This window comes from Leptodactylus fuscus, chromosome 8, assembly GCF_031893055.1.
Source record: "Leptodactylus fuscus isolate aLepFus1 chromosome 8, aLepFus1.hap2, whole genome shotgun sequence".
Lineage (NCBI taxonomy): Eukaryota > Metazoa > Chordata > Amphibia > Anura > Leptodactylidae > Leptodactylus > Leptodactylus fuscus.
In genome coordinates this window covers 87,413,227-87,526,089 of record NC_134272.1, presented here as the reverse complement: position 1 = coordinate 87,526,089, position 112,863 = coordinate 87,413,227, and the positions used below count along the sequence as shown (strand labels likewise).

The 112,863-nt window shown below is 44.0% G+C and overlaps 2 protein-coding genes across 2 annotated transcripts in view; both read left to right on the top strand.

The window, feature by feature from the left end:
- Nucleotides 1–24,709: 24,709 nt before the first annotated feature.
- On the top strand, nucleotides 24,710–104,278 carry LOC142216649 (unconventional myosin-X-like). Its single transcript, XM_075284638.1, has 41 exons — nucleotides 24,710–25,149; nucleotides 44,866–44,964; nucleotides 58,066–58,224; nucleotides 60,189–60,376; nucleotides 61,977–62,105; nucleotides 62,854–62,978; nucleotides 64,831–64,844; nucleotides 64,969–65,053; nucleotides 65,313–65,416; nucleotides 67,124–67,253; nucleotides 67,392–67,510; nucleotides 68,746–68,892; nucleotides 69,045–69,145; nucleotides 69,653–69,719; nucleotides 69,809–69,901; nucleotides 70,671–70,739; nucleotides 70,903–70,985; nucleotides 71,074–71,182; nucleotides 71,731–71,811; nucleotides 72,029–72,153; nucleotides 72,410–72,521; nucleotides 78,149–78,255; nucleotides 80,575–80,865; nucleotides 81,129–81,168; nucleotides 81,458–82,246; nucleotides 82,530–82,653; nucleotides 83,325–83,571; nucleotides 83,656–83,751; nucleotides 84,526–84,619; nucleotides 84,756–84,811; nucleotides 85,501–85,643; nucleotides 86,166–86,360; nucleotides 86,443–86,600; nucleotides 86,834–86,957; nucleotides 87,579–87,876; nucleotides 88,312–88,519; nucleotides 88,960–89,096; nucleotides 91,770–91,896; nucleotides 92,569–93,018; nucleotides 94,124–94,315; nucleotides 103,365–104,278. The coding sequence occupies exons 1-41, from the start codon at nucleotides 25,129–25,131 to the stop codon at nucleotides 103,476–103,478; spliced, it is 6,150 nt and encodes a 2,049-aa protein (XP_075140739.1). The 5' UTR covers nucleotides 24,710–25,128; the 3' UTR covers nucleotides 103,479–104,278.
- Nucleotides 104,279–110,252: 5,974 nt separating this feature from the next.
- LOC142217431 (uncharacterized) overlaps nucleotides 110,253–112,863 on the top strand; it is an 8,279-nt gene continuing 5,668 nt past the window's right edge. Inside the window, exon 1 of the mRNA XM_075285676.1 lies at nucleotides 110,253–110,289. The gene's annotated coding sequence lies outside the window, so the exon portion shown is untranslated. The remainder of the gene's footprint in view (nucleotides 110,290–112,863) is intronic.

Sequence of the window (112,863 nt, the reverse complement as noted above, 5' to 3'; positions counted from 1 at the left end):
AAATCTATTCTCCAGGATGTAATTAGGAGAACAGTGCCTCTGTATGCTGCCCTCTAGAGGGCAGCCTCCTTAACATCGTGCATGACTCAGTTAATAAGCCTACTGACATGATGCGGATTTAATTGCCAAATTAGTATTTCTATTCCAAAAGGAACAGATTCCCAGCTATGGACAGCGCTGTTTCGGTCTTTTGGACCTCCTCAGCATAGCACAGGGATACTGTCAAATCAGTCAAATCAGTCCAGGTTCTTCAAGGCGCAGTGGAGACATCCTTCGTACATCTCACATCATATCCATTCAGCTGCGAGACGAATGACAGACCGAACAACTCACCCGTTTTACCTTGAAGTCACTTGTGTTTTTACCCCATGTCCTTCACCCTCACACCTGACTGTATATGATCCCCACTTGGGTGTATACGGTATATATATGTATAATAATTCACAAGTTGTCTCCAGCACTTCACTACCTGATAATGTGACATTACTGAGCACCAGATACATGAGCAGAAAAAATAAAATGTTTGGCAGAAGATGCGCCTCACTTATAAGGAGGTGTGTGTCTTGTCATATATGAGATGTACCGTCCATCAGCTCCGGTGGGTGAGAAAACTGGCGTAACACCAGTCTTCAAAAATCTATCCCAGTATATTCACATTATGTAACCACCCTTTACTTATATTATTTATATAGGTTATTGTGGTTTTACAAGATCACTGTATGGCAGTGTTATCTAATCTATAGTGGTATTATATGAGCATTATTTGACAGTATTATTTAAGCACTGTATTGTGGTATTATATGAGCAATGTATGGCAGTAATATCAAGCTGCTGTATGATAGTTTTATATGGCAGTAATATCTAAGCACTCTATGGTGTATTATATGAGCACTGTATGGCAGTGATAGCTAAGCACTCTATAGTGGTATTATATGAGCACTGTATGACAGTAATATCTAGGCATTGTATGATGGTTCTATATGAGCACTGTTTGGTGGTATTAACTAAGCATTCTGTGGTGGTATTATATGAGCACTGCATGTCAGTATTACCTAAGCAGTCTATGGTGGTATTATATGAGCACAATATGGCAGTAATATCTAGTCACTGATTGATGGTTTTATATGAGCACTGTATGGCAGTAATAGCTAAGCACTCTATGGAGGTATTATATGAACACTGTATGACAGTAATATCTAGGTACTGTATGATGGTTTTATATGAGCACTGCTTGGCAGTATAATCTAAGCATTCTGTGGTGGTGTTATATGACCACTGCATAGCAGTATTATCTAAGCACTCTATGGTGGTATTATATGAGAACTATATGACATTAATATCTAGGCACTGTATGATGGTCTTATATGAGCACTGTATGGCAGTATATACGTACTCTTTGGCGGTATTATATGAGCACTGTATGACAGTAATATCTAGGCACTGTATGATGGTTTTATATGAGCACTGTATGGCAGTATATACGTATTCTTTGGTGGTATTATATGAGCACTGTATGACAGTAATATCTAGGCACTGTATGATGGAAATATATGAGCACTATTTGGAGATATTATCTAAGCACTCTATGGTGGTATTATAAGAGTATTCAATCTCATAAACTGATGGCATATCACTAGGACCTCTGGGACCCCCCACCAATTTCGAGACTGAAGGGTCTTCACTACTGATTCAGGGGCCCTTCACAGTCTTTCACATTCAAGCTCATTGGGCAGACTAAAGCTCCTGCACCTCCAGACTGCGTGCTCAGGACCGGTCAGGTTCCCAGAAGTCAGACCACCACTAATCCAATATGCCACCACTTCATGATTGGAGTTGAGACGATCTTGAGATTTCAGGATCGTTTTTTAAATCTGATTTTCGATCATTTTCCAGCCAATCCTGATCCCAATCGAAATTGTGAAATTTGCTCGATCTCCAATTGGGATCCGATCTTTCCCGATCCCGATCGCTCAACTCTATTCATGATATGAGAATACCCCGTCAAGCACTGCGTGGTGGTACGATTTTGGGCAGTGCTGTACTATATGATGCCTACTTCATGCCACTATAGCCTTATATACAGCTTTTACAGGTTGACTCCTTGAAGACTCAGGCAATGGCTTTGTCGGCCAAGCTTTAGACTGGTCCGGCTTCCTTTCTGCCCTTGCAGGTTCTTAATATAGCTGCAATTCGTGACTTCATGCTCGGAGTCTTGGCAGCGCGCCAGGACAGGATCGCAGCTCACACGTAACCGGTCTGAGAAAATGAATGAATGAATAAATGTGCTGTAATTGAACCTAATGAGCCAAGAATATTTCTGCAAATCCAACATGAAGCCGACAGATCAAAAGGAAGGAGAAACAAGATAATGCATTAGTGCTGATGGAATCTTCAAAGTCCTCTTCTGTCTTCCCGTAAAGCTCAAGCATCAGACGAAAGACTGACTTTTCCATGTTCACAGACAGACTTCAAATGGCGGAAATGAATTCTCAGATTTAAAGTCCACATGTCAGAGTTTTATCACGTTCTTACAAAAATCCCATCAAAACCACGACAGATATTGTGTGAACTCGCCCTAATAGTATACGCACATGTACAGATAGTTTGGGGGTTTGCTACAAGTTCGATCAAATCCAAACATTTCTCAGATCGATTAGTCCACAATTGTGAAAATCAAGGAGAATGGGATCACATGACCTGTGTGACCAGGAAACCTTACCCATAATGCCTTGCAAGTAGGGTTGAGCGATCGGGATCAGAAAAGATCGGATCTCGATCGGCGATTGAGTAAATTTCACAATCACGATCGAGTTCCGATCCTGCCTAAAAAAGATCGGGAACGGAATTCCGATCCCGATCACTCAACTTACCTGCATAGATCCACTGCCGCTGCCGCTCCCCATTCTTCTCGCTCCTCTTCTTTCTCATTCACATGCCTTCAGAGCGCCGTGCGTGCCCCCGCCTCCCTAGGCTAGTGTTAGAGATGCTGGGAGAAGGCAGGGCTCCTGACTTAGGAGTGTGGGCGGGTACTGGGAGGGGAGGCATGAGTGATGCACTCACATCTCCCTACCCTGTAACCGCCCACACTCTCTTAAGCCACAACAAGCCCCGCCTACTCCCAGCATCTCTAACACTAGCCTAGGGAGGCGGGGGCACGCACGGTGCTCTGAAGCCATGTGAATGAGAGAGAAAAGGAGCAAGAAGAATGGGGAGAGGCAGCGGCAGTGGATCTGTGCAGGTAAGTGGACACCAGGGGGGACTAAGTAGCTGGGGGATTTTTTTTTAATCCCTACACAGCATGGAGTCCAAGAATTAAAGCATTAAATTTTTGGACTCCATGCTGTGTAGTGAATAGGATCATTTTTAAAATCTGATCTTTGATCATTAAAACAAAATCCCATTGACTTGCATTAGGATCGGAATTGGGCTCGAATGGAAAATGATTGGAAATTGGATTTTAAAAACGATCCTGAAATCCCAAGATCGGCTCAACCCTACATAAAAGCAGCGCACATGACAGGGGACAGCCAATCATAAGGGACTAGAGGGCTAGGGTATAAAAAGCTCTGAGCCTCTAGCTTTCTAATCTCTCCCCACAGATTGGAAAATGTCCATTGTGTGGGGAGAGATTAGACAGATAGAGGCTCAGACAGGCATAGTGAGATAGACAAAAAATACTGCACGGCTAATACAGTGTGAGGGTTCTGGGATTAGTGAGCGTAGGACTGGAGAGGAAAACAGGTTTATATCACTGATAGAGGTAGGAGACCAATTTGGAGACTTCAAATTGCTCTCGGCCATGAAAAACTGGGCCAGTTTTCTGTTTCAATCATTTTATTATCAAAGTATTGGCCTAGAGATACAATCCATAGCTAAGTGTACAAAGTTGGTTGAGAGTATCTCAGTATTAATTCCAGCATTGATAAACATTAGTTATATACAAGTTACAAGACCGCCGGGAATAGTGACGTTATACACCAGCTACACGGACATTTGTATGGTTGGCGAACCTCACAAGATCTGTTTTTGTGAGGTTGGCTCCTCTGGTCCATTGTGGGCCTAGATGTATTACGTGTAAGTGCGGTTATTATACCCTGATGTTTCCTTAGGCCCCAGAGTATAATAAGTGAAGGACCAGGGGAGGTGAGTAACAATCAATTTGCCACACCTCTCCTGGGCGCCCCCTTCTGTCACTCACCCAGAAGAGGACACTGGGGGACCATCAGACACCACAAGGATGCTCAGGAGAGGCGAGGCAAAGTGAGACTAGTTGTGGCCTCTGGGCCTTCCGACTTGGTGTATTATAGGGATGTTGCGATATCTCTAAGCAAATCTGCTCTTCGGGTATCTTGATAAATTCGGTGATAACAACTCTTATAGAAATAGCAGCAATATTGGTTGTCACGGATCCTGCCCAGGAAAACATACAACGGCGAATAGATTCCTTAGTTATAGGGAAATCTGGATAACAGGGGACGCTGAGAGCCATCATGGCCGCCAGTACATATAGCGTGACCATTCTTCTAAGACTGTTCTCCACCAATGGTGTCTCATGTTCTTCATTATGTAGAGAGAACATCCGAAGAGTAGTCGGAACTGTGAGAAAAGACAGAGTTATTCTCCCATTCTGCATCGCTCAACCCTCCTACGTATTCCAGGGGAGACGCCTTAACTGTTTCTTTTTGTGGGTTAACCGAGGACTCCAGGTGTGCGCAACGTTCTCTGACCTGAAAGTCAAAACAGTACAAAATACTTCACCACCGTCACCAATTCAAGTCATTAGTATCTGTTAATAGTCTCTGCTTCACAGATTCCATTGCAGTGGGAATTTTCTCTCTAACCCACACCATTCCCGAGCAACAAGCGCACTTAGTTTTGGTGCCTGATGTGCTCTTTAAGCTCTGCAATGACAGAAGGGCGGTGTCAGGCAGGGGGCATGGCTCACTGCTCCAATCAATGTCAGAGCTCAGAGTCACACCCCTTGTCTGCTCCTGCCTGACACCGCCCCTTGATAGTACAGAGACTAAATAGTATATCAGGCAACAAAACTAACTGCATTGACTGCTCAGGAATGGTGGGGTGCAGAGAAAAAAATTCCAACTGTGCCAGAATCAGTGAAGCCGCGTTTAATTAAAGGATGTAAAGAACTGGACTTGGAGGGGGTCCTGTGTCATGTTGACAATGTGGATTTTATATACTTTGATAATAAAGTGGAAGTGTTTTGGATTTCAGATGAGCGCACTGCAACAATGTTCAAGCAAGGTCACGGCCCCTACATGTTGTGCCACAACCCTGTGCTGCGATGTAGTTACATAATGTGCTGATCATGATCCCTTTTTAGGACCTAAGCAGCAAATAAAGTGCCCACACCATTAATAATATTACTGCAAACCTGGCAGATGACTAAATGATACCGCCACACAATGTGCACATAATACTGCTATCTCATGTGCTACCTATCAGATCATTCCTGGTAACCATCAAGAATCAGCAACCAGTTACGTGTGCATCGATCTCTCAGGTCAGGGGTGTTATCTACAACGGAGCAACTTGTCCTTCAAGGCTGGAGAGTTTCATCTCCAAGATCTCTACTTGCTGTCAGTGATTGGAGACGTTCCTGATTATATACAGACCCCAAACCCTAAACTAAGAGCCATATTACATGATAGACTAAATGGGAAATGGTCTCTAGCACTGTGACTTCGCGTAACATACAGTACTGTGCAAAAGTTTTAGGCAAGTATGGGAAAATTTCTGTAAAGTAAGAACGTTTTCAGAAATCGAAGGGTTAATAGTTTATATTATGAAGTGAATGAAGATAAGAGAAATGTAAATCCCATCAATATTTGGTGTGACCTTTGCCCTTTGGAGTCCTGGAAGTGATGATCCGGCCCTCACAGATAGAGCCCTGATCTCAACATCCTCCAGTCTGTCTGGGATGACCTGAAGAGAGAGACGGATTGGAGCAAGCGACATCCCCAAAAGATTTGTGCTTAGTTCTCCGAGATGGCGTCGGGAACAACTTCCCTGCCCAGATCTGCCAAATACTGTCTGCAAGTACCGAGAAGAACTGATGGAAGGCAAAGGGCAAAGGTCACACCAAATATTGATGGGATTTACATTTCTATTTTCCTCATTGCAGAAATAAACTATTAACCCTTCTATTTCTGAAATTCTTACTTTATAGCATTTTTGCACAGTACCATATATCTATCATGATTCCCTAATACAACAGAACTCACCGTCTCTATCTGTCGAACAAGCGACGGTCGGATCTCCAGCTCTAGCTGCCAGTCACAACTCACTATCTTTTGATGGAAGACTTCTAGGTCGAGCTGTCTCTGCAGTTTGTCCAGCCGCCTTTGGTTCTGGCTGACATCAGAGGTTTCTTGTCCTTCCCTCTGGATTAGCTGCCGCAGCTCACTGATGTCCTGCTGGAGACTCTGCACCTTCTGCTTGGTGTCCTTCACCTGCTGTTCCAAGGCCTCGGCTCGTCCTGCTCTCCATAGGAGAAACATCAGATGTTCTCTCACATCCTTCAGCTCAGCTTGGGCCTCTTCATTGGCTGCAGTTTTGGTTGACTCAAAAAGTTTGTCCTGTTTTTCAACATAAAATTCGTGGTCCAATGGACTTGGTTGTGGAGGGCCACTTGAAGGATTCTTATTCCGAGCTTCATGGAGAAGGATCCAGTTCCTCGCTAAGTTAGCCGTCACTAGACTTTCTTCGAATATATCTGGAATACAATGAAGTATTCCCATGGTACGGGAAGGTCCTTGGGTATTGCGACTCCCTGAGCTAAGCAGAAGGGCCCAACTACGTCGATGGTGGAAGAGTTGTCTAGCCGTGCTCACAATATTACCAGGGGATAAGGGGATGGGTGAAGATACAACAAGGGTCTCTGTCTCATCATTGATATACAGGTTATCGCACAATCGGAAAACCACATGATCATCAAATGCCTTCTTCATGGTCTCAAGATACCCAACATAGGACAACAACCAAGAGAAGTACCTACGGAGTTGTGACCCTTGGTTTCCAGAAATGGCCGTAGATTGGACATATTGGTTGATCTTCTTCCAACTGTCAAGGTTTTCCTTGCGATCTTCGACAACCAAGGCCAAGGCTCTTTGCAAAGTCTGCAGGTCGAAGCTCACTCGACACTTCTGGACCTGCTCCTCGAAGACTTTGATCTCCTCTCGCAAAGATGAATATAAGTTTTCCATGTTGGAGACACCTCCAAACTCAAGACGGTAGTTTTAGGTTCGACACAATGTCTATTGTCCTCTCATTGTCCATTCTAGAGAATAAGTCGGGCAATAGATTTTTGTGGTTTTTCAGTTTTTTCTTTCACGTCATGGTCCAGATCATAATTTCAATTGCAGAAAGTTCATTGATGGCTCAGGCTTTTGTCGCCTTTGTTGCTCCTTCACCTGTCTCAGGTGTGTCTGCACCTTCACTGAGCTCCTAGCACTCACTATCTGGTTCCTTGGTAACTCTCGGCAGGTTCAGACCTGCTGCTCCTACCTTTTGTTTAGTTTCCAAGTGACAACTACGACCAGTCTGCCCAGTGTCCATTGTGAAGCCGGAGATTGATGGTAGATCTCACATGGACTTACGAGCTACGGCTCTCCGGCATTTGTACTAGTATATTGTGACTGATGTTGAATTTGTAAGTCAGTGCTGTAAGGTTATAGTCACACTGGGCAGATTTGTTGCAGAAATTTATGTCAACAAGTTTTATTTTTCTGCATTGTGTTTGTGGAAATTTTCTGCAAAGCTTATTCAGATTAATGGGACAGAACAAATACCCTAGGAAAGAACTGACCCTGAAAGAACTTACCGTACACACTTTGCAATCAGGGTGAATGCTATAAATCAGGGGTAGGGAACCTTCGGCACTCCAGCTGTTGCAAAACTACAACTCCCAGCATGCATACTGGCTCTGCTGTTCTTGGAACTCCCATGGAAGTGAATGGAGCATGTTGGGAGTTGTAGTTTCACAGCAGCTGGAGAGCCTAAGGTTCCCTATCCCTGCAATAAATAATGAGATATGCCCCCCCCCCATTTATATAGGGTACCCCAACATAAGACGTGAATTATAATTAATGCATGTGACCCCTAAATGACCACAGACCAGACCCCCTAAATTTATAAAAGTAACCTAAGCAAATATAGAGACCTCCCTCGAAAAAGAAGAATATCAGACACCAGGTATTTTCTAATAATTTGATAAGGGGATCAAAACCAGTACCTGCCCACATCCAGCAGAGGGCAGAGTGACTATATCCTGTAATGGAAGAAATACCAAGACCCGACATGTGCAGTCTGATAATTGGAGAAATTCCCATAAATCATCCAAAATCATTGCATCAAGTCTTATGTAAAGTCTGTTTAGTATTTCAGTAAGTTGTGAAATTAAGTTCTGCCTTTCGGGGAAAATACCAACACGCTGATCACAGGATGTGCTGCTGCCCGCTCCGCCACTGCACAGTCAGCTGGTGACAGTCTGCAGTGCTGGGGTCCTGGGCTCAAATCCAATCTGGGAGTTATCACCATGTTAACAGTCTGGGATAGAACCGTATTGGGGATAGGGGTCAATGATAAAAAAAAATATCTCCGCACAGCTCTATAGAGGCAACAGGAAATAAATCCTGCAGCAAGAATTCCAATTTTGTGTAGCGCCCCCCACTGTCCCAAATGTGCATAAATAGGGAAATTGCACTGAAATCTTGATGTGAATGCTGGCAATCTCTGTACAGTGCTGCAATGTATGTTGGTGCTGCAAAAAGTAATGGAATTGATATTTAAGTCATTTCCTAATATGCAGCAGGTAACTGACCGGACCAGGAGACGGCAAGTAAACAGGCAACCTAATCCTTTGTGGAGTCTCAAGGCAGGAGGGATTTGTCTGCTTGGAAACCCAGGTTGCAACCCCACCACAAGGTGCCAGAAAATATATTAACTTGCAGGGTAAGAACCAAACCAGTAACCCTATTGTGGGCAGAAAGAGTAATACATAAGCCAAGGTCAAAAACCAGGAGAGTGTGAGAGTAGCCAAAATGAAACCAGAGCAATTATAGAAGGTCAGGCCATGGTCAAATCCAGGAGGTCACACAAAATACGAATCAGCAAGAGAGGATTAACCAGGAAAGGGAAGTTCAATAAAGAGTAAAGCAGGGAAACTGCAGGAAACAGTGTAAGGGTGCATTCACACTGAGTAAACGCTAGCTTATTTTGTAGAGTAAAATTACACTTGTAAATTTTGCTATCCCATTGACTTCAATGACATTTTACAGGCGTATTTTTACAGGCGTATTTTTTACAGGCGTATTTTTTACAGGCGTATTTTTACACTTGTAAAAAAATATCATTGAAGTCAATGGGATAGCAAAATTTACAAGTGTAATTTTACTCTACAAAATAAGCTAGCGTTTACTCAGTGTGAATGCACCCTTAGGTAGTGGGAGTGCGGTCTGAGAACACAGAGCCTGGAAAACTAATGAAAGCACAGACACCCAAGTAAGGGTGCATGCACACTACGTAACGCCGGGCGTGTATGAGAGCCGTACACGCCGGCATTACGGCAGACTGCCGAACACTTCCCATTCACTTCAATGGGAGCGCTCGTAACAGCGGCGTTTACGAACGCTCCCATTGAAGTGAATGGGAAGTGTTCGGCAGCCCTGCTGTAACGCCGGCGTGTACGGCTCTCATACACGCCCGGCGTTACGTAGTGTGCATGCACCCTTAGGGAAGTGTCAGGATTAAACTGAATGCAAGAAATGGCTGAGTTTCAGTGCCGAGCTTGCAAGCTTAGATGAAGATGCCATAAAATAGGTGCACTTAGGTATAAGGACCAAATCAGAAACCCTATGGTGAGCAGAGAGTAGTACACAAGCCAGGGCCAAGGAGAAAGCAGAGGAATATCAGAAGTCCAAGCCATGGTCAAGTCCAAGTGGTCACAGACAAAGACAAATTAGCAAGTGAGGGAATAACCAGAAACAGAAGCCAAAATCAGTAAACCAGGAAATCTACAGGAAACAGGGAAAGGTACTGGGAGTAAAAACATTGAGAACCCAGAACCTAGAAAACGAATACAATCACAGGTACCTGGGTAATGGAAGTGCCAGCTTATGATACCCTGCCTCAGTACCCTCGATTGGATACTGAATTACTGCCCTGACAGACTTTGCATCGCAAACCTCAGGCAAAGTGTGACTGCCCAGAATAGCAACCTTAAAGGAACAGTCACGGGACAAAAACAGATGCCTTACAGCATCACGGAAGAGAAAGACAACTGCTGGGCAGAGACGTAGGAAACAAGATGTTTACATTTGTGATGGATATTCTACAGGCAACAAATAATTAACCTAGCAGCAAGTGTTTAATTTTCCTGCAGCACCCCCACAGGGGAAATAAAGCATTACATCAATAAAATCAATGGTATGTCCACAAAATGCAGAAATGTGCTGGGTCCTCCAGACACTCTGCGCCTCGGCTTATATATGAGAAAAGTGTATTCTGTGCACCGATGATCCCCCCAATAATGACATTTCTGATAATAGATAGGTACATATATAGAGTGCCGCTCACTAGGATGTAGCCAAATCCTTCTGCAAAGAGAATAAATCATCAGAATTACCCTCCGAACACGAGCATCCACTGGGCAATGTTGCAGCCTCGCTCAGGACAAAATCTTCCTAGATTTTTAGCCATTAATAGCCAGACGCTCACAGCAGGGGCCCGGACCCTGGGGCCTCATTTACATCGGGGCCACAGGTTGGTATGAATGATTTAATATATCCATTGACATGCCTGGGCATCTCTTCCTCCCCGCAGCTGCCCCCTTGTATATATTTCACCCTCAAATAACCTTTTGTATCTCCATATAGGGCTGTTAAGTGCCCTAAACTTTTGCCCTTAGATGTCTCCCTATTTATAATGTGCATCTGTTCTCGCTCCGAGCCCTGAAATAGTATCTAATGTACCGTATAGTGAAAAATATAAGAATGGGAAATATATTATAAATGGATCCGGCCTGGTTGACTATTGCAGTGCTGGAACTAATAGCAATTGTGGCGTTGAAAGGGGAGGGGGCTGTCATTGTTCCCTGATCATCAGCACAAGGGATCGAGACCACCAGCTTCAATGGCCGGTACACCAAGGGTGCCCTGAGGTCATCCTGGTTAGAGTATACCTATAGCGTGCTCTAAAGTGTGCATGCAGAATATGGAGACAAATGTAAAATGTGCTGCGGCCATAATGGGGCTATTAGCAGCCGAAAATCTAATAGGACGCCATGTATGAAGGCTTATAGAGTCACAAAACAGGTGGACCAGCAAGACCCTGCACATGTTCAACTCAGAGAAGACTTGTGAAGGACCTGATGACACTAACCCAGGACAGGGCGGCCCCATGATCTTAGTAGACTCTGCAGCCGGACCCTCCATGTGAGGATGGGGGGTGGGGGGTATTACATATAACGGCAGATCCTAATATATCCTAATATATTACACAACATTTCAGAATCAAAACGTCTGCACAAAATGTGACATCACGTGACGGAGCGAATCACTCCGGCAGCACGGGCTCCAGCTCTCCGGGTCGTCCGCTGCGGCACTTCCCTATTTCGTATTATTATTGCAGACTGTGCGGTTTCCTGGTTGGGAATTTCACTTCCCTTTACGCCCGTTTTTATTCAGAGGTGTTAGCGGGCGAGGTTTTGTTCCAGAATATTACAAGTGCTGGGAGTTTCATTTCAGCTCAGTTCACACTAAGGCTAAGATCAGAATCAGAAATAGTTCAGTATCTCAGATTGGCGCAGCGGACGCCCCTTCGTAGGGGACAAGGTCAAACTACTCAAACCCTGAGGTTTGTTTCTGACCAATGGAGATGGATTATAGGAAGGCATGGAAGGCCCCGGGAAGGCGCCACCACCCACAACCCCAGTTTTCACTGAAAATATGGGGTATTTACCCTGTTGACCCAACTTTTTGGGGGCCCCTGATGGCAGTCCTATCCACCCAGGAGAGGTAGTGATGCATCTTGTAGTGATGCAACTTCTATAGAATTCAAGGGAGAGGGCAATGCTGATATGAAGTGACCTCTCCTACATGTTGGGAGTGGGTTAGGGGTCTCAGACATGGGTCCCCAACCAACCCATCTGCAATCAGTTTTTGGTGAAAAGATCCTTTACATAAAAGTTAGTTGTCCACCTTTTAAGGGGATGTCTGACACTAAACTCCTCCCATTTGCAGAAACAGCGCCACACCTGTTCATAGGCTGGGTCTGGTACTGCAGCTCAGCTCCATTGCAAAAAGACGCCTGCACACGATGCCTTGGGATCCCAGGAGAGCGGAGTATCAGTGTTTATTACGTCTCCGCACTTATTATACTCTGCAGTCTGTAGAGAACCCGGAATATAATAAACGCACTTTTGGTTCAGTATAAAGATGCTCACTCCAAAATGAAACTGGGGGGGGGGGAGGGTGCACAATGAAAATATTTGCAAAAAACTAATGTCATGCAGTTTGCCTAGCTCTACATCCTGTACAACCTGTAGACAGGGGTGACACTGTTTTTGGAAAAAAAACAACCGTATTATATAATCCCGAACCAAGCCTTAAATCACAGGGACATTAGGGGCTCCGGTATCTTTACATAGTCAACCCTGGAAAATTGAAGACAAAACTAAAAGGGGTTGTATGACATTAAAAAACATGAAAGCAAAAGCCCATTCACATGAGCTGTACAGAACTGCAATACCACACACAGCCTGTGGATAAGGATGGCGCTGTTAGAGAGCAGACTCGCTTATCTCTTGCCATGTAATCCCAGTAATGTATAAATACATCTATTATGTTATTCCTATAAGCTGCAGCACAGAACTGTACAAGTACAAAGAAAGTGTTACTAAACGGCATTAACCAGCTTTCTGTCGTCAGACGATTTTCAGATGATACCACTTTCCTATTCCGGCCACTGGTTATGACTTCAGGCCCTGATTAATAAAATATCTGACAGCGGATTTTATACTAATTAAATTGGAACAAATAGAGAGCTTGTTATTGTGTCTGCCGTCAAGTCTGATGAATGTGGTAAGTGAGGAGGGGGAGGGGATCGTCACTGCAGATACATTCATTATGTTGTATCATTGAATTAAATGAGAAATTGTATGAAAAAGTGTAATAGAGGGTCCGGGGAGAGACCTCCAGCAAATGTCCAACCATCAAGAGGATAAGATCGGGGGCTCAGGACACTTGATACAAAAAATGGAAGTGATCTTATAATACACTGTGCAAAATATACTGATCCTGAGTTACATCCTGTATTATACCCCAGGGCTGCGCTCACTATTCTGCTGGTGCAGTCACTGTGTACATACATTACTTATCCTGTATTATACTCCAGAGCTGCGCTCACTATTCTGCTGGTGCAGTCACTGTGTACATACATTACTTATCCTGTATTATACTCCAGAGCTGCGCTCACTATTCTGCTGGTGCAGTCACTGTGTACATACATTACATTACTTATCCTGTATTATACTCCAGAGCTGCGCTCACTATTCTGCTGGTACAGTCACTGTGTACATACATTACATTACTTATCCTGTATTATACTCCAGAGCTGCGCTCACTATTCTGCTGGTACAGTCACTGTGTACATATATTACATGACTTATCCTGTATTATACTCCAGAGCTGCGCTCACTATTCTGCTGGTACAGTCACTGTGTACATACATTACATTACTTATCCTGTATTATACTCCAGAGCTGCGCTCACTATTCTGCTGGTGCAGTCACTGTGTACATACATTACATTACTTATCCTGTATGATACTCCAGAGCTGCGCTCACTATTCTACTGGTGCAGTCACTGTGTACATACATTACATTACTTATCCTGTATTATACTCCAGAGCTGCGCTCACTATTCTACTGGTGCAGTCACTGTGTACATACATTACATTACTTATCCTGTATTATACTCCAGAGCTGAGCTCACTATTCTGCTGATGCAGTCACTGTGTACATACATTACATTACTTATCCTGTATTATACTGTAGAGCTGCGCTCACTATACTGCTGGTGCAGTCACTGTGTACATACATTACATTACTTATCCTGTATTATACTCCAGAGCTGCACTCACTATTCTGCTGGTGCAGTCACTGTGTACTTACATTACTTATCCTGTATTATACTCCAGAGCTGCGCTCACTATTCTGCTGGTGCAGTCACTGTGTACATACATTACATTACTTATCCTGTATTATACTCCAGAGCTGCGCTCACTATTCTGCTGGTGCAGTCACTGTGTACATATATTACATTACTTATCCTGTATTATACTCCAGAGCTGCGCTCACTATTCTGCTGGTGCAATCACTGTGTACATACATTACATTACTTATCCTGTATTATACTCCAGAGCTGCGCTCACTATTCTGCTGGTGCAGTCACTGTGTACATACATTACATTACTTATCCTGTATTATACTCCAGAGCTGCGCTCACTATTCTGCTGGTGCAGTCACTGTGTACATACATTACATTACTTATCCTGTATTATACTCCAGAGCTGCGCTCACTATTCTGCTGGTACAGTCACTGTGTACATACATTACATTACTTATCCTGTATTATACTCCAGAGCTGCGCTCACTATTCTGCTGGTACAGTCACTGTGTACATACATTACATTACTTATCCTGTATTATACTCCAGAGCTGCGCTCACTATTCTGCTGGTGCAGTCACTGTGTACATACATTACATTACTTATCCTGTATTATACTCCAGAGCTGCGCTCACTATTCTGCTGGTGCAGTCACTGTGTACATACATTACATTACTTATCCTGTATTATACTCCAGAGCTGCGCTCACTATTCTTCTGGTACAGTCACTGTGTACATACATTACATTACTTATCCTGTATTATACTCCAGAGCTGCGCTCACTATTCTGCTGGTACAGTCACTGTGTACATACATTACATTGCTGGGTCTGGTGACAGTAACCTATCTATCTGCATCCCATGAAAGCTAATGGAATATTCTGAATATTTTGGAGAGAGGGAGAATCAGTTCAGTTCAGAATGAATTTCATTGGTAGAAGAAATGATAACACTGCACAGTAATGACAGTGAAGCACTGAGGCCGCTCGCTGTAGTTTCTTCTTACCAGAATTTCTCTCCTCTTGTCTAATTATCAGACAATCGTTCCTGTAATTGCTTTATGGATCACCAATCATTGACCTCCATCTATAGACCGGAGCTGTCAGTATATAGTGAAGGGTCCTGTCAATCTGCCACACAACACATGGCTTACACAACAAATTCACAGTGAACTGGTCACGTCAGCAAAGAATTGGGCAAAATGATCTATACTGTCAGGAACAGAACCCCAAAGTGCGGCCGACACATGGACTGCGTTTCTCAAATCAAACATGGCCGCCCTTTTCAGAAACCACTTCAATGAGCTGTATGAGGTTAGAAAAAACATGGCTGCTCTCTAGGGCATCTACCCTCATTTATTAGAGAAGGAGGGCAACCCCCAGCCCTCCATAGGGGGCGCCGTGATCCAACACGAAGGGGAAGTAAGCAGCCACTGTGATACATCAGAGAGTTATGTGGATATACCGGGGTAATGCAGCATTCCCATTTCCCTATAACTCAACGCAGACTCCATGTTTTGCGGCTGATTCATGACCATACAATGCAGACCTTCCCTGCCCACCAGCTGTGGCGGTAGATAAGGTCGGATGATTTCAGTCTCTGCCCTGTAAAGGGTTATTCATCACAATGATGATGTCACCACTGACTGATACATAGATCATACAGGCCGGAAGATCTGAGGATTGGGTTGCATTCGATGTAGGATGAAAGATTCACAGCTTTCTAATATTCTTTGTGCTTCAGTTCCTTTATGTTTTTAGGAACTCTGCTTGCCGTCAGTGAAGGGGACGGTCACATTCGCCTCCAAAGGTTGTAACCCCATCAATCCCATCCTGGTGTATATTGCAGCACAAGACGACATAAATCTATTTGTTACAATGTATCCATCTATGTTAGGATAATGTAGCAACTGTATTCTGGACTGAACACAGACTGGGTGTAATTGTAGCAAACTCTCCACTGTACATAACACTTTACGCTCCCCATACAATGGTATGGACAAGGAGCAAATACATGGAGAAGTATTAAGAAATATTACAGAGTATTAAAGGGAAGGTCTTCTAAATAAGGGGAGTGATCCACAGGGCTGTATCTCCTCCTGCCCATCTATGACCCCAGGTCAGGAGCTACAGGGGGCCCCAGGGCCTGACACACAAGATCCTGACATGGACTAGTATGAGGTGTAATGAAGCTCCTGGGCCTAATGCAAAATCTGTATTGGGGCCTGAACTTACTTTGTGCCATTTAAAACAGAGACTTTTGGGCCCCCCCCAGGATCCAGGGCCTGGTAGTGACGGCTTCCTCTGCACCCCCTATAGCTAATGCCCCTGTATGAGGACATTATGTACAATGGAAGCGCCTGGTCTGAAATAATAAGGAGGGGTGTGAATCATTTTAGGGGTCTGATCTGATACCGGGTATGAATGAGTTTAGGGGTCTGATCTGATACCGGGTGTGGATGAGTTTATGGAAAGGACTTGTGCAAGGTAAAATCCACATCTTGCACATGGCTTGTGGATTTGTCCACGTCTTCCTTTGCAGATACAGATCTCCATAGTGAGTTCTGCACATCCTTATACATGTAGTTCATTGCTGCTCTTCTGACAAGCGATTTCTGCAGCTTTTTCTGACTCCACCGACCTCAGCCTGGCGGAAAACCACAGGACGCAGCTCATAACAACCTGCAGCGTGGATCTGGCTTATGAATTACTAATGTTGTCGTGTCGCTGGTGTCCTTGGGAATCCATTTTCTGTAAGGATTATGCAAGATTCCCAGGGGTTAACCATGTAAATAATTTACTTCCAGCTATGAGCAGCGATGACATAGTAAAATCATTTCAGGTTAGTATACCAGTGATGGGGATGCAAATTTGGTCTGAGCCTATATTGTTAGGCCTGGTTTACATTTGCATTCGGTGTTCGGTTTAGGGGGTTCACTTGAGAATGGTTAGCAGAGAAACCAGACGGACCCCATAGACTATAATGAGGTCTGTGTGTTTTCCGTGCAGTGTCCGCACGAATCATGCGGAGAGAAAAGTAGCACTTTACGTATAGGTTTATATGTATAGAGAATCCGGGTGCTAATAACATCAGATCAGACAGTCGCTGAATGTGCAATTCCCTGAAAGTGACTCCAGCTCAGATTCTCACTGTGAAGTCATCGCTCTTATAGTGGATTTCTCCGTTTTCCCTGGAGCTCCCATAGATCTCTGTGATAATGTTCCGCGATTCTCTGGTGGGAGATGACATCACTGAGCCGCCGGGACCCCAGGACTGAGGTCAGAGACAAGGCAGAGAAGAACAGGGAGGGGAAGGAAGAGAGGTCAGGAGGAGGAGGAGGAAAGGGAAGAGGTTTACAGGAGAGCGCAGATGGAGAGTCAGGAAAGGCCAACACCAGGGGAGGCCGCAGCAGAGATGTATCATGTACAATGGCCGCATACATGTAACATATATGCAGGATATAGATGGGATTGTTAGATCCCAACCTCAAAGCTTCCTGCAGCAGGACTCCAGCAATATCAGCTCTTTCTAACTTCAAAGTGTAGTGTCACACAACTTTCCTGGAGTCCTGAACAGCAAATCTATAGCTATATGGGAGCAGTGCAATGTGTCCAATGCTATAAAGCGGGTAATTGCCCAGGACCCCCCATTTAATAGGATTAACCTAGATTTAGGGTGACAACAGTGCTTGGGAGTGACAGCTCTACATGATAAGTATATGGCGGTATAATATGAGGGAGTGTTATGTGTATACTGTATTTTAGTTGAACCCTATAGGATGGTGTAATATACGGTGTATATAGTAATGTTATTTTAAGTGTATTTGTAGACACTGTATGTTGCTTGGGAGTTGCAGCTTTATGTGAGAACTATATGGCAGCATTATGTCAGCATTGTATGGTAGTGACACTTGGCCACTATATGGTGTTATTATGTAAGGAGTGTATAGTAGTATTATTTTGTTACTACTTGGTGATGTATTAGATAGACACTGTATTGCGGTATTATTTGGACATTATATGGAATGGCTCTTTTATTTGGGCATTGCATGGTGGTATAATATATGACAATGTTATGTGAATATTCCCCATTATGTCACATCCACTACCTGTCACAGGAGGATAATGGCGAACACTAAGCTCACACAATGGGCTCTGAAGTGGCTAATCATGGCCCAACCAGAAGCGAGGCCTCGCCACACGACTCAATAGCAGCCTGCTGGTGGCGCTCACCGCCCCGGCCTCCGAAGGTTTATATTATATTATAGTAACAAGAGAAAATCTGTGGGAAGAGAGAATGAGGCGGACTGGGGGGCTGAGCGCTGGATTATCAAGTCTCATGGTGTAATTGGATTTGCAGCATGTGATGTGACGGATTTCCCTCTGCCGCGACTAATGACTTTGCACCGCTTTCCACATCAGCGCAGACAGACGGCTGAGAGGCAATGCAGCGCCCCAACAATTCCCGGCCCTGTACCCCCCTAAGGCTGCAAGGACCTGAGAGAGCATGAGACACAGAGGCGTAGCATGAAGCTCCTGGGCTCAGTGCAAAATCTGTAACGGGGCCCCAATACTATGTGCCATGTAGAATAGTGGTATATGTTATATGGCAGAGGGATCTATAGGCTCCTCAGGATCCAGGGCCCAGTAGCGACTGCTACCACTGCACCTATAACTAGGCACAGGCAGGTATATATAGGAAGACATCTCTAGCTAGGGGTTATAGGGATATTTATGGGAATATCAGAGACAAGCACTTGGGGGTAGTCTGAGGTTGCTTTGACCCACCAGATAAAGTGATTCTGGGCCCATCCTCCAACGTCCCCTAGGACATAGGCCATAGTACCTTCCATATTTGGGGGTCTTTTGCTGGACCATCACTGTGTTAGAGCCTGGGCCCGTCAGAGGGTCCTCTAGTACTCTGGTGGGTCACTATTTAGGGGATATCTGAGGCAGGTACTTAGAGGAAATTGTGACCGGCCATCATTGGGCATTTGTGATAGACATCTTATGGGGACATCTGAGACGAGCGCTTGTAGAGACATCTGAGGTAGCTGGTTACTTGAGCATCAAAGGCAGGCACTTATCAGAGGCGGATTTATGGCAGGCACTTCCATTTTCTCTCAATTCATGTAGTTTTCAGCTGTCCATGTATATTACAATAAAGGTATCTTGTGTATGGAGGGGGGGGGGGTCCCACAGTCCCACAGTCCCACCATGTCTGCCATTAGGCAGGGAGAATAAACCATGGAAAATTTTAACAAGCTGATCCTCTGTTCGCCCCCCCATGGAGATAATCCATTGGCAGAGATATCTGGAGGGGACAGAAAGGCCTGGAGAAGACAGAAGGACCTGCATGGGACAGAGGGGTCTGGAGGAGACAGAAGGGTCTGGAGGAGACAGAGGGGTCTGGAGGAGACAGAGGGGTCTGGAGGAGATAGAAGGGTCTGGAGGAGACAGAGGGGTCTGGAGGAGAAAGAAGGGTCTGGAGCAGACAGAGGGGTCTGGAGAAGACAGAGGGGCCTGGAGGAGACAGAAAGGTCTGGAGGAGACAGAGGGGTCTGGAGGAGACAGAGGGGTCTGGAGGAGACAGAAGGGTCTGGAGGAGACAGAGGGGTCTGGAGAAGACAGAGGGGTCTGGAGGAGACAGAGGGGTCTAGAGGAGACAGAGGGGCCTGGAGGAGACAAAAGGTTCTGGAGGAGACAGAAAGGCTTGGAGAAGACATAAGGACCTGCAGGGGACAGAGGGGTCCCCTGGTTGAACCACAAAATCAGGAATGTAGCAATGGTGACATAAAAGAGAAAACTGCATTGTATTTGTGTAAAAACCCAACTTTACAGGAATTACAACATGTAATTTATGTTTTATGTGTCAGAAAACTGTTATAGAGGATACAATATATCTGCCCCATTAATGCAGCTGTGAAGTTTAGGGAGTATCTGGCACACTGTTATGGGGGATTCACTGTCCGGCCCCTTTTTATGGGGGGATTCATTGTCTTTACCAGGTGGTTTTTGATGTTTTGTTATATAAGACCTTCAGTACCATGTGAACAATTTGCATATCTCCGTTGTATATATAGCCCGGTGGGGGCTGCACCCATTTTTGGTTTCCGATCACTGGTCACATTGTGCTCCTTGTTTAGCTGCAGACAGATGTTATATGTCAGTGAATGGAAAAAAATTCAGTTTCTACTTCTATAATGTGACACATCGCTCTTAGTGTCAGTTTTTGGGGGAATCTTATATGACATCCACCCAACTTTCCTAGAAACCGTAAAGGTCAACTCAAGAACTAGGAACTAAATGTAATATTGCGAAAAAAACATGAACTGGTCCATGAACTTGGTGCGAGATGTTGTAATAGAACCTGGCCCAACACGAAGCTGTGGCGGGACAATTCCAGCAACTGTCAGATGGTGGCGCCGTGTTTATTTATGATTGGATCTGGTTATTGAGTAATAGATGACAGTGAGTGGGGGTCCTCCTGGGGGGATTGCTAATAGGTCTCTGCTAAATGTCTGAGATGCATTAGTCAGATGAAGTGAGGTCCTATCACTATTGGGGAGGGGGGCACTGGATAACAAGGAAGGGGGGCAGGTGCAGCTGAGAGGACCGCAAGAAGCTTTCAGCTACTCTAATTTCATTACCAGTGATGTTAACCCCTCATTCCCTGGGGAATCCTTTACTTCCTCCATATAAATACAATACACAGAATAATCCTTTACATAGAGGATTTTGCATCGACCATATAATAGGGTTGCGTACAAAATTTTGCAGGAGAAATGTCCATTTATTTACACGACATCGCATGACTTTGTAAATTTGGATCATCCTATGCCTGGCCCTATAAAGGATCCATACAGGTAATGTGTGAAAAATGAGGTACAGGGTCTGTGCAGAGACTATTTAGCTTGTAGATATGTTCTATGCTGCCATATGGTGCTCCTATATGTTACCGTACTATATTATGGCATCTCAGCATGGAGACATATAGAGCTACTGTAATAGCCAGTATGGACTATAAGCTGTATGGCTGTGTGTGGTCACCTAAAGGTTAGGGCTACGTGGCACCTTTGGTTGCGTGACTGTCACACTGCCATAGGGTTGCACAACTGAAGCCTCTATAGAAAAGTATTGCGTTGCACAACTTGGTACTTCTGCAATGTGAGTGCAACACAACTCGGGCACATCCCATTCATTCATGTGAACACAGAGGTAATAAAATAATGGATGCCTCTAAGTAGTTGTCAATGATAAAAAGCAAAATTGCCGCCCCTTTGCTTCTGTCCATGAATATCCGTCTGGCTGTAAATGGTTAATTACAAGGCAGTGCGGGATAGCATTACTCAGATAATGGCGACCATATACCTGGATACAGACCGCCGGGCTCCTCTGATCCGCCAGCTCTAATTACACGAAGGCTCTGAGGATCATGGCAGATGGGAGCTCCTGTTTTTAACCAATATGGTGTCCTCCTAAGTTTGCAGAACTACGACTCCCATCATGCACCAACACCCTCCGGTTGGTTGCTAGAGCTGTCTATAATCCTGCCTTCCATCTGCCCCATACATTGGTTAGGTTATTAAATAGGAGAGCGGTCTACAGTCTGTACACATGGCGACACATAGGTCTGCGTGTAAGCTGTGCGCGCAAAACGAGAGAAGATTTCTCATCAACATTGCTCCGTTGTTTAAGATTTGTTACAAATGGCGTTTTTTGTACCTCTGCGTATACCACAGAATAGAGATCTGGGGTGATTTATAATAAATATGGCAGCCAAGGTGTCCCTGCCGTAGCTCGCTCTTTGGACACATTTGCAAGGTGCAGAACGGGCAGTGTTCACAAGAGGGGGCCTTACACCAAGCTGTTCTAGAGGGGCTGATAAATCCCCCCCATTGTGTGTGCACTGATACATTGTAGCAGATATCAGAGAGAGATTTATGCTGTGATGTGTTTAGCTCACAGAGGATTGTCTAGACTGGATATAAATGTAACAATCCCCAGATGTGAGAACTATCAGGTCTGTACGAGAAGCTTCACCTTTCGGATGTAAACAAGTACGGTATATACTGGGAATTTTTGGCATAGCCATATAAAGACAATTACAAAGAGGGATTCGCCCTCATCCTCATGGGGTATCTATCGGGGGATTCACCCTCATCCTCATGGGGTATCTGTCGGGGCATTGACCGTTTATATAACATTGCCTTGTAACCGGTGGCCAAAAAAGCCAAAATTGGTCATTATAGTCGGTGTCTATCTGGTATCTGCAGCTTGGTAGCCCCATAGCATGGATGTGAACTTGAGCTGTAAGAGTTAATGAGCTGTCACTCCGGCTGATGATCCTCCCGGTGATTAATACTGAGATAAATGTGCCACCAGGCCGGGTTCAACAGGCACATCTGCCTCTGTGTGCAGGCCCCATCCTGGGGTCCCCATGCCCGCCCATGTGTAATCTCCACGGAGGGGGCTGATCACAGGCAGATCGCCAGAGCAGATTACACTAATCTAATTTCTCATTCTCACTTGCAGATCATGCGGTGCCAAATGTGTGCACCCCCTCCCCCCTTCTCCTTGGCTTTGTCCGCTGTGGTTTGATGACATCATCTGTAAGAATGACTCAGGTAATTCCATATCTCAGATCCAGGTAACAAAAAAAAATTATAAAAACCAAGATGAAGACAAGGCGTCAGAAGCTTCAGCAGTCGTCTTTGAGGTCAACCACACAATGAGTCCCTAGAGAAGGTATTCTCCAAGGAGGGGGGGAGGGGTTGGGATAGCCCCCAAGGCCGCTGTCTGTTCTCCAGATACAGGCGGCTACTGAGGAGTTGTCAGAGGCCCCGTTTGTATCCCCAGTGATCGATCAGACCCTTCCAGGATGTGTTCCTAATAGTTTCGACCACCCTGGTACAAGAGCGGAGACCCTCATGTCATTTCTCATTGTGGATTAAATGGACGCTAATGATAATTGGATGTGTCATGGATGAGACGTCTTTATCCTGGAGAAGAGCAGATGTCTGGAGGAAATGATTTTGTAGTAGGTTGGGCACAATTGCTGGATCGAAGGACCCCCCAACTGCATGCATTGTCATACCGAAAATGGCTGCTTATGGAGGGGCATGTGAGACCACCTTTGACATCTCCCACTTTCCTGAAAGTATTGCACCTAGCTTTTGTCTGCGCTTACGCAGCTCCTGGACATGTAGGAAAGCAGCGCAGGCGCAGTAGGGGGAACTTATTAGAGCCCAATGCACACAAACAAGTGGACAGGTCAATGCTCTCCCGAGTTGGCGTCCAATGGCCTGTATGATGAATATAGAGCAGGTTCTATCCTGCTCCATGTCGGCAGGACAGAACAGATCAGAAGCTGCCATAGAGGTGAGCACAGAATGCACTTGGATGACACTTGGATTGCACACCGCTGCAAAATGGCCCCAGCCCAGAGAGCGCACTCGTTCCTGTGTATGGGGCCTAGATCATGTCCTATTGTCATCTATATTGTTTTCACGGATCCATCAATAGACTCAAGTCTATAAGAGACCTGTGAAAATGGGTCCCTGGCGGATGCCAAATGGGCATGACAAAATGGCGCACAATGGGCTGACCTGACATATTTATTATAGCGTGACCTATACAGGAGATCTATGCTGGTTCCTGACTGGGGTAGATCTCCATTATGGCGGTCAGTGTGTGCAGGTTACTGCTGGGACCCCCACCTATCCCAAATACGGAGTCGGCCATGTGTAGGAAATTAATCTGAAGGTTAGGGATACATAGAGAATTTGTGAAGTCACATCTTATAATAGCCGTGACCACAACACGATAATCTCAAGAAATCGTGATAGATTCATAGATAGCTAGTCACATAAGCGCACTGGTGCACCACCAACAAGGGGATTTTTGGAGGACTCTGTGCCCTTTTCTCCTGATCTCTGCAGGACCGGGTGTTTGGTCTCCCTGTGATCGGACACTTATCCCCCAACTCGTGGCTAGGGGATAGGTAAAGGGAGATGCAAAAATGGCAGTTGCGACAATTATTGTATTGCTATCCGGCGTAAACATAATAATAAATCTGACCCCACGAGTTCTTCCTAATCTCATGTACACAATGCAGATTTATTTAGCATGTATGGCGCAGAATTTCAGTGCGGATTTCATATATTTCAACAACAAAAAAAGGATCTGAGACAAAATCCACATGCAAATTTTGATACGGAAAAGGTGTGCATACAGCCTTAGGGTGCAGTGACATGTGGGCTAAATCTCAAAGTCAATCTCAGCTCAGCTACATCCAACCAACTCGGCTTTGCTGCATCTGTCGATTTTGCAGGAAGATAAGACTGGCGCACACAATGCCAGCTCCAGCAAGTCTTTGTGAGCGTATGACAGTGTGTGAAGCTCAGGGTAGAGAAGCAGCAGCAGCAGCGCAGGAGGGGTTTGCACACAGGCCTGGCCTCTATAGGAGGAGCTGTCTGGGAGCAGCTGAGTTCAGTTAAAGCCTTGGTCAATGCAGGATCACAGGGAGATGTGAATGTGTCTTGGAGGATCATTCATTGAAGGCTATGCTGCTCCTGCACAGGGAGGTGGGCTGCAGGTCTGGCTTCTGCTTATGTCCCCAATTAACCCCTTTATTTAAGAACAAAGGACACAGGGGGAGCTGGGGTTCTTCTTTGCCCGTCTACCCGCACCAGTCCTTTGTATTGGAATATCAGGAGTTGGATACCTATTAAGCCTTATGAGCCTAACCCCGGTGACTACTCGCTGACATCAAGGCTGGAGCACATGGGCTGTGGCTATTAACCAAATCCCACTGACCCCGTACTATCTGTTCCATCAGGTATCGACAGCCATTTGGAAGCAATTTCTTTTTAACCCTTAAAATATTTCCGGTTCCTTGGATTTTGTGAAACCTGGATTATAGCGAAGCTGCAGAACTCGTAGAAGATGGATGAGTATTTCATGGAGGTAAGTGCGGGACACAACATATGTTCTTCAGGTGATGGGACATCTGCAATTCACATGTCTGGAGTCTTTTTGTAAATTTTCGAGAAGTATGGTCTAGGGTATATGGGGTATCATTAGGGATGTCGTCATGGCACAGAAATTGGCGCAATGTCCATGTATTTAATAAATGCCGATGATGAAATTTTGTTTGGAATTCCTAAAAAAATGACTGACAATCTAAATTTTTGTCCATAAGACCCTTTGTGTCTGGAGGAGATTTAGTAAATTTATTGGCGGTCCTTGGGAATTCGGTTGGTGGGGGTTATAATGGAAGTGTGATCTGAATGTATTGAGCAGGTATCCCGGGATCAAGTAAGGGGTCCATCACCACCACCACACCCATCATCCTCACAGAACACTGTAGAGGTCACTTCCAGTAGTTTGTGATGAGGAGTATCTATAGAACTGCATTGCAGGACTCCGGCCGCCTGGGGTGCGTTCTGTATATTACCTATCCTCACCACTGAGCGTTACGGGATACCTAATATTGAGCAAGTATGTGAGTGTGACAACCATATCCTGCCATGCACAATATTGCGGTTACATCACAACCTCTAACGTGCACCCTGCCCTTTGGCAATGCAGATGCACATGGAATACTGAAAGGGAAGCTCTAGTCATATACATATATATCCTTCAGCATCTTGTGATGGCCCCATGAGTCAGCCTAGTAAACTCTACACTAGCCAGGTTAGGTCTACACGGCTACTTTTGTGGTACGACTCAGGTCTCATGATAACTTACATGTAGCCTGAGTCACACGACTTTTGCTTTCATCCTAAATATCAGGAATTCCAATGACCTGGGATGTGTCATAGGTTAGAATAGTGGCCGCCATTGTTCCTCCGTGTCAGTCAATGCGCCATGATGGCTTGTTAGAACAAGTTGCTTGGCGGTTTGATGTCCATGTGGGCATTTTTTACAGTTCGGTTTCACTTATTGATGTGATTGGGTCTACTGAAAAAAATTGATTTGGGGAAAAACATGACCAAGAATGGGCAGAATTGTGTGAATAAAGCCTAAGACTAGAGCTGTGACTCCTTTCACGTGACCAAAGATCGCCCCGTTACTCTGTGACCCCTTTACTGATGTAATTGAATGAAGTTGCGTTGCGACCCTGAGGGACCGTAACAAATCTATCAGTTCTTTATTGTTTTGGGACTAGGGTTGCAGTCGCAACACCCTTGGGGTAGCATAGCAACTTTATTTACTTATATTTGAGGAGGAGTCACTGTGTGACACTGCAATCTTTGGTCATGTGGCCAATGTCGCTGTCTAATCTTAGGGTTTTGCACAAGTCCTATGACTTCACCTATAAGTTGTGGCCCTTGACCCATTAACTGAGGCTCACTAGCTTTAGATGTATATGGCCACTTTTCCCTAGAAACAGTGCCACATCTGTCCATGATGGGTCGTCTCTGGTACTGCAGTTGACTCCATTGATGAAATGGTCTGAGATGTAACACCGGATATCACCTATGGAACTCTATGTAAGAAAGAAACTACTGTATATTTCCAACCCTTGACAACCCTACCCATCCTCTAGTAGTCAATAGAAAGTAGAGTTTCAATCCCATGACACTTCCACTTTCTGTAGACTTCTATGGCACGTTATTGCAACTTTCAGAGTCCTTTGCATCTTGTCTGTTCTATGTATCCTAGACCTTGTGTTCATAAGAATTACACTGTGACCGCCATGTTTAACACCTTGTCATACGAGGCCTTGAAAATCCCAAATCTTTAATGTCTGTTAGTCCAGCTGACTAATGGCCGATAAGACCCCATGCACACAACCGTAGTTTTGGTCCATTTCTTTCTATGGTCCCTATAGGCACATCCTTCCGTTATGACTCTGTGGGGGGCTGTAGGACCAAACCACAAAATACAGAGCAAGTCCTATTCCTGTTTGTGGAAAACTGACTACACATGGATGTTATCTGTGTCCCAGTTTCCATGCACCCGCACGTCACTACAGCCGTGTGCAGGTAAGACAAGCAGACCGTGTCCTAGAGCCACATTGGCAGCCCCCCTTCTTCGGCCTCCAGTAAATTATGGATCTGAGCAGTCACCTTAAGCTAAGCTGAATTAAGTGTTTTCCACCACAGGGATGAGATGCGAGCCTGTTGATGAGACAGGTCACATGGCCAGATGACATCACACCAGGCGTGGTGATGTCACTGGTTCCTTTTCGATGGCTTTATCTCATCGTCCCTGTATAACCCAGGTATTACTATAAACCTCTTGTCATGTCAAGATTGGGTGACCAACCCCAAGAAAGAGCAGTCCCTTCCAGAAATGAGTTATACTTCGAGGATCCTGGTGGCACAATGATCACCTCCAGGTCCTGAAGGTGAAATCTCCATGTCACAATGGGCCAGTGCGGCTGAATGCAATGAGCCCGGTCTTCTCCTGCAGTGCAGTGAAGAGGATGCTGAGGTTTCATCTCCAGCCCTCGCAGCCTGTGTCCTCCCGTCAATGCTTTGTTCTCCCGTCATGCCTATTTGTTCGCTGCCCCCCCCCCCCCCCGTCTATCTGTCCTTTATTCTCTTTTCACCTGGTAGCACGCAGCGCTCTGTCCTGAAAGTGTCCACTTTGTTTGGCCCTTCTGCGGGGCCGCTGTCTGGCTGTGCGGAGAATTCATTAAATCTGGCTCCTCGCCTGCCCCCATCATTCAGCTCCGGTCTAGATGAGCGATAACCGCTGTCATATTGTTCCCCAGCGAGAAAGTTTGTATTTGATTCATTTATTTCTTTGGAAAAAAAAAAATCGTCATTGACACAAAACCGATGTATGGATGGTGGAAATAATTGTGTGCTCTTTATGCTGCAACAAAGTCTGAGAGATCTAAAGCCTTCGCTGACTTATAGATTTGTGTTTCATGTAACAGGTTATTATGTACGGATAATGAATCAACCAAACAATGTGCATGGTATGTTATTGTAATTGATATACTATGGCGGCACATGTACTATGCGTCCCTCCATACTGCACCACGTTATGGAGGCATTATCCCCAGATACAATGCAACATGAATAGTCTATACCAATTGGCATGTGAGGATACCTTTACGGGCTAACTACATCTATGGAGCTGGGGTACACTCCACCGACTTCGAAAACAGTACATGGGCCTCTTGCTGGGGCGGTGGGGCTGTCAGGGTCAACTGGGGCAGGCATCTAGGTTGTCAGGGTAGGTGCCAGCAAGCAATTGTTATATCTTCCGATACCATGTAGGATCAGTGAACTGAACCTTAGCCCAATGACGGTGGGCCCACTTGCCTTCTGGTCCACTGTGTAGTCTTATTACAGCCATACCATGAGCCCAGGCAGACCACACCAGTAGTCAACCTGATGGTGATGGAAGGCAGACAATATAAACTCCAATAGGTATACTCCCAAAAAGGTTGGTGCCCAAAATTTTTTTTAGGCGACCAAACTAAAACCAGATTTTTATGCCTTAATCATTAAACGTTTTAGATTCTGGAGCATGTCCCTCCTCTAACAGCCTATAGGGGGCAGTGTTTGAAGTTCAATGTATATGTAATCCCTCTAAGGGTATTGTATCCACTGTGTAGACTACAATAAGGAGTCTTACAGGCCTGCAATGCTACCTGGGTGAAGCTACATTCACACTACTTTGACCGTTCTCGCACGTCCCAAACAAGAACGATGAGACCCCAAAGACTGCCGTACCCCCAAACCACCCACTCCACCCCACCCCCAACCATTCTTTGCTTTGGCAATACCAATTGTGTTTTCGGTTGTGCCAATGAAACCCTTTTGTATATGTATTTGTATTCTCTTATGGCTGAGTCGGCACCGGCATGACCTGCTTTTTTATTCATGGACCCTTTAACTTTCAATGTAAGACTTGGGTGTTTGAAGATTGAGCCGTGATCACAGACATCACTCAGCCGTGAACATTGGTAGTGTGTCCAGGCAAATGAAATTTTCTCTGGTTACCCTTATAGGTATAGTATATGGTCGCTATCCTGTAATGAGCCTTTCGACATTGTCAAACCAGAAGTTGCTCCAAAAGGAAGAGACTCTCATATGTCTATAGGTAATTCAGGCTTTTTTGGCAGCAGGGTGCTGGTTGACTTGGACCAAGACATGTATGCTGGCTAGAGGTGCTCCTAATAGATTAAGACTGCCTGAAAAAATGCAGCATTGTACAGACATTGAGGACTGTGGGTCATTGACCGCGGCCTATCTGCTGTACAAATAGTGCTGTCAGTGCAACAACTGGAATATCGGACATTCTTATGGTGAGACCATTGTCTATCGTAACAGCTGAGGCATGCAGTCACATATCAGAGTCAATGATCCCAAGGCCCCTGTGATATTGGGAGTGCTGAGCTCATACTGGGTTCTATTAGGAAGTCCATTCAAGTACGTTGCTGCAAAGGACTGGAAACGCATGGAGGAATCTAGGCTGGAAAATCCAGTCCATACATTGGCCAGATTTCCCAGCCTAAGCATTGAGAACAGAGACTCCTAGTGTCATAGTGATCTATATTGCTGGTAGTGTTTGCTTTCTGTCCTACATTATGTACAGTATGGGACAGCGAAGCCATAGACATCATAGATCACTGTGATGCAAGGAGTCCTAGTTTTCTGAATGGATCCAGCCAATGTATAGAGCGGATTTCCAGATCTGGATTACCCCATGTAAATGGGGCCTAAGGCCATACACTTTAGACAGCTATTCCATACACATACACTCCAATGGAAGAAGGAAGCGTTCTACAGTCAGACACAACGGGAGGGGGCGTATTGCCCCTGAGAACAAAAGGATCAGGCATGTTAAGCCCAAATATTTACCCACTTTTATTTTAGATCAGACTTGCCAACTTTTTGAGGCTTACTTGCAGCAGGTACAGTGCACGTTGCAAAAGTTTCCCTTGACCATGCCCAATTTTTGTAGCCCTGTCCCTTTGGGGGTGTGCCATGCCTGATCCTGTCAAATACCCTTGTATCAGGAAATTGCCCATTCAGATGTAACTTAAGGGAAACAAAGAGGGTTGCACCTGAAAACTGATGCCCAGTGGATCTAATGGGCTCCTAGTTATATAGATGGGGGAAGGGGATATCATAAATTCTGTATCATAGGCCAGAAGCTTCTCTGAGTGGGAATGGAGCCCGGCCAGAACCCACATTTTGAAGTGAACCCCGGGTGCGTTAGTTCTGCACGCCATGGTGCCAGGCCCTCGCAGGGTTAATACAGTAGCTGCTCATTAGAAGTTTATAGTCCCTGATTTAGCAAGTAATAATGACAAAGATCTGGTCTGAACAGTAACAAATTCCATCCCCCGGGGCAGAGCGGGGATTACAGCGAGCGGTGTGGATTGCATGTATTATTACAGGCGGCCATTCCTTCTGCTATTTCAGGCCCGGCTGATATTTCTGGTTGTCATTAGGTAATGTTGGTTGCTGATTTGCTGCCAATTATATCAACCAGGTCTGTAAGCAAATGTGTAGCCGCATTCCTGGGGTGACCAGCTGCCACCGCCTGAGTCATAGGGACCACTTCCAAGGAAGAAAAACCTTGTCATGACTCGTCTCCAGCAGAGTCTCCAATTATGGCTGATGGGTAGGGATAAGGCTAAGATTTAGGGGATACGTGTCATTGGTTTGCTGATGTCATTCAGTCTAGATTTGTACTGTATGTATATAAATGTATACCAGGCTGAATCTGTATGAGCTCAGGCTTGGTGCAGTATTTTATGAGCCCTTACGACCCTCCATATAGTGTACAGTAACTATACCGTATTGAGCTCGACTAGTGCAATTCAGTTCAATGCTTATATAGCATGTACCTTAGCCTAATCTTTCATACACGTGCCAAAATAACGGCGCTATATAGCGCCGCATCTCCATACACTGCAAATATAATGCAATGTAAATGGCACCATACTGAGCTCAAATAACAATGTATTGTAAAGTAACCAAATAACCTTTAGCAAGTTGCTTCAAGATTGGGGAAATTTAGCAAGACTCTTATTTTCTACACTAGGGGCTTAATACATCCTTAATGCATCGCTGGCGTAAGATGCACCAGAAGGCCACGGGCCTCTTAATAATTCTGGGGCACCACAGGAGGTCCCTTGCGCCAGAGCTGAAATCGTACGCCAGTCCCCGACTAGTATAATGTCTGGCATTGCTCTTACCACTGGCATCACTTGAGGCATCACCTCCCTGCCCCACTCCACCCACGTTCCTAAAAAATGTCAAGCAGGGCACAAAAAGTGCAAAGTGACACATCTTTGGATCATCAAAGGACCACGAACCAAAGATGAACCAAAGATGTGCCATATCTATGCCAGTGTTCTGCATTGTGCCACAAGCCTTATGTATTAAACCACATATGGCGCCACCTTCAGCAGGGGCAGGTAATACACCACACAAGTTGCTCCCCCCATAAATTATGCCCTGAATGTATAGTTTTATACGACTCCCTGTCCTCATTGGACTTTATGCCACCCAGTTCATTTTCTCCCGTAATGTTATTTTTCAGAATATTGGGCAATTGCTTAAGTAACAACTCCATGTCATGGGAATGGAAGCCAGAATAAAGGCCACAGTTGATTCTGGGTATTTTGGGGGCCACACAGTCTGGTCACCTATATCACATTAGAGTCCAGTCGTGTGACTGTGTGACACCATATTGTCCTCTGTGGCCGGGGACATCCCTGAGCCCAGTCTGTGTGGGAAAATGCTTTGGCTTGACATATAAATAAATCCTGTAATAATAGGTCCAGACGTCTCGGCCATTGTTGGATGTACAAAAGTAGGATGTGAGATGGCCAGCTGTGCGGAGAGGGGCCGGCCGCTGTGACAGGAGATAGTCATCTACTTCTTGTATTGTGACATTTTCTAAGTACAGAAGCAAATCTGCTCTATAGACCTTATAAGTGCTTAAAGTACAACTCCGCATAAAGTCTGAAAATTCAAGGATGCAAGCGGCTAACCCCAATACCTCACTCGTTCCCCATATCACCATCACATGGCTCCAGGAAGCTGAGATATAAGGAGCTTTTTAGTGGGGTCCTCACACCGTAGAGTTGATTGAGCTGTCCATGCATTGCCTATAAGATGGAGGAATCCAAGTGGTTACCGAGGATTTTCTTTCTTTGACTTACAATTCCAGAAACTTGAGAAACTAAGCGACGCTAAATAGTAAACCCGCTGCTGTTGTTGCTGCGTTTCCCAGCGTCACACATGAACAAACTTTAATGTCATCTGACATTGTCAAATTCCATAGGAGCAAATGGAAATCACTCACAATGGTCACCGTCGCTTGGGTTCACGCAATTTACAATAGACCATTGTCATCTAGTCACATGAGCCTTGGACTCGACGAGGGAGTCAGTAAGAAAGGTGTTAAAGGGCTAAATAATTGACAAGTAGTTCATCACTTAAAGATTGCCAGGGGGCAATAGTTACCAAGCACAGCGCCCTACACGTGCAGTGGTTGTGCATGGTATTGCAGCTCAGACCATCCACTTGAATGGGACGAAGATGTGATACGGACACGTGACTGATGAATGTGACGTCACATGGCCTATGAAATGGCGGAATTAGCGTTGCTGCTCCTGATAACTGGGTGAGTTCCTGATGTTGAGTGTTATTAGGATATGTCTGCACATGGCAGTTTTGTTGCAGAAATTTGATTCTCCTTCAATCCTCTGAATGGGGTTGTTTTGGCAGCGAGCACGTGGATTTCTGCAAGCCACATTAATGGCGAGAGACAGACACGGCGCTTGTGTATTAACCCTTATGATGTATTGCCCGGGGCTATAAGAGTTAATGATGTGATACTGTCTTCCTTCCCATATAGTGGTATCAAACCTTCCTGGGAATATTCCCCCCCCATTTTCCAATCTCTGCTCCCCTCCCCCAGGCTTTCTCTTCCATTAGCAGATTCCTGCCATCCTCCTCATATTTTATTCATTCTGTTTTGGTATGATGGAAGCAGCCGTCTTATATACGGTTCTGCCGTCCTCTTCCTCCGCTGACAGGCTGTGATATCCCACCGCTGACCCCGCAGTACAGATCACCTAGATAGATATTTTTAGAATTTTATTTATTTTTTTTAAAGCGGTTTTCAAGTTTCCAAATATTCTCCAAAAACCGTCTTTACAATAGCGGCAAATTGGCAAAAAGTAAACCAATCTCGGCTGCAGGCCGCCAAAAAATCTGCAGCAGAAATCGACGGAATTGCACACAAATCTAAGGTTGTTTCTACAGCAACGGTGTGAATGTAGCCTTAGGATATATTCACACTGCGTAACCCCTGCACATGTATTGCGTGTGCCAAGAAAGCGCCTGTTGCGTACATGACTGTCACACCGAGGCCTAGGAGCCTTAGGGGGCCCATAAGGTGTCTTTTCCTAATGTAAGGAGCCAAGTACTGTATATTATTGGTGAGGGGTCTGCTACAGATTTTGTTTCATATTACGCCTCTGATACAGACCCGTAGGCCCTCATTGATATATGCCAAGAGTGTTCTTTTGGCCGCCATTGCTGTATCTATAAAGAATTCAGTTTTTTGGAGGTTTTATTTAACTCTATAGAAAAGTACGTAGTGTCTATATGGCTTTTATTTGACATGGACACCATTGGCATCCGTTATGTATGATGGTGGTTGTAGTCTTGTGTTAAAACAGCCTTGGCCCTATAATTCTATCCTACATCTTCTGGTGACTATAATGGTCATCATTATTGATCCCACACAGCTTTCCAAAACCCCTGCATGCCAAGTCTGTCTAGCTTTCATTCCTGTTTTTTAGTAGACAGATTAGCTGTTCAGGAGGCTTAGAAACGTGATTGAAAGCGAACCACATGTATTACATGAGGCTACTCAGCTTTCCCGGGTCCAGTACTGGAGGACAAGTCCTTCTAGTGTTGCATCCTTGGCCGTGAATCCCATTTCTTTACATCGCTAGACCTATTAGTCATTCAGGAGTCTGGAAAAGTTGGGTGAAGAGTCTTAAGTGTTCATATAGATTACATTTGTCACTAGTTCCCACACAGCTTTCCCAAACCCTTTATATTGATACATCCCTGACTAGTCCATTACCACGTAGTTGTGAATCATTCAGGAGCCTTGGAAAGTTGAGTTACAGCCCCTGTTATGAGTGACCTATTGAACGTTATAGATTATATCCTGCTTTCCCAGATTCCTGAATCCTGAATTTGCCTGGTCCTAAAGGATGGTAGTCAGGGATTTAACACTAAGTAAGGTAGGCTTTTGCCATGCAGGGGTCTGGGAAAGCTGAATTGGATGGAAGATGACCCTTTATAGCTTGCATTACCATTCAGAATTTTGGGAAAGTTAGGTGACGACTACTGGGGGAGCTATAATCCTAATAATTTGCAGCTTTCCAAGACCACTGCAGTGATTTCTTTCATACTCTTGGGAAATTTGGATGGGAGCTGTAATGGCGGTCATATTCATCATCACCCAGCTTTCCTGAACCCTGTCAGTGATAGATCCTTGTCTGGTTTATTACTTGGCAGATCAATCACATAGCTGGCAAGAAGGGGGAAATCTTTCAGGAGTCTGAGAAAGCTGAATTGGATATAAGCCTGTGTTTTCATTCCGGTTTGAGAAAGTTAGGTGAAGGAACTATAATCCTTCCCAGCTTTCCAAGAACTCTCCAGTAATCTATATCTTCTTGGAAGAATTTTTCTGTAATAGAAGGCACATTATTCATCACCCAACTTTCCTAGAAACGGATAACTGAGAAATTTGACCCAGGAGGAGAACTGAAGGATTGCACCTTACAGCTTTAGCCGCCACACCCCTCCATATATAATGCATGCCATCTTACCCATATCTGGCAATGCTGCAACCGCTCGCCCCGGTTTCCTTAAAACACCCATCCTGAATGTTAGGAAGGCCATGTCTGCTGCTCAGGCGCTTAACCCGTGATGCTCGCTTTAACCCCTTGAGCACTGACCAAAGTTTGACAGGAATGCAGACATAGGAACAGCAGGAGGGGGCCATTGCTGAGTCAGTGGAAGGAAATGTAAAGGGAGGGGGGGCTATTACTTATGAAGACATGAGTGGGGTCAGGACACAGGGGAGATAAATGTACATTATCCATCAGGCCTTCCCTCTGTAAAGGAAGCAGTTCATGTGTAAAGGCAGAATTGTTGACATCCTGAATTCTTTTATGTTGCAATAGGCAATGAGATCTGGTATGTCCAAACACTTCTATATGTGGCCGTCTGGAATGTATACATCCGGCTGGCTGCCACGGGCGCGCAATCCAATGAGAACAAGATTCTTTCATAATTGCCAAAAATTTAGATGAAGTAAAATTCTGAGTAGTTCTTGTGCAATGAATCGAATTACATTTTTATTTGTGTTTTTAATTATTTAGTCTTTCCCAATTTACACGACACCGGGTAGGACTGTTTGGGATTTGGAGGCTTGTAAAAGTGAACAGGATTGGCATGGACACCATTTACACGGAGCGCCCTCTTAAGGGCCGATTAGACAGGACGCTTTAGCAACCAATTTTTGTGCTCATTCCTGACAACCGGCCTGTCTAATAATGCCAACAATCGCCTGATGGAGCATTTGATGGTTCCTTGGGTAATCGGCTGATAACAGCAGGACAATGAAAGTACATGCCGGAGGAATTGTTGCTTTAGTGGTCGTTCCTCCTGCATGTCCTCAGTGGCAACAGGCCGGTGCAGAACGAGCGCTGTTGGCACCAATGGAGCACCATTATAGCTCATAGCACCAATGGAGCACCCTCTTAGGTAATTGTGCCAATGGCACCAATGCAGCGCCCTACTAGTTAATAGACAATGGAACACAAATTTTATCTCATGGCACCAATGAGAACACACCATTCACTATAAGACTGTGCTAATGGAGTGCCATCTTAACTCCTTGCACCAATGGAGCACCCTCTTAGTAAGTGGACAGTGCCAGTGGAGCACCATTATAGCTCATGGCACCAATGGAGCACCCCCTTAGGTAATTGTGCCAATGGAGCACCACCTTAGCCAATGGCACCAATGGAGCACCCTACTAGTTAATAGACAATGGAACACAAATTTTAGCTCATGGCACCAATTGGAACAGACCATTCACTATAAAACTGTGCTAATGGAGTGCCATCTTAACTCCTAGCACCAATGGACGCCCTCTCAGCTCTGCAACACCCATGGGGTGCACAATCAGTTTATAAGCTGCACGGACAGCACCCCCCTTAGCCCATATATAACAATAACTGAGCCTCCCCTCCACGCATGAACAGCCCCAGCACAGCACCCTCTTAGTTAAGACACAACATCAAAAATTGCACCCTCTTAGCTCACAAATTGCACCATTAGACCAACTTCTCAGCTTGCAAACAGCATCTATGCCGTATCTTCTAACCTCAACCTGGAGCTCCCTCTTGGCTTACAAGTGGCTCCAAGCACCCCCTCTCTGCTCGCACTGAAAACCCATATAGCACCCACATAGGTGAAGGTCACGTCCACTTGTCAGCTTTGATTTCCCTTGCCAATAAGGTGCATCCCCGTTCTTGGTGGAAACGACTTTGTGCCACTTTTGCGCCATAACATTGGCACGTCCACATTGTGCCTGCACTGACACAGTGTAACAAACCACCAGGACAGGAGATAAATAATGAAAATGGTGAGGAATTGAGATTTATATTGGGAAGTTGCAGAACGTCATACTATACTACACTTCAGAAGTGAGTTCCCTGAATTTCGTGAAGTCTCCATGCAGCTTTCACCGCTTTCTTTGTGGCTGATATTTGGTCATGTGACTTGAGGGCTGGTGAGCGCGGCCGCTTCAAGAGATCTCGCATGATGAAGCTTTCTCCACCGTGACTAAAACGATTCTCACGGTTCACTCAAGGAAGAAATTATTTGTCAGAGAGACGGAACCAAAGTCATCACCGAGTCCATAAAATGATTCATTGTCTGCGTCATGTACACAATAAAGCAGTGTGATGCCCTCGCCGCCCGGGTATACGGGTCACCAGCTGAATGTCGCCCATTGTCTGCACAGCCTTCAGTCATCTTTACAGGAAGGGAAAGTTTCTAAAAGGAAGAATTTCTTGTATAATAATTTATATAGTGTTGGGTTAACAAGGAGGCGGCCATATTGCTCCATTTAAAGGGATGCTAAATCTATCTTGTATTACTGTGTAGTTTAGTGTTTCCTGTTGTCGGCTATTTCAGGCCAGGAAGAGACTGTATGTGATAGACAATGGGATGACTGACCGTGAGTCCGGAGAAATGTGTCCTCATGGTCAATACTATGTGTATTATCCTGTACTGTGACATCACTGTGTGTATTATCCTGTACTGTGACATCACTGTGTGTATTATCCTGTACTGTGACATCACTGTGTGTATTATCCTGTACTGTGACATCACTGTGTGTATTATCCTGTACTGTGACATCACTGTGTGTATTATCTCTGTACTGTGACATCACTGTGTGTATTATCCCTGTACTGTGACATCACTGTGTGTATTATCCTGTACTGTGACATCACTGTGTGTATTATCCTGTACTGTGACATCACTGTGTGTATTATCCTGTACTGTGACATCACTGTGTGTATTATCCTGTACTGTGACATCACTGTGTGTATTATCTCTGTACTGTGACATCACTGTGTGTATTATCTCTGTACTGTGACATCATTGTGTGTATTATCTCTGTACTGTGACATCACTGTGTGTATTATCCCTGTACTGTGACATCACTGTGTATTATCCCTGTACTGTGACATCACTGTGTGTATTATCCCTGTACTGTGACATCACTGTGTGTATACGATCCCTGTACTGTGACATCACTGTGTGTATACGATCCCTGTACTGTGACATCACTGTGTGTATACGATCCCTGTACTGTGACATCACTGTGTGTATTATCTCTGTACTGTGACATCACTGTGTGTATTATCTCTGTACTGTGACATCACTGTGTGTATTATCCTGTACTGTGACATCACTGTGTGTATTATCCTGTACTGTGACATCACTGTGTGTATTATCCTGTACTGTGACATCACTGTGTGTATTATCCTGTACTGTGACATCACTGTGAGTATTATCCCTGTACTGTGACATCACTGTGAGTATTATCCCTGTACTGTGACATCACTGTGAGTATTATCCCTGTACTGTGACATCACTGTGTGTATTATCCCTGTACTGTGACATCGCTGTGTATTATCCCTGTACTGTGACATCACTGTGTGTATTATCCCTGTACTGTGACATCACTGTGTGTATTATCCCTGTACTGTGACATCACTGTGTGTATTATCTCTGTACTGTGACATCACTGTGTGTATTATCTCTGTACTGTGACATCACTGTGTGTATTATCCCTGTACTGTGACATCACTGTGTATTCGTTCACTTTTCAAGTCCTAAACGTGATGCTAATGGCGGTCATCATGGTCATGGCAGAGTGGGGCCCCATTACAAGTCTTGGTAGGGGCCCAATGGCTACGTGACTACGTTACGTGTATAGCACTACTACATGTGATGTTGGGGCCTGTAGTCTCGGCTTCCTAGAATCTCACAGGATATAGTAATCAGGCGGTGACTGCGGCTCGCTTACTGAACGCACGAAAGAGACAATTAAATTAACCTTATCCCCTAAGAGCTGCTGCAGACGCTATTGTTCTAGCTGCAAAAACATGTTCAATGAATGCTGGAGGGCGTATGGCCGTTATCTGTTATCTGTCTACCATTTATGGTATAGGTGGGTCCGCGGTCGCTCACTGGGGGATTTTTATATATTTATTTTTTTCCCATTACGTAGTATCGCCTGATGATAACCGCACTAGAACTGAAAACTTCTACAACTTTCTCATCTACTTTGGGTACCAATTCTTCACCATTTCCAAATCTCTGCTGTCGGTTTTTTGCATCCAGAAGCAGAAACCGATCCGGCCCTAATGCTGCTCACAGCTGAGACTTTGCTGCAATTGTATCCAGTGTAGGATATCCTTTTACAATTACCTTGTCCTATTGATCAGTGGAGGTCATGTGACAATCCTACAACGAAGACTTAGAAAGTCTCAATCATTAAGGGAACTGTATACAGCTCCTACACAAGGATGTGTTTCCTTCGTTCTATCTGCTCCATCTGTTACTCCATCTCCATCCATCTCCACCAATCATTTGCCGAATCTGCACGGTTTATGCATTTTAAATGTTAACCCCCACGCCAATATAATAGTGATGAGCTATCCTAAAGATAGGACCTAATATCTAGTCTCAGACAACCCTTATTTCCACTTTGTAACATTGATGGCCTATCTTTAGGCTTTTATGGCATTACCGTGATCCATTAACCTGGAGCAGCTGATCTGCGGGGGGTCTGGATTGTTGGAACCTCACAGATCTAATATTGATAACCCATTTAATATGAATTAGGACAAGGAAGAAAGAAAAATGGCTGACCTGACTATTTATTAGGATGTTACAGAAACAGATGATTTGGCGTTGTCTGTACCTGGTGGGAAGTGTCAGAGGATCACGGATTATTTTGGGCATATCCTGTAGTTGTCACCAAATGAAGTTGGAAAGATTCAGGTCACATGTAGCTGTATCCCAAGCCCCAGAACCAACAAAGCAAGGTTACATGGAGTTTATAGGGGGCTGTCAGTATAAGCGTGTATTCTCCTTGCCACAATATGCCGCTCACTAGTTCCCTCCAGGCCTATCTACCTGCCTGCAGCATCTCAGTGGTTGCCCGCTCCCCCCTGCTGCGTACAAGACGGGGCTATTTACTGGGGGTCCCACCGCTGCCGGCTGCACCATTTCTGCCTGATTAGACTCTTCCTCCTCGGGGCTCGGCTTCTTCCTGCAGATCTGACACTCTATTAATAAGAAGTGTAATAAGTGCAGCATCTGTCAGAGATGTGAGGGGTGGTGGGCGCACAGGAATGTAACATCACAGGGGCTGGAAGATTGCACTGATTCTACCCCCCCCCCCCCCTTCTCTGTTCACCTAGGGGGGGATGCAAGATCTCAACTAATGGGGAGGGGGATGGGTTGTAAATGCAGCGCACAGATCTGCCAGATATTAGGATTCTGTATTCTTTGTCTTCATGGTGGATTATTAAGAGAGGGATAAATGCACCCTGTGTGCGGAGGGCAATAAGTCTTGTATCTGCTGAGGGGGTCAGGAAGAAGGCGGGTAGAAAACAAGGAAGATTCAGTGGTTGTGTGTGTGTATGGAGATAGATAGATAGTTATGTTTAGTAACATCTGGTTTATTTGTATTTTCTATGATAAATATTTGATACATTTATTACTATTTTAGATTCTATGTAAAATATTTTTATATTATTTGTATTATTGATTATAATCGAAACTTAATATGTTGTTTATGATGATTTTGTTACTTTTTATTTAATATTTGTAATTATCTCAATATATTTCAATAAACCATGAATCCACTGCTGAAAATTGGAGGACTTTTCTCTCTGCTGATTTCAGAATAAAAACAGCAAATATCTGACGGACCCCCATTATAGTCTCACTGATCTTTTAGCAATTTGAGTCCCCCTTAATACCTGAGACCCGTGAACCTAGCCTGAGACAAGGGTGCAATGCGACACCGATCCTTTTATTCCCAGGGTTAGTAGAGGCCCCCTTAATGTTGACTAGTCATTAAAGGGGTTGACCAAGACCCTATGACTATTGGACTCTGATCACCTAGCTGCAGGATAGATAATCAGTATCTGATCAGTGAGGGTCTGACACTTGGGCCCTGCACAAATCCGTTGATCTGTAAGCTGTATACAGTATATACGGCTCCGCTCCTAGTCAAATGAATGAGAACAGAGCTGCAGTTCCTCATCTATACTGTGCACGGCGCTGTAGTGGTGGCAGCAGGTAACAGCACAGTTGCTTATGACTGAATACCCATTCGCTTGAATAGTAAGATCAGAGCGACGTGCGGCCCTGGTGGCGACTATGTAATTTGCTGTCATGGGTCGGGTGACCTCGGCGTAGTCAGTTTACTTGCCTGTCATGTCGTATATTGGCGCGACCGCTGATCACTGGGTATTTAATCTATTTAGCTGGAATTCTTTCATGTGAGTTTGTGTCAATGTGTTTACAGAAGATTGTCAGAACCTGATAAAATTGTAGCAAACCCTCAGCCGTGAGAAATGTATGAAATCTTAAAATCTATTAAGACTGTCCTATTGTACGCCAGTATGAATAAAGGCCTAGTCTGGATAGGAACTGGCGTCGATTTCCATTCTAACTGGTAAGAGTTAAAGTTGATATGTCGGCGAACAAGGCGCAGAAAGGGCTTTGCTCCACCTTTGCACCACTTTATCATCATGGGTAGCCTATGTGCTTACTACTGGGGGCCCCTGGAGAAAAGGGCCCAATGTCAGGTGTCTGAAAGAACGATATGTTCATGTTGAAAATGTGATGGGTCACCTGGACCTCCTGGATGTGGCTGGTGTCAGGCAGTAGCTGAAAGCGGCCTCAATTTTAGTTCTGCTCTTGAGCCGCTATAGTCTGCTGACACGATGGGTTAAACGTGTAGTAAATAACATATGGACTGCTAAATTATTTAAGTGCAGCGTCTGCAGTTTGTTGTAAAATCTCAGCACGCTCAGGATCCGAGAGAGAAGAACGTTCACTCCATCCTGTACTGCTCTATGGGTCAGTGACTGGTTGTCAGTCATCTCCTCAGTCAGTCCCCAGAGGTGACAGTCCTACTCATGGTGTCCTCCAGACCATTGTCCTGACTGCAGAGATGGCACTCCGCAGCGACACATCTATTCGGGCAGACGTGCGCCTCACAGATCAGCTTCTATTTCCTCCCTTGTCTGTCTTGTTGTAGGGATGACATAATGTCATTGGACGGATCATTGTATCAGAGCGTCTAACTCTACAGTGTGGTTACCTGCGGTGTAATGTGAATTGGGTAATAAGTTACAGAGGTGAAGCCCAAAGGGTCAGAGCCCCAGAACAGTCCGAGGGCCCAACCCCTGACCATCACTTTTCTGCACTGGACCAGTATTATAGTAGTTATATTCTTGTACATAGGAGTAGTATTATAGTAGTTATATTCTTGTACATAGGAGTAGTATTATAGTAGTTATATTCTTGTACATAGGAGCAGTATTATAGTAGTTATATTCTTGTACATAGGAGCAGTATTATAGCAGTTATATTCTTGTACATAGGAGTAGTATTATAGTAGTTATATTCCTGTACATAGGAGTAGTATTATAGTAGTTATATTCCTGTACATAGGAGTAGTATTATAGTAGTTATATTCCTGTACATAGGAGTAGTATTATAGTAGTTATATTCTTATACATAGGAGTAGTATTATAGTAGTTATATTCTTGTACATAGGAGCAGTATTATAGTAGTTATATTCTTGTACATAGGAGCAGTATTATAGTAGTTATATTCTTGTACATAGGAGTAGTATTATAGTAGTTATATTCCTGTACATAGGAGTAGTATTATAGTAGTTATATTCCTGTACATAGGAGTAGTATTATAGTAGTTATATTCCTGTACATAGGAGTAGTATTATAGTAGTTATATTCTTATACATAGGAGTAGTATTATAGTAGTTATATTCTTATACATAGGAGTAGTATTATAGTAGTTATATTCCTGTACATAGGAGTAGTATTATAGTAGTTATATTCCTGTACATAGGAGTAGTATTATAGTAGTTATATTCCTGTACATAGGAGTAGTATTATAGTAGTTATATTCTTATACATAGGAGTAGTATTATAGTAGTTATATTCTTATACATAGGAGTAGTATTATAGCAGTTATATTCTTGTACATAGGAGTAGTATTATAGTAGTTATATTCCTGTACATAGGAGTAGTATTATAGTAGTTATATTCCTGTACATAGGAGTAGTATTATAGTAGTTATATTCCTGTACATAGGAGTAGTATTATAGTAGTTATATTCTTATACATAGGAGTAGTATTATAGTAGTTATATTCTTATACATAGGAGTAGTATTATAGTAGTTATATTCTTGTACATAGGAGGTAGTATTATAGTAGTTATATTCTTGTATATAGGAGCAGTATTATAGTAGTTATATTCTTGTACATAGGAGGTAGTATTATAGTAGTTATATTCTTGTACATAGGAGTAGTATTATAGTAGTTATATTCTTGTACATAGGAGCAGTATTATAGTAGTTATATTCTTGTACATAGGAGCAGTATTATAGTAGTTATATTCTTGTACATAGGAGGTAGTATTATAGTAGTTATATTCTTGTACATAGGAGTAGTATTATAGTAGTTATATTCTTGTACATAGGAGTAGTATTATAGTAGTTATATTCTTGTACATAGGAGCAGTATTATAGTAGTTATATTCTTGTACATAGGAGCAGTATTATAGTAGTTATATTCTTGTACATAGGAGGTAGTATTATAGTAGTTATATTCTTGTACATAGGAGTAGTATTATAGTAGTTATATTCTTGTACATAGGAGCAGTATTATAGTAGTTATATTCTTGTACATAGGAGTAGTATTATAGTAGTTATATTCTTGTATATAGGAGCAGTATTATAGTAGTTATATTCTTGTAGTTAGGAGCAGTATTATAGTAGTTATATTCTTGTACATAGGAGCAGTATTATAGTAGTTATATTCTTGTAGTTAGGAGCAGTATTATAGTAGTTATATTCTTGTACATATTAGTAGTATTATAGTAGTTATATTCTTGTACATAGGAGTAGTATTATAGTAGTTATATTCTTGTACATAAGAGCAGTATATAGTAGTTATATTCTTGTACATAGGAGTAGTATTATAGTAGATATATTCTTGTACATAGGAGCAGTATTATAGTAGTTATATTCTTGTACATAGGAGTAGTATTATAGTAGTTATATTCTTGTACATAGGAGTAGTATTATAGTAGTTATATTCTTGTACATAGGAGTAGTATTATAGTAGTTATATTCTTGTACATATTAGTAGTATTATAGTAGTTATATTCTTGTACATAGGAGCAGTATTATAGTAGTTATATTCTTGTACATATTAGTAGTATTATAGTAGTTATATTCTTGTACATAGGAGTAGTATTATAGTAGTTATATTCTTGTACATAGGAGTAGTATTATAGTAGTTATATTCTTGTACATATTAGTAGTATTATAGTAGTTATATTCTTGTACATAGGAGTAGTATTATAGTAGTTATATTCTTGTACATAGGAGTAGTATTATAGTAGTTATATTCTTGTACATAGGAGCAGTATTATAGTAGTTATATTCTTGTACATATTAGTAGTATTATAGTAGTTATATTCTTGTACATAGGAGTAGTATTATAGTAGTTATATTCTTGTACATAGGAGTAGTATTATAGTAGTTATATTCTTGTACATAGGAGCAGTATTATAGTAGTTATATTCTTGTACATATTAGTAGTATTATAGTAGTTATATTCTTGTACATAGGAGTAGTATTATAGTAGTTATATTCTTGTACATTGGAGTAGTATTATAGTAGTTATATTCTTGTACATAGGAGCAGTATTATATTTTTGATGGAATTAAAGTAGTAGGGAATATTTCTTGTATGATATTAATGTCAAATGTGATTAACTGTATTTTCACATTTTTCTCTCTTATGTTGTAGGGGGGACATGTTTGGCTTGTCATAAATGGCACTTTGGTCCCGGCCACGGTCACCTCTTGTAGTGATGGAGATGTTCTGTTCACAAGCGACTATGGACAGGTAAGACCTGAGAAGTGAATGAAAGGCGCAGAAGACCTGGTGTATCCCATGTGTTACGTCCTTACTGCTTTGTCTCTGTCAGCTTTTCTTTGGCTCTGCTACATCAGGACATGGGTGTAATGTGTCTACAGTCCAGCTACTAGTTTTTTAGGGTCTGTAGATATCAGAAATCCACTTCTTTTCTTGACCTTTTGCTTCTACAATTTTATACATTCAAGACAAGTCCGAATCTCTCTCCTTTTGTGATATGTTGTTACAATGTATCACTGCAGGTAAAATCTATCTGTTTGGTCGCAGATCGGGCCCCCTTCACTGCTCCATTCACCTCAATGGGAATAGTTGATAGCCAGTACTCCCATAGAAATGAATAGCGCAGCCACTATGTTTGCCATGCCCCTGTTCTATGGATTGTTGGTGGTCTCCGCGGTCAGACCACCACTGGTCCTTTGTGAATACACAATTAAAAAGCTTTATTGCATAACCCCTTTAAAAAATTATGAGAATTTGAAATACATTAGAAAGTTGGGGTACTTTTATATATGAAATCCCACATGCCCTCACAACTCTTCACATGGCGGTAACTACTGTCATATCCCCCTGCTAAGTAGTCCTGACAGATGAGAGCAGAGCAGCCATTGTCTCCCCTCCCCCACCATCAAAAAAAGAATGCAAATATGTCCTTTGCTAATGTGATTTTTAACTCTGCGTATCCCATTGATCCAGGATGTGATCTCCCGCTGCTCTGCCTCAGGTCCCTCAGCCACTTAGTGCATTCAGTCATCGATTCTGCACTAGGGACGGCCGCCATAACCCAGAGGGCCAGCTGTTCACAGATGTGGATCCTGTTATTGTACAAGATGCTTTACGTTCCTGAGTCGCCCCCCTCGTGTGAAGAGGTTATTATTCATACAAATAAGATGTAAAATCGGGGACTTCCAGTCTGGCGTCCAGACTCGGGGTGCGTGCGTCCCTGTGTGGGTCCCGTGGGTGTGAATGCCCTTTACTGGGTCCTGGGATAGTTATTAAAGGGCAGGATGTGGTTATCGCTGGACGCAATGAGCCATAGACGATGCCTTTGTCATGGCGAGGATGAGGAATCCTGAACTAAAGCGGCAAAATCAGCAGAAAATCTATAGAACTATATTTATAGACGCCGCATCGGGGACTTGGCAGAAGTGCTCAGGAACGGGTCCAAAAAAACCCTCATAGTCTAAATGTGTACAGTGGCCTTAAATGCTCTGTGCTGCTGTTAAAGGTAATTTCTGACTAGCCTGAAATAAACGCCTCTGCTGACATCTCTGACTTTCAGGAGGCTGGGAAAGCTGGGTGGGGTATATAAGGGTTTTATTTTAAGGGGTTGTCCAGGATAGCCATTTTTTTTGATACGAGACTGGGGAAGGTGAATTAAAAAAATAAATCCCCATACTTGCCTGTCTCCACTGCGCCAGAGTCTTCCACCCCGGTCCGGTCCTCCAGCCCCAGTGTCTTGTTTTGGCAGAAGTTCCTGCCACACGTGACTGCTGAGGCCAAGTAAAGGAATCGGGATGTCACTCACAAGTGTCACCTATGTCGTCCTGTGTCCTTTCCCGATGCCACTGATTGGCATAATTGGTCACGTGCAACAGGACACTGGATCACCGGTGGGAGACACCGGAGCACTCGGGACAGGTTAGTATGTTAGTTGTTGCGTTCACAGGCCATGTCATGGTATGTTTGCCGGTCACATGGTCTGTTTGCTGTTCAGTCCCATTCAAATGAACGGGGCTGAGCTGCAATACCAAGCACAGCCACTATTCAACGTATGGCACTGTTTTTGGTAAGTAGTGAAGAGGTCTGAATGCTGTGGATTCTTCAGCGAGCTGTTCACTTGGGAGTCCTCATGGTCAGGCCTCAGCCAGTCTTCAATTGTTGACACTCCATTCATTTCTATAGGAGTTCTGAGAACAGCAAGTGTGTATGCTGGGAGTTGTAGTTTTACAATTGCCCCATAAAAGAACACCAGCGCTGGTACAATTGGACATTTCAACTGAGCATGGCCATGCAGGAGTCTAGGAAAGCTGAGTGACAGCACTTTTAAGATCCCTCTAACCATCCTTAGTGAAGTGCCCTTCAGGCAGATGGACCTCTTTTGTGTCATCCTCTTTGAAGTGTCATGTATACATGGAGGTGAGGAACATGGGGAAATCTGATACGGTAGGGTCAGATACCCAGCCATCAGACCACTGACATTGTAAATCTGACGTGTCAAAGGGATCAAAGAGAAGAAATAACTTCTGGAAATGTCCGTCACTAGTTCTGACAGCTGTAGGGTACTGAGGTGTTAGCCATTGGGGCTGCAGAAGTAACTACTGGGCCCTAAATACTCAGGGGGCCCAAATGTGTCTCTCAAATATAAGAAGACACTGGTATTCTAGGTAGCACATGGTAAGGAAGGGGGGGGGGGATTACAGAATTTGCATTGGGGTCCAGAAATTTCACGTTACACCCCTTGTATTATAGGCTTGCTATCCGAATTGTCCTTCATTTATCTATGTCTCCCTTAAGAGATCCTGGTCCATAGGGACAGCAAATACTAGAACGTCCCTACCCCGGTGACATTAGAAAAATACAGACTTCTATGTGGCGCCACAATGTGCTGTGCATCGGAAATCAAATTTATTGATCATAGAATTCAATTTGTTGGCACGGAATTGACATTTGTGATCAGAGATGTGTGTGTGTGTGTGTGTGTGCACAGAAATCATCTGATACTTTGTGCACAGAGATCATTTTGTGTTGCAAAAACTATTTTTGAATATAAAATGTCACCTAAAATTGATTTTATCACACGGCGTTCAGTCTGACGTACAATTAATGTTTTAGAATTGCAACACAAATCTTGTGCACACAGTCACATTTTTTTTAACCTAACCAACACCCAGCTGATCAGTTTGTAGCACAGAATGTTACTTTGTGATTGTGCATTATTGTAACGCGAGTAATACATCAGATTCTCTGCCACAAAACAAACTCTTTGACAAAAAAAAAATAGATTCTGTAAGTACAAGATGTGGTGTTTGTGTACACGATGGATTGTGGAAGCGCCAAAACTGAGCACACATAAATTGTACATTTGTGTATATAGAATGTATGTTGTGCTTGTGTAATACATTGTTGTGATTGTGACATGTTTTTGCCATATTCACTAAATGCATTTTTGATTCTATAGGCTTGAGAGATTTATGATGGAATGGGCGGAAGCGGCGACCCCAGATCTTAATACGGGACCCGTATCCTATAGAATTAATGTATTGCTGCTTTAAGAGTCTGAAAATACTTAAAGATTTAGCCGGATTGCATCTATTTTTAGCTATTTCCCCAGGACACTCATTTCTTTATTGACATTAGTAACCATAATTGCCCATATCCCCCTCCCCTTAAGAGCCCTGTGGGGTCTTCGCCCCTTTGATCTCTGCCAGGCCTGACCTACTTCACAGGTAATGTCATTTCCACAAGCCAAAAGGCCTATTAAGCCGTGATAAAATTCCCAGCGACACCTCAGCTGTTGATCTGCCAGGATTCCTCATTTGCATGTCATTACCCATAATCCTCTGATCCAGCATTTGTCTTCTCCCTTGTAGTCACTTTGTAATAACATTTCTTGTGATTTTTTTGACAGATTAGATCAGGGGTAGGGAACGTACGGGTTTTCCAGCTGTTGCAAAACTACAACTCCCAGCATGCATAGTTGCTCTGCTGTTCTTGGAACTCCCATGGAAGTGAATGGAGCATGCTGGGAGTTGTAGTTTCACAGCAGCTGGAGGGCTGAAGGTTCCCTACCCCTGGATTAGATGATAGATGCTTATTATCGTGACTTGTCACTGCGGGTCTATGGGTGGTGGTCTTTGTAATGTAAATGGGGTCTTGCTAATACATATAGCACGTTGGATGGGCCAATTTGTCAAACCATAAACCTATTGCTTTTATGGGCTCAGAATATCCAACTATTTTCTGGTTTAAGAGATTGTAGGAAACGTGTGGCCTGCTGAGACTTGTAGTTCCACAATGGATTGGGTAATGCTGGTGGCCATTGTCCTAGATGGCAAAAAGTTAGAAAAATTTTATATACAAGCTTTGAGACCATGTCGGATCCTTATCTGGGACACAAATGGGCAAAGCTCCAATCTCAATGTTTTTAGATGTTCCTCACCTAACATGGAGGTGCAAGTACGATCCCTTTCCATCCTGATAGAGGACACACACGCCATGTTGGAAGCCCATGCTGATACTATGGAGCCGATGGGACCGATCCTGGTTAATTGTTGGTACGAAACTGGACTTGGTGTCCCATGAGGTTAGCAACGTTCTAGTGTCAGACAGCTGCTGAAAAGCTCTTCATTTTGTATTGTTGCTGTGAGTCGCCATGTTGTCCATCCGTACTCTTGGAATTTGCGACATTCCGGCCACATCTGACCCCCTTTTATCTGTGTTAAACACCTGGGATTGAAGTTTTTCCCTATTTAGGACGTAGAAAACAAAGCAAACGATCTTGTTGACGGTCTAAAGCGCATTTTCTCATTGGTCACGGCTTTGTCTTCGACGTTGCGCTGATGTCTTTTCTCTAAGGTCTTGAAAACAATGTTTTTAGTTGAAAACAGAAGTAAATAGACCAGGATAATGGGCTTCCTGCAGGAAGTGGCCGGGACCAGGGGAGCGGGGCAGCGCTGGTTCACTGGCCACAGCCGTCTTACGCTATTTGACAGATTTATTCCCTGGAAGTGACTGATGCTCGGGTGACTCATCTACTTTTATGATAACAATCTCAAGCAAAGATGTATCGCCGACGAGGCAAAATGTGTTCTAAGAACTGACCACAATGAGGTTGGCCTGTGACTGGGCGTGTAACATGGACGTTTTTGGCAGTACATTATGTCAGGAGAAGGTTGAGATGTCTACAGCTTCTATGGAAGTCACCATCTGACTTGGACAACAATCGAGAGGTAACTAGACCAAGTCGTGTGATGGCTACCACTAATGTATCTTCAAGATCAGCAATCCAACCCCACAAAGATCTGCTGCCACTTGTGAATTGGACCATGAGAATAAAGTAGTGTTGAAGGCTTTATGAGGTTGACCAATATGTATGAAATTCTAGTGGTTGCTGTCACCATGAACATCAATCCACCTTCTGCCACATCATGGGTTGGACTAGTGTCCATGAAGGTGATGACTTTATGGGTTGGTCAATTATTGTGAGGATATTGTAGTGGCAGCCACTTCAACCTCATGGATTCTAGTCCAGTTCACGAGGCGGCTGTCACTATCGTATCTTCAAGAACATGAATCCACCTTCGTGCAACATCGTGGGTTGGACTAATGTCCATGAGGGTGAGGACCTTATGGGTTGACCAATTATTATGCGGATATTGTGGTGGCAGCCACTTCAACATCATGTGGTGGTTGATGGTTGCCACCAATATATTTTCTTGAATATTAATTGATCCCATAAAGTTACTGCCACCATTTCAGCCTCACAGTCCGACTCGCAAATGGCAGCAGATTTTTAATGGGGTTGGGCTGATTATCTTGACGTTGTAGCAGCCATAACGTGAGTTGGATCAGTGTTCGTGAATTGTCTAATGTATGGGGTGGATTACCTCTGAGGATCCCAAGACCTATCTTGTGCCAATAATTATCCAGCTGTGTCATCTGTCTTATGTAGTTGTCAGTATTAATTAAAGTGGTGCAATGACATGTGCCACGTAAGTTGAGCCAATGTCCAAGAGGATAAAGTGGTGTGCACTATTATCTGGGGTGGCATTATGGTGGCACCTATCACAGGTATTGGACCAATTGTTATATGGGTATAGTAATGGCAGTGACCTCATGGGTTGGACTGATAGTCATGGCATTGAAGTCAGAGGAGATGTTTTATGGTTTGGACCAGTGTCTTTGTAGATTAAGCAGCAGTAGATACTTCATGGGTTGGACCAATTTTCTCAAGGACACATTGGTTGGTGGTAACTAGAGATGAGCGAACAGTGTTCTATCGAACACATGTTCGATCGGATATCAGGGTGTTCGCCATGTTCGAATCGAATCGAACACCGCGTGGTAAAGTGCGCCAAAATTCGATTCCCCTCCCACCTTCCCTGGCGCCTTTTTTGCACCAATAACAGCGCAGGGGAGGTGGGACAGGAACTACGACACCGGGGGCATTGAAAAAAATTGGAAAAAGTCATTGGCTGCCGAAAACAGGTGACCTCCATTTTAGACGAATAGTGGATTTCAAATCCGGGTCATATGAGAATGTGAACTTTGTGACTATGAGACAGGGATAGCTGTACAGGCAGGGATAGCTAGGGATAACCTTTATTTAGGGGGGAATGTTATTAAAAATAACTTTTTGGGGCTCTATCGGGTGTGTAATTGTGATTTTTGTGAGATAAACTTTTTCCCATAGGGATGCATTGGCCAGCGCTGATTGGCCGAATTCCGTACTCTGGCCAATCAGCACTGGCTAATGCATTGTATTGGCGTGATGAAGCAGTGCTGAATGTGTGTGCTTAGCACACACATTCAGCTCTACTTCATCGGGCTAATAGAACATTTTAGTGTTCGCTCATCTCTAGTGGTAACTAGAGATGAGCGAACACTAAAATGTTCGAGGTTCGAAATTCGATTCGAACAGCCGCTCACTGTTCGAGTGTTCGAATGGGTTTCGAACCCCATTATAGTCTATGGGGAACATAAACTCGTTAAGGGGGAAACCCAAATTCGTGTCTGGAGGGTCACCAAGTCCACTATGACACCCCAGGAAATGATACCAACACCCTGGAATGACACTGGGACAGCAGGGGAAGCATGTCTGGGGGCATAAAAGTCACTTTATTTCATGGAAATCCCTGTCAGTTTGCGATTTTCGCAAGCTAACTTTTCCCCATAGAAATGCATTGGCCAGTGCTGATTGGCCAGAGTACGGAACTCGACCAATCAGCGCTGGCTCTGCTGGAGGAGGCGGAGTCTAAGGTCGGACCTGAATGGAGACTGGTGTGGAGCGATCTTAGACTCCGCCTCCTCCAGCAGAGCCAGCGCTGATTGGTCGAGTTCCGTACTCTGGCCAATCAGCGCTGGCCAATGCATTCTATTAGCTTGATGAAGCAGAGTGTGCACAAGGGTTCAAGCGCACCCTCGGCTCTGATGTAGCAGAGCTGAGGGTGCACAAGGGTTCAAGTGCACCCTCGGCTCTCCTACATCAGAGCCGAGGGTGCGCTTGAACCCTTGTGCAGCCTCGGCTCTGCTACATCAGAGCCGAGGGTGCGCTTGAACCCTTGTGCACACTCTGCTTCATCAAGCTAATAGAATGCATTGGCCAGCACTGATTGGCCAGAGTACGGAATTCGGCCAATCAGCGCTGGCCAATGCATCCCTATGGGAAAAAGTTTATCTCACAAAAATCACAATTACACACCCGATAGAGCCCCAAAAAGTTATTTTTAATAACATTCCCCCCTAAATAAAGGTTATCCCTAGCTATCCCTGCCTGTACAGCTATCCCTGTCTCATAGTCACAAAGTTCACATTCTCATATGACCCGGATTTGAAATCCACTATTCGTCTAAAATGGAGGTCACCTGTTTTCGGCAGCCAATGACTTTTTCCAATTTTTTTCAATGCCCCCGGTGTCGTAGTTCCTGTCCCACCTCCCCTGCGCTGTTATTGGTGCAAAAAAGGCGCCAGGGAAGGTGGGAGGGGAATCGAATTTTGGCGCACTTTACCACGTGGTGTTCGATTCGATTCGAACATGGCGAACACCCTGATATCCGATCGAACATGTGTTCGATAGAACACTGTTCGCTCATCTCTAGTGGTAACTACTTCATGGAATGAACATGTATTCATGAAGTGGTAGCTACCATCAGTGTATCTTTAAGAATATTTTCCCAATTTATGGGATGACTTGGATCTGAAGCCCACAAGGATTTAGTTATATCTAGCTGGTATAAGCCATCACATGGGATGGATTGATAATCTTCAGGATGCGTTGGTGGTGGACGCTTCAATGAGATTGAATTGTTGGTGATTATCATACGGCTTAGATGTGAAAGCCGCTTGGACCAGTGTTCTTGAAGGTACAATGATGGCAGCCATTTTATGGAGTGGACCAATAAGATGAACACTCAGGTCCAACCCAATCATCGAGGGCTCAAATCTATCCTGCCTCTAATATGTGGCTGTACATTGTTCTATATTGAAGCTGTGGTTTAGACTAGAGCAGGGGTAGGGAACCTTTGGCTCTCCAGCTGCTGTGAAACTACAACTCCCATCATGCTCCATTCACTTCCATGGGAGTTCCCAGAACAGCAGAGCCAGTATGCATGCTGGGAGTTGCAAAACTACAACAGCTGGAGAGCCGTACGTTCCCTACCCCTGGACTAGAGGAATCTCACTGGTCTGACCATGGTTTAACTGGGATGTCTCTGGTCCTCCAATATTATTGGCATCATTGAAGGGTTAATTTATGTGCTGGGAAGACTAACCATTGTGGACAAATTAAAGAACCGAAAGGGGAACAAAGCGGCGGCTTTATACATGGGAAAGTGAGAACTAGGAGAAGCTGGGAAACTTGTGTCACACATCACGCCTGGTGCAGATACAGATGGTCCATCCAGGGGGTATACAACTATGGAACACGTATCCCAAAATTCCTTGTTCCAACTGCTGACTCCACCACTGATCCTAAAATTGGGAGGATGGTTATTTCCATTTTGAATGTAGTGGTGGATGGAGCAATGGCGGGAAATAACTGAATTATTGTTCACATGTTCAACGTCCTGCCATTTCAGTCCCCTCCGATCTATGGCCATGGGGGTGAAGGACACTTAAGTCTGTCAGACCTGTATACTCAATCTATAAGGGAATTTTTAATCTAGACCTAGTGCGGAGTTGCTTCATTTATTGGTGTTGGCTGGGATGTGGGGGGTTGTAGTGTCACATAGAAGGTATTTGTGGTCTGTATGTTGGGGAGGGGGTGAGTATAAGCAGAGCGGGGCCTGGTTGATACCAGAAGTTTAGTTTATGACACAGAACTACATAAAAGGACTCTGCAGTGATAAATCCAGGCTGTGAAGTATGAGGCCTACATGTATGTCTGGGTAACATCACACAGCATTCTGCGACCTCGTGCCTCTGGTGTTACCCATCATGGCGCCTTTTATCTGTTATTTAACAATAAGTAATTTGTGGCGTGTAATCCATCATGGCGGCACGAAAAGTAGGTGCTTCTCTCATGGGAATAGCGCCCCAAGCATCATGCAAATCTTGCAGATCTCTGTTTGCTGGCACTGATAACTTGACTGCAATCCTATTTTAACCTGGACAACCCCTTTAAAAGCCTAGTCTAGTTTAAAGGGATTCTACCATTAAAAGCTCTTTTTTTTTTTTTTTTTTTTTTTTTTTTTTTTTTTTCTGGTTGACACAACGGAATAGCCTTAAGAGAGGCTGCTATTCTCCGACCTTTAGACGTCTTCTCCGCCTCGCTGTTCAGTAATCCAGTTTTCTGCCGGTATGCAAATGAGTTCTCTTGCAGCACTGGAGGCAGGTCCCAGCACCCAATGCTGCGAGAGAACTTTCCAGCACCGCCTCCATCTTCTTCAGGAACCGGGATCTTCACGCTTCTTCTTCCAGGGGTTGGCTTCAAACTTCTAGGCCTCGGGCAAAGCCAACTGCGCATGCCCACCGGCCACAAGAAAATGGCCGCTTACACAGTATTGTAAGCGGCCATTTTCTTGTGGTCGGCGGGCATGCGCTGTTTGAGTGCTGGGGAGCGGAGAAGACATCTAAAGGTAGGAGAAGAATAGCCTTTCTTAAGGCTATTTCTACGGGTCAACCCAAAATGGGTAGAATCCCTTTAATAGTCTAGTGTAGCATGCGGCTAGAACCCTCCCACATGCAGTGGTCAGTGGATTTAGGTTTTTAATGGCACAATCATGTGGCCGTCGACCACCACGTATGACCATAATTTGACCACGGGCATTCATCTGCACCCTCTGGTTTCACCCTAAGGGTCTGTGGTTTAAAACCTCAGAAAATATGTGAATATAGCCTTAGGCTCAGTTCATATTTTGCATTTGTCAAATTGACCTGCGGCTGAAAGCCGTCTCACTGTATAGGCCATGTCTGAAGTGGACGCAGTCCCGGACACCCCATGGGTCCACCAGCGGCCATCTTACGGTTTCCATTTGATCATAGAGTCTGATAATGTTTTACTATATATGTAAAGATATTGAAATAGGTCTTAAAATTGAGCAAGGCGTCCACTTGCTGAACCTCAATGACCTGGTCACAGCCTGTAATGTCTTTCCGGAGACGGCCATGTTGCGGTTTTCGTTCCACTAAAGGTGAAGGGTAAATGTTGCAGAAACATTAGAAGAAATGAATGGCAGAAGTTCTGCTCCTGTAAGTGTTACCCAATGGGGGGGTGAAAAGGTGAAGTTTTGCAAAGAACATGACGCCTTGTTAGTTGTGCAATGAAATTCACCATTACCACAGTTGTCGCGTGATGAGATCGATTTGTGTTGATAGAAAACAGTTTCCATAACTTTATTGTACACGAGGAATAATAATGGTCGTGTCCATGAGCCAGGCCTCACTGACTTACAGGCCCAAACCACGAGGCAGCACTACTGAGAGATTCTGATGACACTTGTGGATTTATATTGCCAAATCCAGTCCTATTTACGTCCTGCCTGACTTAAATACGGTCTCTCATGTCCAAGGGTGTTATATCCGGTGATCTGAATCTACACGTGACAACGCGACACCTGATAGGAATTAGAATGGGACTTGTTGTCAGTTTCTCAGTAGTGCAGTGTTAGGCTTTGGGCCTACACGTGAAGTGATAACCTCTCACCATAGAGGAGCTCAAAGAATATTTCTGAAGATATTTTGGCTAATCGAGGCCTACACAAAGGTGTATCAAGATAATTAATCAGGAATTAAATGGAAGTGGGGCTGAATAATGGCAAATCCGGCCAAGACCCCGACCATATTTCCTGTGACTAGTCACTCCTGACAGCTAGACCCAATATTGTAAAATCTGTATCGCTCCATTCAGTCTGTAATAACTTTTCTTTTTTCCAATGGGCTCAGGGGGGCACATACTTAATGTCACCCTGACAAATCGTAAAGTTCAGTGTGCGCCGCGCCTGCCGTTCTGAGTGACATTTGGAGACGTGAAGGGAGGCCCAGCGGTTTATGACATTTATAGATGAGAAATAATTCATGGGCGCCCTTTGCCGCCATTATAAACCTTCTACCAGCGCCAGACGTATAGACCGAAGCCGGTCGCACTGCGCCGATGATTTAACGGAACACTTAAAGGGGTTTTCCTGTTTTCTAAAATACTGTCAATATCTCGGTATATCAAGATCTCTGCGTCCTGTCACTGAAGATATTCAATACAGAGCAATGGACCAATCAGGTGGCTGGGAAAGCTGGGTGATATAGTGGTGTCTTTAGCTGACACCCATCTTTCCCAGTGGAATAGAATGACGTTTGCAGGAATTTCCCAGGAATGTTGTAATTTGAAGGGAAAATGTTACCAAAAACCAGTGGGGGATTCTAATTGTGTCGCAATAATTCTAATAACATGTTATAGGCGCCGTTTCCTGTAAACTCTTGACACATATTAATCCAGTATTAGAACGTCACAACATTGAAAAAACGAAATCTAGGCGGTGTCTTTAAATAGAAGCCTGCAGTGTGAACAGGCAGTTGTCACTCCTCAGCCTGTGGTTTACAGGGCGGTATTGATGTCAGTCATTACAAGTTTATAGCTGATGACTGAAAGCTGTAAAAGAAGAATTCCAGTAAAAGGCCATGCCGGGAATTCAGATCGATGTTTCACTTATGTGTAGCTTCCTAAGTGACCAGTAGGTGGTGAAACGTTGTGTTATGATACTGGAAGTAGTCAGCAATAGTGTAGCCTGTTTGTATTGCACATGATGTGTTCCTTATTGTATATACTGATTGATGGATTTCATTATAAGCAGGATGCGAGGTTACGGAGAAATTATTACAGCTCATGTCAGTGATTCAGTGAAAATCCCAAAGTTACACAAGGACAGAAATTGCAGACAAAGTTTATTATACTGCCTTTTATAGGCATAATTATATCTACTATAATAATACCACTTATGTACAAGAATATAACTACTATAATACTGCTCCTATGTACAAGAATATAACTACTATAATACTACCTCCTATGTACAAGAATATAACTACTATAATACTACTCCTATGTATAAGAATATAACTACTATAATACTACTCCTATGTACAAGAATATAACTACTATAATACTGCTCCTATGTATAAGAATATAACTACTATAATACTGCTCCTATGTATAAGAATATAACTACTATAATACTGCTCCTATGTATAAGAATATAACTACTATAATACTGCTCCTATGTACAAGGAACTACTATAATACTACTCCTATGTACAAGAATATAACTACTATAATACTGCTCCTATATACAAGAATATAACTACTATAATACTGCTCCTATATACAAGAATATAACTACTATAATACTGCTCCTATATACAAGAATATAACTACTATAATACTACCTCCTATGTACAAGAATATAACTACTATAATACTACTCCTATGTACAAGAATATAACTACTATAATACTACTCCTATGTACAAGAATATAACTACTATAATACTACTCCTATATACAAGAATATAACTACTATAATACTGCTCCTATGTACAAGCATATACCTACTATAATACTACCTCCTATGTACAAGAATATAACTACTATAATACTGCTCCTATGTACAAGAATATAACTACTATAATACTGCCCCTATGTACAAGAATATAACTACTATAATACTGCTCCTATGTACAAGAATATAACTACTATAATACTACTCCTATGTACAAGAATATAACTACTATAATACTACCTCCTATGTACAAGAATATAACTACTATAATACTGCTCCTATGTACAATATAACTGTTTCTTAATGTTTAGTACTTTTTATATTTGTATGGATTGAATGATAAAATGGTTTATTTGTGTTTGCAGGAGTTTATGTACCCTCGCAGCGCCCTCACCAGGGACTTGGTGCTTCCAATGCATCAGAGTAACAGGGAAGGTGTGGAGGACATGTCCTTGCTGTCTGACCTGCATGAATCCGCCATCATGTTGAATCTTCATCAACGATACAAAGTCGATAAAATCTATGTGAGTCTTTGAGCTGCCGCCCTGTACTCAGGAATGAACATTAAATATTACTTTGTCTATTATGGTCTCTGCTGTGTCCTGGAATACATCTTTGCTAAGGATAGATCAAGCCGCTGTCACTGTACAATGGAAAGTTCTACAGCTTTTAGTATACTTTGTTTCCAGTCTTCACCATTTTTTTTTTCCTTTGGATCTTCACTTGCTTCTGCTTTACCTTAGAACAAAGGTTCTCAAACTTATTTTGTCTACCGCCCACTTCGAGAATTAATTATTTTCTAGCGCCCCCCAAATTTTTTTACTTTACTACATCTTAAGAATCACAATCGCAGTCATTATGTTAATAATTAAATTATGTGTGTCATGTGAAAATAAGACTTTCTGATGAGGGTAATGTAAAACACCATTTTGTAATATTAGGAAAACTTTTATTCATGTTATTAAAACAAACATTTCAATTTTAATTTTAAAACTAATCTAATGTGAAGGATGAATTTGATGATTTTTTAACAAGTTTGTTAATATCAGGCTCGAATTTACTCAAAAACAGCCGTAAGTCACCGCATTCGGTAATCTGCAACCGATTTCTCTTTTTAGTTAGCAATGGACTAGAAACTTCTCGCTTCGCATTGGAGCTTACCGCCATCTATGGTACAGTTTGACAACTTTTGGACAGGAAATAGTTACTGTCTAGTCCCCTAGATGGCGTTACACGAGGAAACGCGCGTTAAGCGTAAAGGAGCGGTAAAGTTTGTGTTAAAAGCAAAAAAAACAATTTTAAAGGGGTAGCCTCATGAAGCTTGATCTGCCTTCTAAGCTGCCTAAAAATCTTCTTTCTTCCTGTTTGCTCGCGTCAATTAGCCCCGCCCCCAAATTAGTGTGTCGCTCCGCCCACCACATAGCGTGATCCTATGGAATGACTGAAGGGCCTGTGATGTCATCAAAAGGTCCTGTAGACTTGGATTTACCTTGTACGGAGTTTCCTAAAGGACCTGGCTCCTCTGCCCACTAGCAGCCTGCTCTATATAATAAAGCTTTATCCTAGTGAACAGAGAGACCAGGTCCTTTAGCCCAGTAGGATTTAGACTGCTTTATATAAGAAAGCAGCACTTATTCCACCCACCCCCCTCTATCTCACAGCAGGGAGCTAGGTGATGTGTATATGATGTGTATGTGTGGTGCAGACACAGGCCGGCTCCGTACACTCAGCCCCCATACAGCAGGGAGCTACGTCATGTGACTCCCTAAGCAATGACCAGGGGGCCAGTCGCTAGTGTTCATAATGAAGTGAATAAAGTAAGATAGTGGACAAACAAAGCAGTTTTGCTGAAGCAGTGTATTTAGGAAGTCTTAAATCCACATTAACAAGCAGTATAGATAGAATCATTGTTATGATACCACCCCTTTAAATTAGCCATCGCCCCCCTAAACCGCTTCAACGCCCCCTAATCTTCTCTGTGCCCTTTACTGCCCCCCTATAGGCCTCCAGCGCCCACAAGGGGGCATTATCGCCCACTTTGAGAAAGACTGCCTTAGAGGCTGTAAGCTGATCCTGACTTTGTCCTGTTTTCGCACAGCTACAATGTAACACATTGCATCAGAATTGGAATCCTCTTCTTCCTAAACACTCCAGACTCCACTATAGGATGATTTAATGAATACGGTTTTATTATTGAGTTCAATGTGTAAGCTGTTTGCATTGAGCACATGAGCTCCCTCTAATGGTGGCTGTCTATGTAGTTTTTTGGCTAAGGAGGAAATGTTAGAATTTTGTGTGATCTAGGGTAAAGTCTTATAAGAAGTTGACTTGTGCTCCATCGCCTTGGATTCCTTATACTAAGGCTTATGTCATAAAGTCGTAATTTATGTGAAATTATAAGATGCCCAGTATTTTCTTCACCTTCTATATATACTGCAGAAGTTAAACCTAAAGGATGTTACTGACAATACTGATGTCTTTTCTATAGACCAATATCGGATCTATTCTGGCCTCAGTGAATCCCTACAAGCAAATTGCAGGAATGTATGATGAGAGCACAGTGGATTTATACAGTCGCCATCATTTAGGGGAACTCCCCCCTCACATATTTGCTATAGCCAACGAGTGTTACCGATGTTTGTGGAAGAGACGTGACAGCCAGTGTGTGCTGATAAGGTAGGAGACGAAAGGCCTATTGATAGATCAAGTGTAACCTGGAGAACTGTTCTACGACACTATTGTCTCCAATGTATAAGAGTAAAGGAACTTTAATACCGCACCCTGTGGAGAATAATGTTTCCACCTCTATGTACATGTACTATACATGTATATGTACAAGTACTATAATACTGCCCCCTATGTACAAGAATAGAACTACTATAATACTACCTCCTATGTACAAGAATATAACTACTATAATACTGCCCCCTATGTAGAAGAATAGAACTACTATAATACTACCTCCTATGTACAAGAATATAACTACCATAATACTGCTCCTATGTACAAGAATATAACTACTATAATACTACTCCTATGTACAAGAATATAACTACTATAATACTACTCCAATGTACAAGAGTATAACTACCATAATACTGCTCCTATGTACAAGAATATAACTACTATAATACTACTCCTATGTACAAGAATTTAACTACTATAATACTACCTCCTATGTACAAGAATATAACTACTATAATACTGCTCCTATGTACAAGAATATAACTACTATAATACTGCCCCCTATGTACAAGAATATAACTACTATAATACTACTCCAATGTACAAGAGTATAACTACCATAATACTGCTCCTATGTACAAGAATATAACTACTATAATACTACTCCTATGTACAAGAATATAACTACTATAATACTGCTCCTATGTACAAGAATATAACTACTATAATACTACTCCTATGTACAAGAATATAACTACTATAATACTACCTCCTATGTACAAGAATATAACTACTATAATACTGCTCCTATGTACAAGAATATAACTACTATAATACTGCCCCCTATGTACAAGAATATAACTACTATAATACTACTCCAATGTACAAGAGTATAACTACCATAATACTGCTCCTATGTACAAGAATATAACTACTATAATACTACTCCTATGTACAAGAATATAACTACTATAATACTGCTCCTATGTACAAGAATATAACTACTATAATACTGCCCCCTATGTACAAGAATATAACTACTATAATACTACTCCAATGTACAAGAGTATAACTACCATAATACTGCTCCTATGTACAAGAATATAACTACTATAATACTGCTCCTATGTACAAGAATATAACTACTATAATACTACCTCCTATGTACAAGAATATAACTACTATAATACTGCTCCAATGTACGAGAATATAACTACTATAATACTACCTCCTATGTACAAGAATATAACTACTATAATACTACTCCTATGTACAAGAATATAACTACTATAATACTACTCCTATGTACAAGAATATAACTACTATAATACTACCTCCTATGTACAAGAATATAACTACTATAATACTACCTCCTATGTACAAGAATATAACTACTATAATACTACCTCCTATGTACAAGAATATAACTACTATAATACTACTCCTATGTACAAGAATATAACTACTATAATACTGCTCCTATGTACAAGAATATAACTACTATAATACTGCCCCTATGTACAAGAATATAACTACTATAATACCGCTCTCCTGTGTATATTTGCCTTCTGAGCACTTTTTTCTCTTTCAGTGGAGAGAGCGGTGCTGGTAAAACAGAGAGTACTAAACTACTCCTAAAATTTCTGTCATCTATGAGTCAGAGTTGTGCCGGTGTTGGGGACAATCAGACACATGTGGAGGAGGCCATCATGGAGAGCAGGTCAGTAATACTATATCATCTCCGCAGTGGCCTCTGATCACCAGGCTGGTACTTCTTGCAACCAAGCTGGATAAGGAGATGTTCAGTATTGTACTACTATACTGTACTTTGTATTTCAGTGTGGTGCGTTTACTTTAGCTTAGTAAATATGCCCCATACTTGTATGTATACAGGGATCATAAACCAGTTTGGATTGTATCGATAATCTGATACACTGTAACAAGCCCCACATTTATCACGTTTGGTGGTTTTCAGATTCGGAATGTCTTTGTTCACTGACTGCAAGCAGATATGTTAACAACACTGATGAACTAAGTATCAAATTGTATCAGAAATGTTTATAATGGACCTTCCTGTTATCGGACATCTAAATGGGTGTATATATACAAATGTTACGTTAAAAGGGGCGTGTTTAACTATTCTGGGGTGTTCCTGAGTAAGCAGGGGTGGAGCTTAGAAATGTCACACTATTTAGGATTCAGGTTTTAGCAAACTATTATGCGATGGCGTGTCCTGCTGGATTGTAGTAAGATTAATAGATGTAATTCCTGGACTTTTAACCTTCAGTAAGTCAGTGTCAGAAATCTTAGTTCTTCTGCTTTGACCTGGGATGTACAAACATTCCTCGCACAGATCATGCCCCTGTGTTCATGCATCCTCCATACTGTCCCTTGATTATATGTATAGATGACCCTGGATTTGTGTATATTTTCTGGATTTGCCCTCTGAGTTATTTCTCCTTCCACAGCCCGATCCTCGAAGCTTTTGGAAACGCCAAGACTGTTTACAATAACAATTCCAGTCGCTTTGGAAAATTCATCCAGCTGCACTTCTCCCAGCAGGGCCACATCCAGGGGGGCCGCGTGGTGGACTGTATCCTTCTAACTGCATATAGTGACAGGTTCATGATATAGCTGGAGCCGACATCTATGCAGAGAACACAATGACTACAACTTTCCTCCCAACAGGAACTGGACATTTTAAAAATTGTCACATACAGAGAAAGCAGAAATTCAATTCTCACTTTCTAAACCAACAGAGATCCACAGCCGAACAGATCATCACCTGCACCTAACACATGAGAATTCTCTGCAGAAGTGGAATCGGAGCGTTACTCAATGTCTGCTAAAAATAACTGCACGAGCTGCCGCAATAACACCGAGTACAGGCAGAATAGACTGCGAGACCTGATACTAACATCAGTGGTGCAATAAACATTCCTAAGTCTGGTACAAGAATAAAACTAATATAATATCTCCCCCCCCCCCCAATACAAGAATATAACTACTATAATGTTACCTCCCATGTACAAGAATATAACTACTATAATACTGCCCCTATGTACAAGAATATAACTACTATAATACTACTCCTATGTACAAGAATATAACTACTAGAATACTACCTCCTATGTACAAGAATATAACTACTATAATACTACCTCCTATGTACAAGAATATAACTACTATAATACTACCTCCTATGTACAAGAATATAACTACTATAATACTGCTCCTATGTACAAGAATATAACTACTATAATACTACCTCCTATGTACAAGAATATAACTACTATAATACTACTCCTATGTACAAGAATTTAACTACTATAATACTGCTCCTATGTACAAGAATATAACTACTATAATACTACCTCCTATGTACAAGAATATAACTACTATAATACTGCTCCTATGTACAAGAATATAACTACTATAATACTACTCCTATGTACAAGAATATAACTACTATAATACTACTCCTATGTACAAGAATATAACTACTATAATACTACCCCTATGTACAAGAATATAACTACTATAATACTACTACCTCCTATGTACAAGAATATAACTACTATAATACTACCTCCTATGTACAAGAATATAACTACTATAATACTACCCCTATGTACAAGAATATAACTACTATAATACTACCTCCTATGTACAAGAATATAACTACTATAATACTGCTCCTATGTACAAGAATATAACCACTATAATACTACTCCTATGTACAAGAATATAACTACTATAATACTGCTCCTATGTACAAGAATATAACTACTATAATACTACTCCTATGTACAAGAATATAACTACTATAATACTACTCCTATGTACAAGAATATAACTACTATACTACTTCAGTGTAATCTCTGCTGGTGTTGATGTGAGTTCATGTATATGATATTGTACGGTATAACAAGATGCATCCTGCGTGTCTTCTATATTTATCACCTTCTTATATTTCCGTGTCTCTGTGGTCTTGATCTGTAATAATGAAACCACTTGTCGGCAGGAGTATGACGGTTACTTTACCTCTGATTTTAGGAAATGTGAAGGGCTTAGACTGTTTTTTTGTTTCTATTCCGCCACTTTCTTGGCAAGTTTGTGCTGCAACCACCGAGCCAATAACCGCACTGTTTGGCCATTATTTATTTTCCGATGGTCAAAAGCTGCATCGTAAAGAGATGTTACAATAACTAATGTGGAAAGGCTGTAATTGTCACCGGATCCCGCATTAAGCACACCTCTCTGCTCTGTAGTGTGAACATACCCCTACACTATGTATGTTTGGTGGATGATTTGTATCTGTCAGTAAGAGCTTAGGGTGCAGAGCACAGAGGATGACTGCCCCCTAGTGTCTGCAGCTTAGATTACACTTTACTGATACATTATTATGTTTTTCCTATTAATTTCCTTAACCAAGTGTTGACCAGATTTACTGGAGAAGGTGAGATGATCCCGCTCTGTTCTGTGGGACTTGTAGTTCTTTTGTGAGGATCTCACTTATTCTTGCAGGTAAATCCATGAACACTTCTCACCCTCCCGCTTCTGTTTCCTATTTCTACCCGTAGACCCGAGTGACGCGGCAGAGTCCCGGAGAGAGGAACTATCACATCTTCTACGCTCTACTCGCGGGGGCCAATAAGGAGGAAAGAGGTAAAGTCTGAGTATTGCAAATCTTACACTCCAGCTTGGGGTCCTGGACGCCATGTTCTTTATCCAAAGACTGAGGTTCTGCCAAATTCTAGCACCGCAACATATGGTCGTGCAATGGATGTTGCGTCCATAGTTGCCGTGTATCCCACATGTTACTGACCACAAGGAACATAACCCTGAATGTTGTAGAATTTAGAATAGACTTTTGCGCTTCCATGTAAGATTTGCTTTTTAGTAATTTGCTCCCCCTGTTTTTTAGACGCGCTCTCCCTCTCGGACCCTCACTCCTATCAATACCTCAGCTCCTCTGGCTGCGCCACCGCCGAAGGGCTCAATGATAAAGATATGTACAACAAAGTCTTGGTGAGTTCAATGACAGGCATGTGATATATGTAGGCAGTGGCGTAACTACCACCATAGCAGCGGAGGCAGCTGCCACAGGGCCCGGGACATTAGGGGCCCGGTGACAGCCGCTACTACTGCCATCATTATACTCGGGGGGTCTTTGCAGACCCCCGAGTATAATGATTGGAGGCCCTGGAGAGGTAAGAAACATAAAAAAATACTGTTACTTACCTCTCCCCGATCCTGCCAGGCCTCCTTCCTAGTTGTCTGACGTCACATGAACCCGGCCTGCGTCCCGGGTCATGTGACGTCCGACGTCATTGAAGAAGGACGGCAGCGGAGGCCAACAGCGTAGGAGCCGGGGGACAGGTAAATAACAGTAGTTTTTTTAATGTTTTTATTCCCCCGGGTCTCCAATTACTATACTCTGGGGTCTGAAAATACCCCAGAGTATAATAATTGTTTATGGGTGTCCACAGTGGGACATAAAACTGTTTGCAGGGGCCTCTATGGGGGATAATACTGTTTGCAGGGGCCTCTATGGGGGATAATACTGTGTGCAGGGGCCACTATGGGGGATAATACTGTGTGCAGGGGCCACTATGGGGGATAATACTGTGTGCAGGGGCCACTATGGGGGATAATACTGTGTACAGGGGCTACTATGGGGGATAATACTGTGTGCAGGGGACACTATAGGGGATAATACTGTGTGCAGGGGCCACTATGGGGGATAATACTGTGTGCAGGGGCCACTATGGGGGATAATACTGTGTGCAGGGGCCACTATGGGGGATAATACTGTGTGCAGGGGCCACTATGGGGGATAATACTGTGTGCAGGGGCCACTATGGGGGATAATACTGTGTGCAGGGGCCACTATGGGGGATAATACTGTGTGCAGGGGCCACTATGGGGGATAATACTGTGTGCAGGGGCCACTATGGGGGATAATACTGTGTGCAGGGGCCACTATGGGGGATAATACTGTGTGCAGGGGCCACTATGGGGGATAATACTGTGTGCAGGGGCCACTATGGGGGATAATACTGTGTGCAGGGGCCACTATGGGGGATAATACTGTGTGCAGGGGCCACTATGGGGGATAATACTGTGTGCAGGGGCCACTATGGGGGATAATACTGTGTGCAGGGGCCACTATGGGGGATAATACTGTGTGCAGGGGCCACTATGGGGGATAATACTGTGTGCAGGGGCCACTATGGGGGATAATACTGTGTGCAGGGGCCACTATGGGGCATAATACTGTGTGCAGGAACCACTATGGGGCATAATACTGTGTGCAGGGGCCACTATGGGGGATAGTATTGTGTGCAGGGGCCACTATGGGAGATAGTATTGTGTGCAGGGGCCACTATGGGGCATAATAGAGCGCGCAGGAATGCGTAGGAGGGGGTCGGTCGAGGTCTTCGGGTGGGGGTGGGGGGCATTTCAAAAGTTCGCCACGGGGCCCCACAACTCCTAGTTACGCCACCGTATGTAGCCATATGTTTACTCTTCTACTCTATTCACATCCAAAGATGCATCAATATTCTGCTGGTTCACCACCACTCAAATCCTATATGTGTATGTAGTGAATGGGTCCATGTGCTTTCTATCTGTTGTTATGGGTCCATACCAACAGATGAGACACTGAGGCCTACTCTTAAATATCCGTCTACTTCTTGTGGCTTCCCTGAATTAATTGTTGATTTCCGGACGCAGACGGCGCTACAAGTGATGGATTTCAGTGATGAAGAAATTCGGGAAGTCTGGAAACTGCTTTCTGGCACGCTGCAACTAGGGAATCTGGAGTTCATGACGGCAGGGGGCGCTCAGATCACAACCAAAGCAGGTGATATGAATGTGCTAAGACTTACTGAAGGATTGTGGGGATGAACCTCCGTCTTTTTACTATCTCTTGTTCCTGTTCTGAGATATGATGGCGGTATGAAGCCGGAGTCTTCCTTTAAATGGTTTCTTTCTCATTCAGTTCTTAGTGACGTGGCCGATCTCTTGGGATTGGATTCCTTCCAGCTTTCAGAAGTTCTCACCCAGCGATCCATGATTTTGCGGGGAGAAGAGATCAGTTCGCCCCTCACGGTGGAGCAGGTGAGGTTTCTGGTGCCCTCTTACTAAACGAAAATTCCCAATTTTTCCGTCCCCCTCACCTGGACCAGAGTTTGTTGTCTGTTACCATGGAGACACATAGCTCTGCGTAGGAGCTGGAGACTCACAACAATGTTTTTACGTTTTAGGTGCTCGGGACAATGACAAAAAATATACGCAGACCTTTCCTTCACCCCTCATGTTGAATCACTCGCACGTTCATGTCACCTCCACCTCAAAAACATCTCCAGAATACGCCCTTTCCTCACCAGAGATACACTAAAGACACTTATTGTCTCTCTGATTCATTCTCGCCTTGACTTCTGTAACTCCTTACTAATCGGTCTTCCCCTCACTAAACTCTCCCGTCTACAATCTATTCTGAATGCAGCGGCCAGGCTCATCTATCAGGCTAGACGCTACAGTGATGCCTCGGGTCTGTGCCAGTCACTACATTGGCTGCCTATTCATTATAGAATAAAATATAAAGTTCTCCCCCTCCCCCACAAGGCTCTCCATAATGCCGCACCTCCCTACATCTCCTCCCTCATCTCTGTCTACCGCCCAACCCGTGCTCTCCGCTCACTCAATGACCTAACACTTACATCCTCTATTATCAGAACCTCCCACGCTCGTATACAAGACTTCTCCCGAGCTGCACCACTTCTCTGGAATGCTCTACCCCGGACAATCAGATTAACTCCCAATTTCTACAGCTTCAAATGCAAACTAAAGACACATCTTATCAGACAGGCCTATCACAATGTCTAACACAAACCCTTCCGTACTATAATTAGAATCCCCAAAATCTAACCCTCCTCTGTCCCCGCTCCCACATTACCCCACATGATATGATGCCATCTCAGGATAACTTTATAGGTCCAAGCTCCATCCACATGTTACAGGACACGACTGGTGACGGCTCAAAGTTTTGTTTGTGTAATAACAGTCACCTCTATTACAACATTGTCTGACCTCTGTATAAGCAATGCCGCCCCTGCTACCTCTTGTGTCACCCCCTCTACCTCATAGATTGTAAGCTCTTGTGAGCAGGGCCCTCAGTCCCATTGTGTGAAATGACTTTCTCTGTAATGCATCTCTGTCTGTCTTTGAACCCTACAAATTGTACAGCGCTGCGGAATATGTTGGCGCTATATAAATAAAATTTATTATTATTATTATTATTATTATTATTATTATTACGTCGTGACCTGTTCCATTTTCTGTGTCTTCTCCAGGCTATAGATTCCCGAGACTCCCTGGCGATGGCGCTCTATGCCCAGTGCTTCTCCTGGCTGCTGGGCAAAATAAATGCTCGTATTAAGGGAAAGGAAAACTTCAAGTCTATCGGGATTCTGGATATTTTTGGATTTGAAAACTTCCAGGTAATTGAAAAAAAAATAATTGAGTGATCTTAAAGGGGAACCCCGCTTATTTTTACAGAATTTTGCACAATTTCCACAAAAAAAAATTTGAGTAATTGTGTAAATAGTTACTTTTCATATCTTATACTGATTATTTTCTTGTTTCTGTCCAGGTGAACCGCTTTGAGCAGTTTAATATCAATTACGCCAATGAGAAGCTCCAGGAATATTTCAATAAACACATCTTTTCCCTGGAACAGCTGGAGTATAACCGGTAAGAGAACGCGAGGATTTCCATGGCGCCAAGGCATTGAATACAGAAAACAAAGCCACTTTGCAAATGGTTTTCATGAAACCTGTCCTATCGTTTTGTGTCTGCAGCCCTTGTGCAGAGCTATGCCTTTTCATCGAAACAGACTGCAAGCAAATCCTGTGTCGTCTGATGCTGCGTCCCATTACTTCCCACATTGCCTATCACATGGGTGTTAGTAAGAATTGGGTCGTTAGAACGCAGGGTTTGTTTGTAGTCTGTTGTCTATTGACAGAATTTACAAAGTTGATTCTTTAGATTTGTTGGAGATCCGAGTGGTTAGCCTAGAGTTGGGACAAAAGGAGGGTCGCTGTTGATTTTTTAAAAAAAAAATTTAAATTTAAATTTTTTTTTTTAAAAAAAAATTTGATCAGAGATTTGCTAATCTATTGTAACAAACCCTCAGCTGTATGAAAGTAGGTCAGGATGTTACACTTACTATTCCATATACGCTGACTGCTTGTGTTGCAGGGAAGGCATACACTGGGAAGCCATTGACTGGATGGATAATGCAGAATGCTTGGATCTAGTGGAGAAGGTGAGATCTGAGCTGTGTCTAGAAGAAGCGACGTCCTTGCCTGTCCTGCCCGCCATACCTCACACCTCTCTCTCCTGTCGCCTATATAGAAACTGGGATTGTTGGCCTTGATCAATGAGGAGAGTCGGTTTCCCAAAGGCACAGACTTCACCCTGCTGGAGAAGCTCCATAACCAGCATGCAGTAAGTGCTCTTTATACTGCCCCCTACTGATCCCTCTGTGTACTGTGTCATGTCCGTAGTATCCTGACAGTATATCAGCGGTTTGTAGGTCCAAAATGCTGCAACAATAAGTTCCTTAACACCGTTATAGCTGCTTTAGTGCTCTTATATTGAAACAGTGAGGGCAAAAACCTAGTTTAAAGAGGTTCTCCAAAACTGTATTAATCACTTGTCCTTAGGATAGGTCGCCAGTATTATATTGGTGGGGATCTTACACCCAGCACCACTACAGATCAGCAGATAGGTGGTGTTGCGTCATCAGCACTGCTTCCAAGCACAGCGCCGTACATTCTATAGTGGCTGTGCTTGGTATTGCAGCTCAGCCTCATTGATTTGAATAGGACTGAGTTGCAGCATGGCCTTGTGACCAATGGATGTGTTATCACTGGCCTAAGTAGAGAAAGTAGAGGTTATCCAAGCCGTGCAAGCTCTGCAAACTGCTGATCGCCAGGGATCCTAAGACCTCACTGATTGTTTTTGGTTTTTTTTTTTTAATTTTTTTAATATTGATGAACCATTCTTTGGATATATCAATAATATATTTAGTTCTGGAAAACCTTAATGGTAAACGTCTGTATGTCTGCCGCTAATAGGAGTTGTAGTGAGATCAATAAATCCATATACTGAAAGGTCTATAGGGGCGTCTGCAGACTGAAGTCTTTATGTTCCACCAGTCTCTACTGCAGACGTATATACTATATATAATATGTATGTTCTGTTTGTGCCCCAGAATAACCCACATTATGTGAAGCCGAGGGTAACGGAGAACCAGTTTGGCATCAAGCACTATGCAGGCGAGGTAAGTGTGCCTAAATATTTTGCATCATCCTGTAGTTTGGAACAAAAGGAACAGTGTCTGCCCGCGCCGGGCGGCTGGAATGACGGCCTATGCTAGGAGGCTATGGGGCAGCCTGCGCTGCGCTATGGCCTATGGTCTGATTCTGTCTTCGCTGGCCCTTTAGGTCACGTATGAAGTGACCGGCTTCCTGGAAAAGAACAGGGACACGTTCCGTGATGACATCTTGAACATGCTGAGAGACAGCAGGTAAGATCATTATGGATCTTCCCCAAGGGGATATCGGACCCACGTCTGACACAGAATTTACCCATCCGCTTATCTCTCCATTACTTAGGTTGGATTTTATCTACGACCTCTTTGAAAAAGTCTCCAGTAGATGTGGGGAGGAAACGCTGAAGATGGGGACGCAGAAGAAGAAGCCGACAGTCAGTTCTCAGTTCAGGGTAAGTGATGTGGTGATATTTCTACTTCCCGATCTCCATGTCCTCCTCTTATAGGAGAAAATATTCTCTATATTATATGGCTGATACAGAGCACCAAAACCCCTGCTTAGACATAGCATGATATTGTGTCTGCCGGCAGCCACTAGGGGGCGCTCACTGCATTCTTTTGTTAAATGCAATATAATAAACCAGAGGACTCAAAGACGCAACAATTTGTGACCTGCACAACCAGGAGAAGAGCTCTGTATCTAAAACACAGCACTGTCAATCCACACGGAAATTTGGAGCTAAAATGAAGCGATAATACGAGGCGGAGATTCACTTTATGGAGGCTACAGGGTACAGAAACTTCACCGCACTTTTGGATTGTGGCCTCACAAAATCTGTACCAGATCCTCTAACTAGTGCGTCCTATATAGTACTGGCCTGATTATATTGGGAAGTGACACCTTATGGGCCAGGGTGCACCCTCTAGACCCCTGAAGTGACACCCCTGGACCTTGCTCTACTATTATAGTTCATGATGCTATTTTTCTATGTTTTTTTAGGAATCCCTCCATTCCCTCATGGCCATGCTCAATACCTCGAACCCCTTCTTCATCCGCTGCATCAAACCCAATACGGAGAAGGTGAGTACAGCCCTTGCCCATCTACCCCGGGACTACTACCCCCATTCAAACGTCCGCCGCAACAAGACCCTGCGCTGTTTCTGCTTCCCCGGCGTCCATGTCTTTCCTGGACAAACTCCTTTAAATAAGTGGCAATTAAAAATATAGGGTTCAGATCAATATTTGGTGACGTATGTTTTTAACCCTTTAGTCATTTTTATTATTTTTTTTGTTTCAGCTGCCGGATAAGTTCAGCCCGGACGTGGTCCTCAATCAGCTGAGATACTCCGGGATGTTGGAGACGGTGAAGATCAGGAGGGCCGGGTACCCCGTACGCAGGCAGTACCCCGACTTCATGAGTAGGTGAGCACATCAGGATCATTTGCCCTTTGTATTAACCCCTATGACCATCAGCTCAAACCAGTAAGAATATCGCCATTCACTGACGGCAAGCGGAGGTATTGAAAATGGTGAAGAACTGAAACCGGAAGTGTGTGAGGATATTGCAGAGCTGATATACTGACGCCCCATAATCTATATAGGAGTATTATAGCTATAGCTATATGGCACCCTGTGGCATCTTCATCTAATACGGACACTAGATATTTTCTGCACATAGATATAAGATGCTTCTGAAGAATATTAGCGGGAGCGACGATCGGGGGAGATGTGCGGCTTTCCTGCAGACCTTCGATGACTCCAAGAAAGAATGGCAGCTTGGAAAGACGAAGGTATAATCTGTAATATATAATGGGGTGTTATAACGTTGTATCCGGTCTACACAATGCTCTGTGAGGTAACGCTGTGCAGTCTGACACTTGGCCCTTATTCTAATATTAAGGCCTACCCTTAAGATAGGTCATCCCTATCAGATCTGCAAGGATCCAACAAACTGGACCCAGCAGATCAGCCTCTCTGAGATCACACGACTCTAAGGTTTACATGCTGCTCACTTGCTGTACTAATCTGTAGTGGCGACTTTAGGTACTGCAGCTCTGCTCCATAGACTTCATTTGGACAGTGTTGTAGTATCCAAAGCCGCCTCTACACCACGGTGGCTCCCAGCATGTAAACATTACCAGGAGTCGTACTGTTCTGGAAGCAATGAATCTGCAGGGGTCCCGGGTGTCAGACCCTTGCCGACTTAATATCGATGACCTATCTTAAGAGTAGGACACCAATATCAGAGAGTGAGTAACTTTAAACATTAGAATGCTACCTACAACCACCACTAGAGGGCACTTATTTATATAGAGCTCCCCCTAGTGGTGACTACAGGCAGCTGTAATGTTATTGCGCAGGAGATTTGGAGCACTGTATCAGAAAAAGAGAGCTCTGACTGCTTTAGAGATGCATTAAGATCTTAAAAGGTGTTTTCTGGGACTTGCATATTGATGATCTTTACTTAGGATAGGTCTTAATATCGAATTAGTGAGGTCCGAATCCTGGCACCCCCATCAATCTGCTTTTTGAGAGTCTATAGCAATCAGAGGAGCGCTGCGGCCTCATCACTTCATACTTGGCTTAGCGCTGTACATTGTATAGTGGCTGTGCCTGGTATTGCAGCTCAGCCCCATTCACTAAAATGGGACTGATCTGCAAAAGAGACGTGTCTGAATGTGACATCACTGGCACACACAATTATATAGGTCACTGGTGGATGGCCAGTGTATAGTTTATGCGACAAGACTCTTCCACAATACCTCCGTTGTACAGCTAAGCTTTGGCTTTTCAGTTTGGTTGGAGCGCACATCATATGTAGCAGAGCTGGTACTTGTAGTCCTCCAACAGCTGACGCTCAGTGCAGTCTCACTTGCAGTAAATGGCTTTGTGGCTTTTTATTGGCGTTGACTCTTCTGATGAAATGTCACATCTCTCATTCTGCCGGCTATGAAGCGAGCATTGTTTCTGCGCGGAGAGACAGTCACTTTGTTATAAGTGATAAACCGCCATGACTGATTTGTTTGCCCTGTGACGGCGCTGGCTCCACCCTGTGGTATGAAGCAGTGGGCGAAGGAGGTACAAGGGCTTTGTGCGGGTCATGGGCGAGGTGACATCACGTGGACATATGTCAAAGAGAGCCGTCGGGGAATCACATGGAGCATGCCCCAGTTGGGTGGCACAAGTCGGGAGCTGGTGGATGCCTGCCATGCCTGAATAGTTACACTGGGGTATTGTGGATGGGATCTGGAGCTCGTAGCCTCGGGCACGCCGCACAGAAAGCCCTCTTTGTTCTGCTCAAGGTCACAGGCTGCGCCTTTTGTGTATTCGCATTCGAGCTTTCAATGGGACGTGTTCTTGTAACAGCCCAGAAGTGTTATTGCAGTTAATATTGATCTTAACCCTTATTGTGCAGCGTCCGTCCTCCGTAAGGAGCTGATACTGTCACATTGTCACGCAGCCCGCTGAGGAGCACACGGCTCTGCTACATATCCCCGGCTGAGGTCAATGAAGTGCAGTCCTTGCATAATAAAAACTTCTGCACCTTCTAATGGTCTATTGTTGCCATTTATCATTTGTGCAATTTTTTGCACCTCGATGTTCCGTGCACATCATTTACTAAAATTGGGTCATAATACAGAATAAATCTTGAGGATCTCTGTTTGCTGGCATTGTTTACATCCAGAGGTCTAATACGTATCATAGCTGAGGGTTTGTCACAGTTGCATCCAGTCTAGACAATGCTCTGTGAGTTAAACACATCAGCAGCACATGAAACAATGTATCAGTGCAGGAGAAATGTATCGGGCCCGGTTCACATCTGCACATGGGATTCCGTTCGGGCCAACATACGCCGCATTGTTACTTCTATTCCCCATTGTTACTTTAGTCGGCTTCTCAGCCATTTGCATCAAATTAAAGGGGTTCCTATGGAAAATACTTATAAAGACCCCTACAAATGCCATTAAAAAAATTTAAAATCTGTACCTCCGACCATCCAGCATTGCTTTATTAATTCCAAATTGTAAGGTTTCGTACCCAGACAACCCCTTTAGGATACGACGGGCTTTAGGGTCTCCTCTATTGCCCTGGCCAGTCATGTTCTGGTTTTCGGCACTGGGTGACCCTTTCCCACCTTGCTCTATATAACATACACACTTGCACCTACTTGCAGCCAGCTCATTGACTCTGCTCCATGTGCTTTTTCTCCCGTCGATTGTTTGTGAACGGAAGGAACAACTTCTGGAAGGAAGCCGGGAGCACAAGGAGGGGGGCAGATTCTTTGTCATATTTTTTTAACCAAATAAAACAGCTGCAATCCCTTGTACAGTATAGAGAGCAAAATGCAACTTGGAGGGTAATGAGAGCGGCTGGGCAGTGCCATCTACTAGTGCCTGTACCCCTGGTGTGTATGCCTGCAGATCATTGTGCCTGTACCCCTGGTGTGTACGCCTGCAGATCATTGTGCCTGTATATCCTCTGGTGTGTATGCCTGCAGATCATTGCGCCTGTACCCCTGGTGTGTACGCCTGCAGATCATTGTGCCTGTATATCCTCTGGTGTGTACGCCTGCAGATCATTGTGCCTGTATATCCTCTGGTGTGTATGCCTGCAGATCATTCTGCCTGTATATCCTCTGGTGTGTATGCCTGCAGATCATTGTGCCTGTATATCCTCTGGTGTGTATGCCTGCAGATCATTGTGCCTGTATATCCTCTGGTGTGTATGCCTGCAGAGCATTCTGCCTGTATATCCTCTGGTGTGTATGCCTGCAGAGCATTCTGCCTGTATATCCTCTGGTGTGTATGCCTGCAGAGCATTCTGCCTGTACCCCTAGTGTGTGTGCCTGCAGATCATTGCGCCTGTACCCCTGGTGTATGTGCCTGTATAGCCTCTGGTGTGTATGCCTGCAGATCATTGCGCCTGCACCCCTGGTGTGTGTGCTTGCAGATCATTGCGCCTGTACCCCTGGTGTCTCTGCCTGCAGATCATTGCGCTTGTATATCCTCTGGTGTGTATGCCTGCAGATCATTGCGCCTGTATATCCTCTGGTGTGTGTGCCTGCAGATAATTGCATCTGTATATCCTTTGGTGTGTATCCCTGGTGTGTATGCCTGCAGATCATTGCGCCTGTACCCCTGGTGTGTATGCCTGCAGATCATTGTGCCTGTACCCTTGGTGTGTATGCCTGCAGATCATTGTGCCTGTATCCCTGGTGTGTATGCCTGAAGATCATTGTGCCTGTACCCCTGGTGTGTATGCCTGCAGATCATTGTGCCTGTACCCCTGGTGTGTATGCCTGCAGATCATTGCGCCTGTATATCCTCTGGTGTGTATGCCTGCAGATCATTGCGTCTGTATCCCTGGTGTGTATGCCTGCAGATCATTGCGCCTGTATATCCTCTGGTGTGTATGCCTGCAGATCATTGCGTCTGTATCCCTGGTATGTATGCCTGCAGATCATTGCGCCTGTACCCCTGGTGTGTGTGCCTGCAGATCATTGCGCCTGTGTATCCTCTGGTGTGTATGCCTGCAGATCATTGCACCTGCATATTCTCTGGTGTGTATGCCTGCAGATCATTGCACCTGTATATCCTCTGGTGTGTATGTCTGCAGATGATTGCGCCTGTATATCCTCTGGTGTGTATGCCTGCAGATCATTGCGTCTGTATCCCTGGTGTGTATGCCTGCAGACCATTGCGCCTGTATCCCTGATGTGTGTGCATGCAGATCATTGCACCTGTACCCCTGGTGTGTATGCCTGCAGATCATTGCGCCTGTACCCCTGGTGTGTATGCCTGCAGATCATTGCGCCTGTACCCCTGGTGTGTGTGCCTGCAGATCATTGCGCCTGTGTATCCTCTGGTGTGTATGCCTGCAGATCATTGCACCTGCATATTCTCTGGTGTGTATGCCTGCAGATCATTGCACCTGTATATCCTCTGGTGTGTATGTCTGCAGATGATTGCGCATGTATATCCTCTGGTGTGTATGCCTGCAGATCATTGCGTCTGTATCCCTGGTGTGTATGCCTGCAGACCATTGCGCCTGTATCCCTGATGTGTGTGCATGCAGATCATTGCACCTGTACCCCTGGTGTGTATGCCTGCAGATCATTGTGCCTGTACCCCTGGTGTGTATGCCTGCAGATCATTGCGCCTGTATATCCTCTGGTGTGTATGCCTGCAGATCATTGCGTCTGTATCCCTGGTATGTATGCCTGCAGATCATTGCGCCTGTACCCCTGGTGTGTGTGCCTGCAGATCATTGCGCCTGTGTATCCTCTGGTGTGTATGCCTGCAGATCATTGCACCTGCATATTCTCTGGTGTGTATGCCTGCAGATCATTGCACCTGTATATCCTCTGGTGTGTATGTCTGCAGATGATTGCGCCTGTATATCCTCTGGTGTGTATGCCTGCAGATCATTGCGTCTGTATCCCTGGTGTGTATGCCTGCAGACCATTGCGCCTGTATCCCTGATGTGTGTGCATGCAGATCATTGCACCTGTACCCCTGGTGTGTATGCCTGCAGATCATTGCGCCTGTACCCCTGGTGTGTATGCCTGCAGATCATTGCGCCTGTATATCCTCGTCATCTCTCCTTGGTCTCTGTTCTTTATTGGGGGAGTCTGTGACTGGTTTGCCTTGTCTCGGGTGTATCTTATATACAACCTTGGGTTGTGTCTCTGTGGATTTTCCTGCAAACCCATCTCTGTCTCCTGTGTCTTTCCCCCATCCTGTGTGCATTCCTACTGTATGTCCCATCGTCCCTCCCTTCCTGTGTGTGTGTCCTATGCAGCCATAGCAGAGCTGAGTTTGTCACTTGACACAATGCCGGAATCCATGACCAACTCTGCACTGCTACATAAGTGCAGTGCGGAGTCATCTGTGATATAAATCCTAATAGATTTGTGGTTTTACATAGGACTGCAGCTCAGTCTACTACATCATGTAAATGAAGGAGAAGTTCAGCTCTGCTACATATGATGCATTGTGGCCGCTGACAACTTTATTTCTTTGCTGCACATAACAAGCATTGATGGATCTGACCAACACTTCTCTGTTGCATATGAAAAACTCTGTTATGTCTGAGAGCCTCTGCTACATCCGGCTCTGCTACATATGATGCATAAACTCGACAAACTCTGCTTCATCTTTGTGCTCCGCTATTCCGTCCTATGTAATCTGCTGCATGCCCTTCTGAGTGGTGGCCAGCTTCAGCTGACTGACTCATATCTTTCGATCACCCCCTACTCCTCCTCTGCTCAACCCCTCCCCATAGCTCCTGACTTTTCTCATTGCCAGAAGGGTGAGAGGCAAATCCTAGTCTGGAGTGTCAGTCCACACCGCTGCGGTTCCCACCTGTCATATGGCTGCCGTCACCTCCCTTACAGGGTGTCTTTGCTCACCCACAGGTGTTCCTCAAAGAGGCTCTGGAGCAGCGTCTGGAGAAGAGTCGGGACCAGGAGCTGAGGAGAGCGGCTTTAGTCATCCGAGCTTACATCCAGGGATACATTGCCAGGTAAGGCTCATGTCCTATCCGTGCACGTCACAAGAACTCAGGGTTAGATTTCATGACCTTGAAGATATTTCCAGGCTGAGCCGTGCACTGTTTATCAGACCTGGTCCCACTCCTGAGCACGTGGGGTTAATCAGATTGTTCCATGTCTGAAATAATAGGGGTGGCTATAAGGAGTCCAAAAATGCGACATTTTTTGGTGCTGAATATTGGTGTAAATATTCGGTAACTGCGAGGTATTAAAAGGAAGAGAAATGCGTCTGTGACTTGGGACTTGCACCATTGGGAAAAAGTTTGCCTCACTTTGCACCATTTTTGCGCTATTGATGAAATTATCTAAGTCTTACTGTAATTCTTTCGTTCTGATCCCAAGAGCTGACAGTCTAATGTCCCTATCGCATAAATCTATATGTATAATACACAAGGACCTTCACACTACTGAGCAGAGCGACCAGAGCTGGTGGCCGTGTGATTGGAGGTAGATGATGGTGATAAATGTGTCCGACTATTTTTAGCCTCGGCTGTTACTTGGGGTCAGCGGGCAGGATGTAGGACAAGGTAATGTTTTTGTTAGGGGAATAGGTTTCAGGATGGTGCACTGTTTGCTGCTAGAGGGATGAAGGAAGCGATATGAGTCATGTGTAAGATGCACAATTCTGCTTTCCTGCTCCTTCATCTATCTAGGAATCCTCCATGTACAGTATCATAAATAGGGGTGAAATTGGGTTGTTATCGAGGATTGCTCAGAGAATGTTCAGGGTACGTCAGTCTGTAAAGCTAAGGGGATTGATTTTAAGGATGCATCTATTTGCTTCATTGCAGGCATGGGTAACAGTAATGGTTTTAGTTACAAGAATGTAACTAATATAATACTGCTCCTATGTACAAGACTATAACTAATATAATACTACTCCTATGTACAAGAATATAACTACTATAATACTACTCCTATGTACAAGAATATAACTACTATAATACTACCTCCTATGTACAAGAATATAACTACTATAATACTACTCCTATATACAAGAATATAACTACTATAATACTGCTCCTATGTACAAGAATATAACTACTATAATACTACTCCTATATACAAGAATATAACTACTATAATACTGCTCCTATGTACAAGAATATAACTACTATAATGCTGCTCCTATGTACAAGAATATAACTACTATAATACTACTCCTATGTACAAGAATATAACTACTATAATACTGCTCCTATGTACAAGAATATAACTACTATAATACTACCTCCTATGTACAAGAATATAACTACTATAATACTACTCCTATGTACAAGAATATAACTACTATAATACTGCCTCCTATGTACAAGAATATAACTACTATAATACTACCTCCTATGTACAAGAATATAACTACTATAATACTACCTCCTATGTACAAGAATATAACTACTATAATACTGCTCCTATGTACAAGAATATAACTACTATAATACTGCTCCTATGTACAAGAATATAACTACTATAATACTACCTCCTATGTACAAGAATATAACTATGTACAAGAATATAACTACTATAATACTACCTTCTATGTACAAGAATATAACTACTATAATACTACTCCTATGTACAAGAATATAACTACTATAATACTGCTCCTATGTACAAGAATATAACTACTATAATACTACTCCTATGTACAAGAATATAACTACTATAATACTACTCCTATGTACAAGAATATAACTACTATAATACTGCTCCTATGTACAAGAATATAACTACTATAATACTGCTCCTATGTACAAGAATATAACTACTATAATACTACCTCCTATGTACAATAATATAACTAATATAATACTACTCCTATGTACAAGAATATAACTACTATAATACTACCTCCTATGTACAAGAATATAACTACTATAATACTACTTCTATGTACAAGAATATAACTACTATAATACTACTCCTATGTACAAGAATATAACTACTATAATACTACTCCTATGTACAAGAATATAACTACTATAATACTACCTCCTATGTACAAGAATATAACTACTATAATACTACTCCTATGTACAAGAATATAACTACTATAATACTACTCCTATGTACAAGAATATAACTACTATAATACTGCTCCTATGTATGTGGTATGTACAGAGCTTTCGGTTTAGTCTATATAAAATAATCTTCCTTGTGACTTGTAGAATAAGTTTCTGTAGGTCAAGGAGACTTTAGAACCACAGAATAGCAGGAAATTGGATTTACATATTGACAATGTCTTTGGTGGAATACATCCACTCTCTAACTTCCGCTCTCCCATCTTGCAGGAAACATTATAAGCACGTGCGTCTCAGCATCATCACAATTCAGAAGAATTATCGCGCACATTTCTGGAAAACAAGGTACCTCAAGCTCCAACACTCTGCTCTGCAACTTCAGAAGCACTGGCGCGGGAGGACTGCGAGACGCCTGTATCAGCAAATGCTGGAGGAGGAGAGGAGGCGACGAGAAGAGGAAGAGAGAAAGAGGAAAGAAGAGGAGGAAAGACGAAGGCAAGAACTGGAAGAGCAAAGAAAGATGGAGGAAGAGCGAAAAAGGCGAGAAGAAGAAGAGAGAAGGTAATGGGTCACCCAAGACTTGGAATTCTCTTTACCTTTGCCGATTGGTTGTACCTCAATTCATGTCCTTCTCCCCACTGTGTGCTTACTATGGGCCAGTATGGCCTGTTTTGGAAGGGATGTACCATTGGTGTCATTGGGAACACCATGGGCATGTTGTTCCTAACGTCTATCCGAAAACATCGGCAACTTCTTTGAAGTCCTCTACAGTTTTCAGGTTGACTTGTAAAATGTACTAATTCTCTTTTTCGGTTCTCTTCTAGGGAGCAGGAGAGGTTGGAGGCTGAGCTCAGGGCTGCTCAGGTTAGTCTTATGGATATATTCTTTATAGTTGGTTCCAATTTTTACGTAGACAATTTTATGGACTAGACTAGAAGACGATCCAGAACCATAATGGCAAAACAAGAGCCGACCTCAGTTCTTCTGTAAAACACCATCTGGAATTTGGACGTTCTATTACCAGAGATGGACCCATGTTGGAACTTCTAGGCTTCACCTCTCCAATAACTTTTTCCATACCATAGTTCCATGTACAATAGATATTTGGTACGAAAATCTGTACAGTATTAACCTTTGTCATATTTATTTGTAGGAAGAGCAGGAGAAAGCTCGGAATCTGGAGAACATTCTTCTACAAGAAGAGGAAAAACGACAGATGGACGAGATCTTAAGACTGGAAAAAGAGATAGAGAAATTGCATCAGCAGCAGAAGATAGACGGCGTGTCCATCACGTGCGTGGACACCCGTAATGAACTGACGCGTCAACGGGAGGAACAGATCCATAAGCTAGAGAAGGAAGCCTCGCGAGTGGCTCAAGAATTCTTGGAACTGTTGGACTTTGGAAACTTGGATGAGAGTGCCAACAGCTTGGAGAACGGTGTCGAAGGAACCATGAATGTGGAAGGAAGTTTGGTGGCACCTTTGGCTGAGGAGGAGGTGGATGAAGGATTTCATGCAGATGATGAGATGTTACCACCGCCGCCCCCAATGTTGTTGATGGAAGATGATGATGTCTTCAAGACCAGCGAGAGCTTCTCAGAGAACGGAACCTACACGCAAATTCCTGGCAACTCCACCGACTCGCAGGTCTCTCCTCTAGAGCCTCAATCTACCCAAGATGTTTACAGCGCCCTCTCTGATAAATCTGAGAGCATTTATCAGTGCTTGTCAGACGTTCAGAGTAATAGCGAGGAGGCCCAGGAGCCTATTTACAGCTACCCCCCTGATGTGGAATCGGACTATGACCATGAAGAGTTTGATGAAGGTCCACCAGGTTCTGCTGATGCTAGGAACTCAAGCGATGGTCACCTGACTGATGAAGAGATCCTTCGTATCTCCAAACCGGGTAGCTATGGATCCCAGTGTGGCAGTATGGACTCGGTGAGTATTCCAGGCCCAAATGCAAGTTCTCCTTTTTAGCAGAAGCCTTTGGTGTCCCGTCTCCGCTTGGTATGTGTACAGTTCCTGTTGCGTACACTTGCTATATTGACTTTTCTGAGCTCATCTGTGTTTTAGTGGCCACAGTAGAGGTTTTTATTGTTACTGTACTTAGACTTTCGTGTTTTTCTTGAGTTCTGCAGGAAGTGTTTGTGCTGAGATTACAGAATGCTTATAAAGGCCTCCAGTGTTGACTATTGACGCTTATTCAACGTTTCTCTTGTAGTTCTTGGACAGTGATGAAGAAGCGGACAGCCATATTGACACCGATGAAGAACTGATGACCTCACGTGTCACCCTGTTTAATGGAGGGGGCCCGCCCTATTTTCACAGTTACCTTTATATGAAAGGTAATGGGTTTGATCAATTTAAAGCACAAACATTCCCTTTTTATTAGGAGGTTCCCCTTGAACCCGACGGCTGAGACATCTTAACCCTCAGGTATCTTCTCTAATCCATACTTGGCTACATTCACATCTGCGTCGGAGTCTCCGTGACACTAAATGGTGTCCATTGGACTTCGTATGGGTCTGCTATTATGGTGGTCCTCCTGTTAGACATCCCAGTGCTAGTGTAAATCTAGAGTCAGGCCTCAGGGTGTCGTGAACATTTTTTGGTCAAGGCAACTCCCCTATTAGGCAGATCCAGGGGACCATACCCTTTTTTTGGGAGTCTCCTCCAAGACAAGTGTGCTGTAATCTGAGCAAGCACCAATTAGCACAGGTTTAATTCCCCTACAGTGCCTCCACAGGAGAAATAAAGTATTACACATTCTCATTGAAGTCCTCATGCTGCTTGTATAATGTATAGATGTCCTGGGTCCTCCAGTCTCTTTGCAGCTCTCAGAAGTGAATGGGTTTCCATGATGGGATTTTCTAGTCTTGTCCTGTTATCATCTCAGTGCCCCACAAATCAGGGGACTTGGATGGGGTATCTAGATAGACATCGCTAAACTATGAAAACTAGGATTTCGTTCACCTGGGTTAAAATATCCTCCTAAGTGTTGACCTTCTCCATTCAGCTGGTGGCCTCATGAACATGTGGAGGCGTCGGTGGTGCGTCCTCAAGGATGAAACCTTCATGTGGTTCCGGACTAAGCAGGAGGCTTTGAAATCAGGCTGGCTGTATAAGAAGGGAGGTGGGATGTCCACATTGTCCCGACGCAACTGGAAACGTCGCTGGTTTGTGCTACGAGAGTCCAAGCTGATGTACTTTGAGAACGATAGTGAAGAACGTCTGAGGGGGACCATCGATGTCCGCACAGCCAAGTGAGTCCCAGCATGGCTGGAGGTGTGCACGGTGTATTACACAGTGACTATGGCTGTCTGACCCCTGGGTGTTGTGTCCTTCAGAGCCATCATAGATATTCACGAGAAGGAGAACGCTCTGGATATCGTTACGGAGGAGAGAACGTATCATATTGTGGCGGAGACTCCTGAAGATGCGAGGTAAAGGCTGCAGTATACTCCGATAGAGCACGTGCGATCAGACACACAATCTGCTGAATATAGGCGAGCTGGATCTGCCCTACCAAGGGAGGAGATGGTCCCATATTATCTAATAGGACACGGGAGAACATACAAACTCCTTGTAGATGTAATCTGCTAATACTGAAGATTTGGCTATGAGGATAGAGTATCCCGATGTCAGTAAGCCCCTTATCTTAGGAAGGCCCCTTTAATATTTTGCAGCTTTCTCATGTACTAGGCTTCAGTTTCTCACCATTTTCAAGGCTTTTGCTTTCAGTCTGAAAACATTCTAGTCAATATCCAGAGGATGAAAGTCTACGCACCCCTCTATACACCCCAAACATGTCTCGCTGCGCAGAGTTTGCTACAACGTAGCCCTAAGTGAGGGGAGCAGTGAGCTGATACATAGTCACAGAACCTGCTCCGATACCTTGTACATTCATTGTGACAAACCCTTAGGGCTCAGTCACATGGTGCAGCTGAAACGTAATTCCCATAAAATTAAGAAACTGCACCAAAAAGCTGAATGAACATTTCATGCAATATTTTATTCCCAGTGCTGCAGCCGACTGCACCATGTGCACACACCCTTATCTACGTGACCTATTGGGTCTTCTAAGACTGGTGAGAAACTGGGTAATAACTATCCTGCAATCTTAAGCACTGAGTAAGAGCAGACCCCCCCCCCCCCTGTAACCTCAGTTGTGACTTGTTGGCGGTGTCTCTGGTCTCAGCCATTGTCGTCTTTTTCAGTGGTTGGTTCAATGTCCTGAGCCGGGTTCACAGCGCGACCTCCCAACAGCTGCGAGATATGAGGGATGAACAAGCCAACCCCAAGAATGCTGTGGTAAGTGTCTGCGTGTGAGTCACTCCGTCTTCTCAGGACTCTCCATTCCTGCCAGCGTGATGAATCCGCCCATGGTCAGACATTGTCCCTCTGCGGCCTGACAGCCGGATCCATTTCTTCTTTGTGTCTCCTGCAGGGAACCCTGGACGTGGGGCTTATTGATTCTGTCTGCGCCTCAGACTGTCCGGATAGGTAATGGTCTCTACCTTATATTACATTAGCCATTCTGTAAGTCCATTATCCTTGTATCAAGTCTCAGAATGTTTGGCCTGCACTATAATGCTCTGGTAGACTATGGATTGAAATGAGTGTAATATCAGAGCGCCCTCTACTGACCACAATACAGTATTACACATATAGACTGGCACATAGCACGGTCTCTTATCGCCCACAAATTTCTCTCCAAGCCGTCAGATACAATTCTTTCTGCCGCCACTAGGGGAGCTAACGTCACATGCACTTATTAGAAAGTCCTGTATAAATTGTATACATTGAGCTCCATCTAGTGGGGATGTATAAGAGCCAAGACCCTCGTGAACAAATCCGAACCAAGTTAGATTAAATAAAATGATGGTATAGAAGGACCTCCTGCATTAACCCCTTAACCATCCCAAACCTCCTATAGGGGGCCCTATTCTGGATGTACTAAAGGCCCCTGGACCCCATAAGACCCAGCCTTAACTATGACAGACAAGGTCGGCGCTCTAAACCACCATGGAAAGTAATAATCATTAACCCATTCATCACCATCTACACTCTGCACCCACTAAGTCACCAGCAACATAAATCACATTGTGCAAAACCGTCCGGTCCTGTGTTTGTGGCTGGATACCCTCCCCTTCCTAAGCCTGCACCCTCACACATCTGTAATATTCCTGCAGACCAAACTCCTTTGTCATCATCACTGCGAACCGGGTCATTCACTGCAACACGGACATCCCCGAGGAGATGCATCACTGGATCTCACTGCTGCAGAAGCCTCGAGGAGAAGCCAAGGTGGACGGCCAGGAGTTTCTTGTGAGAGGTAGATGAAGCAGATGCAACACGTCCCGTTCTGTTTGTCTCCTCGGTTCTATTAACAGCATTTAGTGATCTGCTTTACAGCACAGTCATCGCCATAGGCAGCAATAGTCTGGAGCCGACTCATTGAGGTCTATGGGAGAGTTGTCTAGACATGCTCAGTGCAGGGAGGGGGAGGAGATAAGCTGTGACATCATCGATTGTCAGTAGTGATGTCATGATGGCTTAGAGGTGTTATCTATAGCGGTGTTATCTTCTATTGGAATACTGTCTGGGATGTAAATGAGGTGTCTGCTGCAAAGGAAAGCCCTACAGAATTGGCAAGTGGCCGTCTAGTATTAGGCTTAGTGGCCAGACTGAAAAATTTTAAAATAAAACTAGTGACCTAAAAAAATACCTTTAACATAAAATGTGGATGTGTATATAGGACACGATATAACCACATCTGTGATTGTTGATCTTCATGCCTTGGCTCCACAGGGCTGTGTGGAATATGGAATAACTTTTTGGGTTCCTGTTTTGCCAGGTTGGCTCCATAAAGAAGTCCAGAACAGCAACAAAATGGCGTCACTCAAATTAAAACGCCGCTGGTTTGTGCTGACCCGAAATGCTCTTGATTATTACAAGTCCTCTGAGAGAATGGCCTCCAAACTGGGCACCCTGGTCCTGAACAGCCTGTGCTCTGTGGTGCAGCCCGATGAGAAGACTCACACAGAAACAGGTGCAGTAACCAGACAGAACACAGGGGGCGCCATCACTGCCCCCCGCATCGGGCTCATGAGTGTCATCCTTCTTATCTGTAGGGTACTGGAACATCGTCGTGTATGGGAGGAAACATTCCTACAGGTTGTATACAAAGCTTCTGAATGAGGCCATGAGGTGGGCCAACGCCATCCAGGGAGTCATCGACAGCAAAGCCCCCATAGAGACCCCGACTCAACAACTCATCCGAGACATCAAGGTAAGAGCAAGATCTGAGAATACGGTCAAGTATCTCGTGTAGACTGCAAGAAACTATGTCCAGTGTACAGAATCTGTGGAGGTGCAAAATAGTGCTGGATATAACTGGAAACTGTCAGCATGTTTGTCAATAGACCCCCCCTCCTTGTTGTCTTCCTTCCCTCCATGTATAATCCGCTGCTCCTTGTTGTCCTCCCTCCTTCCGCTGCTCATCGTCGTCTTCCTCTCTTTCAGGAGAACAGTCTGAACAGTGAGGCCGTGGAGCAGACGTACAGAAGGAACCCAATCCTGCGATACACCCAGCATCCTCTGCACTCGCCACTTCTACCGCTGCCTTATGGCGACGTCAACCTGAACTGTACGTACCTTCCTCCTCCTTCTCCTCACCTGCTGCCTCTTCCTGACGTGCCAGGGTCCTGGTCTGTCCGCTCTGCCGGGCACTCGGATCATTTATGGGGACAACTAAAACTGGTGACACAGCACATAACTCAGATTCATCATAAACCAGCATGGAGGGACAGGGGAACCTTTGTATCATGTGATGTGGACACTGACTCAGCCGGGAACATGTCGATCTTCCATAAAATCTCCTAATGTCCTCTCTCCTGACATGTCTGTTATAGTAAACGTTTCTATTGCCCATGACGTAACACTGCTGGAGAAAATCTTCTTACAACTCCATGTTGTATTGTTCCTCTGTTATTCATTCTGCTGCGTGTTACCAGGATTACAATACAAGATAACACCTCTATAGAGAACACCACTGAGCCATCATTGCAGAAATCTACAATCCAAATATATAAACGGATTAGAAAACATTCCTAGACTTCACCGTCTGGATTTAATTAAAACTGAAACCAAAATCCATCCCCTTTAAGTAACCATGCCTTTAAATTGGGGCCCCAAGTCCCTGGCCCCACAGTACTCCTTAGAAGATGTATAAACCGTGGCATCTAAGTCTTATCATCTCTCTTTATAGTGCAAAAGGAGAAGGGTTACACGACGCTGCAGGACGAGGCGGTGAGGATCTTCAACTCTCTGCAGGAGATCGAGACCGTCCCGGACCCCGTCCCTATAATCCAAGGCATCCTGCAGACCTGCCAGGACCTCAAACCCTTAAGAGATGAGGTTTATTGCCAGCTGATCAAACAGACCAACCACGTCCCCCAACCCAACAGCTCGGGTAACCTCCGCCATTGGCAGCTGCTCACCTGCATGAGCTGCACCTTCCTGCCCGGCAGAGACATCCTGCGCTACCTTAAGTTCCACCTTAAGAGGTAAAGTCTAGACATGGCCGTCTTCACATTGCTTTTATTTGTATTAGTCTGTAATCTTTACGTTCATGTTACCTGTGTGTTACTGCCACCTAGTGGTTGCAAAGAGCACTTCATTCGTTCCTATGTTACTGCCACCTAGTGGATATAGTTGAACTTGCAATACTTCCTATAGGTTACAGACAATTCATACATTTGGGTAGACTTGCAGTAGTTGCTGTATGTTACTGCCATCTAGTGGATGCAGCTGCACTTGCAGTGCTAGATCTATATTACATCCGTACTTGCTGTATGTTACCGCCATCTAGTGGATGCAGCTGCACTTGCAGTGCTAGATCTATATTACATCCATACTTGCTGTATATTACTGCCATCTAGTGGCTGTACATGGACTTGCAGTGAAAATGTAAGCAATGTTTGCTTGTTGTTCTCTTGCAGGGTGCGGGACGGCTTTCCTGGTACGGAGGTTGAACAGTTCGCTCACTTCATTGCTGATGCGCTGAAGAAAACTAAATGTAGAGAACTAGTCCCATCACAAGAAGAGATCTCTGCACTGCTGACACGCAGCAACATGACCACGTCCGTCTACTGCCACGGCGGGGGATCCTGTCAGATCAGTATTAATTCTCACACCACAGCAGGAGAGGTTAGTGTGGGGGTGGCGGGACTACTGCATTGTATAGTGTGGTCACATGATACGTGGCTACCCCTCATCCCCCCCCCCCCAGTTTCTCAGGGGCTTTCTCGGGATTGGCTTTATAACCATACCAATACAGGGCCATGTGGGGAGGACCCCTTTTTTTATACCAATAATTCTATCATTTGAAAAAAATTAAATCTGCAATTTTCACTCTGGCCACTAAGTCAAATAACAGACTAACCATAGCCAATTCTGTAGGGGATGTCTTTGCAGCAGTTTGCTCCAAGTCCTCAGCACAATCCTAGAAAGGTTGTATAATTCTGGCTGACTGCAGCCACCACTAGGGGGAGCTCACGTGTTTCTACAGCTTCCTTGTACTTGCATCTTTGTCCCCTTTAATCTGGTAGAACCAAAGTGACAACCGTGGGTGATTGATCTCATTGCAGGTGGTGGAGAAGCTCATCCGTGGCCTGTCTATGGATGACAGTCGTAACATGTTTGCCCTCTTTGAACGCAACAAGCAAACAGACCGGGCAGTGGAGAGTCGCGTTATTGTGGCCGATGTCCTTGCAAAGTTCGAGAGGTCAGAGGTCCTAGCGTTATCCATAGACAATATGTTCCATTGTACAAAACCACAGCTCAGTAGCAAGTGTATTCACATACAGTGACTGCACCAGCAGAATAGTGAGCGCAGCTCTGGAGTATAATACAGGATAAGTAATGTAATGTATGTACACAGTGACTGCACCAGCAGAATAGTGAGCGCAGCTCTGGAGTATAATACAGGATAAGTAATGTAATGTATGTACACAGTGACTGCACCAGCAGAATAGTGAGCGCAGCTCTGGAGTATAATACAGGATAAGTAATGTAATGTATGTACACAGTGACTGTACCAGCAGAATAGTGAGTGCAGCTCTGGAGTATAATACAGGATAAGTAATGTAATGCATGTACACAGTGACTGCACCAGCAGAATAGTGAGTGCAGCTCTGGAGTATAATACAGGATAAGTAATGTAATGTATGTACACAGTGACTGTACCAGCAGAATAGTGAGCGCAGCTCTGGAGTATAATACAGGATAAGTAATGTAATGTATGTACACAGTGACTGCACCAGCAGAATAGTGAGCGCAGCTCTGGAGTATAATACAGGATAAGTAATGTAATGTATGTACACAGTGACTGCACCAGCAGAATAGTGAGCGCAGCTCTGGAGTATAATACAGGATAAGTAATGTAATGTATGTACACAGTGACTGCACCAGCAGAATAGTGAGCGCAGCTCTGGAGTATAATACAGGATAAGTAATGTAATGTATGTACACAGTGACTGTACCAGCAGAATAGTGAGCGCAGCTCTGGAGTATAATACAGGATAAGTAATGTAATGTATGTACACAGTGACTGCACCAGCAGAATAGTGAGCGCAGCTCTGGAGTATAATACAGGATATGTAATGTATGTACACAGTGACTGTACCAGCAGAATAGTGAGCGCAGCTCTGGAGTATAATACAGGATATGTAATGTATGTACACAGTGACTGTACCAGCAGAATAGTGAGCACAGCTCTGGAGTATAATACAGGATAAGTAATGTATGTACACAGTGACTGTACCAGCAGAATAGTGAGCGCAGCTCTGGAGTATAATACAGGATAAGTAATGTATGTACACAGTGACTGTACCAGCAGAATAGTGAGCGCAGCTCTGGAGTATAATACAGGATATGTAATGTAATGTATGTACACAGTGACTGTACCAGCAGAATAGTGAGCACAGCTCTGGAGTATAATACAGGATAAGTAATGTAATGTATGTACACAGTGACTGTACCAGCAGAATAGTGAGCGCAGCTCTGGAGTATAATACAGGATAAGTAATGTAATGTATGTATACAGTGACTGCACCAGCAGAATAGTGAGTGCAGCTCTGGAGTATAATACAGGATAAGTAATGTAATGTATGTACACTGTGACTGTACCAGCAGAATAGTGAGCGCACCTCTGGAGTATAATACAGGATAAGTCATGTAATGTATGTACACAGTGACTGCACCAGCAGAATAGTGAGCGCAGCTCTGGAGTATAATACAGGATAAGTAATGTAATGTATGTACACAGTGACTGTACCAGCAGAATAGTGAGCGCAGCTCTGGAGTATAATACAGGATAAGTAATGTAATGTATGTACACAGTGACTGTACCAGCAGAATAGTGAGCGCAGCTCTGGAGTATAATACAGGATAAGTAATGTAATGTATGTACACAGTGACTGCCCCAGCAGAATAGTGAGCGCAGCTCTGGAGTATAATACAGGATAAGTAATGTAATGTATGTACACAGTGACTGCACCAGCAGAATAGTGAGCGCAGCTCTGGAGTATAATACAGGATAAGTAATGTAATGTATGTACACAGTGACTGCACCAGCAGAATAGTGAGCGCAGCTCTGGAGTATAATACAGGATAAGTAATGTAATGTATGTACACAGTGACTGCACCAGCAGAATAGTGAGCGCAGCTCTAGAGTATAATACAGGATAAGTAATGTAATGTATGTACATAGTGACAGCACCAGCAGAATAGTGAGCGCAGCTCTGGAGTATAATACAGGATAAGTAATGTAATGTATGTACACAGTGACTGCACCAGCAGAATAGTGAGCGCAGCTCTGGAGTATAATACAGGATAAGTAATGTAATGTATGTACACAGTGACTGCACCAGCAGAATAGTGAGCGCAGCTCTGGAGTATAATACAGGATAAGTAATGTAATGTATGTACACAGTGACTGCACCAGCAGAATAGTGAGCGCAGCTCTGGAGTATAATACAGGATAAGTAATGTAATGTATGTACACAGTGACTGCACCAGCAGAATAGTGAGCGCAGCTCTGGAGTATAATACAGGATAAGTAATGTAATGTATGTACACAGTGACTGCACCAGCAGAATAGTGAGCGCAGCTCTGGAGTATAATACAGGATAAGTAATGTAATGTATGTACACAGCGACTGTACCAGCAGAATAGTGAGCGCAGCTCTGGAGTATAATACAGGATAAGTAATGTAATGTATGTACACAGCGACTGTACCAGCAGAATAGTGAGCGCAGCTCTAGAGTATAATACAGGATAAGTAATGTAATTTCTAGATGTACATGACCACCTCAGCTCTGCTCCATCTGTACATTCTTGCTTTCTCACTACTCCTCTATTCTGGTATATTCACTTGTCCCCGTCTCTCTGTTCTCAGACTTGCCAGCACCGGCGATGAGGAGGAGGACTGTGGTCAGTGGACCTTGTATTTTAAGCTGTACTGTTTCCTGGATGTGCAGAGCGTTCCTAAGGAGGGCGTAGAATTCGCCTTCATGTTTGAGCAGGTTTGTCTTACTTAATAGATAATTTGAGCCATAAAAGTCTATGGAGCATTTCATCTTTCTGTGTGATCGGGGCCTTGTAGTGATAAAGTTTTATTGCGATCTCTATCTCATCCCTTTAAATTAGAATTACGTTAAAAGATGAGATTTTCCAAGATAAGATGAAATTTAATGAGTCGTCTTTTGATACCTTTCCAGGTGTTGTATATTAAATCTTTAGCCTTGGGAGGATCTAATTACCGATGTGAATGGCTATAAATCCTGCGCAGATTTCATCACTTCTCTTTAGGGGGGGGGGGCTGGAGCGCCTAATTTCCTGCACAGGCATTCTTAAAGGGGTTGTTGAAGGCTTACATATTGATGGTCTGTCCTGAGGTTATCCATATGAGATCGGTGGGGTCTACTTGGCCCTGGTTGGACAATATCAGAATGTTTAGGGACTGGGTTGTCAATTTATTGAGAAATTTCTAGGAGGAATAACAGAGGAACAGCATAATACACAATGAGGATAAAAAAATGTTCCAAAATTGTCTGTTTAAAGAATTTACTAAAACTGAGAAGTCAAGAGATGAGAAGGGAACACTTGCGTTAAGTGAACATCCAATGAGATGGCCTGTTACATACACGTCCGCCTGTAGCTTCTACTGTATGCCTAATGGTCATGAATTTTTCCAGGCTCACGAAAGTCTTACAAGTGGTCACTTCCCAGCCCCTGAAGACACTTTACAGCACTTGGCTGCCCTAAGATTGCAATATCAACATGGAGACGTTTCCAAAGTTTCATGGTCCTTGGAGACAGTTTACCCCGTCCAGAGGTTAAAGAACAAGATTCTTCAGGCCACCAAAACCAGCAGCACATCCGGCCAGACCCTGGAGAGGAGGAGAACCAGCTTTCTAGAGGGGACCCTGAAACGTGGCTTCAAAGTGGGCTCTATGAAGAAACAGAAGATGGAAGAAGAACAGATGATGGAGATGTGGGTGAAGGAGGAACTCTCAGCAGCTCGTACAAGTATAGCGGAGAAATGGAGTCGTCTTCATGGGATGTCTCAGCACCAAGCTATGGTGAACTATATGGCGATTGTTATTGAATGGCCGGGGTATGGATCCACATTGTTTGATGTTGAGGTATGAACTGCCTGCTCAGTAATGTACTATGTAAACCTGTAGGGATTGTGGGGTGCAATACATAGTAAATAGAACTACTAATATACTGCCTTATATACAGGAATATAACTGCTATAATACTACTCCTATGTACAAAAATATTACTACTATAATACTACCTCCTATGTACAAGAATATAACTACTATAATACTGCTCCTATGTACAAGAATATAACTACTATAATACTGCCTCCTATGTACAAGAATATAACTACTATAATACTGCTATGTACAAGAATATAACTACTATAATATTGCTCCTATGTACAAGAATATAACTACTATAATATTGCTCCTATGTACAAGAATATAACTACTATAATACTACTCCTATGTACAAGAATATAACTACTATAATACTACCTCCTATGTACAAGAATATAACTACTATAATACTACCTCCTATATACAAGAATATAACTACTATAATACTGCCTCCTATGTACAAGAATATAACTACTATAATACTACTCCTATGTACAAGACTATAACTACTATAATACTGCTCCCATGTACAAGAATATAACTACTATAATACTGCTCCCATGTACAAGAATATATCTACTATAATACTACTCCTATGTACAAGAATATAACTACTATAATAATACTCCTATGTACAAGAATATAACTACTATAATATTGCTCCTATGTACAAGACTATAACTACTATAATACTGCTCCTATGTACAAGAATATAACTACTATAATATTGCTCCTATGTACAAGAATATAACTACTATAATACTACCTCCTATGTACAAGAATATAACTACTATAATACTACCTCCTATGTACAAGAATATAACTACTATAATACTGCTCCTATGTACAAGACTATAACTACTATAATACTACTCCTATGTACAAGAATATAACTACTATAATACTGCTCCTATGTACAAGAATATAACTACTATAATACTACCCGCCAATAGGTATCTGAATACTTGTACTAGGTTCCTGTATACATAGCATTCATATGTAATCTATATATGTGTGTATATGTATGTTGTATATGTATAATATATACATGTATGTTATGTCACTTGTTGTTGTTTTTCAGTATAAAGAAGGAGGGTTTCCTAATGATTTGTGGCTCGGTGTCAGTGCAGAAAATGTGTCTGTATATAAACGTGGAGATCCTAAGCCACTGGAGACGTTTCAGTATGAACACATCATCTTCTTCGGTGCTCCACAGCCCAACACTTTCAAGATTACTGTAGACGACCGAGAAATGTTCTTTGAAACAACCCAGGTCAGTATTTTGTCAGATCTGTCACGCATGTGCACAATACAGCTGTGCTAGTGAATCTTAGATTGTGAGAAGTGATTTGCACAAATATCCTCTGCTCTAATGTTCCTGTTCTCCCTATTGGCTGATCATACCAAATAAAGGGATGCGATCAGTCTGTTCTATTCTCTAGTCCCTCATTTAAGTCAATGTATCTATGTTTAAGATATTTTATTGATATTGGATATTGTAATAGTGGCAGCATAGTAATGTACAGTAGTAGTAGTGGCAGCGTAGTAATGTACAGTAGTAGTGGCACAATAGTAATGTGTAGTAGTAGCGGCGGCATAGTAATGTACAATAGTGGCGGCGTAGTAATGTACAGTAGTAGTAGTGGCGGCATAGTAATGTACAGTAGTAGTAGTAATGGCAGCGTAGTAATGTACAGTAGTAGTGGCAGCGTAGTAATGTACAGTAGTAGTAGTAATGGCAGCGTAGTAATGTACAGTAGTAGTAGTGGCGGCATAGTAATGTACAGTAGTAGTAGTAATGTACAGTAGTAGTGGCAGCGTAGTAATGTACAGTAGTAGTAGTAATGGCAGCGTAGTAATGTACAGTAGTAGTAGTGGCGGCATAGTAATGTACAGTAGTAGTAGTAATGTACAGTAGTAGTGGCAGCGTAGTAATGTACAGTAGTAGTAGTAATGGCAGCGTAGTAATGTACAGTAGTAGTGGCGTAAGGTACAGTAGTAGTAGTGGTGGCATAGTAATGTACAGTAGTAGTAGTAGCAGTGGCGTAGTAATGTACAGTAGTAGTGGCAGAATAGTAATGTGTAGTAGTAGCGGCGGCATAGTAACGTACAATAGTGGCGGCGTAGTAATGTACAGTAGTAGTAGTAGCAGCGGTGTAGTAATGTACAGTAGTGGCGGCATAGTAATGTACAGTAGTAGTAGTAGCAGCGGCGTAGTAATGTACAGTAGTAGTGGCACAATAGTAATGTGTAGTAGTAGCGGCGGCATAGTAATGTACAATAGTGGCGGCGTAGTAATGTACAGTAGTAGTAGTGGCGGCATAGTAATGTACAGTAGTAGTAGTAATGGCAGCGTAGTAATGTACAGTAGTAGTGGCAGCGTAGTAATGTACAGTAGTAGTAGTGGCAGCGTAGTAATGTACAGTAGTAGTGGCGTAAGGTACAGTAGTAGTAGTAGTGGTGGCATAGTAATGTACAGTAGTAGTAGTGGCGGCGTAGTAATGTACAATAGTGGCGGCGTAGTAATGTACAGTAGTAGTAGTGGCGGCATAGTAATGTACAGTAGTAGTAGTAATGGCAGCGTAGTAATGTACAGTAGTAGTAGCAGCGGTGTAGTAATGTACAGTAGTAGTAGTAGTGGCGGCATAGTAATGTACAGTAGTAGTAGTAGCAGCGGCGTAGTAATGTACAGTAGTAGTGGCACAATAGTAATGTGTAGTAGTAGCGGCGGCATAGTAACGTACAATAGTGGCGGCGTAGTAATGTACAGTAGTAGTAGTGGCGGCATAGTAATGTACAGTAGTAGTAGTAATGGCAGCGTAGTAATGTACAGTAGTAGTGGCAGCGTAGTAATGTACAGTAGTAGTAGTGGCAGCGTAGTAATGTACAGTAGTAGTGGCGTAAGGTACAGTAGTAGTAGTAGTGGTGGCATAGTAATGTACAGTAGTAGTAGTGGCGGCGTAGTAATGTACAATAGTGGCGGCGTAGTAATGTACAGTAGTAGTGGCGGCATAGTAATGTACAGTAGTAGTAGTAATGGCAGCGTAGTAATGTACAGTAGTAGTAGTAGTAGCAGCGGTGTAGTAATGTACAGTAGTAGTAGTAGTGGCGGCATAGTAATGTACAGTAGTAGTAGTAGCAGCGGCGTAGTAATGTACAGTAGTAGTGGCAGAATAGTAATGTGTAGTAGTAGCGGCGGCATAGTAACGTACAATAGTGGCGGCATAGTAATGTACAGTAGTAGTAGTAATGGCAGCGTAGTAATGTACAGTAGTAGTAGTAGCAGCGGTGTAGTAATGTACAGTAGTAGTAGTAGTGGCGGCATAGTAATGTACAGTAGTAGTAGTAGCAGCGGCGTAGTAATGTACAGTAGTAGTGGCACAATAGTAATGTGTAGTAGTAGCGGCGGCATAGTAATGTACAATAGTGGCGGCGTAGTAATGTACAGTAGTAGTAGTGGCGGCATAGTAATGTACAGTAGTAGTAGTAATGGCAGCGTAGTAATGTACAGTAGTAGTGGCAGCGTAGTAATGTACAGTAGTAGTAGTGGCAGCGTAGTAATGTACAGTAGTAGTGGCGTAAGGTACAGTAGTAGTAGTGGTGGCATAGTAATGTACAGTAGTAGTAGTGGTGGCATAGTAATGTACAGTAGTAGTAGTGGTGGCGTAGTAATGTACAGTAGTAGTAGTAGTAGCGGCGGCATAGTAATGTACAATAGTGGCGGCGTAGTAATGTACAGTAGTAGTAGTGGCGGCATAGTAATGTACAGTAGTAGTAATGGCAGCGTAGTAATGTACAGTAGTAGTACTGGCGGCATAGTAATGTACAGTAGTAGTAGTGGCAGCGTAGTAATGTACAGTAGTAGTGGCATAAGGTACAGTAGTAGTAGTGGCGGCATAGTAATGTACAGTGGTAGTAGTAGTACTGGCGGCATAGTAATGTACAGTAGTAGTAGTGGCAGCGTAGTAATGTACAGTAGTAGTGGCATAAGGTACAGTAGTAGTAGTGGCGGCATAGTAATGTACAGTGGTAGTAGTAGTACTGGCGGCATAGTAATGTACAGTAGTAGTAGTGGCAGCGTAGTAATGTACAGTAGTAGTGGCATAAGGTACAGTAGTAGTAGTGGCGGCATAGTAATGTACAGTGGTAGTAGTAGTACTGGCGGCATAGTAATGTACAGTAGTAGTAGTGGCAACGTAGTAATGTACAGTAGTAGTGGCGTAAGGTACAGTAGTAGTAGTAGTGGCGGCATAGTAATGTACAGTGGTAGTAGTAGTACTGGCGGCATAGTAATGTACAGTAGTAGTAGTGGTGGCATAGTAATGTACAGTAGTAGTAGTGGCGGCATAGTAATGTACAGTAGTAGTAGTGGCAGCGTAGTAATGTACAGTAGTAGTGGCGTAAGGTACAGTAGTAGTAGTAGTGGCGGCATAGTAATGTACAGTGGTAGTAGTAGTACTGGCGGCATAGTAATGTACAGTAGTAGTAGTGGCGGCATAGTAATGTACAGTAGTAGTAGTAGTAGCAGCGGTGTAGTAATGTACAGTAGTAGTAGTAGCGGCGGCGTAGTAATGTACAGTAGTAGCAGCATAGTAATGTACAGTAGTAGTAGTAGCGGCGGCGTAGTAATGTACAGTAGTAGTAGCAGCGGCATAGTAATGTACAGTAGTAGTGGCGGCGTAGTAATGTACAGTAGTAGTAGTGGCGGCATAGTAATGTACAATAGTAGTGCCGGCGTAGTAATGTACAGTAGTAGTGGCAGCGTAGTAATGTACAGTAGTAGTAGTGGCGGCATAGTAATGTACAGTAGTAGTAGTGGCAGCGTAGTAATGTACAGTAGTAGTAGTAGTAGTAGTGGCAGCATAGTAATGTACAGTAGTAGTAGTAGTAGTGGTGGCGTAGTAATGTGTAGTAGTAGAAGCGGTGGCATAGTAATGTACAGTAGTAGTGGCAGCATAGTAATGTACAGTAGTAGTAGTAGTGGCGGCGTAGTAATGTACAGTAGTAGTGGCGGCATAGTAATGTACAGTAGTAGTGGCAGCGTAGTAATGTACAGTAGTAGTAGTAGTGGCGGCATAGTAATGTGTAGTAGTAGTAGCGGTGGCATAGTAATGTACAGTAGTAGTGGCAGCATAGTAATGTACAGTAGTAGTAGTAGTGGCGGCGTAGTAATGTACAGTAGTAGTGGCGGCGTAGTAATGTACAGTAGTAGTAGTGGCGGCATAGTAATGTACAGTAGTAGTAGTGGCGGCGTAGTAATGCACAGTAGTAGTGGCAGCATAGTAATGTGTAGTAGTAGTAGTAGCGGCGGCGTAGTAATGTACAGTAGTGGCAGCATAGTAATGTACAGTAGTAGTAGTAGTGGCGGCGTAGTAATGTACAGTAGTAGTAGTGGCGGCATAGTAATGTACAGTAGTAGTAGTGGCGGCATAGTAATGTACAGTAGTAGTAGTGGCAGCGTAGTAATGTACAGTAGTAGTAGTGGCGGCATAGTAATGTACAGTAGTAGTAGTGGCAGCGTAGTAATGTACAGTAGTAGTAGTGGCGGCATAGTAATGTACAGTAGTAGTGGCGGCGTAGTAATGTACAGTAGTAGTGGCGGCATAGTAATGTACAGTAGTAGTAGTGGCAGCGTAGTAATGTACAGTAGTAGTAGTAGTAGCGGCGGCATAGTAATGTACAGTAGTAGTAGCAGCGGTGTAGTAATGTACAGTAGTAGTAGTAGTGGCGGCATAGTAATGTACAGTAGTAGTAGTAGCAGCGGCGTAGTAATGTACAGTAGTAGTGGCACAATAGTAATGTGTAGTAGTAGCGGCGGCATAGTAACGTACAATAGTGGCGGCGTAGTAATGTACAGTAGTAGTAGTGGCGGCATAGTAATGTACAGTAGTAGTAGTAATGGCAGCGTAGTAATGTACAGTAGTAGTGGCAGCGTAGTAATGTACAGTAGTAGTAGTGGCAGCGTAGTAATGTACAGTAGTAGTGGCGTAAGGTACAGTAGTAGTAGTAGTGGTGGCATAGTAATGTACAGTAGTAGTAGTGGCGGCGTAGTAATGTACAATAGTGGCGGCGTAGTAATGTACAGTAGTAGTAGTGGCGGCATAGTAATGTACAGTAGTAGTAGTAATGGCAGCGTAGTAATGTACAGTAGTAGTAGCAGCGGTGTAGTAATGTACAGTAGTAGTAGTAGTGGCGGCATAGTAATGTACAGTAGTAGTAGTAGCAGCGGCGTAGTAATGTACAGTAGTAGTGGCACAATAGTAATGTGTAGTAGTAGCGGCGGCATAGTAACGTACAATAGTGGCGGCGTAGTAATGTACAGTAGTAGTAGTGGCGGCATAGTAATGTACAGTAGTAGTAGTAATGGCAGCGTAGTAATGTACAGTAGTAGTGGCAGCGTAGTAATGTACAGTAGTAGTAGTGGCAGCGTAGTAATGTACAGTAGTAGTGGCGTAAGGTACAGTAGTAGTAGTAGTGGTGGCATAGTAATGTACAGTAGTAGTAGTGGCGGCGTAGTAATGTACAATAGTGGCGGCGTAGTAATGTACAGTAGTGGCGGCATAGTAATGTACAGTAGTAGTAGTAATGGCAGCGTAGTAATGTACAGTAGTAGTAGTAGCAGCGGTGTAGTAATGTACAGTAGTAGTAGTAGTGGCGGCATAGTAATGTACAGTAGTAGTAGTAGCAGCGGCGTAGTAATGTACAGTAGTAGTGGCAGAATAGTAATGTGTAGTAGTAGCGGCGGCATAGTAACGTACAATAGTGGCGGCATAGTAATGTACAGTAGTAGTAGTAATGGCAGCGTAGTAATGTACAGTAGTAGTAGTAGCAGCGGTGTAGTAATGTACAGTAGTAGTAGTAGTGGCGGCATAGTAATGTACAGTAGTAGTAGTAGCAGCGGCGTAGTAATGTACAGTAGTAGTGGCACAATAGTAATGTGTAGTAGTAGCGGCGGCATAGTAATGTACAATAGTGGCGGCGTAGTAATGTACAGTAGTAGTAGTGGCGGCATAGTAATGTACAGTAGTAGTAGTAATGGCAGCGTAGTAATGTACAGTAGTAGTGGCAGCGTAGTAATGTACAGTAGTAGTAGTGGCAGCGTAGTAATGTACAGTAGTAGTGGCGTAAGGTACAGTAGTAGTAGTGGTGGCATAGTAATGTACAGTAGTAGTAGTGGTGGCATAGTAATGTACAGTAGTAGTAGTGGTGGCGTAGTAATGTACAGTAGTAGTAGTAGTAGCGGCGGCATAGTAATGTACAATAGTGGCGGCGTAGTAATGTACAGTAGTAGTAGTGGCGGCATAGTAATGTACAGTAGTAGTAATGGCAGCGTAGTAATGTACAGTAGTAGTACTGGCGGCATAGTAATGTACAGTAGTAGTAGTGGCAGCGTAGTAATGTACAGTAGTAGTGGCATAAGGTACAGTAGTAGTAGTGGCGGCATAGTAATGTACAGTGGTAGTAGTAGTACTGGCGGCATAGTAATGTACAGTAGTAGTAGTGGCAGCGTAGTAATGTACAGTAGTAGTGGCATAAGGTACAGTAGTAGTAGTGGCGGCATAGTAATGTACAGTGGTAGTAGTAGTACTGGCGGCATAGTAATGTACAGTAGTAGTAGTGGCAGCGTAGTAATGTACAGTAGTAGTGGCATAAGGTACAGTAGTAGTAGTGGCGGCATAGTAATGTACAGTGGTAGTAGTAGTACTGGCGGCATAGTAATGTACAGTAGTAGTAGTGGCAACGTAGTAATGTACAGTAGTAGTGGCGTAAGGTACAGTAGTAGTAGTAGTGGCGGCATAGTAATGTACAGTGGTAGTAGTAGTACTGGCGGCATAGTAATGTACAGTAGTAGTAGTGGTGGCATAGTAATGTACAGTAGTAGTAGTGGCGGCATAGTAATGTACAGTAGTAGTAGTGGCAGCGTAGTAATGTACAGTAGTAGTGGCGTAAGGTACAGTAGTAGTAGTAGTGGCGGCATAGTAATGTACAGTGGTAGTAGTAGTACTGGCGGCATAGTAATGTACAGTAGTAGTAGTGGCGGCATAGTAATGTACAGTAGTAGTAGTAGTAGCAGCGGTGTAGTAATGTACAGTAGTAGTAGTAGCGGCGGCGTAGTAATGTACAGTAGTAGCAGCATAGTAATGTACAGTAGTAGTAGTAGCGGCGGCGTAGTAATGTACAGTAGTAGTAGCAGCGGCATAGTAATGTACAGTAGTAGTGGCGGCGTAGTAATGTACAGTAGTAGTAGTGGCGGCATAGTAATGTACAATAGTAGTGCCGGCGTAGTAATGTACAGTAGTAGTGGCAGCGTAGTAATGTACAGTAGTAGTAGTGGCGGCATAGTAATGTACAGTAGTAGTAGTGGCAGCGTAGTAATGTACAGTAGTAGTAGTAGTAGTAGTGGCAGCATAGTAATGTACAGTAGTAGTAGTAGTAGTGGTGGCGTAGTAATGTGTAGTAGTAGAAGCGGTGGCATAGTAATGTACAGTAGTAGTGGCAGCATAGTAATGTACAGTAGTAGTAGTAGTGGCGGCGTAGTAATGTACAGTAGTAGTGGCGGCATAGTAATGTACAGTAGTAGTGGCAGCGTAGTAATGTACAGTAGTAGTAGTAGTGGCGGCATAGTAATGTGTAGTAGTAGTAGCGGTGGCATAGTAATGTACAGTAGTAGTGGCAGCATAGTAATGTACAGTAGTAGTAGTAGTGGCGGCGTAGTAATGTACAGTAGTAGTGGCGGCGTAGTAATGTACAGTAGTAGTAGTGGCGGCATAGTAATGTACAGTAGTAGTAGTGGCGGCGTAGTAATGCACAGTAGTAGTGGCAGCATAGTAATGTGTAGTAGTAGTAGTAGCGGCGGCGTAGTAATGTACAGTAGTGGCAGCATAGTAATGTACAGTAGTAGTAGTAGTGGCGGCGTAGTAATGTACAGTAGTAGTAGTGGCGGCATAGTAATGTACAGTAGTAGTAGTGGCGGCATAGTAATGTACAGTAGTAGTAGTGGCAGCGTAGTAATGTACAGTAGTAGTAGTGGCGGCATAGTAATGTACAGTAGTAGTAGTGGCAGCGTAGTAATGTACAGTAGTAGTAGTGGCGGCATAGTAATGTACAGTAGTAGTGGCGGCGTAGTAATGTACAGTAGTAGTGGCGGCATAGTAATGTACAGTAGTAGTAGTGGCAGCGTAGTAATGTACAGTAGTAGTAGTAGTAGCGGCGGCATAGTAATGTACAGTAGTAGTGGCAGCATAGTAATGTACAGTAGTAGTAGTAGTAACGGCGGCATAGTAATGTACAGTAGTAGTGGCAGCATAGTAATGTACAGTAGTAGTAGTAGTGGCGTAGTAATGTACAGTAGTAGTAGTGGCGGCATAGTAATGTACAGTAGTAATAGTAGCGGCGGCATAGTAATGTACAGTAGTAGTGGCAGCATAGTAATGTACAGTAGTAGTAGTGGCGGCGTAGTAATGTACAGTAGTAGTAGTGGCGGCATAGTAATGTACAGTAGTAGTGGCAGCATAGTAATGTACAGTAGTAGTAGTGGCGGCGTAGTAATGTACAGTAGTAGTAGTGGCAGCGTAGTAATGTACAGTAGTAGTAGTGGCAGCGTAGTAATGTACAGTAGTAGTGGCAGCGTAGTAATGTACAGTAGTAGTAGTGGCAGCGTAGTAATGTACAGTAGTAGTAGTGGCAGCATAGTAATGTACAGTAGTAGTGCCGGCGTAGTAATGTACAGTAGTAGTAGTGGCGGCGTAGTAATGTAGAGTAGTAGTAGTGGCGGTGTAGTAATGTACAGTAGTAGTGGCGGTGTAGTAATGTACAGTAGTAGTGGCGGCGTAGTAGTCTACAGTAGTGGCGGCGTAGTAATGTACAGTAGTAGTAGTGGTGGCATAGTAATGTACAGTAGTAGTAGTGGCGGCGTAGTAATGTAGAGTAGTAGTAGTGGCGGTGTAGTAATGTACAGTAGTAGTGCCGGCGTAGTAATGTACAGTAGTAGTAGTGGCGGCGTAGTAATGTAGAGTAGTAGTAGTGGCGGTGTAGTAATGTACAGTAGTAGTGGCGGCGTAGTAGTCTACAGTAGTGGCGGCGTAGTAATGTACAGTAGTAGTAGTGGTGGCATAGTAATGTACAGTAGTAGTAGTGGTGGCATAGTAATGTACAGTAGTAGTAGTGGCGGTGTAGTAATGTACAGTAGTAGTGGCGGTGTAGTAATGTACAGTAGTAGTGGCGGCATAGTAGTCTACAGTAGTGGCGGCGTAGTAATGTACAGTAGTGGTAAAACTCTATTTCTTTTTTTTTTTTTTTTCTTTTTTGTCGTCTTCCTTCAGGTGGGAGAGATCACCAAGATCATGAGAGCTTACATCAACATGATTGTCAAGAAGCGCTGCAGCGTCAAGTCTGTAACAAGTCAAGACAGTCAATTCAGCAGCTGGGCCAGGTGACCAAACTACGCCGCCTAGTGGTGGTGTACCAGGACCTCCTCCCATGGCAGTCATGTAATTTATTCAATATAGAGACTTCTTCTATGACACGACGTGACCTGCACAATATATGGGAATGATGAAGGATTCCGATCAGTGTTGTAGAAATGGAATATGACTGTGAGGTGGCCGAACCCTCCGGAGAACCCCAGACCTGGAATAAGAAGATGACCTGTCACAACCTCCTTGCACAACAGACTGGAGCCTTGTATCATCAGGGTGAATTTTATTTCTATAAAATCAAAAACATCCTTTTTTCTACAAAAATTCTGTCTTCCTGCTGGAGATGTGACGTTGCGCCACCTCCGCCCCAGTTCAATCTTCTGAATCCTTCTCAGGGATTTCCAAGATTTGCAGGGAGTATTCCCCATGACTGGTATTTGCTGGAGACGTTGGCGGAGGACCAGGCTGTAGACAGTATTAATTTCCCCTCCGTCCCGGTAGGACAGGGCCGGTTCTCTCCGTTCCGTGCTCACAAGTTCTTCTCTGTAACATATGAAGCACATGGATTATTTATTTTCTAAACTATACCGTCTTCCTGATGCCACTGTGGCGCTCTCCTGTGCCGGTGGTATCCTCCTCCTCCTCTTCCTCCTCCATGTTACTGTATAGTATTGTGTCCTATGTAGCACCGGGGAGAGACGCCCATTATCAGGAGGACACTTAAAGTGACTGAGACGCCTTCCGTGTTCCTGGATTACTTTTATGGAGACATGTAATCCCATGGAACATTCTGGGTATGGCGGATACACTGTGTTCTGCCAAGCGCAAGTCTATTGTGGGTGGAGCCTAACAGTGATATGATCATCCTTATGTCATGCCCCGCCCCTGAGGACCTGCCCTAGGTATAACACGATGTGTCCGTTTTCCCCAGAGCGTTCCTTTAAACTTTTCCGGTCGTCTTTCCTGAGACAATCATGGCACAAGGATCGGGACTCTCTGACACATCATCCTGTCAAGTATTACATATGGACTCACCAGCACCTACATCTCTTCGCCGCTTCCTGGAACCCCAAAGTCCGTTTCACACCCAAAATTAACATTCTTAAGTTTACTTCAGCTGTTTCTAACAGGAAATCTCTTAAAGGTGCTTTGCATGATTAGAAAAACATGGTCACTTTCTTTTAAAAACAGCGCCACCCTTGTCTACAGGTTGTGTTTGGTAGTGCATCTTGGTCCAATTCACCTCGGTGGAGCAGATACAACCCCTAGACCATATGGTGCTGTTTGTGGAAGAAAGCAGCCATTTTTTTTCTACTGCTAGACTACCCTTTTGAATCGTCTTTTTGGAAGGGGTGATCATTTACAACAAAGTTGGTGGAAGTTCTGCAGGATCCGAGGATCTATTGCCGTCCAATTCCAACCTGGGGAAGTTACTTTTAACCTTTTTTGTTTTTGCTACTTGGTGAATGGAGGCCACTGGGTTATGTCTGTCGGAGCTCTGCGGCCTCGCTCTTAGACCGTGCCCCTGGGCTGCTGCGGGCGGTGGTGCCCAGGACTGAATGTATCTTGCTTACTCTGATAGATGTGGGATTGACTGTTACTGCATTTACATTATATTGCTAATAAATTATTGAGATTAAACACTGGCGAGTACGAGGAGCGTGACTGTATGGAATGGATAGTATTAGATACCTCCATATTCCATTTCTAATCCTAAACATTCCCTTTAAAGGGTTTTTCCTGCACATCCAATTGCTACAACACTATTAGTACAATCCATCTGTATACAGAGGCTAGCGTGATGATTTCTGGAGGAATCTCTGGTAGCCATATATCTCCTGTGCACTAGTAGGACACACAATGTCTATAATATTCAGGTGTGATCATGACGACAACCACTATATGTAAAGGATTACAAAAACATCACTCATGGCTCCCCCCCCCCCTTCCATGGTTTATGTCTGGTATTGTAAGTCGGCTTCTTTAAATTGAATGATCATCATGTGGGGACGTGAGATCCTATTTTTGGGGAAAGAGGGAAGGTATCATGGCGTAACACTATTTATGCTCCCCCTTGAAGATATGAGAACGAGTGACCACCTAAAGGCGGCCATATTGGTGGTCACTAGAGATGAGCGAGTAGTACTCGATCGAGTAGGTATTCAATCAAATACTACGGTATTCGAAATACTCATACTCGATCGAGTACCACTCGCTATTCGAATGGAAAAGTTTGATGCAGTACCAGCATTGATTGGCCGAATGCTATACAGTCGGCCAATCAACGCTGGTTCTTCTCCAACCTTTAGAAGTCTTCTCCGTGCAGCTTCCCCGCGGCGTCTTCCGGCTCTGAATTCACTCTGCCAGGCAGCGGGCCTGGGCAGAGCCGACTGCGCATGTCCGCTTGTAGTGTGGACATGCACAGTCGGCTCTGCCCAGGCCCGATGCCTGGCAGAGTGAATTCAGAGCCAGAAGACGCCGCGGGGACGCTGCACGGAGAAGACTTCTCGGAGGATCCAGCCCGACCCTCACTCGTGGACTTGGTAAGTATAATTTGATCGAACGTTGCCTGCCCCTGAAACGAGCATTTTCCCCCCATAGACTATAATAGGGTTCGATATTCGATTCGAGTAGTCTAATATTGAGGGGCTACTCGAAACGAATATCGAACCTCGAACATTTTACTGTTCGCTCAACTCTCGTGGTCACCTTTTTGGTCCAGATTCAGAGAAAATCAAGAAACTGCTAAATAGAATTTTTGACTCAAATATATTTTTTTTTACAGTAATTTTTTAACATTTTAGAAGCAATTTGTTTTCAGAATGGGCAGAGGTTTGGCCCGATGTCTGGTATCCGTGTATTATATTGCACATGTTCAGGCGGTGATTCTTGCACAACTGAAGAAACAGCCCGAGGGGTCAGAATATAAACGACTCGTATTAATGGAAGATGATTATAGACTAGATAGCGTTTCATCATCAGATACCTGTCTGCACTAGTATCACACACATCTCCGGTCGTATCAGCTTCTTACTAACGTGACTTTTGGATATGGGATGTCCCTCACGCCTTCCTAAAACCACCCACTACTACATGATGTCTGTATTGTGCGGTACATTTATCTACATGTGGTGGATCCTCAGCGGTCAGACTACAACATGGCGGTTAGTATATCACCGTATACATATGGATATAAAACTATGTATCCTGTGTATCCTACAGAGCAAGGGGCACCCGGGTCACCCACATCCCCGCCATGTGCTGAGCCCTCCATGGACACCTTTCACAACTATAAATATGATTTAGATATAATATATTCTTCTGAGGACTCTGCAAAAACATCTAGATAAGGCCCCACGTAATCTATACAGTCTTATACAGTACCGGCCACCATTTTAGGAAATGGATGGAGGATGAAGTGGCTACATGAGGTAAGGGGGCGGACATTTTATAGACAGCAGCATCAGCAGAGCAGCGGGTATAAAGTGACTGAAGGCTGCCATATATCCACACAGTATACAGCCCCGATATGGAGGCCACATATAGATCATTAGATGCCATATATAGGGAGGGGAAATAATAATCCCAACACTTCACTTTTCCGGATACAATCCCCTTCCTCTTGAGGAGGAGGTTCTTGGAGCTACAAAGGTCTGGCTGCCAATCTGTCCCACCACCAGATTACCCTCAGCCATAAGCACAGGCTCAGGGGCACCATAACACCCCGAATAGCTGATAGCACATATAATAACCCCCTCCCCGGGAGCCCAAAGACCAACCAGACCCAAACAGGAGATAATCCTAAAGGAAACTGACCACCATGTTTCCCCACCCCAAAAATTTAAACCAACTCCAAGGACCCCTCACCCTGCCAATTACTAATAACCTGTATACAGTATGGAAAGTATATACAGTGTGTCCCATATACAGCCCTGAGAAATTACATAGACATTATTAGCTATAACTTATCCCCAGCATGATCAGTATTAGCACAGAGCTGGAGACATATACAGGGAGTATCAGTGCGGCCGCCATTACCATCACCACACTGTATGTCTGATATCAGGCTGTCCCTCTATCACCACAGAGTCTCCATTACACGTCACCTCCCCGCTCCACCATAGAGAGGGGACTCTGTGACTGTATATATCCTGAGGTAATACTGCAGTATATATGATATATCAGCCATGTCTGCAGTGTGTGAGGTAAATACATGAGGGGACTCTGTAGCTGTATATATCCTGAGGTAATACTGCAGTATATATGATATATCAGCCATGTGTGAGGTAAATACATGAGAGGACTCTGTGACTGTATATATCCTGAGGTAATACTGCAGTATATATATCAGCCATGTCTGCAGTGTGTGAGGTAAATACATGAGGGGACTCTGTAGCTGTATATATCCTGAGGTAATACTGCAGTATATATGATATATCAGCCATGTGTGAGGTAAATACATGAGAGGACTCTGTGACTGTATATATCCCGAGGTAATACTGCAGTATATATGATAGATCAGCCATGTCTGCAGTGTGTGAGGTAAATACATGAGGGGACTCTGTAGCTGTATATATCCTGAGGTAATACTGCAGTATATATGATATATCAGCCATGTGTGAGGTAAATACATGAGAGGACTCTGTGACTGTATATATCCCGAGGTAATACTGCAGTATATATGATAGATCAGCCATGTCTGCAGTGTGTGAGGTAAATACATGAGGGGACCTCTCTGATACTGCAGACATGTTTCCTCCAGTCCTTGTGGTGAGAGAAAGAGGAGGAGACGGATGAGACAGGAGGTGACATCTATTCCTAAACTGCTCCTTCCCCACAGTAACACACTTAACCCTATATACTCTCAAGGCTGAATACTCACACAAAGGAGCTTATAGTGAATACATACAATGGTGTGCAAAAGTTTGGACACCCCCTGGTCAAAATGGCTGTTATTGTGAACAGGTAAACAAGTGGAAGATGAAATGATTTTTAATAGGCATAACATTAAAGATATTCAAGATTAATCCCATAATTTTAAGCACTATTAGTGTATTACTATGTTTGAGTACAATTGTAGAGTGAAAAAGGGAAAGGAGTACTTTGCAAAACTTTGGGAACCCTTTTAAATGACTTTGATCAAGGTCTCAGACCTTCTTTAGTCAGTTCGGGTTATGGCTTGTTCACTATCAGGGTTAGGAAAGTCTTTATAAATTCTCCTCTAACTTTGTGCCACAATACCGCAGCCATTGTTTCTTCTAAGCAGCCGCCTAGCAATCTGAAAATCAAAATGGTGGAGGCCTACAAAGCCGGAGAAGACTATAAGATGATGGCAAAGCGTTTTCAAGTTGCTCTTTTTGCAGTTCAAAATGTAAGTAAGAAATGGCAGATACAGGAACAGCGGAGGTCAAGATAAGATCTGGAAGACCAAGGAAAATGCCAGAGACAGCTGCTCGTAGGATTGTCAGAGTGGCAAATCAGAACCCCCACTTGACTGAAAAAGACCTTCAGGAAGATTTAGCAGACTCTGGAGTTGTGGATCATTGTTCTACTGTTCAGTGATGCCTGCACAAATATGGCCTTTATGGAAGAGTCATCAGAAGAAAACCTCTGTTGCGTCCTGAATGGATTCAATGAAATTTCGGCAAATTCTTGAAGCAAATCTAACACTTTATGTAAAAATTCAGAAACTTAAAAAAGGAGGAAGAGGATGGCTTCTACAAATGGATAATGATCCTAAACACATGTCAGAATCCACCATAGACTTCCTAAAAAGTAGCAAGCTGAAGTTTTTACCATGGCCATCACAGTCCCCTGATCTGAACATCATTGAAAATCTATGGCTAGGCCTCAAAAGAGCAGAACACGCAAGTCGACCCAGGAATCTCAGGAATGGGTGTGACTATAGAGGTCCCAGTGGTCACGGCTGCGACCGGGCCCTGAAGCCAGGTGTCCCACAGGTCCCCCTCACCGCACTAAGGTTGGACATTTGATCTCTTTTCTGACTTCCATTGATAGCTGACAGTCTGTATGGAAAATGTATTCTACCTGCCCTGGTGGAGTAAAGAGAGGAGGTTTATGATACACAGCCTTCCACTGTCAGAAAGGAGAAAATTTAACCCTTTCTTGTAATAAAAAAAAAAAAATGACGTGTTATGTACAGATCATCATGGCGGCCTGGGCCAGATAGAGAAGGGAAGCGAAATGTAAATAGTGCTAAAGTGTACAGATGGGATGCAGCCGGCATGGGGGCAGCTCAGTCCCATCATCTTTATGTAGGAGTAAGAACACATGATCCAGTAGGCTGATCCAGCTAATTACAGGATGAGACTACATGGTGGTCATGGTCTGTAACCATGAGGACACATGGCTCTGCCTCGGAGCTGTATACACTATGTGGTAGGAGATAATACATAGGGTATTAGATTTGGATTTTCTAAAGCAGGCACCACTTTTAATGAAGGTTCCCCTGAAACCCAGACCAGTTCACCTGGCACTTAGGAATGTCTCACTTGGCCTCAAGGTTCAACAAGTCTTCCATTCCTCAGTGGGGTGAAGCTGTAGATGGCGAAATCTATGGCCTACAGCTACGTGCTCTGTGTCTCTGCAGGTTTTACAAGCTCTGGCTGGACATTGATTTAACACGTTATTGGCAAAGAAATCTTACAAAGTCAGCGCATCGCTGGCCACCATCCAGTGATTATAAAATATTACTCCGAGCTATAGGTGTGGTAGATAAGGGGAGCGTATAAAGAGGGCACAGATGTGACAGCAGGTACCAGAGCTTCACCGGAGCCATCACTTCTGTCCATAAGGCGCTGTACACACTGTAAGTATAACCTCTGATCTCTAGTAATAGCAGCCATATAACAGAAGCTTCTGGAGGATTGGCGTCATCAGTGGTGGCAGGGGGAGATTAATATCACCTAATACGCCAATCAGGGCGGGTTCACACCAGCGCCCGTTCTCCGCTTTGCGGGTTTCTGTCTTCTGCCTGAGAAACTTGACAGGAGACGGAAACCCGGCGGTCAGTTTTCAACCCCGTTCACTTGAATGGGATACACCAGCTTAGTATACAGTATATCAGCTCTGGGAATCCCATTGGTGAAGTCTCTAACCATGGCCCCTCACTTCTTTCTAGGATTTCAGGACTCTCTAAAGAGCTTAAAGGGGTTGTCCAGGGTCTTTAAATTACCTTACTAACTCTGTGCATTTGTTTAAACTGGACCCGGGAGGTCAGGGCTGTGTCCGACCCCAGGCCACGTGATCAAAACCAGCCCCAGGTCGCCCCCTCCCGATCCTTCCTCTCCCTTGTTCATAGGGGGTTACCTGTACTATGACGGCTGCAGAATATAGTAAACCCTGACCCCATAACACAGGACAAAGGAGAGGGACGGGGGCTGGTTCTAGTCACATGACTTGGGGTCGGAACCCGTGGATCCAGTTTAAAGGGGTATTCCCACGTCGCATACTCACCCGTCTTCATTGCTGGAAAATCTTCTGTCTTCCGGCTTTGTTGCGTCATTGATGGGCGGGGTCACATATGCAAAGCCAAGCGGCGAGATGCCGCCGACCCTATCTCCTCCTCTCCTATGTCGCCTCGCTGCATACAGCCGGCTGCCTGTGTCCTATATGAAGCACGGCAAGTTCTGGCTTGCTGGTTGCTCTGACGCCAGGCCTGCTCTGCTACATAAACGACAGAGAACTGTCTGCACCGTCTGCAGTGGAGGACATAGGCAAAGGTGAGTGCTACTATACGGGGCCGATGTAGGAGGGGGTGGGGGGGCTATGAAGCTGGGGGCAGAGATGGGGGGGGACATGAGACTGGGGGGCAGAGATGGGGGGACATGAGACTGGAGGGCAGAGATGGGGGGACATGAGACTGGGGGGGCAGAGATGGGGGGACATGAGACTGGGGGGCAGAGATGGGGAGGAAGAAACTGGGGGCAGAGATGGGGGGGACATGAGACTGGAGGGCAGAGATGGGGGGAGACACTGGGGGCAGAGATGGGGGGACATGAGACTGGGGGGGCAGAGATGGGGAGGAAGAAACTGGGGGCAGAGATGGGGGGGACATGAGACTGGAGGGCAGAGATGGGGGGGACATGAGACTGGGGGGGCAGAGATGGAGGGGACATGAGACTGGAGGGCAGAGATGGGGGGACATGAGACTGGAGGGCAGAGATGGGGGGACATGAGACTGGGGGGCAGAGATGGAGGGGACATGAGACTGGAGGGCAGAGATGGGGGGACATGAGACTGGGGGGCAGAGATGGGGGGGACATGAGACTGGAGGGCAGAGATGGGGGGGACATGAGACTGGAGGGCAGAGATGGTGGGGACATGAGACTGGGGGGCAGAGATGGGGGGGACATGAGACTGGGGGGCAGAGATGTGGGGACATGAAACTGGGGGGGCAGAGATGGGGGGGACATGAGACTGGAGGGCAGAGATGGGGGGGACATGAGACGGGGGCAGAGATGGGGGGGACATGAGACTGGAGGGCAGAGATGGGGGGGGACATGAGACAGGAGGGCAGAGATGGGGGGACATGAGACTGGGGGGGCAGAGATGGGGGGACATGAGACAGGAGGGCAGAGATGGGGGGGACATGAGACTGGGGGGGCAGAGATGGGGGGACATGAGACAGGAGGGCAGAGATGGGGGGACATGAGACTGGAGGGCAGAGATGGGGGGACATGAGACTGGAGGGCAGAGATGGAGGGACATGAGACAGGAGGGCAGAGATGGAGGGACATGAGACTGGAGGGCAGAGATGGGGGGACATGAGACTGGAGGGCAGAGATGGGGGGGACATGAGACGGGGGGGCAGAGATGGGGGGACATGAGACGGGGGGGCAGAGATGGGGGGACATGAGACTGGGGGGCAGAGATGGGGGGACATGAGACTGGAGGGCAGAGATGGGGGGGACATGAGACTGGGGGGGCAGAGATGGGGGGGACATGAGACTGGAGGGCAGAGATGGAGGGGGACATGAGACTGGAGGGCAGAGATGGGGGGACATGAATCTGGGGGCAGAGATGGGGGGGACATGAGACTGGGGGGCAGAGATGGGGGGACATGAGACTGGAGGGCAGAGATGGGGGGGCATGAGACTGGAGGGCAGAGATGGGGGGGGACATGAGACTGGAGGGCAGAGATGGGGGGGACATGAGACTGGAGGGCAGAGATGATGGGGACATGAGACTGGGGGGCAGAGATGGGGGGACATGAGACTGGGGGGGCAGAGATGGGGGGGACATGAGACTGGAGGGCAGAGATGGGGGGGACATGAGACTGGGGGGGCAGAGATGGGGGGGACATGAGACTGGGGGGGCAGAGATGGGGGGGACATGAGACTGGAGGGCAGAGATGGGGGGGACATGAGACTGGAGGGCAGAG

Coding starts and splice junctions, on each gene's coding strand:
- LOC142216649 (XM_075284638.1), top strand. CDS start 25,129: ATGGATGAGTATTTCATGGAG. Junction 58,225..60,188: donor ACAAAGTCGATAAAATCTAT/GTGAGTCTTTGA, acceptor TCTTTTCTATAG/ACCAATATCGGATCTATTCT. Junction 86,958..87,578: donor TGGCGACGTCAACCTGAACT/GTACGTACCTTC, acceptor CTCTCTTTATAG/TGCAAAAGGAGAAGGGTTAC.